The sequence below is a fragment of the Lagopus leucura genome, unplaced genomic scaffold (genome assembly GCF_019238085.1).
Source record: "Lagopus leucura isolate 7727_CA_CO unplaced genomic scaffold, USGS_WTPT01 Super-Scaffold_741, whole genome shotgun sequence".
NCBI lineage: Eukaryota > Metazoa > Chordata > Aves > Galliformes > Phasianidae > Lagopus > Lagopus leucura.
The window spans coordinates 8,134,029-8,273,029 of NW_024962256.1; the positions used below are offsets into that span (position 1 = coordinate 8,134,029).

A 139,001-nucleotide genomic window follows, 5' to 3' on the forward strand; every position below is an offset into this window, starting at 1 on the left:
TTTATTTTATTTTAAGCTAGGATCATAGCAGTTCTTTCTGGAGACTAAAAGGAACTCAGTAGTTCCAGCAGTGTAGAACACAGAGCTGTCTACACCAGCTACTGAACTATATTAAGAAATGGAGAGCAGAACTTTAAAGAAGATGGAGAGAATCCTGGGAGAATACAGAATGAATGTCAAGTATGGAATGCAGCACTATACATTGTCATCAGCTGTTTGTCTTTCCATTCAATTCGTGGATTTGGTAGCTTGACCAGATCCAGCGGGGACTTAGAAAAGCCAGGGGTTTATGTCAAGTACATAAACCAATGTGAGTAACGTTGTGTTCAATGAATATTTTGGTAACTTTCAGTCAACAGATGCCTCCAGCCTGACAGGACCAGAAATCTGATTAACCCCAAAGAAGGAGAGAAAGAACCATTACAAAGTGAACCACTTAGGTTATGCTCTTCATCGATTTCTTCCTGCAAGGGATCATTTTTTATCAGTATCACTTAGCACAGGGAGGATTACAGTCCTGTATTGTTAGCTGTTGGCCAAGTCATTCGGTCACTTAAGGCAGTGAATTAGCTTCAATGGAGAACAGCTGAATTGCTTAATGAGTCTTTCTCTTCCTGTTGCCAGCAGGATGATAGCACCCCGAAGAAACAATCTTTGTACCTAATGTTTGATGCACAGCAAGAGAGCCCAGTCAAATCGCCTCCCGTCAGACTGTCCGATTCCACCACGCCATGCTCAGGGTATGTCACTGCAAGGAAAGTAGCAGTGGAAAGGGATGCCAGGGAAATAGGTTGCCATCCCAACACGCAGGCAGGCAGTTATTCCTCTTTTCTGCTTCTCTGTTGCAGGGTTGTTTGTTTATAAATAGATTCCCATCTGCGTACACATATGACAGAGAACAGAGGGCAAAGGTACAGAAGTTGTGCAATGGGAAGGAATAAGCACATGTATTTCTCCTTTATGTTCTTACTGAATGGAGTCAGTCATAGTGGCAGCAGTTTCACAAGGCTGTGGCTTCCTGCTTAGGTTTTTATTCTCGGATACTGAGGTCGTTTTCATGTCAATCTAGAAACTATTTAATTGCAACTTCTCTTTTGGCCTTTCCTAGCTGTATTTTCTAGAAAGTGAGTCTTGTTCATAAGAACAGCATGTGTGGGTTGTGTTTACTTTCCAAAAATTTTGCTCTTTAAGGACATCTGTTCTTCTTAGGAACATTTATTTGCTGGGAGAGATGTGGGTCATGGTGAGAAAGGGGTAAAAGGCAAGGGAGAAATATTTGAGGAATGTTCTTAACCTTTCTGATGGAACTGGGCTTATTTAGATGACTCCAGCGTGCAGCTTTGAAAGGATATTGCAAAGTGTTATGAGATAGAACGATAGAAAGATGAGCTGAAGCAGTGTTTATATTTATACACGTGGAAATAATGAAGAGGACATACTTCGGTGTTACCAGAAGCAGAACGATGAAGGTCTTGTGCTCCACCCTGAAAGTGTGCATACAATCCTTTCTCAGGTCAAGTTTTGAAGACCCTGAAGCCCAGCAATCCTCTGGAATGAAAATACAACATCCAGCTTCTCGAGTCCTTGCTGCCAGCCAAGAGGCACACTTACAGTCACCAGACAAGTCCAAACAGAAGGACTTAGAGCCCATGACACTAGGAACAACCCCAGAGACTATTGAAATAGTAAGTAATTTATGTTAAAAGTTTGGGAACCATTTTCTTGTAGAAAATTCACATCTTATAAAACTCAGAACAGGTGGATCTCACAAGCAGAGCAAGAACTTGGCCTCGTACTCTTAGTAGCAGCATGTGGTAGGACCCAAATGAAAGTCTGATGGAATTCAGAAGAATTTTACTGTACTTTAAAATGCTCTTGTGATCACTTATTCCAAGCTGACATTTTGAAGTGCTTTCTCCTTACACGGAGTTGTTTACACTTCAACTCAATTTTTGTGGAGGTATTTTAGTCATAAATTAGGTTTTCTATAAAAACGTAGGACCGTGGTTTGCTCTGCTGTATGTGGTGTAAGATTTCAAATTTCTGTTGGTAAAAAGAGGTGCACGTTCAGGTTTTCTTAAAAACTGTTAACTCTGTTGTTGTCATCTGATGCTGATAATGTAAAAACCACTTTTCTGATCATTAGAACTCAGCCCAGCTTCCAGTGGCATCACTTTTTTTCAGTGGCTTCTCTGGTATTGAATGGTGAGCCCTTTCTTACTTCAGGCCTGCAGCGCTTACTGACTTCAAAGCATTGGTTCTCAAATACATGAAGGTTCCTTTAAGCTCACCTTAATACTGTGCTTCATTTATAATCTTTAATGATGCTGTTGATACCATCTTGCAAGGAATTAGCTTTGATGAGTTTTCAAGCTAAGTTTTCAATGCATTGCGGGTGCTCAAGTGCCTGGAGTCTATTTTTCTCATTGTACTTCTGTCCAGCTTCATGTTATGTATTTATCCTGAGCACGTTACAATTGTGAACACATCTTAGTTTATCTCCAATGAGCAGCACAAGATTTGGAAGAAGAGTCTTGCTCGTTTTCCCCCTCAGTTTTAGTCATCTTCAGAGCTTTTGGATTCATTTAGAGATATCAGAACAGAACAAAAGCTATTGTTTGAACAAAGCACATGATAGTAGATGTACTGAGAGTGTGCTGTGGTCCATGGCTTGGGAGCCATGATTTTAGAGGTCTTAATGCCACTAATTTCATATTAGTCTTAAAAAATTTACTCAGTTTATAAATTGGGAATAATTATTCTTGATGTTTGTCTGTTATAGCTATGAGCTGTATTCCAAAGGATTTTTCTATGGAGAATGAAATTATGAGAAATCAGGGATTTGCAGACACGTTGCTTTTAGCTTAAATTGCTTGGGCAGTCTCTGTTGATTATTCTACGCTCTTCTTATCCTTCAGACATCTCCTGAAGACTCCTTTGTCTCTGCTGATGCTCTTCTCAACAGGATATCTAAGAAAACATCAATATGTGATCAACCTGAATACCTAGATCCTGACTTAGCTGAAAAGAACCCCCCAGTATTCGCTCAGAAACTTCAGGTTTGTAGCAGAAATATAAATTTCTCTTCTCCTTTGTCTATGCTCTGTGTAGAATGCTTTACCTTGAGTGAAAGGAGTGGGAAATGGCTTGGATTGGAGGCTGGGAAAGAAAGAAAGCAATGGAACTAAGGAAGAGAAATATTTTAATTTAATTTATGCAATACATAAAATTGAGCTTAAAGTTCCTTAACAGTGTCCTCTATCCAGTAGCTCTGATGTTTATATTTTGAAGTCTTTATAAAGACAACTCTAGTCCTATAAAGCCCTAACCCTATAAGGCTTGAACACAGGACTCCATGTGTGGGGTGTGACCTTGACGCCTGACCTTAGTAGGTCTGTATCTGTAGGTCCGTTTTTGGAGATGAAGATCCTAATTCTGCTGAAATGGAAATTAGGATTTACTCTAATAATCCATCTGATGCACAGTTTGGTGTGGCTTCTTCTAGGAAAAGCAATTCCATCTGCAGAGCAGTTCTGTGTGTCAGGACCTATTTTCCAGAATATTCACAGTGAAACTTCAAAGCAGCAAAGATTGAATTGGGGGTGGCAGCTGGCATAAGTTCACATAAAATGTGAATGGAAGCAGAGAAGTCTGGAAAACGGCTTCAACTGCAGAAAACATATATTTTTTTTATACAAACACTTTATCCAAACTTACTTTCTAATAAAAATTGCCTGCATAGCCATCTCAGAACTACCCACAAAGTGACATTTTGCACCAAAGCTCAAAACAAAGGTAATACGGGATGTTTGTCATCCAGGAATTGCCAGAATTGCACATCAATTGCAATCAATAACATTCAGTTTTTTCACGCGTTAAAGATTTTTGCTGTGCTCTTAACACATTTTTTTCTGTGGATCACTGATGACCAAACACTTAACAGGAGGAGTTAGAGTTTGCTGCAATGAGGATAGAAGCACTGAAGTTAGCCAGGCAGATTACCCTGTCTTCTTTCCGCTCCTTAGATGCCGAGGTATCTGTTTTGTGCCTGCCATGTGTGTGAGTGTGCACAGAGACTAAGAAACAGTGCTGCTTTTTCTTTAACAAGGTGACTAAGGCGCTCAGAGTGCAGTAGAAAACTAAAACAAGCACCAGAGTGTGGCACAGAAGAGCATGCTGAAAGCAGCGCTGCACACAGAAATGCTGTCCACCAATGGAAAGATTAACATAAGTTTGTAGGCAAGAAACAGGCATACGCTTATCACAGGAGAAAGAATTCTGCAACCAGATGGCTTTCTTTAATGTTTACCCCAAGGTTTGTCCTAAAATATTTGGTAGCAAAACAATATCAAACCCACTCCTTATAAGAATGCTGTAGATTTTGGCTGTTGGTCCCTACGGCTTGAAACAGACACCCAAGTACACAAGTGAGAAGTTCAGTCAACCCTACCATCAGGCTTCAGAAGAAAGGGACTGCAGCAGACCTGCAAGGGCTGTAGAGCTACCAAGGGAAAGGGGCTCCCTCACACAATGGGGCTTCACTCCTGAAGATCTAAACTTTTCCTTTATAATTGTCTTTTCTCTAGCACGCTGCCTACTGCCTCCTCGGAGTGATGCATTGCATGGCTTTAGAGACACGTGCGGTCCTTACTGGCTTTACTGCAGGATGGAAAAGCTTGCTGTGATGCACTGTGTTTGGTGATTAGCCAGTTGTGCAGCTAGTTTGTGTTGTCCTTTGTGGTGCTTTGAACAAAAAAGTCAAGCCAAAAATGTTAATGGCTTTCTTGGGAGGTGCTGTCAGCTGAGGAGGATGCTGACGGAATGGCAGCATCCTGCTGCAATGAGTCATTTTATTCCAAATGAGGGGCATGTGCTGTGGCACATCCTTCTCCAGTGACCTTTCTTATGTTACAGTGGCCATTAATAAGTCAGGAAGCTTTTGGCTTAGTCCTGCATCATCTTAATATTAGAGTACGTTGCATCATAACAACATTTGAGCTGATGACAAGGTGTAGTTTCTTGGTGAAATTTATGAACTCCTTGGAAGTTAGAAATGGGGGACAGGCTTCATGTGAATTTAATCTTCATAACAAAGATAGCAAAAATGATAAGCAGAGATGAGGAGGGAAAAATAAGCAAAACTCCACCCTCTGGCACAGAATTGGAAGCATCTGGACATTCACAAGGTCCTGTCTCTATCCAGCCACAGGAGCATTCTTGGCTGAACAACTTGGGTGCCATGCTAGGCTGGGAAGGCCTTTTGTCCCTGGATAACTTTACTGTTTAGGTGGGAGATTGCTGATATTAAATTAGCCTGTGGTGGCAACCCTTGTGACCTGCAGTGACTGGTGGCCTGGATTAACTATAATAGGATCCACCAGATGACTGCAGTGACTTAAATTCGGACACTATCTGGCAGGATTCCCTTCTGGTTGGCTGCCCACAGTTCTTCCCTTCGTGTTTTATAACTAAGGTTAGCATTTGCTGAACCACTACAGGTGTGATAACAAGCACAAGCATTCCACATTATTATGTCCTATCACCATTTTTCTATAAAGTTGCAGGCATAAATTAGGCTTGTTATGCTTCCATCGACCTGTGTGCACACATCAATTAGTTACAAGACAAGATCGTTTGATATGTACTTAGCTTACCCTTTGCCAGCACTCATACTAATTTTCAGCAAGGCTAAATACATATATTCCCCTAAACAGTATGCTAAAAGTGATGTATCATTTTCACTGCAGAGCCTCACTTTTCTTCCACTCTGACCTTCTTGAAGTGAGATCACCACAGCTGGTTAATCAATATGCATTTACTCTCTGTCTGATCAGATATCTGGTTTCTGTGCAAGGTGCTGGGAAGTGCAGGGGAAGTGCATTGGGCTCTCAAATATTTGCACTAAGATCACAGTGACCTACATCTTGTAGTAATTCCCCTGCGGGCTCTAATCTTTCTGTGTGAGGTTCAGTGACTTATAAATCCCTATGCTTATTATTACCCCAATTAATTGCTTACTTTTTTGGCAGTTAGGCACTGAATTTAAAGCATAGACGAAATATTACTTGAGGTGATATTGTCATGCTATTGGGCTATTTGTTTTCAGATGGTAGGAATATTTGAAGGCAGAAAATAACAGATAGGAAATGGGCCATCAGTTTGTAAAACTGGCTGTTAGATAAAACCAGTAAGACCAGTGCTGGAGACTGTGGCAGAGGGTTGGTTATGCTCCTGCCAAAGAAAGAAGCCAGCCAACCCAGCTGGGGGTTGCATGCCCTGCTTCCAGAGTCGGGACAACGCTGGTTGGGCTAGTAGACACCAGTGTTTCTGTGAGCTGGTTCAGTTCCAAGAGCTTTTATGGTAGTTATTTGGGGGGAAATATTAAGCTTTTATTATATGTCATTAGTAATTCTTTTGTAAAATTCACTCAACTGCAGGAGAGAATGAGAAAAACCATGTTAGTAAGGTGTTGGTGGGGCACAGGAGCAGGTCACCAAGGAGGCTGTGGATGCCCCATCCCTAGAGGCATTCAAGGCCAGGCTGGATGTGGCTCTGGGCAGCCTGGGCTGCTGGTTGGTGATCCTGTGCATAGCAGAGGGTTGAAACCAGATGATCACTGTGGTTCTTTTCAACCCAGGCCATTCTATGCTTCCATGATATACAAAAATCCCTAAATATGTATTAAATTCTTGAAATGTGCTTTTTTTTTCCCCTTCAAAATCCTCACATATTGACAATGACTTCCAAAAGTTTTTACAGGAGTTTAAGGAAATGTGTGTTTCCATTGCCACGATTAATATTTCCCAGCAGTTTCCTCACGAGACCCAGCAGCTCACACAGCAGAAGGCTTTTGAAATAAGATATGTGTGGTTCAACAGATTGAGCTGCAGGATGGCCTTTCTTCTGAGGGCAGCTTTGATGCTCTAATAGCCCTTTGTCGTCTCTCAGTTTTCCTCTTTGGGTTTGAGTAGGAAATAAAGTGCATTTTTTGAAGGTGGAATACTGAATTTCAGCAGCAGAGGTCTGGTTTCTTGCCTGTTCTACTGAGGTTTGTGGGCAGCACCGTGTGTTTTTATATATATATGCGTACACAGAGATGACTCGTGCCCAAGATGTGCTTTTTCCTGCATTGTCACTGTATATCAGGAGAAATCTGAAGAATACAAGCTGTGTAATTTGGGTAGATCCTGTGCTGCCTTTTGCTGCACTGTGCAAAGCCACCAGGTTGGAGGTTGTGCCTCCTTGTTGTTGGAACTGATCAATAGTTGGTACATGTGGTAAAATGTGACAAAAAGAGAGAGGAATGGCCTGCAGCTGAAAGCACAGAGTCAGATGATTCCTGTGTTTAAAAATGAACAAAAGATAGAGAGCAAATTGACACGTCTCCTATATAAACAGCATGGTGTTTTGAAGTGCTGTTGAGCTTGTTACTGCTCTAATTAAATTTCCTTGTCTCGTCTTTTAGTGTTGCTGGCACGGTTTCAGCACGTTGCTCACAGATGTGGGTGGAATGCATAACATCTATTCCTGTGTTTTCCTAGTGTGAGCCTTCTGTGTCCTTAGGACAGCTTGTTCAATAAGGTGTGCTGTGGGAGCTCAGAAAGGGCTGCACAGGAGGAACTGTGGCTTTGGATCCTTTCTGTTATTCTGGGATGTGTGAGAAGGGCTGTGAGCGAGTGAACCATTCGTGGGACAGATCTGAGAGTCTGCACTGAGGGCAGTGCTGGAGGGGAGGAGGTGCAGCATTTTGTTTGGGGCAGAGCAGCATGAGAGCATTCCTATCCAGGCCATCAGCAGTCTGGATGTGGTATTTCAAGATGTGGGTGTTTATAAACTCCTTGTTTTTTTTTAATGCACTGTGATGTGAGTTGTTTACATCTAGAGCGTTTGCAGGGTCAGGCATCTCAATTTCACTTGGCTCTATTGGGCTCTTTTCCTTATTCTGTATCTTTCTGACCCAGTTTTGACCACCGGCATGAACAAGATTGGCAGCTGCTAACAAAACCTCATTTAACATATTAATTGCATGCTAAATAACCAGCGGGGCAGCAATGGCAGCTGCATATTCACACTTCTTACAAAATATTGTTTGTGACAGAATATATCAGCATGTGAGAACTAGTAAGATAAACATCTCCTCATTTCTGTTTTTTTTTGTTTAATCTCATCTATTTTTATGGAAGCAGAATTCCCCTTAATGAGCTTTCTGCCTCCCATTCTAATTTCCTCTGCTGACACGTGTTTCTTGTGGATGCTTTCATGACATTTCTGTATCAGGAGGTAGTAAAATAAGCTCCTAAAATATTGTGGATGATGCACTATCTTTATTTTCTCTCTGTAAGGCTAATTTGGTTCTCCTGATGCTCACTATGAATTTTAAACGTGTGTTGAAATGCTCCTGTCAATGTTACAGCTGTTGTAGTTTAGTAGTGCACTGGCTGTCAGTCCTAGCTCAGGACCCTGGTGCCTAGCACACAGAAAACGTCAGCTCAACATGTATTTAATGGCTCATTTCTTTGTATTTAAAAAAAAACCAAACACACAGAGAGAACCTGCTATCCCAGCAGATGTTTCCATCTCTAAAAGTGTGCTGTACTCACGGATCGGCGCTTCGGATGCAGAAGGCACCACGAGTCTTCTCTACCCCCAGCAAGACTTGGATGCTGCACTACGACTTGCCAGAGCAGAGGTAATTTTTTAGAATTGGGAATAGGAAATAGGTGGCACTTGTGGACTCCTTCTTTTCTGTTTTCTCCCAAACTCTTTATATTATTATTATGTTTACCATGCTTGAGACTGTTCTCAGCAATTCTAAACCCACGCTGGAGGCTAGCAAAGCCAAAGGTGCTACTCTGTAAGTGCTGCTTGTTTTGGATGTAAATACTGGCTGGAAGAGGCCTATGAAAATCACTGAGTTCAGCTGTCAGGCTACTTCAGGACTGACCCAAAGTAAAAAAACATAATTAAGAGCAGTATCTAAAAGTCACTTAAAAGTGGACAGGCACAAGACATCAACCACCTCTAGAAACCCATTCCAGTGTCTAACCATTGCAGTGTGAATGAAAGGAGCACAAAGGAACACAGTCCTTCAAATATAAAATCTCATGGATAGTCAGCCCTACATATGGACACAGAAGCAATAAGAGCCCCCTTAGAGGACAAACCGTGGGACTGTGTTCCAAAGCCAAAATTATTTCAGTCTTGGCTCCAAATCAAGCATTGTATGAAGCGTTTTTAAGTGATCATGATTTCACATGTGAACTTCTTAAAATTGCACCTGTAATGTAATTGCACCTGTCTGTAAATCAATGGGCATGCTTGTATTTGAACCCATTGTGCCTTTGGAAACTGTACCTGTATCAATCAGAATTTGATATCCATACTGTACACTTATTTTGTTTCCTCCTCAGTGGATCACTTCTTCTCACTTTTCATTTTCCTTGTTTCAGATTGTGGCCAAGGAAAGAGAAGTGTCTGAGTGGAAAGAGAAATATGAAGAAAGCAGAAGGGAAGTGATGGAAATGAGGTGGGTCATCACTTGTCACTAAGCACAACAGTGTAGTCTTACTTCAGGCTGTGGACAGCACAGAGTGCTATGACTGTACAGATCTTTGGCTCACTGAAGTTGTTGGTTATATTTAACTGCAGGCTTCAAACTGATCCTAAACCTGTTGAAGGTAATCATTGTGAACTTCTACATTGCTGTTACTGAGATAAAGGGTCTTAGTCCAGGCTAATATAAGGAGTTTTCTCCAGTTTGTCCTGCTCCCCTCACTTGCGAATTCTCACATGGGTTGCATTGTGGTGTTTCTGTTGCCTGACTGAATGACTGTGCCTGCAGTGTTGGTAGAGGTGTCTGTCTGCTAATTTAAAGTTGTCTTTCCACGAGGAGTTTTGCCAGCAGAAAAAAAGCATGCGAAGGTTTGAATACAGGTATGAGCAGCAGAGGCTCCCTTCAGGAGGTTATTATTAAAAGATTCTTTAACATCAAAAGCCCCATTGCTGGTAGGAAAACATTTCTTGCAAAGGAGCCACTCTTGCCTTCGAGAGTTGACTTTCAAGGAGTTTCAACTTCCTTCTGTTTGAACAGAATTTTTAATTATAGCACACACACTAAACTTGATTTCAGCTAACCAGTGTTTATCTTGGATTTTGCTACCCAATTTGAGAGCTGACAAGAAGCACTCTGAACTTTTCAGTTCTTTCTAGTTGTATCTGCTGATCTATTGTACTCCATTTCTTCTTGCAAGCCTGTCTCTATTACATTAAATAACAGTAAACTGATAATAACTGTTTTGGCCTTTCTTCCCAGCCAAGGTCTCTGCCATTTGCAAAAATGATGAAGTCACTATAGTGGATAAAGTTGCTCAGAGCATCACTTTTGCTTGCCATCTAGTCAGCTGAGGGTTTCAGCCATTCTTTTTCTGTACAGTGGTAATGCCATAAGAACAACATGCAGAGAAGTTTGACCCATTCATTGACCTGGATCTGAGAAAGTCATCAGTTTTAAAAGAGGCTCTCTAGGAGTATTCTATGGAATTTTTAAAGCCTATTACTTTCTGCCTTCAAACAGACAGGCCCTCTCCCTACCTCTGTCCTTCACTCATAAATAAAAGACATCAGATTATTTTAGCATCTATCTTTCAAATTATAATTTCCATGATGCCTTTTGAGACTGAGTTTTCTGTTCTAGCACCTGCTTCTTCCCAGAGTTAAAGACCTAGGTAGCTTAAAGCAGAAGCCAGTCAGCTGTATTGAGAAGTGATCTGCACCTGCAGTTCCTGCTGGCAGCCAGGAAACTTGTGCTGATGGAACAGGGGCAAAAGAACACTGTGCTGCACGAATCAGAAGCACTGGCAAAGGTGCCAAGTGTCACACGTGGCAGATTTGAATCGAGGAGCACAGGGCTCTGAGCCAATGCATCTGAAGAGAGGCATCTGCAGGAGGCGAGAGCAGCGCCTTTGTGCCTTTGAGAGGAACCATCTCCCAGCGCCCGCTGAGTTCTCTCACCTCTCTTGCTCTCCGCCTGGGAAAGGAACCAAAACCCTGGCATAGCTCTCTCAGTGCATAATGAGGCAAAATGGAAAGGAACTGCTGCATGCATGCATCCAAAAAACGAAACGTGGAATGAAGAAAACCTAGGAATTATGTAAAGAATGACTCAGAGTTCATTGCACACACTCCAGTGCAGTACTTTGCCTATTTTCTGAGGCTGCCAGGGTACATACGCCTGCTGGCTGCAAACAGGCACTGGCAGAGGTTGCTTATTCCTTAATGAAAGGAGAGCAGAGAGACAGAGCATCTGACACACTGTAGGATCTGTTCCTTTCTGTACCTCGCATTAATTTGCTTCTGTGTCTATGTCCTCAATAAGATTTGATTTTGGAGGAAAAAAAAGAAAAAGCCTTATGCAAGCCAAATTTCAACAGGCAAATGGGGAAAAGGTCATTTTGTCTCAAAGTGCTGAAAGGTGCATGTGTGCACCAGGATTTCATTGGGAAGATCACATGTTGAAACAGTTCATGTGCGATAAATTAGAGATGCAGAAATTAGACGTGACATAATTGTAAGAAAGGAATGAAGGGAAAGGCTGGGATTATCGAGTTGCAAGCATAGTAACTTTTTTTTGCAGGAGGAGAAGCAATGCTTCTTTATGCAAATACTCCTTGTTCTACCTCCTGAGTTTAGCCAAGTTTCCAGCAAAATGTCAGCGTGAAGGAGATTCCACTCTGGAGGAGAGGAGCTGAATGAGAAGTTACAATAAGGATGTAGTAGGATTCAAACAGGTAGCCAGTGATGGGCTGTGCCATAGCCCAAGGGTAGAGCCAGAGTCAGGCTGGATGTGTTTAAACATGGTTTGTTGGAGGTCTGATTGATCGTACCTCTGTGTGGGATGCCAAGCAGAAGACCTTTCGAGAGGTAGCCTGGGATTTCTATGTTTTCATGACTTATAAAACTGTGGAAAGTCAATACACAGACCAGAGGTCTGAAATAGAAGAACTTAGGCCTATGTAGCATCAACTTTGAGTTGAGATGCTCCATCACAGAGAGGAGTGACATGGTCAGCATCCTTGGGTTTCCCACCTGCAATGCCTTTTCTTTAGTCTGCTTGAGAGAAAGAGAGCTTTGTGATGAATATGAAGCAAGCCTTGAGATCTTCACTTTCCAAATCAAATAGTGTTAAAATCGCTGTGGCGTTGTAGTGTCCACCTTTACTGATGAAAGTAAGGCTGGGAAGCTGTATGGTGTCCTAACAACATTTAATGTTGTGTTCATTGTCATTGGTCCTTGGCTTCATTTTCTAAGATGATCAAACTTCCTGAAGGTGGCTGGTATCACAAGGACATGACATGGCTTTGAAATCCCTGCTGCTTACCTCTTATGTGAGAATGATCCCACTGTCTGGGGTCTGTATGTGATCCAGACTTGACACATGCAGTGCTGCTGTTACTGCGCTGGGTTTGGGGGATCTCCACAGCTTTCTCCTTTCCTTGCTGACTTCTGTCCCAGGATTTCCCCTTATCCTTACTGCAACCTCTCTGTCTGCAGCTAAAATGGAGCAAATCAAAGCGAGCAAAGACTTCAAAAAATATGTATTCAAATACCAGTGGGCTATTTGGAATATTCACTTCAGATGAAGCGTACAGTGATTTTGTTTTTCATAGGCAATCCTATGTGGCTCACAAATCAAAGCACAGATCAAGCTAGTCCCATTTCATTAGCTTTATTTGGCTCTGGAAAGGGATGGATCATCTTTCTAAATCACATTTAATCTGCTTATTTTGGCTAACCTCTTTTCAAGAAGGAAACTCAAAGCCTGCTGCGAGTCTGCGAAATAAAATAGTCTTGAAAGTAACATTTTCCCCCCTCTGTTTTTCAAAAGATGTGTGAAATTGGACGCGGTGAGCTTTGTGCTCCATAGCTGAGTGTTTTGGTTGTGTTGTTTTAAGTGCTGATGGGTCACTTCTTCACGTTTGGAGAGTGGAAGAGTGGATGCGTTTTGGATGGGGGCCAGCTGTACTGCTGTTGGATTTACTTGCCTACCAATTATAGCTTTTGTTAATGTTCACATTAAAAATAAGCGGACATGGAGGATGAAGAGGGGGTGGAAGAAGGCAATAGGAAAAGGAGACTTGATGCAACTCTTCAGTTAGGTTGATGCAATTATGTTGATGTTTAAACTGAGATCGGTAATGTACTTCGGGTGTGATGCAAAGTAATTCCTTTTCCCTCCCCGTGGAGGAGCAACGTTTAAGCTGTCAGTTTTATTTGTTGCATAGGAATAAAGAGCATACAGAAGCATGGAGCAGGATCTGTGTCCTGCTTTTATACCACAGTTCAGTTATTAAGTAGCATTATTTTCTAATTATTAGCTATTATGATGTTTGCCAAAAGTTTTTCTTTTTTCTTTTTTTTCCCTCTTACAGGAAAATAGTTTCAGAATATGAGAAGACGATTGCTCAGATGATAGGTAGGTGTTCCTGCCATGAAAGATGCTATCCTGCACTCTGATTTTCTGAAGAGGGCATAGAAATGGGATTTAAGTCTGTGGGCTTCATTTTGATGCCAGCTCCCCCCGCTGATGCTGCAGGGAATGGGGATGCATCTGAGGGCACACTGTGTGCTTCCAGGTGGTGATGTGAAGCTGGTGCTTCACTTTACAGAAATAAACCCCAAGGCAGTCCAGGTAATACAGAAAGGTCAGGGCTTTTTCTTCTGTGTCAAAGCAAAGAGTCCCATGGGAAACATGTTCAAACACTGCCCAGCTTCTACAGGTACCTCCAGGAGAGACATAAAATGACCTGAAAACCCTGTAGTCATCCGCTCGCAGCTGTTTAACAGGAGATACCAAACTTAGCTCTTTACAACAGGGATTATCTGTGCTAAGTGCATTGGTTGGACCAAAACCGAGATTAACTTCAATCCCAGCTGAGATTGTGAGTGGCCAATCCACCTCCCAGCTACTGACATAAAGGTCTCCAAGCTATCTGCACAATCTATTGCAGAAGTCAAGAAATCATTCTTCTCACTCCTCTGGGAGAACTGTCATAGAGAGCACTGCATGCCTGCAGCACAAAAGGCATCTGTGCATCTTTCTAAAAGGGTTTTAACACATGAAGGACTTTTATCACAGCTGTTGAGTTCTAATATATATGTGTGTTTTACCCCTTTTAAAACTGGCAGCTCCTCGTGGTCTGTGTGGCATAACACCCAAGCTGTTGGTTTCTTCTACATTGTTTTGTTAGCACTTGATGCTTGAGTTCTCTCTAAATTCTATAGCAGAGTCGCTTATTTTTGCCCAAGGAGAGCAGGGGGGGGGCAGTTCAGTGCCTGCTGTTTGCTGCCTTCCTGCATTTCACAGCCCATGGGAGGCACCCCAACCTCCTTTCATGAAAAGGAAAAAAAAGGGCCTAGAAATAAGTCTTCATCTGTGTGCTTTGTTCTCTGTACAGTGTTCTGCCTCCATTGCCTTCTGTGTGTAAACCTGAATGGGTTTGCCTGCTTTCTGACGTAACCTCTGTCATTCTCATCATACAGTTGTTAAGGCAGGAGTGGTCAGATTATGCCAAGAATTTGATTCCCTTTATTTTACACTGGGTGTGCTCTGGTGCTGCTTCATGCACGATTATGGACATTACCAAGCGTGGCAAAGAATCAGGGTCACAGTCTCCAAAATGTAATTTTCTTCTTCAAACACTGGGGACATTTTTTCCTATTTTATGTGTCCCACTGCTGTCAAGAGATTCTTTTTTTTTTTTAAAGCAGTACAGAGTTTGATCTGAGTGCTTACAGCATGTAGGTCCTGTATCACTCTGCAGGGAGTTCTTCAGCTTCAATGGCCATTTGTATGGACAGACACAGGACCTGCCCCATTCTCCCTAAGCTTCTGCATGCAGCCAGCAATAGAATTGACTGCAGGTTAAACTTGTATGTATATAAGTTGTAAGTCTGTAGAGCAATGAGAAGGTATGGAACAGAGATTCTAAGGCAACAGCACAGCCATGGCATGCATGGCAAATTCTGCAGTTGCCAGTTCATCTTTAAAGAAATCAAGGATATTAAAGCGTTGGGCCTTTGGCCACTGAGGAAATAGAAACAACTTCAAACTTCTAATTCAAAGTATCAGTCAGAGTCTTCCAGGTGATGTACAGCAAGTTTTTAAGAGCTATGGCTGTAAATAACGTAATTTGCCATCCGTTTTCAAAAGAACTGAAACAGCAGCGACACAGGAAGCATGTGCTAATTAGAGCAATATGCAAATTTTACAGCATGATAAACGTGAGGCTCCTTCTCCCAGCCTTTAGTGTAAATTTTCCCTCTAATTATCCCACTTTCTCCTGACATTTGCTGCAAATTATTGTCCCTTCTGACAAAAGAATTTACCCAAATGCCACATTGTGAGGGAAGTGATTGTCTGCATGCTATTTGCATAGACTTGACTGAGCTGTTATCCCACTAACGTCTCCCTGCTGGAGCAAAATATGCATTTTCACAAAGGAAATGCCTCTGCTCTTTCTATTTATGATCTAACCCTTCTGAGCTATTTACAGAGCCCTCTGCCAGGAGGGCATTGCAAGCGAACCGATTTCACAAATCCCTTTTCATGAATATTCAGCGTGGTTGAGCGATCCTGCTCAGCTTTTACAGACTGTCGTGTGCATGCAGAGTGAGCACGGAAAATATTTCGTACTCGTGGAATAAGACTGTGGGTGTGTTTGCATATAAAGTGCTGAAAACATGCCCTGCAAGCTGTCACTGCCATTGATTTCAAGGGCTGTGGTAGATCTCCTATTGCTGTCATGTACAGAGCCCAGTGTTAGCCCACCTCAGCTCATACAATCAGTCCCATGCTGTCCAGGCAGAGCTTGCACACTGTCAGTGCACAGATCCCTATGAGTGTTTCTGCATCATTTCCTCCTGCTGCTTTATCTGCTCTTCCTCACACTTGGCTCCCTAAGACAGTCTGCTGCCCTTTGAGGGTGGGCACACAAAGGACAGCCATGCTGCTGTGCTGCAGCCTGGGCAGAGCTCACAAAGGCTCCTGTTCACCCTGCGGCACGCACCTCTCCTCAGTCACACTCACCTCCTCCCCTTCCAAAATCCTTGCTGTAGATTTATTTGTATTGTTGGATTTGTGATGTTGGGCTTTTTTTTTTCCTCTTTTTTTTCCTGCTAAAAAAATGTATCCGTGTACCTGTAAGCTTAAAGACATAATGAACTTTTCATTATGAAGACAAACAAATGTTATGCTTTGTGCATTACGGGTTGTTGCATTACTTATTTTCTGCTTTCCTAACAATTCCTGATTTTCTATTTTGCTTCCGTTTTCGTTGCTTCTTGCTATTTGCTTGCAAAAACAAACAGGCAAGCCCGGTAAGTAAAGCTTTTCACCAACTTTCACACCACCACTCTGCATTTTTCCTTTCTTTTGCCTTTGTTCTCCGTTTGCTGCATTCCCATTCAGTTATGTGATAACGCTGTGCTGAGCCTCGGGGCGGATGTGCTGCTCCTGTGGTGGTGGCCTCACTCTGTCCATTTGGACATCCTTAGTGCTGAGCATCCTCGTGGTGGTGGTGATGACCCACAGGCAGTGTGTGGTATGGACATGGAAGCCATTTAATTAAAATATTCTGATCACGTAGCCTTTATAAACTGCCTTAGAAACAATGTAGAGATAAGTGGCTGTAACTGGTGAGCTGAGATTGGAGCTGCCTGCACAGCTCCACTGAGCAGCCTGTTCCTTAAGGCTAAATGATAGCTTCAGAGAGTAGTTGGTGGGTCTGCCCAGCCCCTGCAGCCCATGATGCTGGGAGGCAAAGAGCTCCTAGATGTGAGGAGTGAGGCTGCATCACTAGCAGGAGGAAGTTGCTAAAATACCACAGTAATCTCAGAAGAAGTAAATGGAGATTTATTTATTGATTTGAGTTGTCACTTTGAACGCCTTAAAGCGTTTAGTGATGCAGATGGCTCCTTTCTCCTGCATGGAGCTGTGAGCAGAGGTGCTGCCCGACACTGGCATCATTGCAGTCAGTGCTTGGGGATGAGCTGGGCTGGTTGTATCTCCAGCGTGCTTACAGGAGGCTTCTGCTGGAGCACGGGGTGGCAGCTTCTCAGATCTCGAAGAATTACATAAATAAAGGAAGAGAAATCGATGGGTTTCTCCCTTTATTTGAGTATTACAAATAATCATGGTGTGTCTCCAAGTAGTCAAAAGGGAGAAGTTATCAGAGTGACGCCCCTGCACTCCTTGGTTCATTCATCCCAAAGGTGTTTGTCACTGCCTGGGGCTTTGCTGGGCTGGCACAAATGCAGAGGACTACAAAGAGATTGAATACACAAAAGGAAGAGGTGAATTGCTTGGGAATTCACAGCATGAACTTTGACATTTCAGGGTTGACCAACACCGTGAAATACTCTTTGAATCAGATTCATTTTCACTCTTTGAGTGAAAAACTGAACACCCGTCAAAATATTTCAAAACATAGGAGGCTTAAATGAAAAGTTGTGCATTTTAAAACTGCTTCTTAGATGGGAGAACTTTTCCCTTCATTTCAATTTCTGTCGGAGGTGTAAGAAAACGGTAACATAAAGCTGCTCATTTCTCTGAGCATATCTCATAGCAGCATCGTTCAAAGCAGCCCTTAAAACAGAGACATAAAGATCTTAATTTAGGATCTGCAGCCAGCAGTGTATCATTCAAGTAGGCAATGGCAGGCTTTTTTTTCCTACTGTTATAAGCTATTTTAATTTATTACTTTGAAAAACATTGTCTTCCATGTGGATTTGGAATCCTGTTTTACTCTTCCCACCCTCCCTGCTGCCTCACATGTAGTTAAACACTCTTTACGCTTAGGAGATGCCCTCCACAAACCAGCTCTGCCCAAAGTCAGGTTTCCTTCCTGGCATTTGTCTGCAGAGCTCCTAAGAAGGAAAGTTTACAGAGTTTTCTGAGGGGAGAATTTTGAGCTGGGCTAAATGAAATGAAGTGGCAAGTTTGTACGGGGTTGGAAAAGATGGTGGGAGATGACAACATGGGTCAGAAGCAGCAAATAATTTAGTGCCTGCTCTTGAAGTAGTGCTGCATGTAATATCCTCCAGCTTGTGCCTCTTCTGGCAAATGAGGAATCCCAGGATCATAGAATGGCCTGGGTTGAAAAGGACCTCAATGCTCAATGCTATGTGCAGGGTCTCCAACCAGCAGACCAGGCTGCCCAGAGCCACATCCAGCCTTGAATGTCTGCAGGGATGGGGCATCCACAGCCTCCTTGGGCAGCCTGTTCCACTGAATCCAGTATCTCCTTTATGGGAGCAGCTGAGTTCCAAGTGAAATAAATCATCTGTAAGAAGATGTTTTCACCTTTTTCCCATAGTATTACAGTAATTAATTATCACTGTATTTAGAAAGCTTTTTCCAAAACATGATATTGTCTTTGAGTAACAGTGACGTTTGGATCTTCTGCAGACTAACATACAGCATAGAGCACAGCGTAGTAGAAGCTATAGATGACAGTGAAATCAGTGTTCATATTGATTTCTTTTTTCTCCCCCATCTTCTTTCTACCAGAGGACGAGCAGAGAGAGAAGTCTGTCTCCCATCACACCGTTCAACAGCTGATTGTGGAGAAGGAGCAAGCGCTGGCGGATCTGAACTCAGTGGAGAAATCCCTGGCAGATCTTTTCAGGAGATACGAAAAAATGAAGGAGGTGTTGGAGGGCTTTCGAAAGGCGAGTCGCTCCTTTCCTGTTCGGAGGAAAGCTGAGAGGGCGCTTGCGTGGTGGTGAACCCATGTTGCTTCACATGGGGCACCTTTTTGTTTCCAGGCATAAGTCTGCTTTGCTGCATTGCCCTGCACTGTGCACAACAGGAATGCCCACTGTGCTTTCTTTCTCTTTGAGAAAGAGTAGCTTGTTCCTGTACCCAACAGTACAGTTGCAATAAATATCACATACCTGCTGGATTTTACCACATGTTGGGGCTGGCTTGCAGGCTGATGGGTCGGGGAAATCCGTATCTCCACTCAGAGATTATGTCTAAAGTGCATGGTGTGGTGTAATCCTCAAACAGAGGATTTCAGCCCGGTACCAAACACAAATAAAAGCACCATAAAGCTTTTTGCATTGTGCAGAATTGCTTCAGATGAAATCTCTGGGGGTATGTCAGTTATCAGCATTGGACAGCCTCCTTACAAGTACCTGAATGTGACTTGGATTAAATGTGATGTAATGTTTCCATTTCAGAACGAAGAAGTATTAAAGAAATGTGCGCAAGAGTATTTATCACGAGTAAAGAAAGAAGAACAGAGGTATCAAGCACTCAAAATCCACGCCGAGGAAAAACTGGACAGGTAATTGCTTGTGCACATCTCCATTGAGGAGTTCACACTGCAGGAAGGTCCCTGTGGCTGAGCCTTGCGCTCCAAACCTGCTCCTTCCAGATGCTGTGCTTCAGCTCCTGACCACAGCTAAAGAAAGAATTAGTTTCACACTGAAAAAATCCCCCAGGAGGAGTCCATGTTGAGCACCTTAAAATTCTCCTTATCTTCATGTATTTGACAGGGAAGATTGAGGGAGAAGCTGTTAGCCAGGCTTATGCGGCTACAAAGGGCTGTGCTCAGATATTTGCATTTGTAGCTGATGTTTGTGCCCCAGTGCTTTGCTATTGCCCTGTGCTGTGTTACTGCCCTGACATCAGTCAGCAGAACAGAGTGTGCAGTTCAGAGCAGGTGTCTCTCTGTTAATTCTGGACCCCTGGTTTATGCTGAGTTTGCCCACTTGTGTTGATGGTGATGTGCACTTGCACAAAAGTGCGTGTAAATCCATAAGCCACCATTAAGGTGTGAACATCTGATTGTGCCTTAAGGCAGGCAGGTCAGCTGGGATTGTTGTTGTTGCCATCTTTAATGCTTTCATGGAATAACCAAGTAAGCATTTCTAGAGTCCGCATGCAGTCCTCGAAGCCCAGGAGATGTCTGCAAAACATCGCTAGCATTGATCAGTGCCTAAAGTAAAGCGAGGCTTGGATTTGCTTCCCAGCTGTGAATCTTGTCTGTGAGAACTGGAGATCAGATTGAGAAACTTCCAGAGAACACCTCCTGCTGAGTGGTATCTTTGACCCCTTCTCGTATAGACATAGTGAAAAGGCTTTGCTGACTGCTGAGCAAGGGAAAGAGCCACAGAAAGTCTCTAGGGGCGAGGCTCAGGCTGCCTTCAAAGATACACAGAAAGCAGCCCTGCCTGTCTCTTAACATGTAGTCCATCCTTGGATACCCTCCATCCTCTCCTGGAGACCTCCTGACGTGACAAGAATCTGTGTTTTTCTAGAGCCAATGCTGAAATTGCACAAGTGAGAGGCAAGGCTCAGCAAGAGCAAGCAGCGTATCAGGCCAGCCTTCGTAAAGAACAGCTGAAGGTGGATGCGTTGGAAAGAACACTGGAACAAAAGGTATGTAGCAGCTCTGCTCTTCTAACAAACTCAGGTTGGATGTTAGGAAAAATGTCCTCTCAGGAAGAGCAGTGAGGCACTGGCACGGGCTGCCCAGGAACACAGGGCCACTGTCTGTGGAGACGTTCAAGAACCATGGAGGTGGTGCAGGGATATGGTCAGTGGGGACGGGTTGGGTGTTGGAATAGATGATCTCAGAGGTCTTTTCCAACCTTAATGACTCTGGATCTAAGGCAGTGACATGACCTTGCCTCGGACTGGCTGCCTCCAGCTCTCTTATGGAGCTTAGACCTAGGTTGAGGTCTGCCCAAGGTCCTGTCCTGCTCCTCAAGCACAGCCAGCCAGAATATATCTCATGTTCTCTAGCTCAGCAAAGGAGCTTATTTCCACAAAAATACAGCAGGTCCTTGCTTAAAGCCCCATGAAAACAGAATGAAAGTAATGCTATGGGGAACAGCCTGGAAACAAAAGCACGCTGTGTGTTATTATCATGTGCCAGGAGTGGCTGCTGGTCCTGAATCATCATCTGATTTGGTGCTAAGTTGTATTTACTGCAGTAAGATGAGCTCTGTGTGGGAAGCAGCAAGCAGATTGTTTGAAGGCATTATGCACAACTGCTCTACGTGTGTGTGTATATCCTACATACATCTATTCCCAGTATTGGAGAAAATGCTGGTCTTCCACACTTATTGGGAAAGCTTGATTTTTAAATACACTCAATATAATAATATTTTTCATGGAACTTAATACTGCCTTTTGTTTTCCAGAATAAAGAGATAGAAGAGTTGACAAAGATTTGTGATGAACTGATTGCCAAAATGGGGAAAAGCTAACTTTTAACCAAATTTCTGGACTTCAACACTGAGTGCAATATGACCATTGGCACACTGATGTCCATACATTTATGTGGACGGGTTATATTTTCACCTTTTCGTATGCACTACTGTATTTTCTTTCTAAATAAAGTTGATTTAATTGTATGCAGTACTAAGATGACTATCAGAATTTCTTGCTATTGTTTGCATTTTCATAGTATAATTCATAGCAAGTTGATCTCAGAGTTCCTGTATCAGGGAGATTGTCAAGTTCTCTAAGAAATTACAAATTGCTGATCCTAGCCTTCCCTTTGTACATGAGTTCCCATGTTGGATGTCTTTTGGATTTAATATAAACATGTATTACTTGCATGGGGACTCTTGCCTTAAGGAGTGTAAACTTTATCTGCATTTGCTGATTTGTAAAATAAATGAAAAATGAAAAAAAAAAAATCAAGATGCATGTCACTTAAATGAAATTCTCTATTGTAAATAAATTTTTTCGTTGGAAGTTGAAGATGAGTGGCTTTATTTTGTGTATTTTGCTTGCTTACTGCTTTTGCTGTGCCAGGTACAGCGGAGTTTGTTAAGGAACTCCTTGCCCAGTGATGGGATTGGCCACAAAGTCGTACTGCTTGTGTGCACCTGTCTCTATATCCTGCATTCCCTGCAAGTATATATGCTAGATTTAGACTTTCTGTCCTCGAGTTTGAGCTTAATCCTGTGGGAATGACTGATTCTCTCACCCTGGTCCAGAAAAGCACGTAGGGAAGTGAGGCTGTTTGTCTGAGTTGGGTGCTGTGACATGAGGTGGTTTTTAAGCAAATCTGTTGTTGGGTGAACACATTTTGTTCTTCCTGCCAATGGAAGAATTTGCTGCCACATTTGTGGAGATGCAGTGTGTGTGATTAGAAGTACACCCAGAATAAGCTAGATAAGCAGCATTCCCGCACACCTCCTTATCCTCTAAGTCATCCTCTGCGGAGGATTAAGTATGTAAGATCAGCATTAAAGCTTTAATAGCAAACAAACTGCTTTCTTTGTCTAATGGTGCGTCTCTTGTATCTCCATGATGCGGACAGTCTGCAGCCTGGTTCTCATCGGCTCCCTTTTTGTCATCAAAAGTAAGTCAGCTCTCTTCTTCCTTTATTCCTTATTTCCTATTTCAGACGTGGCTGAGCTTCTCTGCTGTTCTGGGCTCTCCTCCTGGCTTGGTTGGTTTTCAGAGTGTTTTGTGTGTGTGGTTAGCAGCACGGCGTTTCACTTTGCTACGGAATAGAAACATGGAGATGTTTGCAAAGAAATGTAAATGCGTTATCTCCGGATGGCAAATGTGCCTTGTGATCTGCACAGCTCACCAAGGACACTGCAAAGAAGCTGCAAGTTCATGCTTGTCTTTGAAAATTCCGTGTAGTTTCAACCAAAGATAAACTTTGGGAATAAGGAAAATTAGATTATAGCTGTCACGTTTAAACAGATGCAAAAATCGTAAGATGTACTGTTTGGTCTTCCAGTGGAGCTGATACTTCAGAAGACTGAATATGGACCATAATATGATTTTAGGCGTTCACAGTGTACTTTCTCATGGCGCTGTGGACCAAAGACCGCGATGGAGGGGAAAACCATCATGTTCCAGCTTGTTCTACAAGTGTTACAAGAAGGTGTGGGTGCAATCACAGAGCATCAGATGTTCACCATCCCTGGAGTGTTCAAGGGACGTTTAGGTGTTGCACTGAAGGATGTGGTTTAGTGGGGAATGTTGTTATAGGCGGACAGTTGGACTGGGTGATTTTGGAGGTCTTTTCCAACCTTGGTGATTCTGTGATACTCTTGAGTTACACTCAGTGCAATTGTAGCAATCATAACACGTGTCTCACTTTTGTTCATCCTTAAAGTCAGTTATCTGGGCCCCTTTAAAAAAGGGAAGTTGATAGGATTTGCAAAATATTTAGGTATTTATAATCTTTTAGCAATTTTTGCGCGTGCTTCAAGCAAAATCATAAAGACTGCATGGATGGTATTTGAAAAGGGTTTGTTTGGTTTTTTGTTTGTTTTGGTTTGGGTTTTTTTGCAAACTACCACTATCTTTTCTCTCCTAACGACAGGTGAAGCACTGCAGTGTTATACCTGTGTAGGTTCCAGCGATGATGACTGCAACAGACAAGGGGCACAGCAGTGCCCGGGGCATTCCGATGCGTGTGCAGTCATGCGAGGACAAGCAAGTGAGTAACCACGGCCAGCTCCAGCTCAGCACATTGCTAACAGCAGCGGGAAGGTAATCAGTGCTGGAAGGAGAAAAGCGTAGCCGCTTTCCCCTCCAAATGAGCACTGTTTACAAATCCTGGTTCTGTTGGCTTAGCAGCAGCTTGATGCCAAACGTGTGACAGCGCGATGGTCCCCGCCGGGTGGGCACTGCGCTGGCGGTGGGTGCGTTGCATTGCACTGCACTGCGCTGTGTGCTCACTGTGCTCTGTTCCAGGCGGTGTGATGAAGTCCTGCTCGTTCCGCTCCTTCTGTGAGAAGGCGATGAGGGATGGAGCCAGAGCACCTGGGGTGAGCGTCCACTGCTGCTACTCCAGCCACTGCAACGCCAAGAGCCGCGGCACGAGGCTCAGCCCCTCCAACGGCTGCTTCGTCCTCCTCCTCTTGTCCCTGTGTTGGCACCCGCTGTTGAAGCTGACATGAGGGGGAACCTGAAACTGCCTTTATAGAAAGGGATGGTTGTAATCACACTTCCTGTACTGCGTTACTCCACATACCGCGTTTCTTAGTAGGAAGAAGCAGTAGGCAGACTTAGCTGCAGGTAGCAGCCTTGTAGTGAAGGTAAGGAGTGATGTGCTCCAGCTGCTGTCTGCTGTTGGCACGCACTCAAAAGCAAGCTCCAATTTTCAGGCACAAAGTGACTGGGAATTCTAGCATGCTCTTGAGTTGTTCAGAGAATATATCCAGTCTGGACAATGGCAGAAAACCTGATGTAAGAATGGTTTAGTACTGATACAAAGTGCTAAGAGAAAGCTATTAAGAGAAAAAAAAAATAATTGGGAAACTTGTATTACATACATTTATAGGGATAAAAGAACTTTCCCAGTCTCCTCTCCTCTGATACTCGAAGATCTTACCACAACACTGGAAGCAGCAGCTAAAAAAGCAGCCTGGGTGCTGTTTTCAGCAGGTGAGCTGCCTACTGGAGACTGCCTGTCTCTCCTGCTACTTTTGGAAAGCTTTGGTCAGTCGCTGTGCTGTAGGCAGCTAATAACACAGGTAACAATGTTTTGGTATACCCAAATTTCTAATGCATTTCAACTGTGTTCTTCAGTGTCCTAAAGAGTGAAGTGGTGCATAGCCTTCCTTGCACTGGTGTCATTAAGAGAGTGTTGTGTGGTGGGTTATCTAATCCTTTTAATTTTGCAAAGTGAAATTACACGGAGATGTCTAGAGAGCTGAGGAACTAAATTATTATGTTTAATAATCCCATTCATTGCAGTTTTACCACATAGATGACCCAAAGTGGGCCATGGCACTGCGCAGCCATAGCTGTGGGCAGCTGCTAACAGTGGGGGTGCCCAACCTGGGCCATAGTGATGTACCACAACGTGATTGCATTGAGCTGCTGCTGGGTCGGTGATGCTGGCAAGGAGCTGACAGGGCAGAGGTGATTCGTAGCACAGTGACACGTAGGCAGGTGGTTGATCTGTGAAGGTGTCAGCATCCAGCTGTACTGACCAGGTCTAATCTCCAGCACACAGCGGCTTTCAGCCCAGCTGGTGTCACCTCAGTAGAGGTGGCCTTCCAGTGAGTTCTGCTTTTTGTTGCCCATTTGGAATTCAAGCACGTTTATGGAACTCATGAACTATGTGACAAAGTAGATTTTCTGCTAGCTCGGTGTTGTGACTTTGTTTCTAAGTACTGTTCTTTGCAAGATCAGCACTAGGCAGCACGTGGTAGGATCCTGCACGTCTTCCAAAATTTGGTCAAGGTTCTTGAGATCCTCTGCAAAAGAAATCAATGAAAGCTCAGGGCACTCTGCCCTACAGCTGCACTGTCTCCTTGTTCTGTTGCACTCACTCTGGATGGACCCTTCCATCATCTTCTGTAGGCTGTGGGGTCAGACTGGGGCTGTTCCTTTGGGGTTTTGCTGGGAGGGGCTCTCAGACCTGGGGGTTCTGCTCTGTGGTTGTTGTTATCACAAGGCTGATACAGCTGTTAAAAAAGAAATTGCTGGACTGCCTCGCCTTGGCTGAGAATATTAATTTAGGCTTAAGTATCTCATGTGTGTAACAAATCACTTGAGCTGATAAGAATTCTTCATTTCATTCTCAGCTTGAATCAGCTCCTTCAATCTGTTCTGCTACGCAAAATACGTATTGATGGTACCTTTATTTTCTGATTGCTCTGTAATGATAAAACTCTACAGAATGCAACCTCTGTGATGCTCCATGCATTTCCTTAATGACAAATTAAAATATATGCAATCTCTGACAGTGTCTCTGGATAAATGGGAGGAGTGTTGTGATGGCCAGTCTCATCTGTTGGCCTCTGCTCCATCAGGAGATTCTCCACGGGGATCTGTATCTTAAATGTGTTAGATAAAACTGCATATGATTTCTTATGGTGAAGCTTCTCTGCTGAAACCAGGTGAGGCAGTGTGCCCTGCCAAGCACCAGCTGTCACCATGTGCTCCCACCACGTGCCATCCAGCACTCTGATGCTTTTACTGCCTAATTATGAACTTGAAATGTGCACGTGTACTGATCTCTATGAATGATACGCTGTGTTTGTTGGTTTATGGAGTTATCAGAGGTGTTTTGCAGCAGTTCTCGGCATTAACTTTAAAGGGGAGATGAGCACAGGAACAAAGCAGAATAAAATAGATGGAATATTTTAAAACTGTCATTGCTGTGAGTGTGCAAAGCTATTCCAGGCAGAAAATAATCATCTTCAGTTCGGCTGCTCTGAAGTCTCAAAGTCTCGTGGCTTCCTTCATGCTGGGAGAGGAGGAGCAGAGCTGACAGTGAGGTGGGCTCTGCTGTGACTCAGAATGGTGGCATTTCTGTTCTGCCCATTGGATTGGTGTGGTGGGTCAGCTGGGTAAGCACTGCAGTAAAATTTAATATTTATTACTGAAAGAACCTTGCTTATAACTAGCTGATAGGATGTAGGGACAGCCAGCCCAAACGAATAGTTTCCATGGGTGCTTTCTGTCCTCTTGCTATTGTCAGTGCAGACAGCGATTCCCTCTTTCCCATTCTTCTCAAACACTTCTTAGGTCTTTTCCAGCCTTCGTGATTCTGCGATAAGGGAGGAGCTGAGTGGAATTGAGGTCGGAGAGAAGAATGTGCTTGTCAGCCTGGCCTGGTGGGAAGTAGGGCTGAGTATAAGCATCTCATTGGAGGTTCTTACTGCAGATTCCTCACCTCCCACAGCAGATTATCCTTAGCCCCTTTTGCATCTTCTGGAGCCCAGGGGAATGCTCAATGGGCAGCAGCTGTGCAGCCCAACTGGCTTCTGCAATTGCTGCTGATTGCCTCCTGGCTTCAGCTGTGAAGCTGCAGGAGCTGTGCACACCCAGAAGGTTTTCAGATCTGGCCGTGGTGGGAGGATGTGCACAGATATGGGAGAAAAAAAGAAAAAGAAAACTGTTAGCATCACCCAAGCCCTTAAGAAGCCATCTTCTATCTGCTCAAATCTCAGGATCTCTGCGGAAACTGAAAATAAAACTTTGCTCCTACGTGACCAGACAGCCCTGTGATCTCACCACCCCTCTCCTTCCCTGTGGCTTACACAAAGCGATTTATGCTTATCCAAACTTTGGCTCTGCAGACACCCAGAGCTATTCGGGGCAAATCCCGGTGAGCTCCTGCAGTTGCTTTGCTCAGGATGAGTGGCAGATTACCGCCCTGGGCCAACAAATGCTCATTGCTCTGTGCTGGGCCGGTGCTGAGTGCTTTCCAGGAGCAAATTCCAGCTCTTAAAATAGTTCTCCCTCTCCTTTTTTTTTTTTTTTCCTCTACATTTGTTCAGCAAGTGCAGAAATATCTGCATTTGTATTATAACCAGAACAGCTTTCAGCCCTGCACTGAGGTGGGTGTCTGATGGTAAAACATGACTCCAACTAGCTTGCTGGAGCTTGAATTGCATTTCTCCATGGAATCACAACCATCACCATTAGCTGGAGGTAACCACCTCGATCAGCAGACTCCTGAGAGAATGCTGTGAGAAAGCATGCAGAATCTTAATTGCTTATAAAAATAGCAGTGCATAAAAGCCCTGTGTTAACCCCCACGAGGCCCACTCACTGATGGCAAATGGACAGCACTGCCAGCTTCCCACCCACCATTCCCAGTGTCCCACCCCGAGCACTGTGCTATTTGTCCCCAGTGACCAGAGTGCAGACACCTCGTGGAAAGCAGCAACCAGACAGTGAACGGTGCCCTTCTTTGTCTGTGTGTATAATGTGCCTTATTGGATTGATTCAGATGTCTGGTTTGGAAACCTCGTTTTTGCACATCTGGAATAGTGACAGAAGTGACGGAGAGGAATTTTGTATGACTTGACTAAAGTGGGCCTCGAAGCCTGTAAACCATGGCACCCATCCAAGTGTAAGATGCTGAGCAAGTCACCCATCAATTTATGCCTACCTGGAGTGTGATGGTTTCAGACTCTGAACGTCTCCTGCAGTTTGAGATTTACAAACAGTACGACAGAATTAATTTGAAATTTAGTACGTCTACCAGCAGGGGGTACCCGGGGCTCACAAATGTCCCCGCTCGCTGCTTGCATCCTCTGCTACTTAAACCCCCCCAGAAACAGGAATGCAGCATTGCTTTCCCGTCCTGAGAAGTAGCACATCCTGCCCAACACAGGGAGGCTGTGCCAGTGCCGCTTTGGGGGTGTGCAACCTCATGAAACGGTGCCAGAGGAGGTTCAGGTTGGGTAGCAAGAAACCAATTCCTCTCTGAAAGAGTGGGGATGCATTGGCTCAGCTGCCCAGGGGATGTTGGGATCACCATCCCCGGAGGCATTCCAGAGCCACAGAGATGCAGCACTGATGGATGTGGGCAGTGGGCATGGTGGGGTGGGCTGGGGTTGGGCTTGGGGATCTGAGAGGTCTTTTCCTCAAGGACAGGCCCGAGCGGTCCCACAGCAGTGCCCGTGGTGACCCAGAGCAGCAGGGAGCTGATGGGAGCAGGCTCATGAAGGAGCGTCACCCTGACACCCAGATACAGAAATAGCTTGTTTTTCAAAGATAGCTAAATCTTTCCCCACAGATTTATAAACATTCTTCCATGTCTGGAAACACTGTGCTGTAACGCAGCGCACCACGTCTACCAGTGGAGCAAAGCTTTGTAAAACAAACAAACACCATGACGATGGGCACGAAAACACGAAGGCAAAGCTCTCCATGGGATTTCTTGCAGCTGCCCCTCCAGGCAAAGCTGTCTGCAGGCTGCAGGAAGGCTCGCACCTTCCTGGGGCTCAGCGTGGTTTCACTCTAACAAAACCCCATCTGGCTAATGCTGTCCTAATAAGGGAGAAACTGGGACTTAATGAAAGTTAGAAATAATTGGAGTGCTGTAAGCTGCTCACCCCAAACACTGATGTAGGAAAAATCCTGCTAGGGTCTTGCTTTGAAAATCTGGTCTGAAATATACTTGACAGATGGATGGACAGATGGATGGTGGCAGCCAACCCAATGGTACACCCAGCCCGAGAGCCATCCCTTAATCTGTGTAAACTTTGCATTCTTCAGGAATGTTAAATTAACCTGAAATGAAAGAATAGGATGTGAGACGTGAGTCCCTGCAAGCACAGCACCACTGGAGCTTGTTGTGCGTTGTGTTAAAAGATATCACCATTTAATAAGTTAGGAAGGCCAATACATCTCCAGTAGTTAAGAATCTACATTTGTGCATAGAAATCTATTGTATTTATCAGTTCAAAAGGACGTATTCAGAAGGATCTGGCAACAGGCTTCCAGACTTTAGATGCAAGGCTTTGACCCTTACAAGGCAATAATTAGTTAATACTCTGCTGCTGTTTTCTTCCTGCAGGTTGTCTGCTCTCCGTGAGCCTCCCTGGTGGACCTTCCCAGCCCAACCCAAGCACCTGGATGAGCCCAGCCCTACCTTTCTAGAAGGTGAAGGAGTGCACTGCAGTAGGTAGGCATTATCTCCGTCACCTCCTTTTGAAAGACAAATTTTAATTTTGTTCTGCGTTCTCCTACATCAGCAGGAATTAACTCTTAAATAAGAAACTGTTCCAAAGCACAACTTTTTATTTTTTCCTTTAAGTGTTAAGTGAGAATCAGACTGATCTGCTTTACGCCTAATAGCAGTTATGGTACAGAAGCACATAATTCACTTGCTGTGAGCAGGAAAGGCCTAATGTCCCACGCTGTGCCCTCCTGGAACCCGAATCGTGGTTTTGTGAAAGCTCCTACAGTGGGTAGGAGACATCAGTCAGCTGTAGTCAGATATTACAAAGGATTTTTTAAGGACTCTGTCTAGATGGGGCTTTGGTCAACCTGGTCTAGCGGGAGATGTCCCTGCCTATAGCAGGGGGTGGGAACTATGTGACCTTAAAGATCCCTTCCAACTCAAACCATTCTATGATTCATGAGTCGTAGCCTGAAATTAACTGGTCCTCTACATGGCTTTAAGTGAGTGGCATTAACGAAGCGTGTAGCTGCTACAAAGCATGAGCTACCTTGCAGCTTAGTGTCAACATCATTGTCTTGGTTCTGATTTTGGTTCCTTTAACCAGAGGGTGGGCTCAAGCTGGCCCCAACCATAGCACAGTGCCTTCTGGCCCCTGCTCCATCTCACTCCAGGGGAGGACATGTCAAGGCAAGAGCACACAGCTGCTGACCTTTTGCCCTTTACTTGAACGCTTGTTCCTTTAAAGTGCATTTACTTATGGGGTTTCTTATTTAGTTTTTTTCTACTGCCATCCCCATGAGGCATTCTTTCCTATGAGTCATGCGCACCATAAAGAAATTATTGTTTGGCTCAAAGTTATGCTCCCATGCCTGGGATCAACGTTTTTTCACTGAGAGATAGGAAATGAGATGGATTTCTGGGTGATTCATTATTTACTGTTTTGACCTGAACTGTGTTTTTACCACTAGCTTTAAAAAAAAAAAAAAAGGAAAAAGAAAAAGAAAATCTGACAAGATCCTTGAAACACAAGGCCAGACCTATACGTGTCCCATGGGACTGAACGTGTTCTTTACAGTTTATTTGCATTGTATATAGCAATAATCCATTATATCTGTTGATATATTTTACTAGCATCATCAATGCAACTAATTTTATTTCAGAATAATATTTTAGTTCTGTAAAGTAACCTTCAAGAACACAAACCTGATGAGGTTCCAGGGGCATCTGGACACAGCTGTCAGACACAGGGTCTGATTTTTGGGTGATTCCATGTGGAGCCAGGAGCTGGGCTCCGTGATCCCTTCCGACTCACAGAATCATAAAATAGTCTGGGTTGAAAAGGACCTCAAAAATCATGTAGTTCCAACCCCCTGCTGTGTGCAGGTCGCCAACCAGCAGCCCAGGCTGCCCAGAGCCACATCCAGCCTGGCCTTGAATGCCTGCAGGGATGGGGCATCCACAGCCTCCTTGGGCAACCTGTTCCAGTGCCTCACCACCCTCTGGGTGAAAAACTTCCTCCTAATATCCAACCTAAACCTCCCCTGTCTCAGTTTAAGACCATTCCCCCTTGTCCTATCACTATCCACCCTTATAAACAGCTGTTAAAACTCAGGAGGTTCTATGATTCTGAGATTTTCTCGTATGACTCATAAACGTGGCTTTGTTTGTGCTTTTCACTTGAGTATGATACAACATAAAAAGGCATTTTTTAACACTCTGCATAGAATGAGTGTAAAAATCATATATATATATATTTGGAGAAGTTCTGAGCACTGAGGCCCATCCAAGCTTAGAAACCCAGATGTGGAATATAACAGAATTTCAGCAACAAAGGAGCAAATCAGAGCAAAAATCTGCAACAAAAATCTGACCAAACAGTCAGGCAGGGCCCCAGAAGCAGCTTCTGTGAGGGATGGCTGAAAGGAATGGGGGAAAAAAGCCCCAAAAGGTGAAGAACTGGAGGAACACAGAGGTACCCCTTGGAGGGTATCAACTGCAGGTGGATTACACGAACTGATCCCAAGCAGGGCCAACCATGGGCCTGTGAGCCAGTGCTGCCCACTTAAAGGCCACGAATCAGCTCTTCACTCAAAGGAGTGAAAATAAAATCAGGATCAAGCCGTGAAAGCCTCCCTTGAACCCTTTACAAGTCGCGTTCTAAAATTAGAGTTAGACATGTAGGTCATTGCAGAGCAGATGCTGCCACCAAATTTGTTTGGATGAAACTCACTGCAGAGCTGCCAGTAGAAACAAATTAGAAAACGCTGGAAAGCTCACCAAATCCTACTGATTTATTCACTTGGAACTAAAGCAGTTACAGAAAGTTCTTAAGTAGTGCGCTGATTTTAATTTTTACTGCAGGAAATGCAATACATCTGGGACCAAGGCGTCTCTTTCATGGTAGCCATCGCTTCAGGTGGGAGGGGAGGGGAAGGAAGAGGGGAGGAGGAAATGAACTTCCCAGAAGAAGGCCAGAATATGTTTAAATGTATAAATATGTATAAGCTAAAACACTTATCAGAGTGTTTTCTCTTGGTTCAAGTGGCCACTGTAGCATCATTCTCAGCTCAGTTCCCCCAGGATGGCTTTTGGAGTCAAATAGGGTTTTTTAAAGCAGAGATGGCATTTCTACCTAAATTTTGGGTGGTCCTGTTTGGAGCCAAGAGTTGAACGCAATGATCCTTGTGGGCCCCTTCCAACTCAAGATGTACTGTGATATGATGACAATTTCTGATTTGCCAGTATGTTTGCAATCTTGCCTTTCTGTGCTCCTTGCAAGGAAGGAGAAGCCATTGGTGACCTCTCTTCCCATAAAAGCCAACCAAATTCTTGGACAATGTCACCAAGTATTTTTTCACAAGTCCTACGATTTGTGGATAGGAAGAAGAATGCTTTTAGCTGGAAGCAGCTAAATTGGCACGCAGCACCATGCAAACATCTAGAATCACAGAAAGCCCAAGTCAAACAAGCAGAGCCCCTCAAGGATGATTTCCAAACAACAATGAGATTTTGAGCCATCCCATGATTTCTGGAGTCTGATTAATGAGCCTGAACGGTGGTGTGTACAGCTAGCACACAAACAGCATGTAACATTTTCCTATTTTCGCTTGGCTGCGTGTACTTTAAACAATTACTTCAGAAGGGTTTAACATCCAACTGGGTACATGCACTGCCGCTTGTGGCAAGAACAGCGGCCTGTTGACCGTCATTGGACACATCAGGGAGGATTATTTAATGACTCTCTTAATTACCAGACATATCGAGGCCACGGTGGCTGCAGAGAAGCCCTGACTTCCCTCCCACCCCTCACGAGGTCAGATCAGGGGAAATGATCACTTTTCCCCATCCAAAGGTGTTGACCTCAGCCCAACCAGTTCACCAACCTTCTCGAGCTGTTGGGTTATTTCACTAATTAAAAGCAGACTCGTTTTCAGTCTTTTTAACCTTGGATGAGTGATCTCGGAAAGATGTAGCAGACATTACAAAACAAGACACTACTCAAACCCCTGGTAGGACTGCAGTGACTGCAGCTTCTGCGAGCTAATTTACAGGAAATGAAATCTCTATGGCATTTCTGCCTCATTTCTGAACAAGCCGACCACGTTCCTCTTCCTTTTCAGAGCAGGAACAATGTGCAGAACTGTACATACATTAGTACCATAAGCTATGTTTTTGTTCATTGTTAAGGCAGTTGAAAATACAGTGCTTCCCACAGCTTCCTCTGTAAAGCCACCAGCTGACTACCTGCAAGCGTTCTGTAAGCACAGAATGTACAACACAGTGCTATTGGTTATTAGTGATAACACTATTAGCTATTGCACAGTCAGATCCATAGAAACAATGAGGTGACATGATTAAAACTTCCTATGCAATCTTAATCTCAGACTCATTTGTTTAAAGCACATACTAAAGCCTTATACTAAATATTTAAAGAACCATTTTTGTCATCACATCTCGGAGTAGAAAAGCATCCAAAACATGAGGTCTCTGTATGTTCCCTTTGCTTCTTGTTGCCAGCAGCATCTTGGAATATGCTGTTTAACCATTTCTTTGAAAACATGATAATTAACATCACCATCAGGTTTGCTACAACTATCCCCTCAGTCTTGCTCAGTAGACACTGGATATGTTTATTAATTATGCATTTTTACACCACTTTGAGGTGTGAAGATTGAACTCCTCCACATTCCTCCCTTGGGAACAAGGATAGAGTGAAACAAAGCTCAGCGATGTCCACTTTCTGCATTGGGTGGCTGGCTGCAACACAAGTCTTTGCAAAGGATTTAGAGCTGTATCGACTTCGATTTACATGACATGCATCTTGAGGTGACTCCTGTTACGGTGAGTTATTGACAGTTCTGAAGCTCTGAATCAGAGGTCTCCAAAAAATAAGGTGTGAGTCACTGGTGACTCCGTGGGGAATTGGGATAAGCATCTAGTTTATCTCAACCAGGGGGCCAGGTTTTACAGGCAACCCACTCTTTTCCTAAACAAGTCTGGTTCATGCCCACAACAGGTCCATATAACACAGTGAAGCAGGCGGGCGTCCTGTAGGAAAAAGTGGTGTCATGGAATTGCGGGTTCATGGTGCTGCCTTACTTGAGATTAATTTAACAGTGAACAAGTGCCCTAAATTGAATTTAATTTCTTGATTTAATTTCATGTTTTAATGCACCTCTATAGACAAGAGAGGCTATGGGGTCTCCTCCCTGGAGATGTCCAAACCCATGTGGACGTGGCCCTGGGCACCTTGCTCTGGAAGGGGCTGGGACAGGGGGACCAGAGAGACCCAGAAGTGCCTCCAGCCTCAGCCATCTATGGGAACCTCCTTTACATCTGGCTGTGATGGCAGCACGAGGACAGCTGATGTTACATTGGGGCTGGGAAGTCCTTAGCATGTGGCCCACATCACGCTCCGGTAGGCAGAGGAGAGGCTCACCACATGGAGCTGCATCTTGAGGGGATGGAGTGGGTTTGTGTATGAACACGAGACCTGGAGTGAGAGGTAGTCCTGTGTTTTGGAGGCGCTGTTTGGGGAAAAAAAATTAAAAAATTGAAAAAAAAAAAAAGGAGAAATGGGACCTGGGACTTTTCCAGCCATGCAGTTGCTGTAGCAACACTAGAAAAGGCCATGACGTAAAAATCTGTTTGCTGGATGCTTGTCCAGGTTTTCAGCACAGCTCACTGGATGAGCCCTCATAATGTAAATAATTTGTGCCTTGAGCTTCGTGCTGAGGAGTCTGCTTTTCAGAACATTTCAGGGCCTTTCTTGTTTCTTTTAGGCTGGTATTTTCCACATCTTCCAGATGCGGTGCATTATTTGTGTCAGACCTGAGCTGGGACTCAACAAAAGCCAGCCAAGCCATGGGCACAGCACCTCAAAGAGAAGAGCAGCTATGGAGCACCAAGGCTTATTTACCCTGGAAAGGAGGAGCTCCAACATGGGTTTTTTTTCCAGTTAGCACAAACTTGCTGTTTAACTCTTTTCTCACCAAAGGCTGCCAAGCTCCCAGGCATAGCACAGCTAAGACAAATGGCCATAACCTCTTCAGAAAATCGAAGTTGCATTCAATTTTTTTTTTCTTTTTTTCTTTTTGGGTGGAAAAATAGCATTTAGGATCTTCTAACACTTGTTGAGGTGAGATATAATAACATTTTCCCTGTTTATTGCGAGAGTTGGACTAGATGACCTGTAAGGGCCCTTCAAGTGAAAATGATTCAACAATTCTATGACATAGAATCATAGAATGGCTAGGGTTGAAAAGGACCACAGTGACCACCTAGTTCCAACCCCCTGCCATGTGCAGGGTCACCAACCAGCAGCCCAGGCTGCCCAGAGCCACATCCAGCCTGGCCTTGAATGCCTGCAGGGATGGGGCATCCACAGCCTCCTTGGGCAACCTGTGCCAGTGCTTCACATGGACACTGCCAACCAAGACCTGGCATTGTCCATTGGATGAAAGTGAAGGAATTGCAGCTCTTTGGCAATTTGCAACGATCCCTTTGCAAAGCCATGCCCTGCCTCAATACAGACAGGGCTTGTTGGTGCAGGCTGCTCGGAGAGGCAAATAACTCACACTTCTCTTTCATTTCCTTTAGAATCTGCACGGCAGTGTTCAGCCAAGTGGTGTGTGCATACTGTTTGCAACCAGCCATTTAGATGGCTTGAAAATACATCAGCAAAAGGCAGCATATGGAAAATTCTGATTGGAAACATATGGGATGTTACATCAGAAACAGACTTCTCCTCTGTGGATGATAATTTGCTCCACTAACAAATGTTTGGGGATACAGCGGGGAAAATAAATTTCCTTTTTAGCAGAACCCCATCTTAGCTCTGTGGATCAGTAACTTCAACAGGACTGTGATCTCTACCACTGGCAGCACACAACCACATTTTGCCACCTGTGACTTAGTTATCTTGAATCACTTATTTCCTATTACTAATTACTCAGTGAAGTGGTTAGTTATGTATTTGGCACAGCTCTCTTTTTTCAAGTCCTTGACACCACCTGCATATCACCAGCTCTGAATCAGCGTTCACAGCCTTCAGCCAGGTTAGGTTGTCACTAGGTGTAAAATGGGACTGTTACAGTAAAACAATTTCTGATATTTTCCTTCCTAAAGCTAATTGTTTGAATCATTTCCCACTTCATGTCCTACCAGTAACTGGCTGCATCTGCTTGCCCTGTCTGTGATTGTGTTTGTTTGCTACTGCCAAGGACAAAAAGGGAAGCCACTGCTGCAAGAGGGAAACGAATGCTATGTTACATTCCATTCCAGCTCGCATGGCCCTACTGGGGGCTGTCTGGATCTGTGACAACCTGCCAGGAGCAGGATGTCCAGCACTGTGTTGGGAACACCTGTGTCAGATGTTAGTCCTTCCAGCACAACCGAAAGTGCAGCAGAAACCACTGAGTCCTATTTTCAGTGACAGACTGGTGACTGGATGTCCTTATCCTGGCCAGATTACCACCCTGAAGAAGGTGCAGTTCTCAGGTATGAAAGAAGCATTTGGCTTCCCCAGAACCTTGCATCCGGAACAGTGAAGTGCTTTCAATTTTAGAGAGTCCTCAAATGCACTTTTTAGCCTTTGATGGTCCTTCCAGATTGTATACGCTTTGAGCTGACAACGGTACAAATAATTTCTGGCCTTAAAATTAAAGGTTTAGGAAAGACAGAGACGGGCGGGATGAATAAAGTTTTGCAAACTTTCCAGACCATTTGTCAGATGGCTTTTTTCCTGCAGCGGGAGCCTGGCAGCAGTGACCTGTGCTGGGAAATGCTCAGTGCATCAGCATGGCCTTGGTGTTTGTAGGCTAATTTTTGTTTTGAGTATAACTCTTGACTCACGGAAAAATAATCTAAGTAATCCGAGCTGGCCCCAGACTTGATCTTCCTTGAATTTAATGGCTGTTTCAAAATAAGCCTGGAGAAGCTTTTATGATAATGTTTTTATCCTCTTACCTGCTCCTTGAGAAGCAGAAGCCATCTCAAGTGCGTTCTCAGCAGCTGTTTACTACACAGGGCCTTTGCCAGAGAGAAGTCCACCAAGCGGCTCTACCAGCCATGCCCCGCTGCTGCTTCCACCCACAGAGGGAAGTCTCATGGTAAAGGCAGCTCTGAGGCACGGCACACAGCCAGCCCATTGTAGCTGGAGAGCCCTGAGCTGCAGCAGGCAAACATCCCCATAAAGTCAGTGCGTTGGGAGGCACACACACCAAACAGAATCCGAGCGGCTAAATTTAGTCCGGATAGGAAATTAGCTTGAGGTTAAGTAAAGTTTTCAGCTACTTTGTTTTGTTTTTAGATTACCCAAGAGATGTTCCTTCCTGGAAAGGGAAATAGGACAGAGATACATAGCTGTTTTTCAATCCCTTCATCTACATGGCATTATTTCAAGTACAATTTATCGTGTGTTTGTAATCTAAACCTTACCGGCTCCTTTCAGCAGAAGGGTTTGGCGTGCCAGTACCAGGTCAGTGTGCAGCACAGCTCCCGTGTGGGGCTTTCTTCTGAATGCTCACCCACGTGTGGACAAAGCAAATGTTTCTTTGAAAACATTTATTCTCATCCAGTCATTAGAATGAGTATTTATCGCAGAATGACACTGCAGAATGGACTGAAAATGATGGGCTCTGCTATGAAGCGCCCAAGTTAGAATTGCTCAGAACCCAGCAGTGCCAGCCGAAGAGAAGTCAGCCCTAAGCCACACAGCTTCGGGATTCACATTTTAGCATCCACCCTAACATTTTCACTTTGGCATCGTTTTGCTTTTGCTTAGAGTGATGCTACTGAGCCTGAATCCTGGAGCTAAGCACTTGCAAATGATGAGCTGTTTGCATACAACAAACCAAATCTAAAATCTCTGATCTTTTTCATTAAAGATGTCAGTTTAGGTACTGTGGCTCAGTGTATGCATGTCATCTTTCTACTAGTTTTGTTTCATTTTGCAATAGGCAGGGTAGAAGTGAAACATACAGCAAAACATACTGCTACAAGTTTATTTACTAATCCAGGACATAAATCTGGCTGCTTAAGCAAAACCAAACTGTTCAAAAAGTTGTTTAAGCAAACATGAAGCATGAAGTATACCAGCAAGGATTCTAAACATGCTCTGAAAGTTGGGGTCTTGGATTATTTTGTTTAAGCAGGCTCTGCCATCTCTTCTTGTGACGTACACACGTGGGCTGACAAGGGGCAGCTCTTCCCCAGCTCCCTCAGCACCATACGATGGGTTGGACTCAGAAAACATCCAACTCTATACTTTGAAACCGAGTTAGTGCTTTTTGTATGATGGCCTCAGGAAGCAGCTCGAAGGGCTGGATGAGTTTGGGTTGTGATACATCAGAAGTTGTACAGAGGGCTGTCAGGAACAAGCTCTGAACTGAAAAGCTTGTACTTCCCTGCTGCAGGTGTGAAATAGCTCCGGCGACACACCTTGGGATGTTAGGAGCCCTGTCAGTAATGTAAACGAGGACAGAATGAAATATATTTTCAGCCTAGAGAATCGACTGCTCTTATCCTTGCGTGCATTTTATAAATCATTTTTGTTTCACTTTCTGGAAGTTTCCAAAGAGTGCATTATTCAAAACACCCAACTATTCCTTCTGGGACTGAGTCACGCTCTGACAGTCACTGTATTTAATTATTGATATTTGTTCAAGTTCCTTTGAGTTTGTTCCTCTCTGTGCGACGTGTGCAGCTGCACCTCTTGCAACAACAAGGGGGAAGCTGGAGCCGTTCTGCCCAGGAGAGCTGCCCATCAAACTGCTGCCCCACACCTCGCTGTGATGGGCTGCTTCTGTCAGCCGTGCTTCACCCCACAGCTGGGGCACAGGTGTTGGAACAGGTGCACACAGCAGAGAAGCACAAGCGATGTTTAGGAGTTGTAAGTGTTAATGTGTTGTCTTGGGAATGCCAATATGTTACAAATGCAATGTGCGGATTTCTGGAAAATCATGAATCACGTTCTTTTTCCCGTCAAAGTTACAGCTGTTTTCTAGGATGTCAAATCTGGAACCCCTTCCAAATAGCAAAACAAATTAAGTATGACTAGCCAGGCTGGCAAGGAGGGTATTTTTAAGAATGGCAAGTAGAGCAGACTGCATTCCACTTGGTAGCCTACCTGTGGCAGGTGAAAGACAGGCAAGTGCTGTGTGGATAAGACAGTCCATGCAGGGGACAAGTGAATTCTGATGGTGACTGAAAGGGGGTTTTACAAAATGTGTGAGTTTCTTTAATACATAATACAACTAACACACCTTCCTGATGACCTTCCCCATGTGTGTTGGATTCATCCTGCATCACATGAAGTGCCTATAGCAAACCAGGTGAGAAAGCTGGGTCAGTTCAGCCCCAAACTGGCAACGACCTTCCAACAAAAACCCGGCATCCCCCAAGCATGAAGGAGCCACATGTGAACAGTCCCAGGCAGAGCCTTGTACAGAGAGGAACAAACTCAGATACATTTGAGAAAAAGCCCTCATGGTTTTTGCAGCATTTTTTTTTTTTGCAGCATTTCAATAATATCTCCCTTGCTAGTACCTTTGTGTCTAAATGTGCTTGTATTTGGGATCTAAAATACCATAAGGAAGTAATTTCCACTTACGAACTCTTCTTTCAGGTGAAAGAAGTTGCACTCGAAGCTTCATTACACCGCTTTGATGCTGAAGTTAGAATTCCCACAACCAAAATGGTCCTTTCTGCTGTTTGTGAAATTACATTCATGTGGAGGAGTACCTTCATTTGGATGTCGAGAAGGAAAGCAAACAATTACCACAACCTGGTCCTGCAGTGCAAGCATTTTCATGCTTTGACTGCAAAGACAATATTTACATATGCATACACATATATCACGTATTTAACTAACACTAGAACTGCAACAACTGAAACCGCAGTGATATTAGGTTGGCATTTTAAAACCTTGATCATAGAATCGTAGAATGGCTTTTGTTGGAAGGGACCTTAAAGATCACCAAGCTCCAACCCCTCTGCCATTGGCTGGCTGCCCCCCACCAGCTGAGGCTGCCCAGGACCCCATCCAACATGGCCTTGGGCACCTCCAGGCAGGGGTACCCACAATGTGATCAGCATACACCAAGATATTCAGAAAACGGATGGATCTCAGATGTTTTGTAGGGCCAGTCTTCAGATGGTTGAAGCGTGAGGATCCCTTACTAATGAAGCTCCATATCATCCAACAGTGCCTTACAGAACGGGTGCATCCTGGTACCCAATTGTTTTCTAATTCTTGTCTTCTGAGGTGCACAAAATGTTCTGGGAATGTGAAGAGGAGCATTAAAAGTCCCTTTACCTCCAGCAGAAAGTTGCACGTTGAGATGCCAGTTGAGAAGGTTATCATCGTGCACATGTTGTTGCCATTTAATTACTCCCTTTCCTGTAAAGAGTCTGGCTTTAATTAAATGGCAAAACAACGTGTGGACTTTTCTCCAAGCCATCTTAAAGCGCTCACTTCCTCCTGTGTGTTCTGTGGTTTATTAGATTTGAATGAGTAATGGGGTGGTTTCATTTGTTTAGCTAAATTGAAGTGGCCAGCAACAATTTCCTGCCTGAGCAAACCGTGGGCTGATTAATAATATTGGTGATGATGGTAACATGGGTTTCCTGCACCGTGCAGGTTCTGCTGCTAGCCTGATGCTGGGGCTTTCCAGCACACCAGAGGCCTACTCCTCACAATCAAAATGTTCACCAAGGTGCACTGTGTGCCCTCAGAGCCAGGAAGGTGCCTTCAGAGCAGAGTTTCAGCACAAAGGAGACACAGTTTGAACCAAAAGTGCATAAGTGATCTGCCTGTGCTGCAATTTGCTCTCCGCATATCCTGCAAGGTCCCATGACTGTGAGTGAAAACTCCAGAGCATCCCATTAACATGGAAAAACAGCCAAAAAGGTAGGAAAATCAGATGTGTTCATGGATGCCTTGGCATGGAATACAGTGTTCTTCTTGCTGCCATGGAGAACTTCATCAACAAGGTCACCCACTACTTACGCAGTGCCCACAGAATGCTTTCTCCTCTAACAGAACTGAAGGCCATTTTTGGCACAATTTAGAGGCACTGTGGCAGTTGGTTTTCCCATACACATTACAGAATTTTGTGTGAATATTATTCAATGCCTCTTCAAAAAGTCAGACCCACAGACACAGTATTGAATAGCTCACACAAAACTGGAGCGATGCGATTCCCTTGCAAAAGCCAGGTAGGCATTTGGAAAAGCATCAACTCCACCGCAGTTATTCTTGCTATGTCTGAGCACTGATGTGGTACTTGCGGCAAGCAAATGTTTACTGTAACAAAAGAGCTTGGACTCCAAGACAAAGAAAAATAATTTTAAAAAGGCAAAGTCCACGAGTTTTCAAATGTGGTTGCAAAGAAAGATTACCAGAGAAAAGTCCAGTGTGTTGCAACACCTACTGAATCAATGACAAAAAGCTGGCTTTGATTACTGTTGTTCAGTGTTGATGACAAACGCAATTACAGGCAGATATGAGGGCCTGTCAGCACAGAACACTGTAAATATCCACATCAACTTCTAGCAGTTTGCTAAAAGATTCTAACAGCTGCTGATGGGCCTTTTGCTCAACTTACTTCTTCAGCACACTTATCCCTCCATCTACACACAGCCACAACTTACTTGACTCATGGGAGCAGCAGTGTTTCAAGGGTGACAGTTAGCGAGATGGCTGATAAGCATAGATTCTGTAAATGCAACACTCTGTGCATGAGTGCTTTATGCAATTGCTGCCTGAGATGGATTCCTCTACTGGAATCGTTCCTCTCAAAGAGTGGAAATGGAAATTGATGATAAAAATGGATGCTTAGCGCCCTGAAGAAAATGTTGGTGGCACATGGAATCAAACCTTCATGGAAAATACTGATGAGTTATCTCAGCAAAGCTGCTCACTGAAGCACGTTTTTCAGATGTTTCAGCATTAGAAAACGTTTATAAGGAAGCATATTTCTTTCCCTAATTGTGCTTCCTAGTGCAGATAACACCAAAACTTTGTGCAGAAAGGAAGTCAGAGAGATGATGCTATTACGCATGAAGAAGCAGGTTGCGTGGGAGGAACTGAAATCAGAAATTACACCAAGAATAATGTCTCTCATCCAACAAAGCCAAAGTGCTCTGCAAAGTGACTTCAGCTGAGCAGCAGAGATAGATGAATACTTAAAATGTTAGTGCTGATGGTGCAGAGGTCTTATCTGAGGTCAGAGAGGAGGCTAACAAAGAGCAGGCATGGGACCCCTGCGTTGGGACTTGTAGAGCTGTGGTTTAACCACCAGGCAAGAAAGAGCTTATTAAAATTTAGCACTTAGTGTTCAGAAGAGGCTGTGCTCCTCAGCAAAATGCCAGCTTCTTGTGAAAACCTTTGAATAGGTTGCGTGGCTGCTGCAAAAGGTTATTTAAGAGACACTGTCTGCGTGCACCTTAGAACTTCTGAGGAGTTACTCAGAAGTCAGACTGTTTCTTTTTACTTTGTCTGCAAAACTCAGATTTCAGGTGCAGATTACACACTGTCTGCCTCATGGCAGGAAAGCAAAGGGCCCAGGCTTACCTCTCCGTCATTGGAAAAGTTCAAAGAAATGAGATTGAAGCTGTTCTGCTAACCCAAGTCCTTAGCCAGAAGACCTATTAGAATTTTAAATCAGTAATAAATTAAAACAGTTCCTGCAATATGGATTCTCATTTGATTTGGGGTACAGGAGCTGAAGCATGGACACCATCCCTCCATTCCAGTCTGTATGACACATGCTCATCCTGTACTACCTTCTTGAGTAAATAAAGACTGCTATTTCCTCACTTGAGAACTGATTTTAGCACCTGATAGGACTGGCGAAGCCCCATAATCATTTTGTCACAGCGAAAACAAACAACTGCAGCCTCTCCTCATGTCATGCTCATTTGAAGGTTAAATTTGACCAGCAGCCTGTTTCCATTACCCACAGGTTCTTGCTGAAAATTGGCAGTTTCCTCTGTATTAGGCATGGGCTCGGATGACAAAACCTGGCTCTAGGTTATGGGAAAAGAAAGTTTGGAGGCGTTCACATCTCAGATTTCCCACAGTTCCACATATATTATCTAATTTCTTTTTAATTGAATGATATTTTCCAAGCGAGATGGCTTTATAAAAGCCATGAATGAGCCTCATCTAGATAACTTGTGGAACTGGTTCTGCAAATTGCTGCAGGTTTACATGCTGCTCAGTGCCCTTGCTGACCTCCATCCCATATCCCCTCCTCCTCCCCTGCTTCTGCAGTTTGAATTTTGGTCCACAGCTTTTGGCCACCCCTGTCACTGCAGTATGAACTCTTCATGCCATTGGATCCACGCTCTGGGCCTACGCTGATCAACCATGGCCATCTCTTCCTCTTCAGCAATCTACTTTTATACAGCAGAGATGTGATTCGGGACATTTTATGCTGCCATAAAGGTGCAGATTATTTTTTTTACCAGATGTCCTTTCTAGAAGGGCAAATCCTCTGAGCAAGCATGTCCCAGCATATGGGATGCACGTATGGATGTGCCAGAGCTACGTTGGACCCTGCCTAAAACCAGAGTGGCTTTTGCTCTGGATGGGGCAAAGCTTGTTTGAACGTGGCTCAGGTGTGCTAAGAAGATGATTTAGGCCCAGCTGCAGCTTCCCATGTCCCTCCATGCTCCCACTGTGCTCCCCAGCCCTCTCTCACCCAAAGGGCGTAGGGCAATGGTAACAGATGGAAAAGAGTTTGTCTCCAGGCCACCTGGGAATAGGGTCACTTAGCTATGGGAAAAACATGTGGCCAAGAGGGCTTGCCTTGACATTAGTACACACATTCTGCTCGTTATAAACCATCTTTTTATATAACTTGACATAATGACCTCTGCAAAATTATTGCTGCTTTGAAGCTATGGATAGGACACTGTTTTTTTTCTGATTAAACCCGATTCACCTATCATTGCAGTTGGACTTCTATTCCTGTAAATACGTTGCTGTCAACATTAAAATACACGTTTCACAGTAATTCTGGGGTCAAGAGAACACCGTGCCAAATACCACATGCTCATTTCAGCGTAAGATTTATTTTTTGCTCGTGAACAAAAAGGCAGCGTGCTTGCACTAAATCACTACTCCAAGAGGGAATTAAAGCAAGCATTTCTGCCAACATTTTAGCAGATAACAGGTGGCTGAGTATGTAAGTCTAAACTGTTCCTAATAAAACCTCTCTTTGGTTATTTGTGTAATTACAACACCGGTGTAGTTCAGGAAATGTAAAACATTTGGGGATGCCTTCTAGCAGATAACTCCTATAGGCAGAACGCTCTCCAGTTCACATGCAGGATTGCCCAGAAAGGTGAGGATGCCCCACGCCTGGAGGTGTCCAAGGCCACGGATGGGCCCTGTGCACCCTGCTGGGGGCAGCCAGCCCAGCGCAGGACTTGGATGATCTCTTAGGTACTTTCCAACCTAAGCTGTCCTATGATTCTTCATACTCATAACCCAAGGTTAAAGAAGAACTAAGGCTGCTTTGGGTGCTGTGATGCTGAGCAGCCACATCTCTTCTCCAGCCAGGCTGGGCTCCTTTTGGCCTGAGAACAGAGGTGAAACAAGAGGTGCCTCTTCCCTGCACAGCTGCACTTCATTCTGGTTATGATTTCATCTGTATTTGTAGAAATCTAGACATTTCCAGAAATATCCTATGTGTCATCTCTTCATTCCTTTTCAACCTTCTCAAATTGTTTGTTCAAACTAGCAAAACATGATGTCACAGCTAAGACAGCTTTCATCAGATGCGATTTTGCCCTTCTGTTTTGTTAGGTGAGCTAAGCTGGACTGTGTTTGATGAGCACCAGCTCAGTAACAGTCCTGTAAAGGGCAGCATGCAGTGTGGGAACTTGCAGAGAACATGATGTAGCTGCGAGGAGAATGCAGACAGATGTGGGAGACACTGCTCTGTTTGTAAACAAACAGCTGAGCAGTCTAGTGGAAAATAGCAGTGTCACGGCCTCTGTCCAAGGAAGCAAAACAGCAGAGCAGCAGCACTCAGCTCCCTGCTTTTGGCTGTGCCAGGCTGGGTTTGCCAAGCTGTGAGCTACACAATCACCATAGGTACCAATAACAGATTTTGTTTCACCATTGCCATCGGAAAGAGGTCAACTTAGTCTGCTTTCTCCCTATAATCTCCCCTGATGTTATGTCTATTCCATAATTCCCTTTTTTTAAAACTCCTCTAACATTCATTCCCATTCTCTTCTTTGCTCCTCTATCCTCTTATTCTCATTTACTTGTCTTCTGCCAGCCAACCTCTTTGGCTCCCCACATTTCTGTGCCTTAAAACAGTCTTTAGCACACTGTTGCCATTTGCACAGACATTTGTCCAACCAAAGTTGAGCTTTCTACGCCACTCCTCACTCACTGAGCCACATTTCCTAGCTGTGAGCAGGCCACAGCCTACTGCAAACATAAGAAAATATATATAGACACATACATACTTACACATACATATATATATATACTTATATACATATATATATATACTTACACACACATATATATATATATACTTACACATACATATATACCTACACACACACATACACATGTATATATATATGTGTTTATACATCTACGTATCTATGTATAAACTTGCTTTCCTTGGGGCTGAATTAATTTATTAGCCACAATAACTCAATTGCTCACATCTGTCTAGCCATGATTTTTGCTCTGCTGAGGAACAGTCCCACTGTGCACAGCTCCACTTTTGCAAGGGGCAAACTTTCAGTGCCACATGGATTTGCCCTCTTTTTTGCGGCACTGAAAGAAATGAGCATTTATTATATCACGTGTAACAGTTTGATTCTGGATGCCTTGTTTTGTTCTAAGTGATGGAGGTGAGCTTTAGGAGTGAACTATTTTCAGACTTTGCAAGCAGAAATCACTTTGGCACATCTGACCTTCTGCCCACCTGGATTTTTGGCACAGCTTTAACCAAGCCGGTGTGTTTGCCAACACACAGCGGCCCGGGCATCCACGTGTACCTCCTCCACATGCCTAAAGGTGACTGGGAATGGTGTTGCAGCACTTCCAGGTGTTCCCATGGCCTCAACCCCCCCTCGCCAACAATTCATCCCCTCTTCCTTGCTGTGACTCATTGCCATCCACAGAAAAAACCTCAGAGCAGCTCTGAATCACCATTCAGCACCTCCTGCTGCCCCCGCTTCCAGCCTGCAACACAAACATGGCTGCACACCAAAGGGGAGGTGGGAAGGTGAAGTTTTCTGTAAGCAAGGAGCCTGGCAAGGAGGACGTGCTTGAGCACTACTTGCCCCGGCGTGCCCGTGCGTGCTGCAATGCTGGGGCTGCATGGGAAGCCGCTGCCTTGAAACCTCCAATGCTAAGGATGCGCGACCCCAAATCACTCCTTTAGGGAGAAAAATACCACCACGTTGCTTCTTTGGGCTAGAAACCAGCCATGGAAGGGGGACTCTAATGAGCGCCTACAGGGGTTTTATGGGAGCCATAGGCACCACGTGCTATGCTCTTCTCTCAAGTTCAGCCCTTGCTGCTAAAAAAAAGCCTTTGGGGAATTTGGAGGGTATTTTTGTGTTTACTTAGCTTGCGGGAGTTTAATGTTTAATCATTGCGGGGGTGTTGGTTAGTCATATAATCGTTAGCCATCATTATTTTCTGCCTTTCTTTCCCTTTGTCCTTTGTTCTTCCTTATCTCAGCTCTTTCATTTTGTGGAATTGGCTTCCTATCACAGCCTTGATTTCTCAGTAAGTGGGCAGTTCTACAGTGCTGAGGCTCTCAATTCCAGCAGCTCGGGGGCAGCTGGTGCCCGTCTTCCCCCTGGGCAGGAGCCGGCACTCTGGGGTTCCCCAGAAGCTACCAGCACCACACTTAGTTTCTTTAAACAAAACTGAGAATTGCTTTTAACAAAACCTTAACTAACCTCTATTAAAATGGGAGATGTGCATCTTCATTGCCATCAAATATTTATCTTTTTTTCCCAGCATCATCCTATCTTGCTCCCTTCTAACCTTAATTCATCCCAGCGTGCAGTTGTTCCTCACACATTATTTAACATCTGAGGATGTATTTTCATTGTACTGAAGTCGTGCACATGGCCCACGCCATTACAGTTGCTTTCGGACGTTTCTAAGAGTGCGATGAGCCTACCAAATAATTCAAAGAACTAAATCACTCCTGTTATCTTTTCCCTGGGACAGAGTAGGACTGACAGAACCAGCCACATTTTCATTATTAATATCAGAATTGCACGCAGTCGGAAAGCAAAAAGGACTGAAGAATTTCATAGCCCAACTGCCTACAGAATAACAATAATAAAATCCCAGAGCGTTACAGTATAGCCCAATGTACCTTTTGGAAATGCTGCCATCCCAGATAGCAGGGGAAACAAAAATCCAGCCAAATTACCATGGAAATATACACTATGCCTCCAAAACGCAAAGCTACCTGGCTGACTCAGAGAACTTCTTGCTGGAGATGAGCATGGTATGGAGATGAGCCCAATGGCAAACAGCTGTCAACATCTGTCACCTCTGTGATGACAGACTGCATGGAAAGCAGACGCCAGCACCACCATCAGCTTGGTGAGCTGGAGGTGACCCAGCAATCCTTTTCTTACACAACCCATCAAAGCTACTCCTACAACCAGTGGAGCTGGTTTTAGCAAGAGTGGAAGATCTGTGGAGGGAAAAGAAATGCTCAGAAGTCAGACAATCTAGAGCAGCATCTGGAATGGTGCTGCGTGTATTTTCACTTAAGTGACTCTCAATGCAGTGTTCAACAAGGGTGTATTTGTTGATGGGACCGAGGCTTAGGAAAATGGCATTGGAGAGAAATCATCTCTTTGAGCATCCTGTGGTGCCGAGCAGGATAAGCCCCAACTGCCTCATGCTTCAAAGTGGGCACTGCTGTGCCTACCAGGAACAGGGCAGCCATCTGAGTGCCAAACCCATCCCCACCTCCCACGAGCTGGATCCCAGCCTGAACCTTGGTAACAGTTACATGGTCAGGGCTCCTCTGCTCAGAAACCAACACGAGACATTACAAAAGGATTTTATCTGAAGATGTAAAACAGCACCCAACAACAACAACTCAGGAAGGAGGCATCAAGAGCTAAAATGCTGGAATTTGGGAAAGTCTCCAAAACCTCAGAATTTCGTATATACTTGATATGGTAAATGTAGCAGCAAATTTAAATCTCATTATCTGCTGCTGCTAAGACACGAGAATGTAACTGAAGGTTTTGGGCAATTCCAGCATCTATCATCAGTACTCAGGCGTAGGCCTGATTTCTCTAGGACTTTGAAGTAATTTAATACTGTGGATTTTATAAAGTATACTTATCCTTTAATAAATCCGTAATAACTGCTTTCTTCATTGCATATTATGAATTTCCAAGTTACACTGTCAGCTGTTAAGCAGAGTCTCCCACTCTTTAGTGCTCGTGCATTTTTTAATGGCCACCAATATCAACTATTTTCCAGCCCTACAAATTCCTCCTCTCACAGAATCACAGAATCATTAAGGTTGGAAAAGTCCTCCAGGATCACCAAGCCCACCGTGCCCAGTGCCCCCATCCCTCAGTGCCACATCCTCACAGCTCTGGAGCACCTCCAGGGACAGTGACCCAACCTCTGCCCTGGGCAGCCTGTGCCAATACCTCACCACTCTTTCTGAGAAGAGATTTTTCTTAACATCCAACCTGTCTATACAGAAAGCAAGAAAGCTTCCAGCAAGAAAGTGTCACAGAGATGAGGCTCTTATGGGCTCCACAGAACCACAGACTGGTTGAGGTGGGCAGGGACCAGAGGGACTTCCCCACTCCAGCTCCACTCAGAGCAAGGTGTCCAGGGCCGTATCCAGGTGGATTTGGAGATTTCCAAGGAGAAGAACCCACAGCCTCTCTGGATAGCTGTGTCAGGAGCCCTTACATTATAGGATCTGCAGAGAAACCACACTAAGGTAGTAGGTACCAGCAATGGGACTGCAGCTGCCTTGCTCTGCTGCTTCCCACAGACAGATGGAAACACCCAGAGTGCCATCATCGAGGGATTCCCCAGCATGAGAAACAGCAGCCACAGCTGAGCAAGAGGGGTGTGCTAAGGGCAGGGCATTGCAAATGCCTTCAGGGTCTTGTTGTAATAAACTGAAAGCTTTCAAACTTCTACCCAGCAGGCCGTGACTGTCACTATCTCTGGGCACAGGAACAAAGGGAGGCACTGAACAGTTCTGAGCTGAGTAAGTGATGGCAACAGCAATGCAAGCTGAGAGCCCTCCTGGCGGTTTGCATAGATTTCAGTGCGGAATACGCCCTTTTCTGAAGATTAAGCTTTCATCTTTTCATCTTTGGGAAAAAAGGGATAGTCTGCAACCGAATAAAACACTTCAAACTTTTTATTGTAGACACTTACTTTAAAGAAAATTCACTTTTTTACCAAAATGGCCCTGAACTAAAATAGAAGAAGGGCTTCTTGGTTTTCAATAATAAGAATTCAAAAAAGAAGGAAGAAAATTAGAACAGCATAGTCTCATAGAAACTGAACTATCATCACATCAATTTTAGTACAAAGCTATGGACATACAAAGGAGTGAAATAATTGCAAAATAAGCATATGAAGCTTCCAGTGCTAATAAGACCACAGTGCTTTGAATGTGACTTTCAGGAAATGGAGCTCTCCACTCAGAAGGCTGAGAACTCACTGCATTGCTGTGTGCCAGTTCTCCTACTGTGGTTATAGCAGCACCAAGTTCCAGCACCATCGAGTGACTGGATGAATAAATCCAAACTCTATGTGAGATATAATTTCCAAGCTCTGTCTATGTAATTTTATCAGAAGAGGTGAAATTTTAGTTCTCACATTAGAGGCTTTAAAATGCCTATTATCTATGCTTTGAAGGAGCCTCTGAATTAAAGCCTATGCTTATATGTGCAGGGATTTGAATGCTTTCTGCTCCTTCTCCGGCTTCAGGAGGGAAGAGCTTTGTCTGCGCTCCCCTCAAGGCGCTAATCACACACAGTCTTGCTGCAAGGCAAGGATTATGGCAAATCCTGTGCTTCACAGCTTTAGCTAATTGCCGGCGGCAATCAAGAGGGCATTTTCCTTTCACCATCTGTTAGCTAGCAAGGGACTGGGGACCTTGGTTGTTATGTTCTCCAGTTTCAGAAGCTACCGTGACTGGAGATGAGCAGCAGTGTGCTCCGAGGTGGAGAAGCACCTTGTTTGTTGGATGGCCTTGCTCACATGTTTGAAGTCACAGCTGTGAGTAAACCCCAAATGCAAAGGGTGGATTTTGCCCAGGTCATACTGACAAGAACCTCAGAGAACTCTACAAGGCTCTCTACATTATGGCAAATAACGTAATTACCGAATCAATCCCATGCCACTGCAGAAAACTCAGAATTCCTCCTTTATAGTAACATTTAACAGCAGGAAAGCTTCACTGGGTTGCCAATATGCAGGTGGTTGGGTGGAAGGTGAAGGTGTCAGCGGCGTGACAGCTTCCTGGTCATAACCTCTAAAAAGAGGAGTCCCATTGATTCCAGTAACACCCCTCTTAAAATAGTGCACAGGAGACCCACTGCCTGCGGATGGAATTTGCAATATTGAAACCACAGAAAAGGAATATAGTGAGAGCATTTTGCTGCACACTTAGCAATTCGCTGGCCAGGCTTTTTCCTGTTTTCCACTGTAACATAACTGTTAGTTTTAACAAAAACGTTTTGTCTAAGGCAGAATAATTTCTTCATAGCAATGAAGTGAGGTTCTGTTCACAGCTCTTTATTTCCATGCGTATATAAAGTTGCTGAACTTCCTCTGCTGGATAAAATTATCCATCATGAAAACACAATTAGGAAAGTTGAGAACTGTGATATTTTGGAATCACTGGATATTTCTGCTTCTTCACCGGAACGCAATGTCCACTTCTACGTAGAGGATATACATGTGTTATTTATACTTGTATATATGCATCTATATCTTGTATATATGCCTATTATTCTTTCTGATTTTACTGTTATAGATCCATTTTCCACTGGGAGTTTCCTGCCTTACGAAAAAATACTTCAAAGAATAGCACCATGCATTGCAATTGAGTACATGAACAACAATATAGTAAAATTATTACATGGGGAACTTGTGTAAATTAAATTTTAAAAGTACAAAATTAATTAAATAAAATAGTTCCTTAATTTTTTAAACGCAAGTACTATAAAGAACAGTGGGCCCCCTAAACATTACTTTACTGTTTTGAGAGCAGGTTCTTTTTTATTTAACTTAAGAACTTATAGAGCTCTCCAATGGCAATGGCATGGGTTGGGTGAACATGGAGTTTTAATGGCTCTGCCTGGTACCAGCAGGAAGGAACATGCATGAGGATTCTCTCATTCTCTCTGCCTCTGATCTCATTTATAAGTCATGCTCAACCTGACTTGAACTGAATGGCACAGCACTGCAGGATCAGAATGAGATGTTCCAGCAAACCTTCAGTGAAAGCTGTAATTCCTTTTGTCTTGTAAAAACTGCCCTGAAGTAAAAGTGGAAAGGAGTATTTAGCTCAGCTTTACTATTTTGATGACTGTGAGAACACACATGCCTGAACTGAATGAGATTTCTTCATCCAAGTGCAGTGTTTGAATCTATTTGCTATGCACTAGATAACAGCTCTTGTTTTAAGGCTCTTCAAAGTGAGCCTTTGCCAAAGAGCAGAGGTGACAGAGATAACATGCCTTCTGAGTCAAGACTAAAAGCCCACAAGTCAGGTGTAGTCACATGATAATGGTGGGCTGCCATAAGGAAATGTAATTATTTAAAAGAGAAAAAAACAACAAGCAGAAGCCCTTTACCTGCTGTTTCCTGGCAAATCTCCTTCCAAGAGAAAGGATGAAGACGGGGTTCCAGAAAATAATGCTCCACTCAGAAAGACAGGAACAGAGCACGGCAATGCTACATTTGGAATAAAGTAACCAGTGAAAATGGCGAGGGTAGGAAACAACAGGACTTTTAGTTATTTTTCTATCATTCCTTGTTCTTAGGTGCATAATTCCATATGTCACCAAACAAACAATTTATTATTTTGAGTAATGGTATTTTGAGTAACTGGAATTCCAACAGGAATCTATCTCCGAAATGTCTTACATTACAATGATGAGAAACATAAGCAACTTCTGAGTAAGAGATGAGTTCAAAAGGGTCACTTTTTTTTTTCACAGGCCTGAAGACTGTTATAAGAATACCTGCCAGATTTGAAAAGTATGAATAGAGACAATTGGAGAGGGAATAAAAGCCTGCTTTACAATTCTGCTGGATTATACCAGGCTCTGAGCCAACTTCTAAATGGAAGTCAATGGCATTGCATAGGTGGTAAGCCAGTGCTGACTTCATTCTTGACAATTTCAAGAAATTGCAGGGTAGGTAAAAACAGATTCTGTCTTTTGTAATCTTTGCACATGTACTTTGTTGCAGGAGAATGGGAAAATATCTGAGGGGAATATCTAAGGGACCTCATCACTTCATACCTGAAGTTTACCTCGTTGACACTACAATTTCTCTCAGTTGTTACGTTGGCACACTTAATAGAAAAGATTAAGAATACTGAATTGCCTGTGTTGGTAAGTGCAGCAGAGCTTTAACTTGCCTATGTAGCAGCAATGTCCTGTATGATATTATAACACTGAAGCCATCAGCAACCTTCTACCAAAAGGAGGTTTTCCCTGTAAGAGAGGAATTCAAGGTGACTACATCCAGGTTTTAACACATATGAGATGGAGACACTCTGGATATGGAGGGATGGGTGTAAGTGGCAATTGTCTTTTCCATCTCACACTGATCAGTGGATGAGCTCTTCATCTCTTGCTTCTCCACTTGCATATTCCAAAAGTTCTGTGAGCTGTGTCACTACCAGAGGGCATGTGGCTATTTCTAAAAGTTTGTATCTCAACTTACGGGCAGATATTTCTTTATTTACACAATTTTCTCCTCACCTTACTACTTTCTCCTCACCTTCTGCATGTGTGTTATGATATGGCTTTTGACTGCTCAGGTTTTGGTTATAGAAATAGCATTTCATATCGGTAAATGGCTTTTCCACGTACAGTGCAATGTCAGGCCACAACCTGGAGTCCTGTGGGGAACTGCCACACTTGCAATCATTCTGTCAGCACCAGAAATGACAAATCGGGACCGAAGCAGGGGAAGGACTGCATTGTGCTGGCCACTGTCAATTATCTTACATTAACTGTAGTAAAGTACTGGTATGTGAAAATCATAAAAAAATGTTTGAATGATTGTGAATGGAGTACAGATTGAAAAGCTTTTGGCTTGTGCAGCCACAGAGTATGTGACCTATCAAGGATTTGATAGGAAGAAGTTGCCAAGGGAATTGTAAAGCATTGTTTGTAGCTGACTTCAGCTTTTATTGTTGTACTCTGATTACAGCTTTTCTTTGACTGTAAAAAGTACAGTTGTTAAATGCCAGCTTGAAACAAAGATGCATTTACATGCAAGAACTGAGTTCAAATGAATTCTGTTTTTTGGAGATATCACTGCTTTGAGCTAGGAAAAAAAATAAAAATTCTCCTATTACTATTTTGGAAAGCAACCAAAAATTTTAGAACAAGTTCAGTATGTGCTTAAAATAGGAACATTCCCATTCTAATTGGCTAAATATCGCTACTGGAAATTGTTATGTGCCACTCGGACCATTGTGCCTTACGGCTTCAAAAGGCTTTGAGGCAGCACCTGAACCAAGAGGAAAAGTGCAGCAGAGGAATCTTCATGTGCCCAAACAATGAATTCTTTCCAAGGCAGAGTGCAGTCGGTAGCACAGCTCTCCGTGAGACAGGTTGTGCCACCACCACTGCATTCCACACCGCAATGACTTGCACACTGCCTGCCTCAGTTCCCCAGGGACAAAATGGCTGCAGCGTCATTGCTCACGTTTCATAACCACTGCTGAAAACTCTGTCACATGGCAGCAATCATAGAATCGTTTGAGTTGGAAGGGACTTTTAAAGGTCACCCAGTCCAACTCCCTTGCAATGAACGTGGGCAGCGTGCGGCTCTGCTTAAATGGTGCTGCTGGCATGAGGCACAAGCAGCGCATCACCTTCTGTATTGTCATATTTATTGTGCATAATTATTGTACATAATTGTTGTACATATCCTTACCCTTTTTGACTGTACTGTTTTTTTTTTGTGTGTGTGTGTGTAGGAGACCACCGTGTTTGTTTAATGACACGCCCGGCACCCCGCCTGCCTGCGGCCCACCTCCCCCGCAGGCGGGGACTACAACTCCCGCCAAGCGCTGCCCGCGCACTACATATCCCAGGATGCTGTGCGGCGCATGCGCACAGCAGGGCGGGGACCTCGGCGGCGTCGCCGCGCACAGCGGCGGGGGGGGGGCGGGCGGCTGAGTTTCCTGAGCGGGGCGGGAAGCGGAGGGGAGGGGAAGGGAAGAGCGAGTTCCAGCCGCCGCCGTCGTGACGGGCCGGGAGCGCGGCAGGAGGAGGCGAACGGGACCCGCGCGCGGCCCGGCTCCTCACGGAGCTCCCGGACTGCGCCGGCCTCCAGTAAGTGCTCGGGGCCGGGCGGAGGGCCGATGTGGGGCCGCCCGAGGCCCGAGGGCGCGGCGGCGGCGGCGGCGTTCTTCCTGCCGTGCGGGGCAGGCGCTGCCCTCCGCCTTCGCGCAGCGCTCCGTCTGGTCGCCTCGGGCTTCTCCCTTCTCCTTCTTTTATGGTTCTTATTTTTTTCGAATGTCATTTTTTCTTTTTTTAACTTCCTGACGAAATCTTGGCTTTGGTGTGAGGGTCTGCGGGCGCTTCACCTCGAGGGGGGTTGTACGAAAGGTACAAAAGGTGATGGCACCATCGCCCCGCTGAGCGTTCAGGGTTCAATCACATCCCCAGCGCTAAGAGGATGATCTCATGACCCGCGTTTTATTTGATTTTTTGATGATGATGATTATTATTATTATTTACTTCTCCCTTCTGTCTTGTCAGGTGTTACCAGGGCACAGCCTACAGTGCTGGTGCTGATTATTATTATTATTATTTGTTATCATTCCCTTCTGTATTCTCAGGTGTTACCAGGGCACAGCCTGCAGTGCTGGGCGTGGGCCACTGTGAGGTGCGGAGCTGTGGTGGCTGTGGCAGCCCCCAGCCTTCATCCTGAGCGCTGCTGTGGCTGCACACAGGCTGTTGGAGGGAGCTGCAAGTTAGCAGCGTGCTGCTCAGCCACCTGTGCTGCTTGTTTCTCAATGCAGACAGTCTCTGAGTGGACAACTTGCCTTTAAATGTGTGTTAAACTCTGTCACGTTTGCACTCTGTAGCACAGGTATCATTCCAGATGTGCGTTTGGTGTGTTATGAACTTAAGACTTAAATGCTGCAGATGCCTTGGGAGTAATTAACGCATAACCTGCACAAAAGGTGTTGTATTACTGCATAAAATTTGCCAAGTGACTTCAAGAGAGCAGCGTTTTGTCTCTGGGGAGCAGGCTGTTATTTTGTGGCCTGTTTTTGAAAAGTCTTCTGTCTTAATTCTCATGGTTTGTTGGGGGAGATTAAAAATGCTCTGACAGAACACTTAATAGTCAAGTGGGGAAAAGTTCAGTTACACAACTTATTAGGCTGATCGTTAGGTAGAAAGTGCTCTCATTTGACTGAGTGAAGCTGAGAATGGGACTGATGTTTTTTCTTCAGTTGTTAAGACCTGCATTTCTTCGTGCTTCATCTTGCAAAGGCGTTGTGCTTTTACAGAGGTTACCAGCCATTTACGTATATATACAAAGATGTGCGTGAAATCCAGACTGCTGGATGCTGTAAGCTTTTTGTTGCCTTCTGACACATTGCTTTACTTCACTACGAAGGGGCCATTGTATCTGCAAAGGTGCACGTCCTGTTCTCTTCCCCTTCACCCAATCCCATATGTGACACTGGAAAACAGAACTGTATTTGATCGCAGTTTGCCTCTGTGAGGTGTTAGAATAGCTTTGCATTGTTGAGTCCAGAAGGGTTTTTTGTCTTTTTTATTTTTTTCTCTTTATCCACTTCCTTTTTCTACACTTTGACCATGTTCATTATGATACAGCACAAACCCAGTCTTTACCATGATAGAGCTGTGGGGGATGTCTGTGGCTGGATGCTGTACAACAAGGTACTCCTTCTGGCTGTCTTAACAAACTTAACCAGACTGAAATTTTTAAGGATTTTTTTTATTCTTTTGGAGTAAAAATAGTTATGAAATATAATGAAGGCTTGTGTCAGTTTATTTCACAACTGAGTTACGGTGAATCTTTCAGGTACATGCAGGAGTGTGATCACCTATGGAAAGAATTCTTCCTCTGAGCTTAGTCATTGCTTCTTATGATGTACCATGCTGGATACATTGAGAGGAAATCATTCTAGGCAGCGTTAACAGTGGGTTTGGAGCAGTGGATTTGCCTTTTAGGTTCCTGCAGTTTTGTCTCCCACTTCTGGTTATTATTTTTACATGTTGATCAATTCACACAAGTAACAATGTGCATGACACTGTCAGGTTCCCAAAGCAGAGAAGTGTGGAAGTTCTGCTTTCCTGTTTGTCACATCCGTAAGCATTAGGGGGTGGGCTGGAGTCTCACTTAAAGGGATTGTCAGCCTTGTAATTCAGTGGTAAATAAGGCCTGATACGGCATAAAGTATTAATTCAAGAGTTTATATTGGGTTTTGTGCATTCTAACAGTTAATACTTGGCATGATATCACTGAGTACTGGGCTGCCAGAGACAGCTTAGCATAAAAAAAAGTCAAACTTGTCATGAATCTGGTGTCTGCAGTTACTCAGCGCTGCTATTTTGTTACTGTAGGAAAAATCAGTTCTGAGTTAGTAAAATGTACAGATGAAATCTGTTTTCTTAAGCTATTTCTGTGTTACATAACTGCAGCTGGCACAAGCTTCCATTGTGTGCATTGCAGAGATGGAAATCAGGAGAAGGATGTGTGGTAGGTGACTAACAGGGTATATTGCAGCATTTAAGTGTTTTGGAAGAAGAGATGCTTACATATAAACTTGAGAGAGGACAAAAGAAGTAGTGTGTACGGGAAATAGGAAGCACCTTAATGTTTTTTTTTTCCTCTTTCTGTCACCTCTCCCCTGTAGTTGTCCTTTCTTAGGAGCAGTGACTGAATGATAGAGAGAAGATGTGCGCCGTGGCGTGCAGAGATGTGTACAAGCAGGGAAAAAACCTGAATGTGAGAAAAGGCCTTGACTTTTCCAAATAGCTGTGGCTTGTTTCAGAAGACAAGTTCTATCAGCAGGAATAATAAAGGCTGACTGTATGTCAGAGGGTTAATGCAGAAGAGAGGAAGTGCAAAAGTCCATTTTTATTGACTGTAACAGATTAGAAAAAAGCTTTAGGACGTTACTAAAATGTGACCTGATCTGTGCCTGCAGTACAGCCTCCAGCGCAGGATTGGACAGAGTCCAAAATGCCAGGCCTGCACAATTCTTAATCTATTTTAGTAGATTTAGAATTCCATCAGTGTCTTTATTACTAAATGGCCCTGGTTATTTGAGCTGACACCTATCACAGTAAATGGAGTCACTTCAAAATGCAGCGAGCCTGGAGCACTGGAAAGTGAGAGCGAGTCAGAAGTGTGAAGTTCCCTAGCCTGTGGTGGTATGTGCTCCATTGTAGCCAGCTGTATGTCACTGCTAGTCTGAACAATGGCTTGTGATAGAAGAGAAAGCATCCTTTGCACCAGTTGTTTTCTCCTGATAGTCAGGAGCAACGGAAAGTGTTCTCTGAAAATGCTTGCGGGGTTCAGAGCCGAGCCGAGTAAGCCTTTGTACGGCTGCATGAAAGTAGAGGGCAGTCATTTGTTTCAGTGCCAAAGTAGGTGAATTTAGGTAACTGGATTTAGCATAGAACATTCTTACAAAGTGGAGTAAGTAGTTCAGAACAAGAGATAAAACTGTCTGTTCTTTGGTTTCATTGAGTCTAAATGCGGCGAGACGGGGTGGGACGTACTGCTCACAGTGCTTTATAGAACTGCGTAAGAAACAGAAACATCAGAATCCCAGTGAGCTTACCTGACATAAAAATAATGTATGTTCTCTTAAAAAAAAAAAAAAAAAAAGCATGCTGAAGAGGTTAGAGAAACAAGTACTTGTTTCAGTTTGGGTTTTGAAGTAATATGTGTTAATGTACAAAGCGACTGATAGTAGAGATAAGGCTGAACTATTTAGAAAAAAGGAGTTCTACTCTTATGCTGCTCTCTGAGACTAGGACTTTGTACATCTGTAAGTCAAAGGTCATTGTCTGATATGCTGTAGTCTAATTTTGAAACACTTAGAGATGTATTAGTGTATGGCTCAATTTTATAAATAACACCTTCCTGTTAGTGCTAGGTAAAGCAGCAGGGTTTTGTGCTGCTGAGGAAGGAAGCTTGGTTCATTGTCTCAGCACTGAGCAGCGTTTTCTCCCTCCAGGGACTTGCAGAAGCATCTAGAATGTGTAGGTGTTACTTTAATCTTGGAGAAGGAACTTATTAAGCTTTCTGGGGCAGAACTGTATGAGCCACTTACTTTTAACAGATGTTATCTGCGTGAGTAGGGAGTTGCAGGTCTGGTAGACGTTTGTGGCATTTAACAGTTTAAACAGTTTTCAGGTTTGAACATATGCCTTTGCCTTGAAAATCTGAATAGTTTAGGTATTTTATGTAGAAGAAAGGTGGTTCAATGGTGAGTGCTGCGCTGAGACTTGGGAAACAGGTTGAGCTCTGTGCGTTGCCAAAGCTCTCTGTGTGGCCTGGGACAAACTGCTGCTCTGTCCCTCCACGTTCAGCTGGAGCTGCAGAGCTCAGTGCATCACCAGCCGTTATAAGGTACAGCAGTCAGGCTTTGAGGTGCCTGGAGCCTAGGGCTTCCTTATGTTGGAAGTTAGAGGGTAGGTGAGCTCCCTGCTGAGTGTGAAGTCGAGGAAAAAAGAATTCCGGCAGAAAACCTTTCGGGTCAGTTAAAGGTAGAAAGCAGGTTGTTAAAGGCTGGAGGAGCACTGCGTTGTTTTGTGTATTAAAAGCAAAAGTATAAAAGCAGTGCTTAAAAACCTGAATGGGCCAGGTCTTTCTGTTGTGATCCAAGGAACAATAGCAAAACTGCGTTCTGCTGTCAACTCTCCTTTTGTGTGGAAAATGCCATTAATTCTAGGTAAGCATTACATCTGAGTGGTTTAGCTATCAGTTTTGCTTATTAGTTATTGCTGGCACGGTAGAATGCCCTAAATTCCTTTTGATTTTATTGGCTTTTCAGGTGAAAGAAGATGAGAACAGATCAGCTTTTCCACCACACCACTGAGCTAAAAGTATTTTGGTTGAAAATCCTTCTGCTGGAAGTTAAAGATGGAATTGTCCTTGCTGTAAACTGAAAGTGCAGACTAGACAGCAATTATCAAGCTGTGCAAACATGAGTTCTTATTGCTGAGAGCCTACGCCCCCAGGAGCAGTCTCTGCACTAACAGAGATGTGATAAATTCATCAGTTTAATATGCAGTTATTTTGATGTGTATGAGTGCTTTGGTCCCCATCACATTTACATCCCTTGTCCAATAAAATATTTGAACTTGTTCAGACTAGAGATTTAATTAAGCGTTCTTCTGTTAAGTGCTAGAACAGTTACACGCCAGGTTTGGTGTAAGGGAGCAGTCCTCCCAGCACTGCACTTCAAAGGACCTTGTTCAATTATTGGTTAGTTCTTTAGGAAAGCTTATGATACCAGATGGGAACTTAGGCCGTACTAATAGTTCATCTGGCAAATTAATTTCTTCAGCTTGAAGACTTTGTGCTGCAGAGTTAGGTAGCGATGCTTAAAGGATGTTTCTGCTTCAGTGATGTTCCTGCTTAGTCACAACTTCAGGCTTTTGTTGTATTTTTTCCTCGTTAACCTTCTCATTTCCTCACTCCTTAAATGAAGTTCACTGTAAGTACGCTGGCTTCTTCATTTGTGCTGGCTAGTTTGTGTTGCTGCTCTGATTTTATTTTATTTTTTCTTTTTTGGGGGGTGCAGGGGAAGAGTGGAGGAGCAGCACTGCTTTGTGAGAGGTCCATTTATTCCCTCCTTGGGGGAAGGCAGTAAGTTGAAAACCAGCCTGTTGTTTGTTCATGGTAAGTTCAGGATTTCCAGGCATGTTGTTGCACATAGACAGGATTTATGATACTTCTGGAGTATTTCCGTCTTGCTGCGTGTAGGTCATGGGGCAATCCTGCAAAATGCCAGGAGCCCAATGGCTTCCTGGTGCTGTTAGGATTAGTCTGTAGGTGGAGTGTGGTTATTCTTTGCACGCTTTGTAATTCATGCTGTGAGGAACACCGGTGCCAACGCAGCCAGCAGCCGCACTGTGAGCTGGTATTTATGACATGGCAGTACAGTGCGTGAGGGGAGGAGCCAGCAACCAGCTGTGGGCTATGCCTGGTGCAAGGCATATTCTGTAGGCTTGCAGCTTGCTTCTTTCTTATTGAGAATGGGATTTTCTTTAATTTGGTAGGGGAAAACAATAGACGAGAAGGAATACCTTCTCAAGTGACCTGAAAACCTTGCCATTTGATGGTTGGAGATGTGGCATGTGTTCTCTAAAGGAGTATTGGCTCACTTACATGAGGCAGACAAAGCCTTGTTCTCCCTGAAGAGCTCCCACTGAATTTGTTCTTACTGTAGAGCTCCAAGATTACTCCTCACCACCGTGAATCCTCATGTGACACTAATGGGATGCAATAAGTAAGGCTGGTTCTGGAGGAGCCCTCCGGCCTTCCAAGTGCTGGGGATTCTGACCTACACCAAGCTTTGCACAGTGAATGAATACTTAGTTGTCAATATAATAAATAATAGCTGACTGACTCAAGAAACATCAGAGCATTTTCCTTAGGACTTTGTCATATGTGAGTATTAAATCACATTAATGCTGTAGCATTCAAGTTGTAGATAATGTGGACTACAGCTATGGGCATTTGTCTCACTGAGGTAAGGAAAGGAGGGGAGTGGAATAGTTGGTTTATTGTGACTTAACAAGGCTTGGAAAAACAATAGATCAGATGTTTTAAACATGGTGATGACTGAGTAAGGCTTAAGTGCATGATAATATTGCTCTTTTTCAGAGGTGATTCATCAGTGCAAGTAAGGCTGCTTCTGTATTGTGGCTTGGCTGGAAGTTGGGTTAGATGCTTGCTAGCAGAGGGCTCTATTGTTAGACATGCCTCATAGCTTGATCAGGGATAGGAGAGGCTTCTGCTGCTTTTATTTGTTTGTTTTGGTTTTTTTTTTTAAATTGTGTTTCTTCATGTATTTAAGAATTCTCTTGTGCAGCTGCTTTTATTTTTGACTTTGGAGAAGGAGCCCAAATGTAGGGATCAACATTTCCTGGAGACTTCCAGTTCTCATCTGCAGATCACTGCTAACAGCTTCTTTAGCTTCTAGCAAATCAATCATGTCATCAGTTTAACAGAAGCACTCAGTTTGCTGCACCGTCTGGGACAGAAATGGAACAGAAACAGTGATGGATCTTTGGGAAATACGGAAGCTTAGCATGTCATTTCAGAACAGTCAGTCCTAAATTATCATCAAAATAGTGCCCCAGTCATCCATCTCTCAAGCTGCCAGGGTTTGGGTTTTATTTTACTTTATTTTTCTTGCATGTTTTGGGAACTTTCCAGAAAACTGTAAGGGGTCTGTGAGGGATGGGAGAGAATTTGTTGCTGGGCTTCAGTTATCAACATAGCATTCTGCCTCCCTGCTGGAAAACATTTCAAGGGATGAACAGTCCAAAGTTTAAGCAACTGTACTGGGAGATTACATGGTTTTCCGAAGCTCTTCAGAACTGCTTGTCTCAGGGTTTTCTCCCTCCTCCTCTTTATTGTCCTGTATGCATGTGAGAAGGAAAGCTTTCATTGCTGTGGTTTGTGGGGTACAAGTGGGACAGTCTGAACTCATCCTTTACCCATGGGAATCAATAAATGGAGTAAATGGTCAGTAAAAATGATGACCAACTCGTGAGCTGCTGATTTACAGCAGGAAGCTGGTAGTAATTGCCGAGGCAGAAGCAAAGAGCTGGCAGCGATTGAGCTGCCACTGGAACTGCAGGAAAGACAGGCAATTGCTGGAGCTTTTCCCCTTCCCTTTCCCCTTCTGTTTGTGCCTGCTTTGTGTAAATTAAGCACCGACTGTGAAAGGAAAGTTGAAGTAATCGAAATACTACCTTGTATGCTTTCTTCGTCTTATAAAGGCTTTGGACTTGAAAAGGTGGAGGAAGCCTTCAAACTGTAAAGGAGTTGAGCTCAGCAGGTGCTGGTGTGAAGCTAAAAATAGCAGATAGTGTAGGAGAGTTAGAAAAGGCTGTTCTCAGCTGGTGGGGCAAGATGCTGGTGTGCCTCTCGGGGTTCTGGTCATATAACCCACCTGCAGGCTGGAACAAGGCGCTCAGTAACTTTTAGATGGAGGTGCCCAGGAGGCTCGAAAGCCTTCAGCTGTGATATAAATCTTAAGGGATGTTGGTACACGGAGGAAAAGAGTGGTGAGAGGGGAAATCCCAGAGAAGTTGGGCTGAGGTATGTACCTTCTTAAATTAGTACTCTGCTGCTGAAAAAAGGGATGTAAGGCTACAAAAATAAGCGAGGCGTCCTGTTTGGGTTATAGCACAGCCCTCACTGTGAGGCTGGAAGAGCTGCTCCACTGAAATAATGCCACTAACAGTAAGTGGTATCTTACATAACACTGTGTTACGTAGAGCAGTTTTAAGCTGATGTTGTAAAGAATTGTTAGGTTGGTCTTCCAACCTGAGGCGTTGATATTAGTGGCATTAGCAGTGCAGTATTCTGCATTCGTTGCTTTGCTGCCTGTCTGGAGCTGCCAGGCAGGGTGCTGCAGTGAGGTTTTGTCATGTGTTCAGCTGCTTTATAACTGGAAGAAAGGCCTAAATTGATCGTTACGTGCGTTATCAAATTATGGTTTGTTAATGAAAGCTGAATGGAATTGGTATTAATTGGGGGTGGATTCTTGCCAACATATAATAGGATGGAAGCGGAGTTCTGCAGCTGGAGGATGACTGCATGATTTCATGTTGAATTTCAATTTTATAATGAAGCTTAAGGCTTTTTAGCATCTGGTAGGTTTCTGAAACCCTATGAAGTGCAGCTTCAGCCTACTCCAGCAGGAAACCAGCCACTGACACATACTTCTTATCAGCTTCTCTGAGAGCTTCAGCACTTGATACTAAGCTGGACTTGTGTCTCAGAAGCACTACGTGTGTTGTTGGGACAGCCTGGCACAATTTGGGAGAGCAGTGGTAAATAACAAGTTTTGCATTTATTTAAATTAAAACTGTGATGCCAAGTTCTGCCAGTTTAGAGATATAGTTTAGAAAACAGCCGCCCTAAAGCTTGCCCCTAGCTACTGCTGTTTGTATAGGGTTCGTAGTGAGAAGGTGTTCCTCCAGTGTAAAGAGATCCCAAGAGCTGGTGGGGTTACTGTTAGGACAGAGTCTTGAGGGTGCCCAAGTGTCTGCTTTCACACTTGGTTACAAGCAGAACTGAGTTACAGAGCTTGTCTGAGTTCTGTGGTACTTGCATTGCAAGGGCATGGTAAGAAAATTTAATCACCTTAGGAAATTGTGATACTTCACTAGAGATCAAACTTGTGTCTCTGAAGTTGAAAACCACCATTGCATACTTTATGTGGGCACTCCTCTGCCTCTTAAGGGGGAAAAGAACCAATTGGTCGGGTTCTCAGAGCAGGCTTATACCCAAGTAACATCCTTGCCACTCTGCAAAGAACGGCTTGCATCTCCAGCAAGTGTGCAGACTTCATCGTATGCAAAAATGTATATGCCTTTAGGATTAAAGAATTTAAAAAGGAAGAAAAACAACTGGATTTTTAAAGTACCCTCTCACTCTGACACTGCAGTCTATTCAGCTTTTTTTTGCAACCACTGCTGATTGGAATTGGGAAGCTCTGGTCCCTGCTGGCAGCATTTCAGGCTCGAATTGGCACCAGGAGGTTAATGTGGTGCTGGTGCAAAAAAGGTTCGTTACCTCACAGATGGAATAAATTGCCTTAAAACTGGTTAATTGAACAACTTTTTGCATGGTGTCAGGATCATAGAATCATAGAATCACCAAGGTTGGAAAAGACCTAAAAGATCACCCAGTCCAACCGTTCACCTATTCCCAATAGCTCCCACTAAACCATGTCCCTCAACACAACATCCAGTCTTTCCTTGAACACCCCCAGGGTCGGTGATTCCACCACCTCCCTGGGCAGTCCATTCCGGTGCCTGACCACCCTTTCTGAAAAGTAATACTTCCTCATGTCCAGCCTGAATCTCCCCTGCCGTAGCTTGAAACCATTCCCCCTGCTCCTATCACTAATGACACGAGAGAAGAGGCCGACCCCCAGCTCACTGCAACCTCCCTTCAGGAAGTTATAGAGAGCAATGAGGTCTCCCCTGAGCTCCTCTTCTCCAGGCTGAACATTCCCAGCTCCTTTCAGCCTCTCCTCATATGGCCTGTGTTCCAGACCCCTCACCAGCTTTGTTGCCCTTCTTTGAACACGTTCCAGGGCCTCAATATCTTTCTTGCAGATCGCGACAGCAAAAAAAGTTATTTCTCAGTGGTTGGTGCAAAATTTGAATGGTATTCAAATCCTAACCAGTGGTACAAAAGGACAGTTGTAAATGCAAGCTTATGTCTGTGTATTTGTGTATGTGATATCCAGAAATTAGTACATGTTATGTCTACATCTGATTGCCAAACATGAGCACTTCAAAATGTACTCACCAGTGTCTTGTGTTGTGCTGTGATGTGTGAGACACAGACAGTTATCAGGTGTCTGCCTCCTTATGTGCATGTATATCCATTTAAATCAAGTAACTAAGCATGGAAATGGAGTGCAATTTTAATAAATATTAAATTACACAGTGGAAGCTGAAAGTTCTTGGAAAAAGTCTCAAGTGCTTAAACCTTTCAGGCATCAACTTAATATTTTAAGTTGTTGAGCACAACAACTTAATATTGTTGTGTTGGTAAGTTAGATTTTGTTGGGGGTTTTTTGTTTTTTTTTTTTAATGTTGAAGTTTGCTTTTAGTCTTGCAGGGCTGGCTTGCAAGGTAAAGCAACTGTCCTTTAAGAGAAGGCAAAACCAAAAAGAGTGGAGCTTTAAAAGCTGAAGCAGGCAGAATGGAAATGGGTGGACAGTAGTGCAGATTCTTTGGCAGCAAAGAAAACCCAAAAGAATGACAACCCGTGGTGACCCTCATGGTGCCATGTGTATATTGAGACTTTTGCTTAAGGCTGGGAAATGTGTTCACGTTTCTGCTGCACACATCGCTTTTACTGCTTGATGTACAAGGATGAAGTGCTGTCTGTTTGCACCATTGTCAGCCATGAAATTCTTTTTTTAGGAATAAAGAGAAAATGTGAGCAGTATTTCCAAAAGCTGCCCTGTAGGCCTTGCTTGAGCAAAATATATATTTAAAAAACAAAAAAAAAGCATGTTGGATGGTGGTGCTGCTGACAAAGACCCTTGGTCACGGAGGTCAATGTCTAAGACAAAAGCATAAAAAAACATCACAGAATCACAGGATGTCCAGGGTTGGAAGGGACCTCAAGGTTCATGAATCTCCAACCCCCCTGCCTCATGCAGGGCCACCAACCTCCACATTTAATACCAGCCCAGGCTGCACAGGGCCCCATCCAACCTGGCCTTCAACACCTCCAGGGATGAACAAGGCATCCACAGCCTCTCTGGGCAGCTGTTCCAGCACCTCACCACTCTCTCTGTAAAGAAGTTAACATTATCTCAGTTTTGCCCTATTGGTGGTTATTGTTTATTGATGTAAAAACAAGCACTTTAATTACTGCTTAGATATCCCGAGTGTGTGCTTCAAGGAAGTAAGGACGAGCTATCTGTGGGAGGAAACAGCTATACTTCACTGATTCTTCTGTGGAAATCTCTTTTGGGTCTGAGTTGAAACTGCTTGAAAAGTTGGAGTGGTCTTAAAAGCAGTCCTGAGGAGCTTTTTCTTTACTTGTCTCCTTCTTGTTTTGCAGTGTGATGTTCTGGGTCAGAAATGCCTTATGTGGATCGTCAGAATCGCATTTGTGGTTTCTTAGACATTGAAGAAAATGAGAATAGCGGGAAGTTTCTGCGGCGGTACTTCATTCTGGACACGAGAGAAGACAGTCTGGTCTGGTACATGGATAACCCCCAGGTGAGGTGCAATAGTTATTAGGCCAAATGGATCAGTTTGATTTGTTCCCTTCTGTACATGTATTAAAAAGTTGAACAAGTGCTTTATTATTAGTTCTGTGCATGTGGAAACTCTAAGAAAGGAAAAAAATATATATATAAAACAACAGCTTTTCCATCTCTCTTAGAAAATACGTGAGGCAGCCTTTGAAGTATGTGGCATAACAGCTAAATGTCACTTCTTGTCCCTTCCGCCTGCCCTGATCAAAATACATAAGATGCCAACATCTGTTAAGGAAAAAGTATTCTTTCCGGATTTCCTGGTTGGAGACCTGCAAGAATCCTTTTTTCCTCTAGTCAAATGCATACACCTCTGAAACAATTACTGCTTGTATTGTTTCTAGCAGTCTTTCTGTTTTTAGTTTATTACCAGATGTGTGTAATAAACAAGTGGTTTAGATCCTGTTGGAAGCGTACATTGTGTATTGTCTGTAAAAACCTGTTGGAGTTTCTTTGTGGCACTGAATGATTTGCTTTTTATCTGTGAACTCTGAACGTGAAGTGACAATGGTTTAGTCTCACTTTGTAACATTGATTTGTTTCAGAATCTTCCCTCTGGGTCTCCGCCTGTTGGAGTCATTAAACTTACCTATATTTCAAAGGTAAGATGATACGTAGGACACCTGTTGGTAGATATTGATATGGGTATGAAGTAGAAGATAAATCATTGGGTGTGATAGTTTGCAGTAATAATGATCTTGAATAACAGAACAGTGAAACTTGTATTAAATACTGAATTCTTATTCATTTGCTTGCCCAGGAAAACTAAAGAGTCTCTATGCTTAAACTTACAGCAAATTTTGCATTAAGAAATAAGTGGAAAAAATCAACCTTTCTTTGCATGTAACTTTTTCCTTTTGTTCTTCTCCTTCATCTTATCACCTACTTTTTCTATTCTTGAAAGAGATATAACTAGCCACATCGATACCACGGGCACATCTTTACAGACATTTCTGTACCCATCTCCTTCCTATTTTTTTCCTTCCTACTGCTTTGACTGAAAACTCACATTTAGTGACTGAAGCCCTGAGCAGTAGGAAATGCTTTTGAATTTTTAGTTCCGTTGAGATACAGAAGTTAAAAAGCAAATAGAAGCGTTGCATTTGGCAACTTCAGCATTTTGTCTGTGAGATTTTTCCCTTCTAAAGAAGGATGGGGAATCCTAACATTTAAGGAATAGGAGCATGTGGCTTAAGCTGTCTTTTTGCCATAGGATGTACACCTTAAACTGAATATTACGTAATGTTTTTCTTTTTGTCTGTGTATCATCATAGGTATAATGAGATCTGTAGCACACACTATGTTGCTCATCTTCAAATTCAGCCATTTACAAGAGAGTGTGGTGATGTTTGATGTATATTTTTGTACTCAGTGATATTTAAAATGTTAATTTTCCTGCTAGGTTAGCGATGCAACTAAGCTGAGGCCAAAGGCAGAGTTCTGTTTTGGTAAGTTCTTGTGTGCAGCATGCGTGCCAAGTAAGTTCTTCAGAAACTTGAAACAAAGATATGTTCTGCAATTCTATTACTAGATACAGCTGGTGGTGTTGTTTTTAGAAATGGCTTGTGCTCACCATTTCCTCTTTAGTACGGGTGTGATGCTGGTTTCTTCGTGATGTGTTTTTATGGCTTTTTCATATTTCAGCTTAATGAGGAGTAGGTAAGAGTTGTTTCTTCAGATTTTTGAAGTTTTTGAGACATTAATAAGCTAATTAAAAATGATGGCTGTTTTCAGAGATACAGCATGCCTGTCAGCTATGGAGGCAAGTCATCTAACTATTTTAATCTGTATTGCTCATAAAAGAGTACATTTAATGGATATTAAAACACCATAATGCTTGCCAATGCTCTTGGGTTAAATTTCAGCCTATGATGCTTCAATGAAGGAAATAATTTGCTTGGGGTACCTTCTAGGTTTCTTGATGCTTGAGCTTGTTTCAACTTGGATGAAGCTTTGGCAGCTCATAAAATCCCTTAGATTTTTTTAAATAATTTTTCTTATAACTGAGTCACTTCTCCAGAGCTTAACATGATTCCAGAATTTCATAGCAAGCTATTAGCACTCACAAAACGATACATAAAGATGGTCGTTGGTCACTCTTCTGTTCACAAGCAACCTTTCTTTATGACTGCATTCTCAAAAGAGCTTTATCTCAGTTGAAGGTGCTGGAAATGCCTGCAGGGTTTTTTGGCAGTTAGGTAGCACCTTTGCCAAGGGTAGTGTTACACACAGGCCCAGAGGAGGCAGCTTTGCTGCACTTTGTGCAGATCCACACAAGGTTAACACGTGGTGTGACCCATGCAATGTATTGTTTCCTCCCTGGAGGGAGTTGCCTCCTTTGCACTGGGTTTCTCTAAGGTGCCTGTGTTGGAGCTCATGAAACTCTTGGAAATCACTCTGTGTGTAGAGCTGCAGGGATTCTGTACCTCATGTGTCAGTTCAGTGCCATCTACAGATTCCTCTCCATATCGACATGCAGAGATGTTTATCCTCATCAGCAGTAAAGTTACATTTAATGCTGGGCCAGCTCTAAGAAGCCTTAATTGTCCAGGTTGCTGACTTACAGCTTCTAATATTCTTGGCTCATTAAGGACTCTTTGAACCTTTCAGGAGAGGGGAAAAAGAAGTCCTATTTATTGTCATTCTTTTAAATTTTGAAGGAATTTCGTTGTCAACTCATTCTACAGTTCTGCATTTTGAATTGATATTTGCATCTAATAATATTTGCTTTAAGCCACCTACTTGGGGGAAGTGGTGAAGGCAATGTGGAAGTATCTGCTTCTAGCACGTATGTTAGTGATGACTTGAACTGTGGTGTTACAGGTAAAGCAGCAAATACCTTGCAGTTCTGGGAGAGCTTTAGTTGGAGGTTATCTTAATGCTCTTTCAGTGTAAATTCTTAGTTTGTGAGGTCCCTAGTGATGGTTTTTCACTTTGACTCAGAAAGAAGGATGTTTGTCCTTTTTGGATAAAAGTCTGCTGGGTGTTGCTGGGTGGAAATACAGAATTACTAGAGTTCTGCTTTCTTTGTCAAATTACTAAAATAAAATAAAAGTTTTGTGTTCCTAACTCTTTCAAAGGTGTGTGGTCCAGGCCATCGTGTATTTACTGCTGGAAAAATCAATATTGATCATTAATTAATAATCTGAGATTGTATTGCATTAATGAATTTATTGCAAAGGATGGTAGATGGCGGGCAGAGGATTGAAAGTCAAAACTGCAGAAGTATAATGCTTGATGCTTGGGGAAATTGAGACTGGGAAAAGGAAACAGCTATAAAAAAAAAAACATTCTGACTAAAATCCAGTACTTCCTTTTAAATAAAAAGTAACGAACAGATCGTGTGTGCTGCATTTTAAGTGTTGCAGTTGTTTTTGTTTTTAAAAAGGCAAGAAGGTGAGGCTTCCTCTGAATAAAGGAAGCCAGTCAATGGGTGTATGTGTATCTTACCAAGAAGAAATGCAGCACTGAGCTTAATCACTTGAACTGGCTTATCTGTTTGAAATAGCTCTTACTGTGGTGTGAAGCTTGCTCTTGAATTTCAGTTTTCTTAACTTTTTGTAATGCTTTTTAACAGTTATGAATGCAGGGATGAGAAAATATTTTCTACAAGCCAATGATCAGCAAGACCTAGTAGAATGGGTGAATGTTCTGAACAAAGCTACCAAAATCACAGTAAGTGGTTTCATTCCTATGTAGCACTGTTTTCAAATGTCAGCTTTGTCGACGTGTTGCACGTCTCTGGCTTTCACACTGCAGTGGCCATTTTATCTCTGTAAACAAGTGTTGGCTCATTTCCAAGACTTGAGGGAACCAAACAGAACTCCCTCCTAAACTTGAGTTCATTTTTGTTTGCCTTTTGCTTTGGAAATTGGACAAAAATGTGAGCTTAACTTCAATAAAACACATGATAGTCTCTAATAAAGGTTTTAAATTACCGTATGCTGTCGTATTAATTGAAATATCTGGAAAATGCTTGCAGGCAAAGAAATGTACTCACGCATTTACCTGATGTCACCTGAAGTTTAATAATTCATAAAGTATTATTAAAATAGTGAACAGATACATGATACTGTGTTACAAAGGCTCTTACCTGATTTCAAGTAATATCTTTTCAAAGAAGTATTAAGCTATTAACTGTGTTCTTAAAACTGCTAAATTACTTTCCTGGTTTGTAGCAGGGCAGCTGGTTATCACATCACGGAAAACACCTGTGGATTACCTCAGTCTGTTAAGAGACAGAAGTTATGGTTTTGTTTCTGTCCATATTTGGGGAAGTGATGATATGAGCTGTTTTAAGAGCATACCCTTACAAGAAAGAGTTCTGAGCAGAGCACAGTTTATTTCTTGTTGGTGGTGATAGCTTTCTCATATTTGGGGGTTATCTAAGGATGTGATGTTTCTATGAGTTGTTGGAACTGTTTTAATGCAGGCATTTGTTTGGACTTAGAAAAACTTCACTATTACTAATAAATAAAACCAGAGTGTGAAGGCTTTGTGGCTTTCTGTTTTTCATGAAGAGGAGCAGGGGAAAGCTGTCCCAGGCTGACACTTGTGCTCTCAGGACTGCTCATACTTCTCTGCAGATTGGAACGAGATGATCCTTAAAGTCCTCTCCAACCTAAGCCATTCTATGATTCTTTTGTTTGTAAAACGTGCAGTCCTGGCTGTACAGACTAGAATCACAGCAAACTATAAAGTAGCTGCTGTTCTTGGCTAGATCCATTCAATTTCAAGTTTTGAGTGTACCAAAGACTTGTGTGAAAATTCACTGTGTAAAAAGAGAATCTGGGTATCACTTCTTCCTGAAGGAGTTTGACTGGCCTGTATATTTATCTAGTTGCTAGTTCCACAGTCAGTGGGGAGTCTCCATTCAGCACTTATTACTGATTTGAGGAAATGTGAAAGGAAGTGGGATATAAAGAACAAGTTCTACAAATCAGACATCCTTCTGGAAGATCAAGTCTAGCGATCATGGCAAAGCTTGGAACTGATTTTTAGACTTAATTTCAACTTGGTGGCATCTTAATTGGTCTTCTTCTGAGGACTGCAGAATAGCCATTGCAACATATTTTCATGTAAACTGTTTCTAGCCTGTACAATTAGAAAACATTTCTTAAATCCTGCTGAGTGCAAACTGAAAGTATTTCTTAGGTTTTTGTTTTGTTTTTGTTTTTGTTTTCATACGAATTTTGTAAAACTTAGTTAATTATTGTGTTTCAATTTGAGGTACCAAAGCAGTCTGATCCTCTGTGTCAAATGGATAATGCAAACCGTCAAGCTGAAAGCCCAGGTGGAAAGAAGCAAGTGTCTTACAGGACAGAAATTGTTGGTGGTGTTCCTATCATTACACCTACCCAGGTAATACCTCTGGGAGAAGTGGGGTATTATTTTTTTTGGATGTGTCTGAAATGAGTTGTTGGGGTTAATGGTGCCAAAGTTCTGTCATCTCAATGGGCAGAAAGAGTGGAGGGAAAGGAGTTGATGTCAGTTGATTGTGCTATGCTACTAGAGGTAGTAAGGATGGCAACAGATTAAACTATCACAAAGAACCTTAGGAAATGAGCTTGTGAAGACAGAAAGTGAAGCTCAGTGAAAATATGTGAGGTAAAGCATTCTTTCAGAAGTAACCCTAGTTTTGCCTAGAAATTATTATGTTCTAAGGTAACCATTTCCTCTTGAGTGAGAGGTAAGAGTTAATCTTGCACAAAAGCATCACCTTGACGTACAGTAACATTTGGGGTGGGGGAAGGGGTGGAAATTCACACAGAAACATCAGGAGTTTGTAGGACAACAATAAAAAAAATACTAGAAAACATCCTTGCTGTTTAAATCCTGTCTTTCCCTGCCCAGACCCTGATACTAGCATGGTAGTGTAGGTTCACCATTAGAAAAAAGAATGAGAATATGCTGAACTTCCCTCTTTTTTTTCTTTTCTAGAAAGAAGAAGTCAACGAGTGCAGTGAAGGAGGTGACAGGAGTTACCTGAAACGATCACAAAGTCACCTTCCTTATTTTACTGCCAAACATCCCCCAGATAATGCTATTATCAAAGCTGGCTACTGTGTAAAACAAGGAGCAGTGGTAAGCATTTGAGATCAGCGTGTTTCCTTAGTCGAGAGCAAAGGTCTTAACGTGGTAGTTCTGCTTACCAAGTAGACAGATGTAAAGAAAAAAACATGGTTACCAGCAATTACAGCATTGCTGCCAGTATGAAGGATGATTAAAAGTAAGCAGTGTCCTACTGTGGAATATAATTTGTCTTTTTTGTGTTCATGGTCTTCCACGTTGTTGATGTTTTGGAGAGAAAAATTTGTTCACGCATAGGTCTTCACATTATGGTTAGTGCATTCAACTAAAACTTCTGCTCTACTGCAGTTATGTTGAGCTCCTTATTTTGTTTCCTAGAAGCATCTGAATTAGAAATCAATTCCTTTTTGAATCACTGAGGTGTTTACAAAACACTATTTTAGAGTACTACAATTTTACTGTAGTTCAGAGGAGGAATTGTACCACTTGTTAGGCTGATTAATGCAAGTGGGACTGTTCATGTGATGCCTTGCTAAATTGACTAAAAGCAAATAAACTGTTTAGGTTAGGCAAGATATACATACTGTGAGCCCTCAGACTCATTTTATCTTGAATTATGAACCTTCTGGTAGCATTTCAGTTTTTCCACTAAAAATTAACTAGAAGCATTTAACTTAATTAGTGTCTTCTTACATTTCTGCTACAATTTTAAGTGGAGGTTTTTGCACAAAAATATTTCAGAAGCCAGTATTTTCTACTATAAAATCTTCTCAGTGCTCTCCCCTGCCAAAAGGCAGTCTTGGGGAATATATACTATATATTACTGTGTATGTATTATATATGAAGTTGTTTTCCTTTTGCAGATGAAGAACTGGAAAAGAAGATACTTTCAGTTGGATGAAAACACAATAGGATATTTTAAGTCTGAACTGGTAAGATTCTGATTGTTGCTTCTCAAAGATACTTCCAAGAAAATCCAAAATGCTTTTGAAAAATGTGTCCTTCTACTCTTGAAACTTGTACCAGTGTCTTATAATAACTTCATGACTGGGAAGAAGAAAAAACCACAGAATGACCAGGGTTGGAAGGGACCTCAAGGATCGTGAATCTCCAACTCCCCTGTCACATGCAGGGCCACCAACCTCCCCATTTAATGCTAGAAATGATTAGAGTGGCTGTTAAATCAGCCTTCAGTCTTCTTTTTAGGGTTCTGCCAGTACTGCACTGAAGAATGATAGGGTATATTCTGTAATCACCTTGATTTTGTTTTAATATCTTGTGTCACTTCATTCTCACATACACTTTATTCTTGAACAGCAGCTCATTTTGTGGAGGGACGTGACTAATCTTGCAGTTCTTGATCTGAAGTTAGGATGAGGGGATGCTTATCATACAAATGGTGGGATTTTTTCCCCATGGCACCCAAGACAGGGAAGGAAATCTGCTGTTCTTTCCTAAAAGTAGTATTTCTATCTTTTTTCAGGAGAAGGAGCCTCTCAGAGTTATACCACTTAAAGAGGTCCATAAAGTTCAGGAATGCAAACAAAGGTGAGGAGAGAAGAGCTGGTGCTTGGGACACAGTATGCTGCATGTTGTGACTGGGCTGCTTGTTGGAAACATGGAGGAACTTAAATAGCTTCAGTTTACTATGCATGTATGATGCTCTTCATTTGCAACAGGTAGTTTGTGTATAAAACTGATAATGGGAGTGCTGCATTATGCTGTGTTCCACACATACAGTGTTTGACTACTGTTGTAGAATGCAAATAGATTGGATGAGGGCAGAATAAAGGAATATCATACAGTCATGAGTCAGAGAAGCATAAGTACTGTCTGATTTGGGGCAACAATTCTAGTTGTCCCTTTTCTGCTTTTACAGTCTTTAGACCTTTGTCTTACTCAAGCACTCGAGCCAAACGACCAAAGTTTAGATGAGAACTCACTGTCTCCTCCTGTTTGCTTTCTAATGAGTGGCAATATAAGGAATGAATCAGCTCTGTAGCTGTGGAGATAGATACTGTGTTTTTTTTTTCTTTTAAGCAGGCTGCTGTTTAGGAATAATGTTTTGCCAAATCAAAACCAAAATATAAATATGAAGTCTAGGAGAAATCTGACGAAAACAGTATTTGAACTTAATATAATAGGAATTTGAATGTTCAGATTAAAAATGTCGAGCAAGCATGCGTGTCACTAGTGAACTAAAGAGTCTTCAGGCTAAGTTCAATATGAGTTGCTCTTTTTCTACTTTTTTTTAAAGGAAAAAATACAGGGTGATGAAGAATGCAGAGGTCTTTAGGCAGCACATGCTTTGGTTCTCTGCACGTTTTAGAGTATTAAAGTGAATTGGGAAAGTTGAACTTCCTGGTGAACTCTTTTCTTTCATTTGCAGTGATATCATGATGAGAGACAATCTCTTTGAAATTGTCACTACTTCTCGAACCTTTTATGTACAGGTAATTTCTTCTAAACTTTGGGTGAAACAGATTGACATTGTCAAAGCAAAGAAGCAGTGCCATTTGTCTTATAAAGTTGGATTTAAATGTACTGTAATTTTCAGAAGGAATACAGTTTTCATTATGTTTAGAAGATGCATTTGAGAGGTACTCTGAATAACAGCAAGCGTTGTTGGTATCTAAGAGCAATACAGTAAAAAGCAGTAAATCCTAGTGTGATTTGGTTGGTATTTGGGTTTTCAAATTCCATAGTATCCACTCAATATACTGAATCTTTTACTTTGAGGTACTGAATCTTTATTTATCGTAATTGAGTTCTCAGATTGAAATTAGTTGCCACATGAAAATAGCACAGGAACACCCAGTTTTTGTATCTGAAAGTATTTTTGGCAGTATGTATCTGTATGCATGTTATTCACTGCATCTTTACCATGTTATTTTTTTAAGGTTTGATTTAGTGTAAATCTCAAAGGCTTGCATTGTCTAACTGTGTGGGAGTGTGATGCTTATAGTGCTATTTCTCCTGTTTCTGGAGGAGGAAATCATTTCCAGCTTTCTCTTGTAGGATCAGAATGGCCTGTATCATCTGATAAAGGTTTTGGAGCCAAATGCTGAGTTCTGAGCTGTCTCACAGCTGAACAGAATTGACGTGTTGCGTGTGCTTCTGATGGTGTATATGCTAGTTTTAGTCAAATGCAACCTAATAGAGGGAGCTTTAGCTTCTTCTTTGTCTCAGACACTCACTGTCAATCTGTTTCATCTTTATAAGACCCTTGATCTATGTAAATGTATAGCAGACTCTGAATATAGACTGCTTCTTATTTTGCTGTAGCTCTTCAGTAATTACCTCATAGAAGTAAAGTGACTGAGATGCAGAAGTTGTCATTGTGCAGAGTCCCCTGAGGGAGGTCAGCAGATCTCCTCTAACAATTAATGTGGGTGGTTTAATTTGTATGTTTAAACTAAGGAAAAAAAATGAACCTAGAATATGTAAATAGTATTTGTGTGTGTACTTATTTATACACTTGCTGCCTATTATTTTATAGGAACATAAGTATATAATGGTAAATTCAAGGCAAAATTTTAAGAAATGTCAGCTTTAAGAAATACAAGTCCACGTGGCTTTAAATAAGAGACGGTTAAAGTGGGATAAGGCTCTGATTTTTATGCAGATGGTCAGCATGCTGAGAAAAGAGCTGATAGTTAAACCTGCCTCGTGTTGTTTGATCCAGGCGGACAGCCCAGAAGACATGCACAGCTGGATAAAAGCCATTTCTGGGGCCATTGTAGCACAGCGGGGACCTGGAAGATCAGCAGCTTCCGTATGTTACTCTGAAACTTAAAGAAATGCAATTAGTTGGTGTTCACTTCTGCACATGAGGTTCTAGATTTTTTACTTTTTGTCTGTCTTCCATTCTGTCCTGTAGTAATGTGGCATCTTTGCATGAAATTTCCTACTGACAGGCATAAATTATTTTGTGTTTTTAATGAACACTTAGCTTAGTCTTATCTATATGTTGCTTTACATGCATTGTACTGTCTTGAACATGTAGGTAATGCAAGTGCTAACATAGAAGAATTCTTCTGAGTTCAGTTGGATCTTTTGTTGCTATGCTGCTATGAGTAAAATGGAACCTTCCTAATTCCTGCGAGGCATTTTTGGTAACTGAATTTTGCATTCCAGTGACGAAATCCTAATGTGCTTGCAACAACTCTAGCTGCTAGACTATCGTTGTCTGTTGCTCGTAGTGCATTGTATATGCAGATACAGGTTCACATTTAAAACACTTTCTGAAGAAATGTCTGCTCGCATGAATTAGGCTTTGCTGTTGGAAACGTAGTGTGAACACCATCTAGCATTACTGAACTGAGGCACTGTGACAAACCTTCATGTTTGTGAAGCTGTGTGGATGCCAGCATTTCATCCATACTTGCATTTAAACTACGTCACAGCGTCCCCACGTATAGCCAGATAGAACAAAAGGAATACTGTACAGTTCAGATGCTGCAAGGTATGCTTCTTCACTTTCTGGCTATGGGATGTTTTGTAATAAGCTGAATATGTCATCACCCCCATAATCTGAAATCCAGTAACTTAAATCTGGCACCTGACTACATATTTGCATCGATGTTTCTGTCAACTGAACCTAAGCTGCCAGTTATTTTTGCAGCTGAGAGCTGGTTTTAAATAATAACTTCCTATTGAAAATCTTATTTCTTTCGGGGGGCATGAAAATGTGCAGATAACTTTTCCTTGTGTATGCTGGTTTGTTTCCTTCGTGGGGCTAACTGAGCAACCTCGCTGTTACTGTCTGCATCCCTTTTCTCTCTCCCTCTCTTCTTTCCCCAAGTATAGGTTACTCTAATCTTAGCTTTGCACTGTGTTCCAGATGCGGCAGGCCAGAAGGCTGTCGAATCCTTGTATACAGAGGTATACATCAAGAACTGGTGAATGCAGCACGTATGTGGGCTCTCATGGAAACTTGCCTTCTTAACAGAGGGCGTAGAAATAGAGACTAATTTGCACTATTAAGAAACTAAAAATAATGCTACCTGTTACCATTACTGAGAACTAACTCATAAATTACATCATTCACTTACAGGTTTGCGCTGTATTTTCTTGCCTTTAAAATAATTGGAGTTGAAAAGTGACAAAAACATTTACTTCAAACTAGAATGTGTTTTAAAACACAGCAAATTATGTAATATAATTTAGAAACGAAAGTACAGAAACCAATTTGCATGAGAGTTCATGTTGCCATTTTACTTCAAATTTTGTTTTGAAACTGCGCAAAAGCAAAATTAAACTTCAGCTACCCACAAACTAATGCAGATGCGTGCACACAAAACTGCACGTCTTAACTCCAGCAATTGGAAGGATAATACTGCAGCCTGATCTGCATGGCTTGTAAGTGTCTGCATGAAATTTAGTTCAAACGTAGCAGCGTTGTAATGTGCGGTCGTTGTTCAAAGCAGTGCAGCTTGAGAGGACCGTTAGCAGCAAAGTCTTTTAAATGTGAAATCAGTGTGGGTAGTAAAATCCAAGTATCCTTTGGCTGATATAATCAGAAAGTTTTGTGTAGAGATCTCGTTCTCAGCTCCCTCACTGCTGTCCATGTGTTCACCTGTGAGCGTTGTTAAAAAGATGAGCAGTAGTAATATGCTGAATCATACAATCTCCTAAAGCAAATGTTTTTCTTAAAGTGAGCTGTCAAGTCAGGTTTGAAATACAGCAGTGCAATTAATATGTAAAACTTTATTGAATTTGAGCACAAAATTGAAGTCCAGAGAAAGATGAACAGCTCCTTCATCCTGTAGTATTGCATCATATGGAAAAGAAATATGATGTTATTTGGCAGAATCCATTATGACTGCATTTATGAATCGCTGTCATAGCGTTCTGAAAGAAACTATGGAAACTGCTATGGAAAAATGATTTCATTTAGGATATGTATTTGCATCTTGGGCACATCTGTGATAGGTTTTTTTGCTAATAAAGTGCTTGAGAAGAGCCTTGATTTGTGTCCACACGTGGGTTTGCCGGTTTCTTCAGTTCCTGCACTAACACAGAACATTGCATTGCAGAAGTGGCAGCAGCAGCAGCTCCTAATACATGCAGTGAAGTATTCAGTGCATCACTGCACGTTGTTCTGGTCGTACTATTTAACTTAACATCCCGTGCTGTTTTAGCTGGCCCAAGGTCTTTGAGACATCCTTGCAGAACTGACAGATAGGATGCAGAATCTGAGATGTTGTCTTCTGGAGGTAGAGGTGTAGGTCAGATAGGCTGTCCTCATGTCATGGTTCAAGGGGATACCTAGCCCCTGGCTGCATAGAAGTTGCTGTGATGATGGCTCGCTTGATTCCACATGCTCGTGGACACAGAAGCTTTATTTTCTTAAAGTCTGTTCATTGTAGATCGCTGATATAGACAGATACAGCTATAAAAGCTGTTGTAGTTATTGCCTGGATGTGAGGATGTGTTTAGTAGACAGTACAAGTATAGCCAATCCAAAACGATTCCAGCTTTTCTAAGATCAATTGTCCCTCAGTTCTTTTGTTTCATCCTTACTAGTGGTACCTTCAGGATGCCACCTGCACTGCTGAAAGATGTCCCAGGCTCCCAGGTCAAAGACTGAGCCTCCAAGCCTTTAGAGCTTTTCTCCTGTCAGCATTAAGCAGCCATTTTTTTGTATTTTCTCACTATAGTTAAATTGCATCCCTTACTGCTCCCATCACCTAGCAGGTCTAAAAGTGAGCTCTGTGCCTTAGATTTCTAAATAGTACCTAGATGGTTTGGTAATTTATTTCTTTCAGGAAGTGAATGTTAGATTATTTTTTACAGTGTCAGTCTCATGAAAGCGGTTTGTAAAGGTCAACAGAATGGCAGGTAACAGTTATTAACCCAAGAAAGTAACTTGACAGTTGAAAGGAATACGATTTTTTTTTTTCTGGGCCATTAACTTTGGAGCTCTTATGTGGTTTTGATAGCAAAGCAGAGTTGCCATTTCTCGTTAGTCCCTAAAATAAATGAAGGAGATTGATCCTTGCGAGAAGAATGAAGAGCATCATAGAATCATTGAATGGCCTGGGTTGAAAAAGACCTCAAAGACCATTTAGTTTCAGCCCCCCCCTGCTGTGTGCAGGTCACCAATCAGCAGCCCAGGCTGCCCAGAGCCACATCCAGCCTGGCCTTGAATGCCTCCAGGGATGGGGCATCCACAGCCTCCTTGGGCAACCTGTAAAATGCGTGCTGTTTCAGGATTTAGGATGCAAGTGCCTGTTGTATGTAAACGTTGGAATCAATTTATTTCTGAAAGATGTCATTTTCAATAGTTTTGAAGGTGCACGTCTTCAGAAGGTTATAAAAGTCTTAATAAAATGAGAAGCTTCAGTTTGCTGGACTACATTATAAAGTGTAAGGAGCTGCTGCGCTTGATTTGAGAAATGTAATTTCTTCAAATGAAGCAATGGATGTTGCTGTCACACACTGCTGTAGGCTCACACTTAATACACTGCCTTGGGAAAGCACTTGCCTCCTCCTGCTATGGCTGATGCTTTGCTTTGTGTATTTCCTGTCTTGATTTTGTTTCTGAGAGTGAAATCTGAGACTGCATCTTTGCAATGCGGTGTCAGCGACTTGATCTGACGCGTGCCCTTCTTTTCCAGGAGCATCCCGAGTCTTCTTCCGACCCCAACCATGCTCTCCGTTCTGCCCTCCCAGCCCCAGCCACCTCACATTCCACAGCCACTCACAACAGCCCTCTGGTCCCAAACCCTCACACCAAATACCCTGCCTTGGAGAAGCGAGGATTTCACGAGTCTTTTACCAAGGCCAAGCCAGGGAGCTACAAGATCCCGGCTGTCGCTGCAAGAGAATCAGCTGCCAAAGTGACTGAGCAGGGCCTCTGGGAACCCCAAAGCAAAAATGGCACTCAGGAACAGGATCCTGGCCTTGTGGATCTGGATGACGCCAGCCTTCCAGTTAGCGATGTGTAATGATGGAAGTGTTTGGAGAATGATCCATTTGTTCGGTCCTCTAATTTCCTTGCTCAGACTTTTAACCAAAGAAAATTACAGGAAATAAGAACAAAAATAAAAAGCAAACACTGATTTATATATATATATATATATATATATATATATATGTATGTGTGTTTATGTACACATATGTGTATATATATGTTTGTATATTGCCTTTCAGCCGAGGGTCAAAAATGGACCTCATGTGTTTTCTCAAAGCCTGATAGTGAATCACCAGGGAGGGGCCAAACTGCACAATTTATAATGAACTAAACAAAAGACAAAACCAAAAATGTACTTTTGCAGGTTAGCAAAGTACCAGCAACTTTTCATTCCTAATCTGGCAAACTAAATTTACAATTAATGCTGTGCTGTGAAAACCTGATTGCCAAAATATGTGATTACTTAACTTCATTCTGAACTACGGTAAGATTTTATGCATGTGTGAGAGTTGTTTCTCTCCATGGCTTTCAGATAGCAGGAAATGCACAGAATGTTTCTTCTGTTCTTTAGGATCAAAAGTGTCAACTGAATTGTTATCAGAATAAGAATTCTGGGCTCCCTTGGAATTCTAGTTATGGTGCTGAAAAATTTCCACTAAAATAATATTTTGAATAGTCTATTTTTGATGCACTCCTAAAGGTGGGTTATAACTTTTTGCACATTTGGATTTTAACGGACTGCATGTAATGTTATGGAGTGGGGGAGGAGGGAAATTGGACTTGTGAGTTTGGACACTTTGGACCTTTTGAACTACGTAGGGTTTATATTGTGTTACATGAGGCTTAGCAGTAATTATTTTTATTCAGTGTCTGAACGTATCGTTTGATTACTGTGTTGAGGATGGTTTTCTTATCAGTGCTTTGTGAACAGTTGTTTCTGTGTTGGATCAGTGGAAGACCTCCTCGTTTAGTTTTGTCCTTCTTGGTACTGAACTGTTCACAGTCATGCAATTGTGGCCTATAACTTTTGGTGCACTAACGATCTTAAGTGCCTGTGTTTTTTCTCACGTTGTTGAAACACTTTCACGTTAGGTGTGTACACAAACCATTCTCAGTGGCTTTGAACCCCGGGTTGAGAGTTGTTCTGAATAGCGTTGTTTGAAACGGCTGTTTAAAAATAGGAAGCCTACGCTAGGGATGCCAGGCTTCTGGTATTGCATCTACTGGCTGTGCAATAGATGTTTTTGGGAAAGAGAGAATGAATGCTTGTCGTTTGTGTACACTGCGTCACGGGGCTTCGGTGGTGCAGAGGGGAGGAACCTTTACATTTCAAGCATTGCATTAGATTGAGCGTGTGCTTCTCATCGTTTCTGAAAAGCTGTTCTAATCAGAAGCCCACAGATATGTCATTGCTGCTGCTTACTGTGGTTCAGTCCAGCTTTGTGTTACTTTTTTGCCTGCTCTGACCTAAGATACATATCATACCAGTCCATCTGCTCTCTGACTTCCAAACTGACTTCCTGCCTGAGAGATACGGATGGCTTTACCGTGATCATTTGCTGATCCAAGGATGGAACAGTGAAATATAGTCTGATTTCAGAACCTTAAGTTATGTCAGCACCTTCATTTTTTATCCATAAGCTAACTAACCACAGTCTTAAGGCAGTGGTGTTTGTATATTACTGGTTTTCTTTGACTCTTTAGATACATGTGAAAACTAGCACAGAATTGGAAGCTTCTGTAAGTGTCTAAACTAGTATTGTAGGTTTTAACTTCTTTAAAGACAAAACAATAGCTCTTCAAAGGCTTATTTTTTCACAAGTACATTCGGTGTGGAAGGCACTTTGCATTAAAATATTTTTACTGTAGTCTAACATCTGAAATCACTTGCTCTGGTACAGCTTTCACACTGCATGTTCATTTTACTATATTTTGGTATTGGCAATTTTACACATCGGGTGGAGGTGAAGCAGCTCCATTGTGGATCTTTTAAAAAGAGAGGGAGGGGGGCAACAGAAAGAACTACTGATGTAGCTCAGTAGAATAGGGAAATATTTGTGGTTGGTAATTGTCAGGGTCTCCTATTTATCAGTACTTTTATAAATCTATGAAAATTGTTAAATTATTTTAGAAACAGTGCTGTAAATATGTCACATTTAAATTGTCAATAAATCACTTTGGGTAACTTAAAGTAACTGCTGCCTCTGTTTTCTTGCAGTGCATTGAATGTTTTTGTGGTGTTTTCAGTGTTACACAGGAGAAATCATGTCTGTGATACCTGGAAGCAGCTCGCTGTGCAGCAGCAGGCTTTCATCACACCAGAGTGACTGCACTGCAATGTGGTGCAGTGAACTGGGGTCTCAACAACGATGCAAGTTTCAGATAAAGGAATGTAACTGAATACAGTGTTTTATACAGGTGGTACATAGTTATCCAAATCCAGTTAGATTGTGACATCTTCTGACAGAATTAATGCATCTTAGCTTTTCTTCAGAGACCGTTGTGACCTGAGCCATGGGCACTGAAATAAGTGAGGTGTGTTGCTGTGTGCTGTCATACATCTGTTCGTTAAGCGTTTGCTATTGCCTCTCCTTTATTGGAGAGGAAATTGACTAATTCTTCACAGCTACGTCTTTCCTTAAGTTTCTTGCTGCAGTATTGACTGCTAAACCTGCGATTGAGCTGCTCTGAAGGCAGCTGCCAAACGTAGTGGTCCAGAATATAGTTCAGTGCGTGCACTTGTCTGAGCTCCTGCAGTGACGGGATGCCAGCACCACCTAGAGGTCACAGTCAGGCTTTACAATGGCATTGCTCTGTGCGATGAGTGTAATTGTGCTTTCTGTCATAGAATCACAGAATGGCCTGGGTTGAAAAGAACCACACTGACCATCTGGTTCCAACCCCCTGCCCTGTGCAGGGTCTCCAACCAGCAGCCCAGGCTGCCCAGAGCCACATCCAACCTGGCCTCGAATGCCTCCAGGGATGGGGCATCCCCAGCCTCCTTGGGCAGCCTGTTCCAGTGCTTTGGTGCTATCAGCTGCTTTTATCCTTGTAATTCCCACCTGTGCTTTGGAGCACAGTGTGCAGCTGTCTGATGCCAGTGTGACTGCAGCACTTCAGGGATGTTCTGCTGAAGTAATGAGGGCTGCTCTGTGAACTGTGTTCCAAATGGCTGCCTTGCTTTTTTGCTTTGGCTTTGCTGTGCTGCCTGAGAAAGCAACTGGAACTCATTGGTAAAGGTAATTAATGGAGCAGCAGTGATATACTGCTCTTCAAAGTGGTACCTTTGACTTTTTAATTAAGGGCTTTGCATTTGAAACGTCCATCAGCACTGTAATTCTGCATATCTGTGTGTGCAGTGTGAGCACACCTGTCAAGAATCCAAACCACTCTGCTGCACTGCATTCCTGCTGCTAACCCAGCCATCAGCAAACCCCAGCACTGGAACCGAGGTGCTCCTTTGGGAGAGCAGGAGATGCAAGATGCTACAGGCGGGTCTCCAAAGTGCACTTTTCTCAGATGCTGAGCCCCTTCTGATAGATGTCTCCTGGCTTTGGATCGTTGTTTTGGGTGGAAGCATTACAGCAAGGGGGAGCTGCAGCCGTGGCTGGGTTTGTATTGCCCTTTGAGTGCTGGGCACTTCTACACAGAGGGGTAATTAGCAAATCTGTCAGCAAACCAGGATATCGAACAGCCCAAACATATTGGTTAGTCTGAAAAGTGGGGTGTTTATGTTGGTGTGTCCATGTGAAACCTATAAAATGAATAGAATAAAATACTCCACACACAACCTTTCACCTAGGAACACGGTGTGGGGTGGCTGAGACAAGACTTGGAGATCTTGAAAGTCTTTTGCAGCCTTCATGGTTCTATGCTTCTACAATCCTTTCTGGTTCCACGGCTGGCAGCAGGAGGCCTTCAACATTCTCCAATAAGCTGAAAGCAAACCCTTGTTCCCGCTGCAGATCCCAAGTGATGCCATGCCAGCAGTACCAGCACGGATGGAGGAGGAACAAGGAGCTGTCACGCTGTAACCCTGTCGGTCCTGCAGCAGCTGAGGCTTCAAAGAGCCATTGTGAGTTATCTGGCATAGACCATGCCATGCACGATGCCTGGGTGGGGAAGGCAGAGGAATGTGCTGCTGGGGCCGATCAGAGCTGATGCAGTCACTCTGCACTTGAATTTCTTACGTATTTGTGCTGATTAGTGCTCATCTCACAGCCTTGTCTTTGTTTCCAATTGGGAGTTGGTCAAAAGTAGCCAATAAGTAACGGATGCATAAATAACTGGGAGAAATGTTGCTATAATACCTGTGCTATGTATCACAGAATCGGAATATCCCGTTTTGGAAGAGTCTCATGTAGGATCACTGACTCCAACTCCTATATATATGTGACCTCTTAAAGAAAAATCAATGTGTGTACATTTCCAAACAGTTCTTTATCATTTTTAGCATTACAACCACTTCAGTGATGCAAGCCAGGTGTTCAAGGCTGGGTTGGACGGGGCCCTGGGCAGCCTGCTGTAGTATTTAATGTGGAGGTTGGCTGCTCTGTCTGTGGCAGGGGGGGTTGGAGCTTTATGATCCTTGAGGTCCCTTCCAACCCGGGCCATTCGGTGATTCTGTGATTTTGCTCTGCACTGTGCCATATTATTAGTTTCGGTTGCTTCTGCAATAACTCCTCCTCTTTTGTTGCCACGTCGGGAGAGCGGGAGGCAGCAGCTGTGAGCGGCTCTGATCGCAGCGCTGCAGACGGTGCTTTTGTGCCCTCGGATAACCGGGCAGCACGGTAAGCATCGTGTCCCCATCATCCCGCCCTTATCTTATGGTCTGAGCGCTGGTATTTGTAATACGAGGGTATAAACGCGGGGGCCACGAGCACAGAGCCATGAAGGCTGGAAAAGACCTTTCGGACCCTCGAGTCCGACCCCTCCACGCCCGCTGGCCGCGTCGCACAACCCTCACTCCCAGGGCAATCCGTGCCCGCTCATTCCCCAAAGAATCCTTCCCTAACACCCAGCCTAACCCCCCCCGCCCCCAATCCACCAAACCCCAACCGGAGGGGTCTCAACACCCCTGGGCCGTGCTCTCGGCCGCCCCTCCTCCCGCCCCGCCCTCGCTCCGCCGCTTAAATCCCGCTCCGCCGCCTCCCTCCGCCGTCACCGCCGCGATGCTGCCGCCGTGGTGCCGGAGCGCCGTGCTGCTCTCCCTGCTGCCAGCCCTGCTGCTCGCCGCTCCTCCGCCGCCCGCTTGCCCCGAACGCTGCGATCGCTCCCGCTGCCCCTCGCTGCCCTCCTCCTGCCCCGGCGGTCCCGTGTTGGACGCGTGCGGCTGCTGCCGCGTCTGCGGGGCGGAGGAAGGAGAGCCGTGCGGGAACGGCGAGGGCGGCCCGCCTTGCGGAGAGGGGCTGCGGTGTTCGGTGCCGCCCGGCGGAGGGGTGCCGGCATCGGGCACGGTGAGGAAGCGGGCGGCCGTCGGGCGTTGCGTGTGCGCCAGCTCCGAGCCCGTGTGCGGCAGCGACGCCGTGACCTACGCCAGCCCCTGCCAGCTGCGGGCCGCCAGCCGCCGTGCCGAGAGGCTCCGGCAGCCGCCCATCATCGCCATTCAGCGCGGAGCCTGCGGGCAGGGTAAGGGGTGAGAGTGCGCGGAGCGGGGGGGAGGACCTTGGCTCGGGTCGAGGCTGGAGCGCGGTGAGAAAGCGGAGCAAGAATGCAGCGCTCCGAGACTGCCAAGTGTCAGGGGGAAAGAATCCGCCGTCCCGCACGGAAAATCGGCTGCTGTGCCCTGCTTTCCTCTGCCTCAAAAAGGGGTGCTGTGGGGGGCCGTCCCTGCGGGCACCCGAGGCCAGAGGACGAGACATTGAGCACCTGTGGGTGTCCCTGTGCATCGCAGGGCAGTTGGACCAAATGGCCTTTAAAGGGCCTTTCCAACTCCAAGGATGCTATGAAATGCCGAGTGCGCTTTCAGCCTTTCATCCGAGCGCCGTGTCCGTGTAATGCCATGAGAAATCGAGCCAGGAATGCAGCCGCCGTTAGAGCTGGGCACAGCCAGTGGCTGCAGCAGGGCTGCGCCCGATTTAGCAGAGCGGTGCTCATTAATAATGGGATTGTTGGAGAGGAGGGAACGTGGAGCTGAGCAGCACTGAGGCTGACTCCAGTGCTTCTAGAGGACGGTCCAGAAGCAGCAGCATCTCCAGCAGCAACAAGTGGCGTGGTTTTCCTTCGGTATTTCTGCTGTCTACTATTACGTACCGCTGGGGCTTTGCTCTCACTTTGCTGGGTGCAGGGATAAGCAGGATGAGCCTGGAGGATGTCTTCCTAACACCGATCGGATTAAATCTGTTAAGCTACAGCTGCGCCTTCGTTCCGAGCCACTCGGTGCGCACGTGCTCATTAATTAACAGGAGTTAAGCCTATTTCTGAGTGGCAGAAGGGTTTGAGTAGCTCCGTTTCCCTTAGGACTGACCCTCTGAGTATGGGTTGAGCCAGTTGTGCACTTTGTTTAGCAGCAGCTTGTAGTCTTTTCTCCACCTCCCCAACCCCCCCAGCAGGACACGGAGAAGGGCCCGGTCCTGCTGTACAGCTCCAGCTCCCAGTGTCTCTATCCATACAGCCCATTTTCCATCCCTCTGCTCCCCCTCTGTGTAAGAGCCGCATTGTGCTCCTGGAAACATTGCTGGCATTTAATGCCTGACACAATCGCAGCTTTCACGCTAAGGTTTCCTGACCTGCAGCGTAACATAATGCCTCGTGATATTGTTGTCCTCCCTCCTGTCCCTTTCAGTTCTCAATTAATGAAACTGATAGCGTTGCTTTACACCTTGTTCTGCATAGCATGGGCAGAATTTGGGCTGTGAGCTCAGGACATTCCCTCTGCTGCATGAAGGATGCTGGGCGTGACCTGACCCAGCCCAGCTCCTGGCTGCCTGCTGAAGAAGCACTGCTATAGGGACTGCAGCTCTTGTTCACAGAATCACAGAATGGCTTGGGTTGGAAGAGACCTCAAGGATCGTGATCTCCAACCTCCCTGCTGCATACAGGACCGCCAACCTTCCCATTTAATACTAGACCAGGCTGCCCAGGGCCCCATCCAACCTGGCCTTGAACACCTCCTCTTGCTCCCTTTCATTAGGGACAAAAGAAAGGTGCTGGAGGATGAGCAGCAGCATGTGGTTCTTCCCAGCGTTCAACAAAGTTGTTGCATATGTAAAGGACCCAAAATAAATGAGAGCAGGCTGCAATGCTGTGCTCCCCGGGGGTAGAAGGCAATGCCTCATGTGCAGCTCCAAAGAGTTGTTGATTTTTAGTTTTATTTCGAGTCCCATTTTCAGTGGAGCTATCTTTGATAAAATATTTCTATCTGTTCATTGTAACAGGTGGAGATTTAGAGCTGATGTAAGAAAAACCTGGCACTGCTGGGCTGAGCTGTGTGTGCCCATCCCTGGAGGTGCCCGAGGCCATGGATGGGCTCTGGGCAGCCTGAGTTATGGGGCACTGAGCCACAGTAGGGGTTGGAGCCCAGTGATCTTTAACGTCCCTTCCAACCCAAGCCATTCTGTGGTTCCGATGTTCCTTCCAGTTGAATAGTGGGCTTGGCAGTGATAGGTTGATGGTTGGGCTTGATCTTACAGGTCTTTTCCAAAAATCTCTTTAAGGTGAGGGTGGTGAGGCACAGGCACAGGCTGCCCAGAGATGTGGTTGATGCCCCAGACTGGAGACTTCAAAGCCAGACTGCATCAGGCCCTGGGCAACCCGATGGAGCTGTGATGTCTTTGGTCATTGCAAGGGAATTGGACCAGATGGCCCTCAGGGGTCCCTTCCAACTCTGAAGATTCTATGATTGTGTGATTCTGTGTCCTGCTCCGAGAGCTGCACACAGATGAACCCACGTTCCTCTTCTGACCTTTAACCAAAGAAACAGAAATGTTCCTCGTTGATGATCTCAGTTCCCAACTTTCCTCTTGACTGCTTGTGACTCACATCGTTAGAATTGTCATTAATTGATCCCTTAACAACAGAAGAAGATTAGAACGAAATCCACACAGCAAAGAATGGGGAAAAGTAGTAGGAGCTGCCTAAATTCTGCCTGCAGTGCTTGTTGGGCCAAGTGCTCTGGCAGTGTTGTGATGTGCAGTGATGAGTAATCAGGGCAGGAAGGGAGACTCAGCATTCTGGGGAGGTCAGGAAAGAAGCCAGAGATGTATCCAGAGGAGAGCAGATACTGTTCTTGTGAATCAGGCTCCCAGCTGTTTCCCTAAAGATGACCATGGACACACGTGCTGGAGAAATGTTCTGAGCTTTGCAGGTTGCTCAGCACACGTGCAATGAGCTGGGCTGGGAAGGGGCTGTGTGCACAGAGGCTCCTGCCCCAGGGGTGGCTTTGGGCCCCTCCATCTGCTCAGTGCTCACATCTGGGTGGTCCTAAGGCCTCATCCTCTGCTCCACTTCTGCAGCAGGAGGATGGGAGGGAGGGAAAAGCAGCCGAGCGCAGTGGAAATAAACAGCCACGTATTTCCAGAAGAGAAGCAATTCCCCGGAGATGGATGAAAAACTCCTGAGCTGAGTGCTGTGCTCTGTGAGGGGGGGCTGGGAGTGATGGGAGCTGTGGTTTCACCTCTTCCCTCTCCCGTGTGCAGATTTCCTTCCCAGGAACTGGGAGGAACTCTGACTTCAAACAGGAGTGTGGAGTTGGAACGAGGAAGGGTTCCATGCTTTCATCTTCTGGGCTTTGAGATGTAAAGGTACCTGAGGAGTGCTAAAAGCTATGAGTAAGCAGGAGCCCATTAAGGAGACTAGATGGGATGGGGCTGCTTGTCCTCAGCAGTCAGAGGAAAGAATCTGCTGTCCAAGAAATAGAAGCTGGAAAATATTTTTCAAATGTGAGTTTATGTGAGCTGAGAGCAAAAGAAAATGACGCTACAAATAGACGCCAGCGTGGTGGAATGTGACTTTTGTGGTAAATCAGAGTCGTTCCTTGCTCTCATGCCATGCCGGGGCCCCAGGAGCCATGGATGAGCAGCAGTGGGTGTGCAGTCAGGATGTAGGAAACGTGGTGAGAATCGGTTCTGCCTCCTGGATGCAGGTCACTGTGATTCCCTGTGATTCCTTGCTCCAGAGAGCAGAACGGAACTAAAATCTCACACTCAGCCACTCGGGTCTGAGGGCTGTAGCGGAATGCATTGATTGCGTGCAGGTTGAAGACATCTCCCTCACATTTGTAGCAGGAGAGTTATGTTTTAGCTTCTAAGATGGGACTCAAGTCACTAATGGTGTCACTTTAAAGTGTCAATGATAAGGAAGGTCTTGGCTACCGTTTAGTGCCTGGAGATAAATCACAGAATCATAGAATTGCTAAGGTTGGAAAAGATCATCAAGTCCAACCGCAGTCCAAACTGACTCTACTGGGACAGTTCCTGGATCAGTTTTGCAGACTTTGCAGTAAAAGCATTGGTTGTACAGAGTTACTATGGTAAGAACGAAAAATCGCCCCGTGCTTCTGATAGCAGTTGGGTTTGCACTGATTTTTACTGACAAATAACCAGTGGGTGGAGCAGGGGAAGATAGAGAGCTTTGCTCAGGGTCAGCACTGAGCAGGAGCAGAGCTGAGAGCAGATGGAGCCGTTCTGAGTCTCTGCTGGTTTTTTCTGCTGCTCCATTTTCCATGATCTTTCTTTTCCATGAGTATTTCTGCTGTCTGGGGGAAGGTCTGCAAGCAGCATTGATGGATGCCAGCCTGCTCCCGTGGAAAGTGACCTTAGAGAAGGCAAACGTGGTGGGACCAAGCACTGGGTGGGGGGAGGGACAAGAAAACCAACCAAGTCTCACCATTCCACCCCAGAATGCAGCCCCCAGGAGCTCGCTTCTGTGCTGGGCAAAGAGAGAATTCTGTACAGGCAGAGCATGGCTGAGCCTTGTTTTGTTCTGCTCCTAAGAGGGCTTTTAAAGGCGTGTAGAAAGTATTGGTGGAGGTGGTGGGACTGATGTGTGGGTGTTTTCGGCCTTTGTGATGGAGATACGCTGGATTTATGTGTTGTGCCATTAGGAAACCCCATGCTAAGGATGGTGTGTAGGTTTTATGGCCGCTTGGGGCTTTTTGTCTGTGGGTTGAGTCTTTCTCTGCTGTCACCATGGGAAGAGTCCTGCTGCTGCCAGGTGGTGACACCAATGCCTCTGGCTGGAGAGCCTGCATCTAACGAGGGGGTTTTAAAGGTTCTCGTTGGAGAAAATGTAAACACATCCAACAAAACACGACAGAAAACTCAACGTTTTATTCTCTGATGCCTTCTTACCCGGGCTTCTACGAGCAGAAGGCAATTAAGCAATCGTCTGTTCTTTGGGCACTCCTCTCGGACGTTTCTCACGTACTCAGAAGGAGACTCGGAAGCTTTGATAACCAGGAGGGGATGCTCAGCACCGCGCTGCTGTCGGGCGCCGGCGGGGTTACCGGCATTACCGGCTCGTTGTTGCCTCGTTGAGCTGCGTGGGGCTCCGTCCCTGCCGTGAGCTGAGCTCCAGGGGCCGAACGCTGGAAAAAGCAGCGGAGAAGCAATTCCTGACTCATCTGCTGTATTTTCAGCCTTCGGCAGAGGATAGAATGCCACGGCCGCCTTAACCCGTTGCCTGAAATACTCTTCATCTGCCGGCAGGAAATAAGGCAGACTCTTTTCCATAACCTGACTTATATTCCTTAGTTTCCAGCTCAGACAAGACTGCTGTTAATGCTGGTTTTGAGCTTGGCACTTTTTTTTTTTTCCCTCTCATCCTGAATCGCTTTTTTTTTTGTTTTGTTTTGTTTTGTTTGCTTTTTTTTTTTTTTTTTTTTTTTAAATTTACTTTTAATTTATTTAAATTAAAAAAGAAAAGGATTTTTTTTCCCCCCCTCTCCAGTGTTGTGGCCTCTGAGCTTTTGAGACGGGGCACAGCCAAGCAGCACCAAGCTTTGCTGCCCCCATCACTTGTCCTTGCTGTGTGGCAGTGCCCAGGGACAGCGTGTTCCTGCAGCAGCTTGGCAGGAGCTGGGCTCACTTGCACTTTGTTTACAGAGAGATGCTGCTTCCTCTTGTGTTGGATGAGGCTGCTGGAGCCTTCCCGTGCTTCTGCCCCCACCCGCTACAGAGCTTTTGGTCGTATATTTCTGCTAATTACAGTTGAGAGAGTTATGGATGCGTTATGTTTTCTCAAGTGCTTCATTCTGAGGTTGCTCCCACGGGGCTGCAGCCACGGGTGCCCCACTGCCTGCTTTGTCCATGCTGTGTCGAGAGGAATCATCTCGAGCCACATATAAAACACACTGTGTGGTCAGTGTGTATAAGTAATAAAGCTGACTTTTAAAATATTGTTCAAGTAAGATACTGAAAAAGGGCACCCATCCATATAGTGGATGCACACAGCCTGGCTGTTGCTCCTCCTGAGGCCAACTTTTTGACGTCTCTCTAGCAATTCAGCAGTTGCTTTTTGCAACACAGCATTCTCCCTGACTCGTATGTTGTTCTGCCTTCAGGCCAAGCGTTCCTGGCTGGCCTGAATTTTTAGGTTTACATCTGAAATTGCATAGGAATTCCTGACAAGAAAGCTGAGCTCATTACCTGGAGGGGGTTCTTTATTTCACCTTTGAATCATTGAATGGTTGGAGTTGGAAGGGACCCTTCAAGGCCATTTGGCCCAACTCCCTGCAGTGAACGAGGACAGCCACAGCTCCATCAGGTGCTCAGAGCCCAGACCAGCCTGGTGCAAGTTGCATTCATGCCAAAAAGCAACTTCCCATTCTCACCTCAGTCTTGTCGTGGTTCTTCCTGCAGGAGATGTGTTGAGTGAATGCTGGATTTGTTCACATTACTGTTTGGTAGAGTCAGGTGCTTGAAATCGCCCTCGTTTAGTGCTATGAAAACATTTTTGTTGTTGTTGGGGATGTCACGGAGATATAGACTTTCTTCTCAGAAATCAGTGACGTTTTGTTTCTTTCGCCTTTGATTTTGCAGGAAAAATAATACTGATGTAATGGTGGTTTTATTACCGTGCTTCTGTGGTTTAGACCACTCAAACTTCCCTCCTCTGATCTCAGAGCTGTTCCTGAGCAGATTGCCTGCAATACGTAGTGTTGTTTCTTCTTTCCCTACTATTTTCATTGCATAATATCCTTTCTTGGCGTCTTACACAACTCACCCTTGAATAGGAAGCAGAATATTCAGGCTTGCAGTTTTATGTTAAGAAGTGGCAGCAGGATCATCCCGCACATCACTTTTTCCTTCAGCCTCTCCAGCAGTGTTGATAGCGCCGTTCTCAGTGTGAGCAAAGCACATTTCCTCCACTTTCTATTTCCATAGCAGTGCCAGAGGTTTAATGTTTTCCTATATGGTATTAATGGCAGTTGTGCAGACGCTGGTGGCTGCAGTGCTGTTGGGAGGGTGGAAGTTTTCCGAGTCAAACTTTACGATCTTGTGGTTTGTGTCAGTAGTCACCGGTTCTGCTGTCCCCATGAGTGCTGGAGCTCTGCTGGGGCCACAGGGAGACCAAGGCTTTGCTTTTGGATCCCTGGACCTCAAGATCTCAATATTCAGGGTGCTATCAATGGGTCTGGTGGATGGGGTGATTGTCACAGAACCATAGGAGTGTTTATTTTGAAAGGGACCTTAACAGTCAGCGAGTTCTAGTCCTCTGCCATAGGTAAGGACAAACCTCCCACCAGACCAGGTTGCCCAAAGCCCCATCCAACCTGGCCTTGAACATGGAGTCCTCCCACTGCTCACGGAGCAAGCCCAAATTTGGCTCCCCAGGAAAGATGGAGCATAGTGCTTGTCCATTGAAGCACCTTTAAGGGTGAAGTGGGAGGAGGTGCTCCACCCTCCCTGCAGCCTGCATGGAAGCATCCTTTCCAGCAGCCTTTGCAATATACGTGTTGTTCCTGGGTAGTTGCCTAGATGACTTTTGTTTCATGGGAAGTTTGTTGATCTTTAGGGGAATTAAGGTTTTAAAGAAACTGAAGTCTTCGTTCCAGGCTGAATCTGAGCTTTTTGACTTGAAAAAGAACATGAAGATGTCTGGGTTGATTACAGCCAAGGGTTTGTGCAAGGCAGAAACTGGCTGGTAGTTGCCCACAGGTGAGTTGTGTTATGGACAAGTGTGAAACTTTGAGGTTTTCACATATCTCAGAAACTCATCAGTTGCCTGGGTGATGGGTTCCCCTTGAAAACTCAGGAAAACTGAATGGGGAGATCTACTGCTACAACTTCATATGCAGAGTCTCTCATGAGACATGGATCCACCTGTGTGAGCAGATGCAGCTCTCACAGCTGAAGGGGAGAGGTGACATCTGCTAGATCTGTATCTCCAAAGCATCTTTTCAGCTTAGCTCCAAACACTACCAAAAGCAGCATGTATCAGCATTACAGCATCATTGCAGCTGTGAAACGAAAACCTAGATCTTAGCATGCTTTTTGGCTCCTCCGTGTGAAACCACGTTCTTTCAGTTGTTTACAGCCTCGTGCTTTTTTCCATGACTTGGGATTCAGCCTTTCCTTTCAGCAGTTTGTTTACTGATATTAGTGCCATTAATGGCAGTTGGCAGAGGTTTTTCCTTTTTGCTCAGAGTCTGGCAGCCAGCACACCTTTTGAAGTCCTTGAAAATGTAGTTGCCTTGGGAATTTTTCATGCTGTAACCTATTTATGTTTTCTTAGGCAGTTTTTGGTCATTAAGTGAGTGCACAACAATCATCTTATTAATGGCATTAATGAAAGTTTCTTAACCACGCTTGTGGGCATTTGGGGCATTGTGCAATAGTTCAATAAAAACGATACAAAACAAGTAATCACAGCATATAAATAGGCAGAGAGCAGGCTGCAGAGATCTGAACACTGAAGCCTGAAGGTATTTGGGAACTAGAGCTTTATTCAAGCCAACTCTTGATATTTAAAATGGAACATCCAACCAACCTACCAAAAAACCCACAAAGTGATAAAGTGAGTCTACTAGGAACATAACTGCAGAAGGGTTTGGGTTAGAATACAAAAGAGAGATGCACGAAACTGTTGAAGAATGGTAGCATGGATTCAACAGTGGTTATCCCAGAGAAGTGTGTTTTAAGAGAGAAATCTACGTTTTAGGGATCAGTTGAAATAGGGAATGAAAGGGAAGATATGGATTGAATATAAGGAAGGAGTTGTTCACAATAAGGGTGGTAAGGCAATGGCATAGGCTGCCCAGAGAGGTGGTGGTGCCCATCCCTGCAGACACCCAAGGTGAGGGGATGGGTTGGGGTTACTTCTGAGCTCCTGATGGAGCCGTGGGGTGGTTGGACCAGATGGCCTTTAAGGGTCCCTTCCAACTCACACCACTCTATGATTTCCTGACCTGCCCCATAAGTCAGAACGCAGAGGATGTTGAGTGCAACCTGCTCCACTCTTCAGTCTCTTCTGCTAAACCCTGAGCTATCACCAGAGCTGACAAATGCATTCGTTAGGGAGAAGAGAAATGCATCTCCTGCAGAAGTCCTGAAGTTCTCTGTTTTTTTCTCTGGTGGCTGCTGATGGCTGCATGCTGCCACATTGTTGATGAGGAATGAGCATTAGTTTGTGCTAGGTTGGTAGTGCTGCAATTTGCAGGGCAGTTTGGGCTCCCCTGTAGGAGCTGGTGCCTGCTGGTGGTTCAAATCCAAGATAAATTCAAATTGGGCCTGGAGGTTGTTGGAGGAAAGGGAACTGCAACTCTCAGCTCATTGCTCAGTAATCCCAAAGAGCAGTGCTCTGGGATGAGCATTGAATGCATATGTAATGGTAAACTGGATGCACACAGGTGTCCATTTTGGTCTGCTTTTATCCCCCCCATGGCACTATTCCACAGATACACAAGAGTTTTTCAACACGTTAATTCTTGCACCGTTTCTTGTAGATTTTATGTTCTTTGTACGATGCTGAAGACCAGTTCTGAGGGATTTTTCCTGCTGGTGATCCTCAATGAATCCATCTGAATAGTACTTTGACTTTTGTTTATTTGCTTAAAAAAAAAAGGTGTGTTTTCCATTTAAGTGGGCACTCAGTCAAGAGCTGTTGCAAAACCGTGTTACACAATGCAAGAATTCCTAATACATAAGCAAAGGACAGGCGTGGTGAGCTGGTGTAAGCTTTTTAGGTCAGTATGCCATGAATCAGTATTTTATTACCTAACTTTTTCACAGTCCAAAATTCTGACCTTCTCACTCAGTTCGTCTGGGACGGCCCACACTGGTTTCTATGCAAGAAGAGCATCGCTGCTCAGGTCTTGGCCATTACACATTGCAGCTCCAGGCTCAAAGTGATGGAGCATTAGCAGTCTCACCATGCACAGCTCTTCTCAAATAGCTAAATGCTGAAAGAAAAATAGGTTGAAAGCATTAAAAAAAAACACAAGACTGTGTTCCCTGTGCAGATCCCCCCCCCCATCTGTGGAGGCTCTCTTTCCCAAGGGCAGGATGTGACCTTTAAATGCCTGCAGCATTGCAACGAAGGCAAAATGATTTTGGAAGCGGTGATCAAAAAGCATATTGATGGATGCGGCCGTGCCCCGTGGTGTTTTATCCCCATGTCACGTTAATCCAGTCTGATAATCTGTCTGAGCTTCTGTTTGATGGGAGCGAATGGATTCAAGCTCATTCTCAGCATGGTTCTCATTCTTCTACAGCTTCCCGAAACTCCAGTTTCCATTGCCAGCTTTACGATGCGGTTCTCCTGGGCGTTTCTAGTAAAGAGAAATGTAAATCCTGTGGTGGGTAAGGTGTTGGCTAATCAGGTTGCTAATCCTTCTGCCTTTATGGTGCTAAATCCAAGGATCGCCGCTTAAGCACGAGTCAGACGATGCTTTAGAGGAAAATAGGTGGGAGCACGTGCTTGAATCGTTGAGCAGATTAACATGTCCGAACTGTTAGTAGATGAGGTGGCTGCTGCTGTTGCTCCTTGATTGCATTAGAAGCAATTGAGGTGCTTCAGAGGGTGCGAATGGGGAGATAGGATTGTGAGCGGTTGGGTTGGGTTGAGCATCATGCAGTGCCTGAGGGCAATATGTGCCAGCTGGTGTTACTGAGTCAGCTGAAACCTGGTTTTCACCCTGAAACAAACCAGTATCTGGTTAAGAGCACCAATGATTCGTTCCCAAGTTATACCTCTGAAAACTGATTATTTTTTTTCCATCAGCTGGGTAAAAATGTTCAGATTTATCTGGTTTGGTATCAACAGGTAATGCAAGTGGTTCGGATATGGATAAACAGGATGGTTTCAGAGCACAGTCCCATGTCTCCCAGGGTTCTGCAAATAAATCCTCCTTTTAAGCTGTCACGAGCACCTGCAGCATCCCCAAGCTGCTTACTGCTTTAATCTGCAGATTTAGGAGCCAAATGGCAGGGGTGGACGGTGCAGCATGGCACGTAATGCTCATCTGGAAGTCACACAGATCACCTTTGTGTTTTACGTGTATCACAGAAAATGAGAGTGCTGATGACAACAGGGGATGTTCTTTCTTGCTTCTATGGAAATGTGATATTTGGTGCTCCTCAGGGTGCCAGACTGCTGAGTTGCTCCCGGTTTAACATAAATTACGAACTGTGCGTCAGATCTGTCTGTTTTTTTCCAGAGCTTTTTAGACATCTGATGGTGCAGACAGGTTTTCTGTTGGCTACAATAGGAGCTCAGCATCCAGTTGCTTTTGGAAATCCCAGTGACGTTTCTTGAATACTCGGTGACCATGGGCTTTTGTGTTCCAATACTGCCCAGGAATGCAAAGCTTTGTGGTCCCATTGTTTCCATGTGTGTATCTATTTTTATAGCTTTAGGGGTGTTTCCGTAGCTCTAAAGTCCATGGGATCTGCTCCTCCATGTGGCTGGTGGACTGAGGGCAATGCATGGAGCTTCTGTGTCTTTGTGCCTGGGAAGGGCTGGGCTTTGAGACTCACTGGGAGGCAACACAAACCTTGTACCCACCTTAACCTTTCCCACCTTTAGGCTTAGATAGGGATTAGGGCCTTATCACCTATGGGCTGGAGCAGGGGCTGCTCCATGCAGGGTACTGCAGCCCGCAGACACCAGTGCAGCAGATCTGCAGCCCCATGGCCCAGCTGCATGCACTGGAAATGAGAAGTTTGCATAGGGTTTTCTGTTGTAACAGCAGAGCTTGCTGTGCAAAAAGCCAGAAGGGAAACTGCAGAGCAAGGGTTGTGCTGCAACTGACTTGGAAGGAAGGGAGAGAGACCCACACAGTGCTTTCAATTCAGGTGTTTTGCAATGATCCTTCTCCTGTCACTTGAAGAACTCATGACATGTGTTCTGTTTCTATTTCAGGCCAAGAACATCCTAATAGCCTGCGGCACAAGTACAACTTTATAGCAGATGTGGTGGAGAAGATCGCTCCTGCTGTGGTTCACATCGAGTTATTCCGCAAGTAAACACCATGCCCAGCTTGACTTTGTATTCCTGCAAGCAGCTGACTGTGAGACAGCAGCAAAGAGGGTTCTGAGCTGACAGATGTGTCATGCTGAAGCATTAGAAATAACTGGAGTCCTGGCAAAAAACCAAACAAAAAAAAAAACTAGCATAAGAAACCCCACCCCAGTTTAAACTAATGCATGCGCATTGCCTTATTAATGACAGAAAGTAACAACAGATACTTTAGAGCATCAAAATCTACCATGTTCCTTTTGGCTGTGCACTGTTTGTGGTCCTGCAAGCTTTTGCAGAGATAAATGTTTGTTATTCCCTGTGTCTTTCAGACTTCCTTACTCCAAAAGGGAGATACCTGTTGCCAGTGGCTCAGGCTTCATCGTCTCAGAGGATGGGCTGATAGTGACCAACGCACACGTGGTCACCAACAAGAACAGGGTGAAAGTGGAGCTGAAGAACGGGGAAACATATGAAGCTAAAATTAAAGACGTTGATGAGAAAGCTGACATTGCACTAATTAAAATAGATGCTCAGGTGAGTGAAGGCAGTGAGCAAGGCGCATTTTATCCCTCTTTGTTTCAGAAAAGAGGATGTCCTGTTGCTAATTTAAAGGAAAGAGCAGTGGTTTGGTGTTGAGTTTTGACAAATCTTGCAGCAAACGTGGTGGGCATGCATTTCTTCAGCCACAACCTTGGCTTTGGTAATGGTTTATCTTAGGACCTCTCTGTGTCATGCAAACAAGCACCTAGCATTTAGTGTGCATCCTCAAAACAAGCAGCAGCACAGCTCGCTGGCTGATCAGCATGTGCTTTGCCAATGCAGCTCTCCTGCTTTGAGAGGAGATGTGGGAGGACTCCCCTGCGGTTGGCAGAGATAGGAAGGTAGGTTTAGGAAGGTAGGTTTGTGCCTCTGAAGGACTGCACCACACAGATGTAGATAGCAAAATGCAGAACTACTGTAGGACGTATCTCAAACATTCAAGCTAAAGCCAAGGTGGAAGGGTGTTCTTCCACTGCAGGTGGTTTTCTAAAGAAGCTGGAATGGAACCTCTCTCCCACAGTCTCAGCAGTGTCAGACTTGTGGCTCTCAGTGCTACTCTGCCTCCTGCAATAGCAGAACAGTTGTCACGTGGTTGTGCATATGGAGTGCACGGGGAATCTTGTGTGGAAACACTTCTGCATAACACAGATGCATGTGATGGCTTGAGGTGCTGCTCATATTGGTTTCCCTTCTTTGGGCTTCTGCTTAACGACCTCCAAAGCTGACGGGCAGTCGTCTGTTGTTTGAAACACGTGACTCAGTAGACCTTGCAGGGTTGTTTTAGTTCACAGCTATTCCCCAGCGAGGCAGAAGTGTTTGTTCCAGAGTTTGTGACTAAATCAGATGCCTGATGCAGAACTCTTGGATGACCCAAGGGCTGCTCCCTCGCCTCCTTTGTTGTTTAAAGGCTCTGTCAGGTTTTTCTTATTTAAAACCTTCTTATCAACAATGTGGCCAAAAAAAAATTATCCCCAAAATATTTTCCTGCTTTGCTGAGGATTAAAGAAGTAATACGAAAGCGGGCTGCAGAGAAGGGAGTAGCTGGTAACTCAGAGATAGAGGGGGAGGAGGCACTGAGCTGATGCAACACATTGTTTTGAGGCCATGAGGAGGGAGCAGGCATTGAGTTTTGTGTTATCTGACACCCTGAAAAAATCGCTCCAAAATTTCCCTGGCACTGCAGTGCCTGATGGAAGAGCCTGAGTGCATTTATTAAAAACTAATAGGCCTCACTTGTGCAAACAGTGAGCGCTTAAGGACCCAGCGAAGCTCGTGCAGAGCAGCAGTGAGCACAGCCCCAGGGAGAGCCGGGCGCCTGCAGCCTGGAAAGTGGCTTGGAAAAAAGGGAAGGCAGGCAGATTTCACGCCGATAGTGGAAAGCGCTGCTAAGCAGGATTGAACTGGTGATTCTGGTTGGGCTTCAAGATGACAGATATTCATCTTTTTTTTTCCTCTTTCTTTTCTTTTTTAAAGAATTCTGCAGGTATGTAATGAAGTGCCGATCACAGTCTTATTCCATCACTTGAGCTTTTGGGCATAAGCGTGTCCTTCCTTTGAGAATGGCACCTCAGGTCATTCTGCATGTGTTTATCATTCCAAGGTATAATCCTCTTTCAGCGTTCAGCCACAGAACAGACAAAAATAGATGATTCTGATCTGACAAGCAGTGTCTTTTAGAGGTATTATTTATACAGAATTCTCTGAATGTAGCGTGCTAACTGAGGATACAAGATGGTGTTTTTGGCTTGATGTATTTGCTTCTGAAGCTGCCAGCACAGTGCATGCTTCAGATTGTGAGCATTGCAACCCAGCTCACTCATGTTTGCAGATTCTCTTGGGGAGCATTTTTTGTCTTGGAACCACCCAACACTACCTCAGCAGGAGATTTCTTGATGTGTTGACATGTTGACATTGCTATCTATGATGGAAAGGATCGTTGGGAAGAGCTGATGCCTGGAGGGTGAGCTGCTGCAGAAGGAAGCGAGTGGGCTCTGCTGCCTTACTTGTGTGATGGCAACTGGGCACACTCATTTGGGCAGCAGGACTCTGCTCTAAATTGGGCAGAACATAACTTGATAGCTGTCGTTTGCTGTGTGCTCAGTAAGCACCCTATCCTTTGTACAACTCCACCTGGTGTGCTGCTCCCCCATTGGCCCTGCCTGTTTCACCTGAGGAGCTCATGAGTTCTGATTTATTTGATAACTGAGGAAGTCAATGTGACAGTACAAATAACCCCTTACAAAGCTAGATACAGCATGAAAGCCATCCCCAACAATGTTTGTGAAGTGAGAGGCAAAGTCTCTTTTTTGAACATGTTATTTGAAGGTGACATCAACGATGTCATTTTATTTTTTCTATTTTTTCTGTGGCGTGTTAAGGCAGGATCTGAAGGCTGAAGAATGCCTCTGTGGTTAGGAACAGAGCTGAGCCTGAAGTATGAGTTGAGACTGTTAGCTGGTGTTCCTAAAGCTGTTAAGATTTTGCAGCAGCTTGCACTTTAAGCTGTGAACATCTGGCCAAGGACATCTCTAAAAGTTATTTGGTTTTGTTCAGTGGAGTAGGGAGTTAAAGAGGACGGTGAAATCTAGGCACCAGCAAGAGTAAACAGTTTCCCTGATGAAATTCTCATTTAAAAACATACCAAAGTCAGCGAGGAACAGAAATGCTGGGATTGTTCTTCCAATTCTCAAAGAGGTTTATTTTCACAGTCTATAAAAGGAGAAGTGGTATCCCTGGAGGTACCCACAGCCAGGTTGGATGGTTCTGGAGGCAGCCATCTCATGGCAGGGGTGGACTAGAGCTCAATGATCTTTAAGGTCCCTTTTGACCAAAGCCATCCTATGATTTCTTGTGTCCATTGAAAACCAGAGCAATTTGCTGAAATCTTGAAAGTAGGCAGCATGTTGGGGACAGCTGTGTTAAACCTGAAGGTGATGTGGCTTACAGTTGTGGGAACTATCCTTCCAAATGGGGACCTGTTTCACCCTGCAGATTTGCCTCTGCCCATGGATTGGTCCCTACGAATGGCTCTTTTGGGGCATATCTTCTTTCTGCAGAATCAAAAAGCAGCCCTGAGGCACTCGCCACTGACTGCCAAGCTGTGGAGGCTTTCATTTCTCAGTGCAAGCAGACCTGCGTGCTTCTGTATTCCTAGAAAGGGTTTGGCACCCAAGCGATACAGCAGCAGCGGGTTGGTGTTGCACCTCTGCTTTGCGGTCGTGTTTCAGCTCTTTGCTCGTGCTTCCTTCCAACATTGTACTAACAGCCACTCGGTTCAGCGCTCTTAAGTCAACAGGACCTCCTGCCCTCACTGCTTTGGTGGTTTCGTGAGGCAATGCAGGCTCTGTATGGTTGTGGTCAGAGGGGATTTGCCTCTCTCCCTGTGTGTACACACTGCAGGAAGCTGGGAAGCAAGCGTTCCTGTTTACGTATCAGTATTCTAATAGCTTGCATTTTTAGAAACCAAACTACTTGAATTCCAGATGTCAGTGGCTTTTCTCCAATTCATTTTGACTTGGAAATCTGTCACTGGATATTGCATTGCTTCCTCCCGAGTCTCCCACAAGGAAGCCCTCATCTTTGTCGCAGAAGCATTTGGGACCTGTGGAAATGGGACAGCATGAGAAAAGCTTGGGTGTGAGCTCCAGGTGCTCCTCGGGCTGGGTGGCAGCATGGGGGTGGTTGTCTGCCCTGTGTCCCTCTCTTATCCCTGAAAAAGCTTTTTTTAATTTTATTTTTATTATTTCCATCTTAAGAGCAGAGGATGTTGTCATATGTGCTTCCTTCCCCACATGTTGAGAACAGCCTTTGCAAGGGACAGAGCTTTCATCCTTACTACATCTTATTTCAAGGGAGAGCAGCAGTGCCTTGCCAGGCCATTGAAGTCCCAGAGACATGGCAAGACAGCGTTTGGCCTTTTTTTCCTGCAAGCTTCCCATGCTCCATATTTAGATAAGGAAACTCAGTTTTGTTTTTCTAACTGTCGATGAAATACTTTTGGAGACTTGTAATGTGTTCAGTTGGGGTTTTTCGTTTTCTTTGGCATTCGGTCAAATAGCTCCAAGATCGTAGATGACACTCCACATTTTCATAAGCTCACGGCCTGTGTTTTTGTTTTGCCATAACGTATTCTGGAAGTTAAATAGTTCTGTTAATGAGAGCAGAATACAGTTCCCAGTGAAGCCGCGTGCTTTGCCAGGGTTGCTTACAGCTGAATTAGAGCACCACAACAAACATCTGCTTCTTTTCTACCTAAACATGGAAAGCATGGAGGCAGTCTGTCACTCCTTAACAGAAATAGAGCCCAAAACGTTTGTCTCTTCACTGCTTTATTGAACTATGAACTGTTCACATCCCTGGTGGAAGGAGATGGTTGTGCAGAGATGGGATTTGCTTTTGTTCAGTGCCAATGTAGAGGCGGATTCACACGTTTTGTGGATGGAAAGCTTCCAACCCAACGCTCACTGATGACTGGCACTACTGGTGGCTGTCCTCTGCCCAAATCCAGCTCTGCTGCTGTCCCTGGTGAACATCTGGCTGTGTGTTTTGCCCTTCAGCATATGCAATGGCTGCATTTTGGTGCTGGGTGAAGCCACATCTCGTGGGAGTTCTGTTTACCCAAGGCTTGAGTCAAAACCCTATATTAAAATGTGTGGAGCACTTCGGGATGAGAGAGGCTTAAAATATTAGCGCTAATTAATGGCTCCCTCTCCGGCTGGGTGTAAACAGTGAGTCATGTGCCACTTATGGGTTTGCATGTTTAGTCCTATTTCTGTGCGCTTGCAGATTTGCCTGGTTGAGTCAGTGCCGATCAGCAGGCGCCTGAGGGTTAATCTAATGAAAGATGGAGGGAGAGCAAGCAAGTTATGTGTTGCCCAAGGTCATGGAGTGAGTCACTGGGAAAGCTGGGTTTAGGTGCTGGGTGCTTCTGGCTCTGTGTTCAAGCACTGCAGGGCATGCTGGTTAGCCTATGTTTTTAATTAACTGCTGTGGCAAATCCATAGCTGAGTGAAGACAATTATGATTTGCAGCTGTGTCATGCTGTTAGGGAGCAAGCTCATGAATTTAAAACCATTGGAATATATGTTATATAGATGTAGATATATTCGTCGTAACCAGTTCTCCCTGACATGTACCTACAGAGGTGCTGATGGGAATATTTACATGCAGTGCTGTTAATTTTGCAGAGAACACGATAAGATGATGTTTGGAAGGACAGGTGATGGCTTCCAGTTGTGCCAGGGGATGTTTGGGTTGGATGTTAGGAAAAATCTCTTATCAGAAAGAGCAGTGATGCAGTGGCACAGCTGCACAGGGAGCAGTGGGGTCACCATCCCCAGAGGTGTTCCAGAGCTGTGGGGATGTGGCACTGAGGGATGTGGGCAGTGGGCATGGTGGGGGTGGTTGAAGTTGGGCTTAGAGATCTGAGAAGTCATTTCCAGCCTTCATGATTCTATGGTTCTGTGAAAACCTGTGTGAGTCCCTCTGTCTTTCTTTTAGCATGGGTCCTGTAGCTCTTTATGAAGTGTGCTCAGCATCCTCCTTGTTCTTTTGGTGTGTTGGCATGGGGCTATAAAACAGGAAACAGTTCTGTTGCATTGATGAACACAGTATGGCAAACCAACTGCGTTAATGTCACTTACAGTTAACTTGGCATAATGCATTTTTACATTAGGCAACGTTGCCTCTAGAAATGTGCTGCATAGAGGGCACATTTTCCACAGCTGAATGTCACAATATGCAGAGCAAGGCAGTTTTTGCAGTAGGTTTTTGCTGCTAGCAGACGAAAGGTTAGCCCTAACTCTTTCCAGAAGGCATGCTGAATCACACAGATGGCCCACGCCAATCCGTGCAGCGCTGGGCTTTGAACTGAGGCCCGACTAGTATAGGCACAGGCTTGAAAACTCAGCACAATAAGAAATAACTGTGTTAGTCAGAGACTGCTCCGTGTTGTGCCTTTCTGCCGCCAAACGCGATTTTGGCTTTCTGACTGTTTCTGTAACTGAGAAAGATTGTCTAAGTCTTAACTCTGCGTGCGACCAATCAGGTGTCTCTGTTAATGAAAGAGATTTTTCTTCATAGTCCCTTGTCTGTTTTGTTTACTGATTAAATGCCCTCCTTCTTTATAAAGCATCTGCTTTCCGTGCATTGGCCACTTGTCTTTTTTTGTTTGCAAAGCAGTGCCAGAAAGAGATGCGCTTCTGGATCAACGGCATCTTGAAAACACGTGCTACGTCAGCTTAATAGCATCTGGAGGCAAGGAAGGGCCAGGGTGCTCCCTCTGTGCAAACAATACCCATATGGAGCTGTGTGCTTCCAGCACAGCTCGTGCTGCTGCTGTCCTGTGCTAGGGGAGTCAGGGCTGTGCTCTGAGGTTATGAACTGCTCAGCACAGCTGACCTGGGATGGTGCTGCTTGGTTGCAAGCTTGAGATTGCTCTCTCTCTCTCTCTCTCTCTCTTCTTTATTGCATTGCCTGTTCTGTTGCTCTTCCAAGTGATTCTGTTTAACAAGCAGTTGGCTAATTATTTCTTGTCATCTTGAGACCGAGAGATGGAGTTTCCGTAGAGCATCTGATCTTGTCTGGGGTTTGGCAATGGGCTTTATTAAAACAATATGTTCATCTGAGCATAGTGGTGCTGGTGGAATTGTAACGCAGTTGGATAAAGGATCCCCAGAATGAAGCTGGTTGAATCTTGGAGCTGTGACTCCTGTCTTTTTGTGGCAGCACATAGGGACACAACTGCTGTCTCCTGTTTTTACTTTTGGACACTGCATCTCCTGGGACACTTGATGTTGAAACCAGAGGTGACAAATACAAAGCAATGTGCGTTTGGTTCAGTTTTGCTCAGTGGATTTTTGGCCCTGTGGGTGATTTATTGGTACAGTCTTTCAAGCTGCTGATGACAAAAATTGACTAACGAGCTAGCTCTTTCTTGTTTTCCAGATCAAACGTGTAATATTTTCTCTTTTGTCAAAGTGTAGCTGTGATTCAGCTTTTATTGACTTCTAAAGAAAAGTTATCACTACCTTGGGCTATCTACAAATAATCAGGACATACTAAATGCTGCCTTGCCTTTTTGCTCTGTAAGCACAGTCTGCTTTTATAATCCCCTCTACTTTAGGCATGTAAGTCGCATGCTTTGGGATAAATACAGGCTAAAAAGACAACCTCTGCTGGCTTCCAGTAAGAGATCAATGGCAGCAAGAGCGATTATTAAGCCAATTTGTACCTTCATTTTAGGGACAAAGCTCAGGAATACCTTAAAGATACCTTTTATATTAAAACCGCATAGGTTACCCATTTCTTGGAAACTGGTTTAAGTTAATCCATAGATGGGGCATCCACTGCATCTGGAATTAGTCACCTATTTTGGAAGTTTGTATTAATGCCTTTTTTGGGGGGGAGGAAGGGGGGAGGCTGAGCTTGTTGTGCAAAGGAAAGGATTTTTCAGTTGGATGGGCATGGAGGAAACCTATCTTCAGGTTTACCAAGCAAAAGATCTGTCTTGGGGGATTCCTGTTTTCTTTTAGGGTTCAGTACCTTTCTATTCCTGCAGGATGCTTAAACTGAAGCCTCAAGTGATGCATGTCCTAATCCACTGATAATGATGGAAACGATCTGGTGCCACGGTTAAGTACCTGGAAATGGTCAGGATCCTTTAGACAAAGGGTTAAGCATGAAAGAGTTAAAAACATGTAACATCGTTAAAAGAGTGTAGACTGACTTTTAAAAACATGAAGCAAACCCAAGGCAGTGTTGTGCAAGCGGATGATACATCAGTGCAAAGCATTTCTTTGAAACAGTTCAGAATGCCCTTAATTACTCTGTGAGCAGGAGGCCTGGGGGACTTCCCTGCCATTATCAGCAGCTCTCAAGGGACGCTGGGACATTACTGGTCTTGTTTGAACCATCTGCTGTGTCCTCTTCAGATGGCCTGGAGAAACGATGCTGAGTTTATCTGCCGCCTTGACAAGGGTGTTAGGTCCAACCATTGCTTTTTAATTCGTTTCTTTTTTAATTGCTGTAAATTGCGGCGCTCTGCATTGATGCTGGGTTTAGGAATGTTTTCTGTCTCAGGGGGAAAAAAAGTTTAATGATGTGATAGTTTATGTTTAGAGATAAGATCTTGAAAGGAAAGAACGGCATCCCTTACTGTCATAAAAACACTCGGAAGTCTTTAAGTCCTCACATCTTCAGAGGACACCTAGATATGTGGGAGGCAATCCAGTTGTCTACTGAACAATAGATGAAACGTTAGCTCGTGTCTTAGGGGAATATGAAATGCTTTTAACTACACACATGTTTGTTTGATACACTCTGGCTGTTGCTTTCATGACTCCCTTTAGAATTCACTCTTAAGGAATATATTATTTTTACATCAACAGCTGTTGGCTAATTACTTCAAGAAGCTGCTGGGAACAACTCCTTCCTGGTATCAACGAATGTTTGCTTTGTACAGCAGTACACAAATATTCCTTTGGTCTTCATTTGGTTTTGATTTAATGGGTACCTGTTGTGGAAAAAGCACCCTTCCAGTGTTTTTTCTTCTACTCCATTAAAGAACAGTTCTGTTCTGCCTGCATAGTAACATCCTAACGACGTATGAATGTTTCTTTTCTTCTTATTTCCATTTGTAGGGTAAATTGCCAGTCCTTCTGCTTGGTCAGTCTGGAGACTTGAGGCCTGGAGAGTTTGTGGTTGCCATTGGAAGTCCATTTTCGCTCCAAAACACGGTGACAACAGGGATTGTCAGCACCACGCAGCGCGGAGGGAAGGAGCTGGGGCTCCGCAACTCCGATATGGACTACATTCAGACAGATGCCATCATCAATGTAGGTCCTGCCTCGAGCTTCGGCCCGTTGGGCTCTCAGATTTCTGGAATAGTTGCTTTGAAAGTTCCTCCAGTAATGCAGTCCTTAAATACAGAGAGCAGAGCTGGCTTTTCTTTCATCCTCGCAAATGTGGACATCTGCAGTGCAGCAGTGCCTGATTGTTATTAAACCAAATCCCAAAGGGACCACACCAAGTCTAATGGCTGCCTTCCCTTCAGCTTCTTACTACTTGCAAGGGAGGAGGCAGCATTCTCTGCTGAATAAGTATCTGCCCAAAATCTGCCATGCTTTCTAGAAAGCAGCCACGCTTAGCTTAAGGACTCAAGTTTGTTTCAGCATTAAGGCAAAACAATAGTTTTTGTCTACTGTTGGCCTTGTAGGGGGTCTTTGCTTGCAGCTCCCAAGCTGTATTACAGTCTTCTATGCTGCTAGTGCATTACTATTAAAACCAATGAGAAGAGCCAGCTTCCATAGGTTACCCTGGCAAGAGAAGGAGGATTGAAGTGTTTGCAAAAAAGGGGGGATGTTAAGTGCATGTTAAGCAATAGTTTGGATTTGTAAATTGCATATCTTTAATAGTGAATGGAAAAAATTGCTACAAAAACATTTCAAAAATTCCTTGAGCCATGAATTAAAAGGTGGATATTAAATCTGCTCTTTCCATGTTTGTTTGCAGTATGGAAACTCCGGAGGACCCTTAGTAAACCTGGTAAGAGTTTTTGTTGGCTTAGTGTGAAACCTGTTACTTTCTGGTCCAAAAACAAAAACAAGTGCACCACAAGTGTGATTCAGAGCTTTTGATATTTGCCTGACTACACAAAATTCACATGGCACTTAGTAATCACTTGTCTGTGTTTTTGTTGTCAAATCACAAACTGCACCACGATTTCACTATTTAGGTGTTTACACTTTGCATAGTTTGGGGTACTTGTAATGCCCAAGTAATTTGCCTGTACTTTGCAAGAAAAGCAGTAAGTGCATTTTAAATGTGAGGTGTTTGCACTTGGTGCAAAACCAGCTGGCCATGCAGGAGCTCTGTCAGCCCCAGACGGGGAGAAAATACTTCTCAGAGGCTCTGCACTGGAAACTTGGCAACTTTTTTCTACTTGACTTGCAAAAAAACTGCAGCACTAGTAACCTGCCATTTAAAAGTTGTGGTTGGATAGTTAGCTCTTTCAATCCAGAGCCTTTTTCTGTCTCAGCCCCAGCACGTCAGTGCTTGCTAATGGGAAACCCACTGGCTCTGCTGTTACAGAGCTTGGGGTGAAATCCTCTTGGCATGGAATGGTCTTCCATTTGAGAGCTTTTCCAGGAGCCATGCTGCCGGGAAGAGCTTTTGGTTTTCCAAAACTTGTAGAATGCTTTTCATATCAGTAGGTGATTCAGAGAAATGGGATGAAACTGTGGGTAGAACTGATCGTCTTCAGAGTCTTTTCCAACCTGAGCAATTCTATGATTCTATGAAAAGGAACTTCAGAAGACTGAAGACCAGCTACAGAATTGTTTTGCACCTTTGTCTTTGTGATTGCTCAGAAGAAGTAATCCCTTTCACTTTGAGATGTACGTTTCACCTTTGCTAACAACAATTCCTAATTTCCCCAGGACGGTGAAGTCATTGGAATTAACACACTGAAAGTTACGGCTGGGATCTCATTTGCTATTCCATCTGATAAAATCAAGAAATTCCTAACTGAATCCCACGACAGACAAGCTAAAGGTAATGTACTGCACTGCTGTTAAAGAGATAGATATAATACTGGTGATCCAACAGAGAGCCAACAGCCCCCAAGGCTCTCTTTTTGATAAGAGAAATTGATGAAGACCTGTTTTACTTCTTGTAGGAAAGGCTATAACCAAAAAGAAGTACATTGGCATACGAATGATGTCACTAACTCCTAGGTAAGTAAAAGTAGAAAAATGGTTTTTATCCTGCTGAACTGAGGTCATTTCACATGCGTTTGGATCAAGCTAACAATCTACAGGAAGGGACAGAAGAGTGCTGGTGCCAACCCTGCCAGTTGCTGTTCCCTTCTGTTGCTGCATCCATTACACAGTTGGACTCTTCTATGGGCTCTTGTATGAACTGCTGTCCAGCAGCTCCCTGCCTTTTGATTTTTTTCCCTTAGCCCTTCAGAAGAGAAGATGCAGCAATTGTTAATTTGTGCTGGGGCTCAACTGCTATTGCTGCCATCTATCCTGCATTGTCACCATGGTCGAGGGTCACAGCAGCTCCCTGCATAGCTTCATTTGTATGAAATGATTTTGATTAGGATACCTTAATGTGAAATGAAGCTTTTGTGTAGACTTGCTTTTTCAAACTCAAATCAGAAAAGAGCAAGTTACGTTAATAGGAATGGTCAACAAACACGTTGTGTGTTCTAGGCTGCAGAATGTGGACTGTTACTACTTTCTGTAGTAGAGCAAGCAGGCAGTTTGCATTTCAGTATGCCTAAGGATCAGCAGCATGACAAAGCACTGAAAACTGAAAGGTTTTTTTAGGTGTTCTGAATCTTCTAGGACTAAAGTCCAAGTTTTAAAACAGCTGGTCTTTTCTGCTGACAGAAATGAGCAGTAAAAGCCATTTGCATGGAAAAGTGTAATAACTCTAGATATACTTTTAAGGGTTAAAGTGAATTGTGAGGTGTCACATCAAAATGTGTAAAGTATCCCAGCTGGCAAATGTTAACTGAATAAAAATCCATGGTTTTCTCCCCCCCTGTTGGCACAATATTCTTATGGATGCTTCTTCATTTTCCAGCAAAGCTAGAGAGCTGAAAGATCGCCATAAAGACTTTCCTGACGTTGTCTCTGGGGCCTATGTTATTGATGTAATTCCAGAAACACCAGCTGAAGCGTAAGTTGGAGTGCTTTTTTTCTCAAAACCACTGCCACTGTCTGAAGGAGAGAATGTTCCATGCTTAGCTGGCTATCCTGGTTAAGCTAAATGAACAGGATTGTGACCATCTGATAGCTATTAGGTTGTCAGCTTGAAATCAGTTTGTGGTTTTTGTTCATTCCCTGATCAGCAATAATGTAGATGTGCCAGCATGTTGCTGCAAAGCCCTGTCAGAGTTCCCAGCTGAAAGGGCAAGGAGTCAGGGAGCATGAAAGCTCACTGTTCTTTTTTCTCAGCTATCAATTCCAAAACCTCTGCTCTCCCAATGCCAGGGCTGAGTTGGAGCTGATGGCTCCTGCAGCCCTGCAGGTCACTGCTGTGTGAGGGCAAGGGGAGGAGATTTTGCTCCTGCCTTGCAAGGATGTGGCTGACTTATCCCAGGCACTTCTGTGCTTGCTAATGGCAAACCCAATGGCTCTCCTGGTGCACCTCTGTTTGAGGTGAGATCCTCTTTTGGCATGGAACATTCCTCTCCATGAAGCCTTTCCAGGAGCCACGCTGCTGGGAAGAGCTTTTGGGTTTGGCCAACTGATATTTTCCTAGTGTTACTCAGCACTGCTCAGAACCTCAAAGGCTGTTCGTTGCCATGCTTCATGGGGTGCCTTGCTGAAGGCTTCCAGTCAGTGGGACTGGGCTGGCTGGCTCATGCTGGCAGCATCTACCTTCTGGAGTTTGGTTAATATGAAATCGCTCAGTAATCCAGAGTAGGAAATAGGAAACATTGTCCATTTTCTGAAATTGGAGGTCGTTTAAGAAAGACACAAATTTGTGGCAGCAGAGAAGCAAATGTAGAACCAAAGATGTGGACAGAAAGCTGCTCAGTGCCACCATATTTTATCACAGGGGGATGGTTGGATGATCCCTTTTTTGTCAATACAAGATGTAATGTTAGCTGTCTAGCTTGTTTTTTTAAATTATTGCTGCTTTTTGTAGATAATTCCTGTTAGCAAGGTTGATTATGCAGAATACCAGTGTGTGTCTATAATGTGAACCAAAACTTCTGTTGGCTGTTTGCTCCATTACAAATGAAATGTACCAACTGCCCTGACGTGCAGGTCCAAACTGAAGGTGCAGAAAAAATGTTGCAGCGATAACAATAGTTAGCAGAGGGTGAGAGTAAGATGGTAGTTTGAAAACAGTGAGGTGACAAAGCCTTGTAGTTTGAAGGCAAACTCAAGACGCTCCACTTGGACAGATGTTCAGGGGAGTCTGCAGCACTTAGGTGGGATTTGAGTCAAGAGCCTACCAGTGTGAGGCACTCAGGGATGGATTTTCTGGGGAAAATGCTGAAAGTCACAGCTAAAAGTTGGCAACCGGATTTGTTAGCAGGCTGACAACGTTTGCCTAGGCAACCTGCTTACAAGAGGCACTCATGTAAGGCATTTTCTGCGGGCGGAAGAGGCCTATGACTGGTCTGTGGTTTTGCAAAAACGGATTATGCTGAAGGGCTGAATCATGTCTGATCTGGTTTCTTGGTTAATATTTCCGTGACTTGGAGCCAGATTGTTGTGCAAGACCAGGCAAGACACTGTGGTTGATGATATCCCTCAGCACCCCGTTTGTTGGTTCCAGTAGCAGTCTGGGCAGCCCTGGGCAGAGGAGCCATGCTGGGCCGGTCCCATTTGGTTGGTGTCTGTCTGGTGGTTGGGTCTGGCTTCTATAGGCACTCAGGCGCTTCTGGTGACTGAGTTACATCTGTGTATGTTTAAAATATGAAGGTAGGATGAATGGCTGCCAAGCGATGTGCGCCGCTACATAAATTGTTTGCTTTTTGGGGGCCTGCTGCGTCTCTGTCCAACTGCTGTCAGGTGGGAAATTGGAAATAGCCAGTGCCTTTTGGATTTGGTCAAAAGTACAGCGGGGATAATGAAATAGCCCTAATAGTAATTCCTTGTTCCTTTGTCTTTTCAGTGGTGGCCTGAAGGACAATGATGTGATTATAAGCATCAATGGACAGTCGATAACTTCAGCCTCTGATGTCAGTGACATTATTAAAAAGGACAGTACTTTGAACATGGTTGTTCGCAGGGGTAACGAAGATGTTATGTTAACAGTAATTCCTGAAGAAATTGATCCCTAACCAGAAACATGAGCTGGATTTCATGTTTTCTTTTAACAGCATTGGACTGCTTATATTCTCTCTGTGCTGGTACAGGAAACGTTAGACTTCTGACCAACGTTCTGCTTCTTCAGCGGATTAGTATTGGCCAACAGAATAACTTCTAATAGGTTTAAGGTGCAAAGATCCGTGTAATTTCACATACTCCAGACGATAATTTTTCCTTCTGTATTATATATGCAATGTACTCTTTACTGGCTATTACATTCCCCGCTTAACAAATCGACATTTGCTTCCCTGTGTTGAATAGATTTTCCATTATTTCCACTAAGATTTAAACAAAACCCACGCACGCAGTGTGTGCTGTGGTATTCAGGTATTTATAGGTTAGCTGTGTTTTAACTGGAAATGCCATTGTAAAGGAGTAGTTGGTTTAAAGTAAAACACAACTGGGTAAAAAGTTTGGCTTATAAACACAGATATCCCAACCGAAATAACCCCTTGAGAGCAGGATTTTAATATTATGATATTTTCCTAGTGTTATTAAAAGACTTCAACAGTACTTTTTTGTGAGTGAATCATTTCGCATCTCCCTGTGGAGCGTTCTGTTTGTGAACAGCACATCTGCCTTAAGGATGTCCTCGTTTTAATCATCACAAAGCAAAGTGCTTCTTGGTATGTGCATCATGTTGGCTCTCCAGTGTTGCCTGTCTTCCATCTGTTAGCTTGTTTTCCTTATTTGGTTTTCATTATGACTTGAATGCTGCCTGAAACAGTGTTTGCCTATCGCATTAACTGTGCTCACAGAGCATCTCTCAGATGGTGGGATGTCTGTAAGCTTTGTAGATCTGGCTGCCCTGAGACACTTAAAAACAGGCTCCTCTGTTAACAATCTGATTGCTGGTGTGTGTTTGGTAAGAACTGGTTTTGAGTAGGGTATTGGGCATTATTCTAACATAAAAACTAAATTTCTGGATGCTCTTGAGGCTTGAGAGGTGAAAGAGGTAATCTTGCTGTCAAGGTCACCTAAATTAAATAATTACTCATGGGTAAACAACAGGATAAGCAGCTTTTTCCTTTCCCTGTTGAAATATGCATTTCAGAGAATAACTGTGAGGTCAGTCAACAACTTTCTTTGACTGCCATTCCTAAACACTCTCTTCTTTTTTTTAAACTACTTCTTAGTGAAACTCTTCAGCATCGTTGCTGGTAAGTTCCACGTGCCAGTACCTGCCCAGACTCACCCAAATTACAGTGGGCAGTCGCATGGAGTTTGCTCACTGTGGAAAAATGCACATGCCCAAAGATCTGCCGAGTGCTGAAAGCCTGCAGCACTTCCTAGCATCTCTGATACAAGGTAGAACACCTTGCAGAGCTGTTTTTTTTTTTTTTTTTTTTTTTTTTTAACATGTTTGCAATGGATGTTCATTTATTTATCCACGCTGATTAACGTTTGAGATTTCTGTTGAAGTCGTGTGCTTTGCAGATGTGCGTAGTGTGGTCACAAATAACTCAGCAAAAGCAAGTTAAAATATGCCACCTACCTTCCCCGCTCCATTAGCCACTCTAAAGCTCCAAAGCCCTGAAGCTGGGATGTTGTATTTCAAACAAGTTATCTGCCTTTTTTATTTCAAAGCAAGTGTTTGCGTCGTTTACAAAGTGGGTTGATTCTCTGTTCCTAGTGGTGCTGTTCTCTCAATAGGAATCCCCTCTGTTGCTGTCCTCAGCATGGTTTATAACCTACCTACTATCAGTTTGCTGCTGATGTCCTTGCACTGGCAACAAATGCAGTGCATCCTTAGGGCCTGTGCTTTGCACACTGTTGTGAGGCACAAATTTAACTCGGGGCAAACAGATGTAACTTCTGTAAGTGGTTTTCGTGCATCTTGGGTTAATGACAGGCTTCATCGCATTTCTAGCTGGTGTTCTCAAGGCCACAGCTCCATCTAGTGGGATGCCAGCTGGTCTCTCTCATGCAGCTGGTTGGTTGTCTTTATAGAACCGTAGAATAATGAAGGTTGGAAAAGACCACTAAGATCATCTAGTCCAACCGTCCATCCCCTCCATGCCCACCAACCATACCTCTCAGTGCCACATCTACATGTTTCTTGAACACATCCAGAGATGGTGACTCCACCGCTTCCCTAGGCAGCCTGTGCCAGTGCATTACTTTTGTTATGTATTTATATTTTGTAATTGCCTCCAATCCCCAGCAAGGCACGCACATCCTTACAAAGGTTTAGAATTCCCTCTTGTGTTCAGCCCCATTTGTAGCTTAAGGTTCCTTAAAAACATCTCTGAGTGGTTTATAAATATTTAAATAAGATTATTGATAGAGACAACAAAATGGCATTTGTCCTTGCATAAATTCAGGTGTATTGCTGGGTTGTAGAGTGGAAAGTTTTCTTTCTTTGCTGTTTTCACACAGTTCTTTCCAAAGTATGATTGAAAATACTTTGTATGGAGTAACTCTGGCACAGTTTGCATAAATACCCGTTTCCTGGAAATTCCAGCAAGTGTTGGACACTAAATGAGGGAAATCAGGCCTCCAGGCTGTGGAATGTCTGAATGGAAAGCGGAGCTCCTGAATCTCTGATGCTGAGTACATTGCTACATGTGGCCGCAGTCAGATGTCTTCAGTGCAGCAAAGTCATTTCTTCCATAAGGGAGATGTCTGCAGTGCTGTTAATAATAATAATAATAATGAGTAACAATTGTCTGGATTCAGTGGCTGATACACTGAGCTCCTGTGTTTTCTGTACCAGAAGGTATTTTTTTACAATGCCTATTCTCTTTTATGTTAAGGGAGATGAGAATGGTTTTAAAAGTATCTTTTTGTTTTACTAGAGGTCTGTCGCTGCGAGTAGCGCATGAGAACGTGCACTTGTTATTATTACGTACAAGAAAATACAGGTGATTAAAGCTGCAGTTGTATTGGTCAAGCAGTACCCACCAGTCCAGAGCAGTGGTTTTTAGAGGCATCATTGCCTCCAGGAGAGGTTCAGGTTGAATGTTAAGAAACATTTCTTCTCAGAAAGATGCAGTGGCACAGCTGCCCATGGAGCGTTGGGGTCACCGACCCTGGAGGTGCTCCAGAACCATGGGGATATGGCACTGAGGGACATGGGCAGTGAGCATGGTGGGGTGGGATGGGCTGGCCTTGGGGGTTTGAGAGGTCTTTTCCAGCCTGAAAGATTCTGTGATAATGTGAAGGTCAGTGCCATTGTTTTTCAGTGGTCGTGGCGCAGTAGCATCTGTTATCTTAACCTCTCTCCTCGAGTAGGTAATAACTCGGAATTGATTAGAGAGAAAATGAGGTCAGAGCTAAAGAACTGCTGTCAAATCAATTGGATTTCATGAAGAATTAACTTTAGTAGCTCGGAAGTACTGCTTAATTTGCTGGAGAACAAAATCACGTATGCTCTTTGTTGCTTCTCTGCTCATTGTTTGTGCAGGGAGAGTGCAGTGATTGTCAGAATGTTTGCAGTGTGGAGGTGTGAGGGACGCAGAGTGCATTGCACAGGCATGCAGCTGCTGCTCTGTGCTTCACTGGATGTCAGCAGTGGCAATCACTGCTCCCTATGAACATGCCAGAAAGATACTGCTTGCATTAATTACCACCTTCCCATGGTGTATTTTGATGTATCAAAAAGGGAATGCATCTGCCTCAGCCACTGGGATTAGTGCACAGCAATGGCAGCTGGTTCCTTCAGCTGTGCCCTGTTGTGCAGGCATGGCTCCAATGGGCCAGCTTCAATGAAAGACAACATTAAGCAGAACTATTTTTTTTCAAGGCAGGTTGTGAGATGAGTGATTGTGGAAACACCTGAATTACTTCATATAAGGTTTGGGTTTTTTTGAGCACAATCATAAAGCTACATATCCTGAATAATTAGGGACTATGCTACTAATAAAACCAGACCCATCTCCCTTCTCTTCCTCCCTTCCAGCTTTTTCATCACTTCAGTTCACATTCAGTGCTTTCTTTTTCCCCACGCTTTATACTTTCAGCTACTATTTAAAGCAAGCAGTGAATCTGATCCTGTCCTGGTGTTTTTGTAACATGCTCCCTTGCTTTCTTTCAAAGCCCTCTCGCATGCAGAGCGTAGACCCTGTGATTTACGACTAACTCAACTCATTCATCCTCTTCTGAGCTCCAAGGTAACCTCATATGCTTTCCAGCTGGCAACTTGTGCAGGCCTTGCCTGAGAAGCAAAGTTTTCCACCGTGCTGCTTTAAGGATATTCTGTGGCTGAGAGCACACGTGGGGTTGCTGCATTTCTTCTGTCTCCCATCTCTGAGGTATGGCTGCTTTCTGGCTTAGCACAGCCCCTGCTTCCCCACCAACAGAACTGAGGTGGTGGAGGACATTTTTACTGTGAGGTGTTGTTACTGATGAAATATGGATGGTAATGGCTAATAGCCCTCACCTCTTGCACCCTTGTGGGTGCTGTGGTTTAGGCTGTGGTGTCTCGCCCCATCCCCATTTCCCAAAGAGCCCAAAAGCTTAGAGAGGAGAAGCAGCCCATGGGGCTGGCTCTGCAGCTGTGGTCCCATGGTATAAATGGGTGTTTATGGGCACCTCTTTTCAGGTGAGTCCACGAGGGGGCGAATTGAAGCCAAAAATCCCAATGTTGTAGTTGAGTACGGGGGAAAGATCAAGCTTAAGATAGGGAGAGAAGATGGGAAAAGCAGATTTGTGTGGAAGTGGGTACCAAGTGCTCAGCAATGAGAACTGAAAGTTTTCATCAGAAGAGTTGACTTCAAGTTTTGAGTGGCTGAGCATCTCTGACAAGAGATGTGTATCTCGTGTAAGTTCATGTGTCCAGCAAGGAAGGAGAGTGGATAGTCTGGACTGGAAACACAGAAAGTTACAGGATGCTCTGACTGGTTTGAAGTTCCAAACCTCTGTCCCTCTACCCCCTCCCTCCCCCCCCATTGTTCTACCTTACCTAGAGCAGGGTGCCCAGGGCCACATCCAGGTGGGTTTGGATATTTCCAAAGAGGAGATCCCACAACCTCTCTGGTCCCTGTATCAGGTTTCTGGCACTGGCACAGTACAGCAGTGCTGCCCAGTGTCTAGACGGAACCAGTCACTTGTAACTGTCTTCCAGCTTGTGCCCATAAAGGACAACACTGTGCTGAAGCTATGATGCACATCTTATTTCTTTTTTACAATCTATTTATTTATTCTCAAAGAGTTTCCTTTTTTTCTTCTAATTTGTTTGAAGGAAAAGCATTTCACAAGAGAAAGGAGGAGTGCTGTGCAGAAGGAATTGCTCTGTCGGGTTTTGTTCCAGCCCTGTAAGCACTGAGGGCCATTGCAAGCAATACCACCACATTCAAGGGCTTCCTCTGCTCAATTTGGTTTATTGTCTGCAGAGCAGAGGAGAATGTTTTTAGCTAGGGGTATTCCTGCAACCACAGATAATGTCTTCCTGGCATACAGGACTAGAGATGGGTTGCATCATCTGTACACAGCTCAGTTTCTTTGAACTTGAATCAGCCCCTCAGATATCCACAACTTTTTGACTCCCATCACTTGGAAGTTCATTCTTGTCTAGATATTGAATAATCTTTTAGGCTGTTAATGAATGACTTTGCTGCATTACCTGTGTATTATTGGCATGGACATCATACATTGTCTGCTTCTTCTCAGCAGCCTGTTATGTATTTGAAGGCTTCCCTTTGGACTTCCATCCTCTGGAAACTAACTTTGTTTTTCATCTCAGGTCAGATTTCCTAACACGGCCTCATTGCCATTGGGTTCTTTCCAGTTGATCCAAATCCCTTTTGAAATCAATGCCCAGCTTGGCTGGTGGACTCCACTTGCAGCTGCATGGACAGAATAGAGCCACATGCTGTGGTCCAGCTACACCTCCCAGGGATGGCTCATCAGAGACCAGCCATCTATTAATCTGTAGATAGCAGTGTGGAGTGATGTTATACAGGATAATATTACAAAGAATCACGGAATCATGAAGGCTGGAAAAGACCTCTCAGATCCTCAAGCCCAATCCACCCCTACCATGCCCACTGACCATGACCCTCAGTGCCACATCCCCATGGTTCCTGCCTGAACACCTGCAGGGATGGCTATTTCATCACCTCCCTGGGCAGCCCGTGCCAACACAAATTATAGTAGCTATTTTGTTTATCTTATCACAATATGAATGTCACAATATCCAGATGTTACTGCAGGGAAATCTTTTAACTATCATATAACCATCAAAAGAGTATAAAAGGTGGTAGTAAATACTTGGCCAATTGCAAATTCTCTTTTTTTAAGAGTCAAGCAAGAATGATAACACTCAAATACGTTAATTGGCCATAGAAACCCCTTTGATCAAGGTTACAACAATATGTTATAGCATGCTAACTATGCTGCTGTTACTACTACAACTTGAAACTTGCTCTCACTAAAGATAAGCAACTCCAGCAATCTACCAAACATTCCTACTTACCAAAATGAGGAACCTTTTGAAGAATAGCATCCTTGTCAAAAGGTTAACTTTCAGATATCAGGGTGCCTGCATTGTAATCTGGTTTGTGGCAATTCATTGTCTTTAGTTTTCTCAGCAGGAAGAGATGATTTGGATGGAACATGTTGGGCTGAGATATTAGGAGATCTGCCTCTGCCAGCCCATCACGAGGAGGCTTCTAAAAAGATCTTCGGACAATCTGGTTTACCCAAGAAATTTTGTGCTTCCTTGTCCCCCGCCTGCTCCCCCACTGTGCCTCCAGTGTCTTTGGCACAAAACAGGACATCAGAGGCACTGTAACGCTGTTAGCAATCAAGAGTGTGTCATTATGGCTCTCATTATTGGGTGGACTTCAACTCTAGATTGTGTGCTTTTGTCTTATAGCACTGGATTGTGTGCACTGGGGGCTGGCTCAGTAATGTGGCCAAGGCAGTGGAAATGGACACGAGTGGGCAGTCTCACCTGAGTCAATAGAACTTTTATACCTTTATTGCAACATTTAAAAGAGAAGCGGAGCCTTTCATTGCACGTAAGGTTAAGCAGTTTGGGTGCAACTGGGGGAAGCAGCTGTAAATGGGCAAAGGGTTACTGGTACAGCCCTCCTGTTTTGGAGCACATTCAAACTAAGAACTAGATCAGCATGCAGTGTCTTGACTTACCACTGATACAGTGCAACTGCATGCAGTGGGGGAAATTTTCTGCAGAACGTTTCTGATGGAGTACTGTAGTACTTATTTCTTTTTCAGTGCTTTTTGTTAGTTCAGTGAGACCCTGTATTACTGTTCTTAGCTTTGGCTCTTGGTTTGAAACTACACCAATACGACTGCAGTAGAGTGGCAGCTAGAAAATGCACAATGGAATTCATCAATGGCTATTGTATTTTTCCTATTTTAAAGGACAATTCTTGCATCCTTATGAGATGCATGACAGAGTAGATTCATTGTACTACAGTATTCACATGAACAAGTGAATGCCAAAGGCTTTTGCATGACTGAAGTTCTCAGGATAGAAACACAGGTCCTATAGAGAAGAAGATGCATTAGAATCTTGCCAAATACAACTTCCAAATACAAGGTATTGGAATCCTTTTAGGATATTTTAAACGCTTCTGTTGATCTGCACTGTTCTTGTATCATACTTGAGCTTGCTATCAATCTCATAAAACTGAATGTTAGTGAAAACGATGGGAAGATATTTTAATCACTTCCTCCATCGCCTTTCCTTCCCTTCTGCTTTTTTATTAGGCAAGATGGAGTGATACAATGCTCTTTATCTAATGAGGATAGAGCTGCAAGGTGCAAAGTGACTGGGTCTGAAAGCTGAAGCCTTTTCAGCAGACTTGGGCCACCTGGTGTGAATCAACTGATGAACTTGGCTGGCCTGTCCTTGGCCATATGTTATGCTACAGCTGGCTTTTAAGCTCTCTCCTTCAAAATAATGCTTGGCTGTTAATTATGTGAAGGTAAGCACACCATGGAGCTATCTGGGCAGATTTCATTGCTTACTCAGCCTACCCAAGATCATTCCTGTGTTTTCTCTTCATACTAAAGAACAAAACCTACTGTTTGGCATTGCTATGGTTATGCTCCAGTTAAGCTGGGCTTTGTAGGAGCCTATTGGCCTCTGGAAGTTTTCCAGTGTGGATTTTGAGATATGGTGCCCTCAGAATGCACCCTCTTTGTAAAGTATGAATAGAAGGCATCACTTGAGCTAAAAGCATTTCAGCAAATATCTTCATAATGGTTTTGGGAAAGTACTGACGGCTTGATTTTGAAGAGAGACAGGCAAACAGTTAGCTATGCTAAATATTTCCAAAGCTTTCAGGAGACCATTCATGGCAGAAAAGTTATGCAAGTAGCTTAAACACTTGCAGAGTTTCATTGTCAATTCTAATGTTTAATTTTAACAACTTATCTTGACTCCCAGTTAAACTGTAAGTAGTGCAATATATGATACAGCAACATATAATTAAAATTGACTTTATCTAGTGTGGCAAAATTCACTAACATCTTTTCCTTGTGTACAGATTTTTTTATGATGTATAGTAATGAAGGGGAAAGGTGGGGGGAACAAGATGGTTGTGTTTCCATCATTCAGTAAGTCCAACACTCCTGTTACCTCACAGAATATCACATGCATGGCACTCCTCAAATGATGAAAAGCACAGTTCTGCACTGGTGGAAACGATCTGCCCATTTAGCTGGAAAAAAACTTCAGTGACACAACCATACGAGACCGGTGCACTGAATAGCATTAGCTATGAGCAGCCTCCCCAGTGGCACATTTCAATCAATTCTTACCACAGTGTTAGCTGTGTGGATTTTGTGTTGGCAAGGATCTGTGTTTTGGCTCAGCCTTAGTGCAGCAGACAAATTTCTTGATGGAACTTCCCATTACCTTTGATAATACAGCTGGATTGATTGTTTGGGATTCTCTGGTACCCCTCTGTTTGCATGGATGGAAGGGCTTGCTTCCCTGGCAGAAATCTGGTGGCCTTGCTGAAATTCAGCACGTGCAAGGATGGAAGCCTTCCTTGTTCTCCCTGCAGAGCTTGTTGGACGTGTTTAAATGCTGGAGACCTTTCAGATGACAATATCCCAAACCAGTAATCTTGACTTTTCCATTATGGCTCTTTGTTTCTTCTGCTTTTTAACCTGTGAAATAAGATTAAATTCCTGCAAGAGACTTTTCTGGGCAGCACAACGTAGACATGTGCTGTGCCAGCCACCAAGCAGAAAGTTTGGGAATCATCTTGTACAAGTCGAGCTGATCATCAAAATGAGCGCTCATTATCTTAGGGAATCCACGCCTTTAATCCTGTTGGATTCTTTATGATTAAAAGCATTAAGTAAATGCAATGCTTTTTTTCCATGCAGAACTACAAGTGTTTCTCTGCAGAAGCGTGTGATAGAGACAAAGATGTGATAAAGACATGGGGCTGGAATTCACTGTGACAGGTAACGAAAAGGAATTCTTACTCTATTAGCAATTGATTTTCAAATAACACATTAAAAATAAGAATTAGTCACATTTTTTTGTATCCCATGTAATTTTTTTTTTTAAGCAACCCAGTTCGTCTTTCTCTTTGCATTTTTATGTTTAGTCACACGATAATTTTTTTAGATGCTGACAAAGGGAGGTACATAGGATGAAGTCCTTAATAAAGGTGTATTGCAGTGAGATAACTCACTTTGAAGGCTTTTGTGAAGTTCAGAAGGCATGGAAGGTCTTTGGAATTACATTATTGTTGTTAACGTGGTGAGAACAAGAAAAAAATGTAGGGTAGTTAAAAATACACAGGAACAGGACATCAAAGGAGTCGGAATGGCTACTCTCATTTAGACAAAATGATGTAAGTAGGCTAATTTTAGCTTCCTCTAGAACGACTTTCGTGTTCAACAGTTTCTATAAGCTGAGAAGTAGCATAAATGTTGAGCAATACGTTGTAAGTGAGCTGGTGCTGGGAATTACTGTGACCTTACTGAATGATTGGTTTCTTTCTTCTGAATACTGAAAGACCACAATGTCTGAAAAAGGAAGTGATAAATGTGTGTTAGCTCCCTATATGCTTTCCTGACAGGCAGAAAGAGCGGGTTCAGAATGGAAAGCAGCATTCAAGGAATGGGACATTGCAGCAAACTCTCAGCTTGAAAGATCTGTAGCTTTCCCAGTTGCTTTCCTGGATGTGAGAAACTACCCAGCCAGGCACTATCCAAACGTTAGACTTACTTATAGAGCCCAGATAGATTTATTTCATCTGTATATTGCTCTTTCTAAGAGCTCTGATATTTTATTTTGTAGACTGTCAGCTAACATTTTTTTTCTCATGTTATAGAGGCACAGTAAAACAGGCTAAGAACAAAAACCTGAGGAATACTTAATTTAACTGCATAAAAAATACAACATTTTGTCTTTAATCCAAGTGGAAGTACTCTGAGGACACTTGGCCAAAAGCTGAGCTCTGCTGTCAGAACAGCAGCTAATTGCTGATACGTTGTCAAGACTGCAGTGCAATACATTGGGTGTTTTATAGTCTTCATGGTACTTTATTTTACATCATGCTTCCTCCTGCTGTGATTTCAATATGTACAGTAGAAAGGAGGAATAAGCTCCAGATTTTTTTCTTTTTTTTAACAGAGGATGCTGGCATTTCAGCAGACGTAAATCAAAAGTACCTGTTATCAAACCTAAATGCTTTATGTTGAAATGGAATTTACCATACTTCATGCACATTGCTTCTTGCCATCCCACCAGGCATCACTGAGAAGAGTCCACTTGTGTCTTTATTCCACCCCACCAGGTCTTTATACAAACGAATGAGATCCCTCTGAGCTTTCTCTTTCCAGACTGCACAGTCTCAAATATCTCACTCTCTCCCTGTAAGATAGATGCTCCACTCTTCAGATGCTCCTTAATCATTTTAGTATCTTCAGTAGACTCCCCCCACTATGTCCATATCTCTTACAAGCTGGGTAACCCAAGACTGGAATCAGCACCCCAGGTGGGTTTCACTGCATTGGGCTTACCCGGATTTTGGAAGCAGGGGGGCACAGGGGAGCCCCCCATCAGGAGAGAGCCCTGAAGATGCCCCATGTCATGGTCATTTCTCAGGAATTTAGAGGAAGGAATAAGAGCCTGTAGCCCCTTCCCAAACACAGTGTGCCATCACTCCACTGAGCACATGGTGCTGTTGCTTTTGTCAGGAAGGCAGAGCTGTGAATAGCAATGTTCATGCTTACATTTCTTTATCAGTACATGAATACAATCAGTCGTATTTACCATTGTGCTCCAATTGTTTGCTCTTCTCAGTGGCTGCTTTGATAATTCCTGATTCTGTTGCTGGACCCTGCCCTTTTGTCTTTTCTTCCTTTCTTGTAGCACTGTGAACCTTGCAGAAAGCGGAGTTGTTATTTCCTTTTTTTTCTACATGCAAGACTTGTTTTGCTGCAGGAGAAAAGTTGGAATATACCATCAGGAATCATGAATTATTTCAGCTGTTATTTGTTTGCTGTTTGTACCATAGTCAAAATGAGCAGACAGGTAAATCTTGGGTGAAGTGCACTGAATGGAATATTAGACCAACAAACGATCTGTTGCTAGCTGGCCTGTATGTGAGGAGGAAAAACTACAGAACTGCAATATAATGACTCCAGCTAAGAGATTAGCAGGACAGGATTATGGGCAGTTGTTCCCAAAGCTGTCTAAAACTGCATTAAGACTTCACACTGACCAACTGGTGAAACCATTTCCATGGAACTATGGATTTTTCATCAGGCCTTATTTCCTTCCCTTTTGATAAGCTTTATGATTCAAAGAATTGCTGACAAATTCAACAGAAGAGCACAGTGGCAGATTTGGGGCAGATATTGCTAAATTAGAGCAAGCTCAGCAGAGACTCCTAATGAGCTCCAGTTAGGGTATTTAACAAATAACTTGCAATACCTTATTTTTGATACGTGACTTAATCCCATGTATTATGTGCTGTTTGTTGAGAACCAACAGAGAAGCAAGCATGTAATTTCAAGAGGAAGCCATCAGAAACATAAACATCTATGTTCATGACATAGAATCTCTGCTTGTGAGTTTGGAATCTCTGCTCGTGAGTTTGCTGCCTGGCCTTGCAATATGTGTTGCAATCTGCTTAATTAAGTCTTTAGCTACAGGCAGCAAAGAAATCAAACTGGGATGATAAGAGCAAAGGAATACCTAAGTTCACCAGTCTGGTTCCAAAGGTAATACTGGACATGCTCACAAGTCAAAGATACAGTTAATTTGTAATAATGATGATGGAACAAATTTTCCAGGAAACGGGAACTTTGTTCTTAGTAGGTTCTGTTGCTGTACAGATTTGGTTGTCATAAAACACTGGATAAGAAATCAGGTATAACTGGGATCATGACTGTTGAACTATGTTTCATAATCATCCAGTGTTTGGACAGGTTGGCTTTGGGAGCCTCACCCTTTCACAGGTGGGGGGTATAAATTCTGATGCTCTGCTTCATTGGCACCTCTTGTGCACGATGGGCACAAAGAAGATCCTGCTTTTCCTCATAAGCACAGCAATTCTGTGTGCCATCTCAGGTAAACTACTTAAAATCTTTTAGAACATCCTTACAAATAGGTAGTGAAGAGGGGCTTAGTCCCCTTCACCAATTTCATACACGTATCTCATGTGCTAATACTGTGTTCAAAGATTGTATATGTAAAACAGACTGCAATTAGATAGCATTGTTTTCGTATTAAAAATATGAATCAACTTTGTGATTAACTGTTATTCGCGCTGAAGTAAATTTAGTGCAATGAACTGATGCTATTCTGACTTTTACAGTAGTGTCCTATAGCATAGATTAAAACAAAAAGTACTACTGTGAAAATATTAATGACTTTATTTGTATAAATCCATGTCTATTAGTATGAAATTTAGGAGGAATGTAGTTTCTTGCCTGTAGTGCATACCTGCTTTAAAAGACTTCAGAGTTCAACTTGCAGATGCACATGGAGCAGCAATGCTTCACTTTATATCATGTAATGGAAACACAGTAGTAAGATACAGCTGCTGTCATATATGGTATCATGAAGTCTCAAGGACGTGTATTTTTCTACCAGATGTGTCCTTGAGGCTTTCATACACATAGAAAGAATACCTGGAGACAATAAAAGCCCAGTTGGCAAATTTACACTTGCAAATCACAACCGTGTTCAGGTAGGTTGGGCTTTGTGAGAAACCAATATTTAGTATTACTGAGGACTTTCTGACTACTACTGATATTTTGCTGGAGTTAATATTTGAATACACAATATACCCAGTCAACACTTCTGGAGCTGTATCATACCTGACAGCATCACAGTTTGCATTGGAAAAAAGACTTCTCTGTATCAATTAAGCCATGCCTCTAGGTCATTGTCATTTTTTAAATATCCTTCTTAAACTTCAGAGCCCAAAGCTTCACATGGTGCAGGATGTGCAGCTGCACCTCCATTGAGTGTAGAGGGACAAGTGTTCTTTTTGACAGGATGACTGCAGCTTGATTAATGCACCACAAAATAGGCTTGGCCCTTTTGAAAGCCAAAGAACAGAAATGAATTATGCTGAGCTTTCCATCCACCAGAACTCCTACATCCTTTCAACAAGCACAAGAGATGCAGAAAAGAGGAATGGGAGAGGAGAGTAATGGAAACGAGGAACCTAGGTCAGCTAAGAGTAGCAATCTTCATGGCCTTGAACTGGTGTTGAAAATTGCCCTGTGAAGGAGAGATGTGTGCGTGCTGCAGTGTTTTCCCATGTGTTCCTTGTTTCTCCTTTCCCAGATGCCTCTCTGAGCTTGGTGAACGGCTGGAACCACTGTGAGGGGCGCGTTGAGGTCTACTACAATGGGAGTTGGGGCACAGTCTGTGATAACTCCTGGGACATCAATGATGCCACAGTTGTGTGCAGGCAGCTGGACTGTGGCTTTGCAGTTTCAGCGCCAGGAAATGCCTATTTTGGACAAGGCACGGGCACAATTTACCTGGACGATGTGCAGTGCACGGGGAACGAGTCGTCCCTCTTTGAGTGCAGGAGCCGTGGCTGGGGCGTGCACAGCTGTAACCACTCTGAGGATGCCAGCGTGATCTGCTCAGGTACCATTGATTGTCCTTCCCAAGTCCTGCTACTTGGGCCGATGAATTGGCCCTGCTTTGCCTGGCATGGGGGATGTCATGGAGCCATGTTTGCAGAACCGTGTTTTGCCGTGCTCCTATGGGAGATGGCCCTGCTGAGTCCCCTACACTGTGCATTGCAGCGTGACAGGGCAGCACTGCCATCCCCAGTGCTGGGAGCAAACCTGGTGTGCTCCTTCCTCCCAGTGTCCCTTACTTGCTTCTTTCTCTTCCTGCCTCAACAGGTGCTAATACCTCAACCCTTGTTCCTACTTCACCACCATCCAGCACACCTGGTATGTATGTGATTTGTATTTATTTATTTTTGCTTATTTTTGTATGGGTTGTCGTTTATATTTCATATCTCAAAGCTTTGTCTTTTATAGTCTTTAATAAAATTCTGAATTTTCTACGATATCTACTAACTTGTGAAATCCTACCTTTTACCCTTCCATTACTCTGATTGCCCTGTGAGAGTATTTTGGCATCTGTCACTTTCCTGATCTCTCATATGCTTTATGCCATTTTAGCCAGTTTCTGTTCTTTTCTTTCATGCATGTTTATGCATTAAGCCTGCCAAATGCTAATCAGCAGTGTAGCTTCATAGTTCTGTAATGATTACACCTTAGCCTTGTTAAGAAGACTGTATCCATTCATTTCATCTGGACACTTTGCCATCATTTGCTCTGGTATGTGTACGTTTACTGTATATCAATTTGTTGATAAGGAAATCTAAGTGAATCTCATTTACATCTCTTTTTTTCAGCTCAAAAATATTTCTGCGGTAGCTTCCTTTCCAGTTCATCTGGAACAATTCGGAGTCCCTTTTATCCTTCAAATTATCCAGATAATGCAGATTGCTTGTGGGAAATACAAGTCGTGAACAATTATCGCATTATGCTCACATTTGGAAGTATTCAGTAAGTAAATTGCTTGTTTCCTGACTAGTAAATGGGGCAAAAATTTCAGCTTAAAAGCACAGTTCTCAAACATTTTCCCAATACTTAAACGCGTATCATAAATATTACCTTGAAATTGTGTCAGTGCAGTATCTTGGTTTGTTGTTTATTCAGCATTTGTAATACTGAACTTTACCAAATGCGTTTTACCCCACTGTTCATGTTTTACCCTATGTTCGTGTTCCTTCCCCAGGCTGCAAGGTGGATGCCAGTATGACTATATTGAGATCTATGATGGTCCACCAAGTACTTCTCCTCTGCTTGGAAGAATTTGTTCTGGTTACAACATCATGTACACATCCTCTTCAAATATGCTGACTGTCAGATTTCACAGTGACTCTAGATATTCAAATAGAGGGTTTTATGCTGATTATCATTCCTTTCCAGCAGATCAGAACACCAGTAAGTTTCCGTTCACTTTATAACATTTTCTTGGCCAAAAGGCTTTTATACCCTGATGTTATTTGCCAAACTATTTGTTAATGTTTTTGCACCGCTCCTAAAAAAAAATGACATTCTTACTTGAATTTCATAAGTGGTTATTAACTGATTACTTCCAGACAATAATTAATTTTTCATTTTATAAAGACCTTCAAGTATCAAGTTGGTTCCACTTACATGGTTTTTTTTATGATGGTCAGTCTAAACTCATCTTTATTCTTATCACCTCATTATTTTCACGTTTTTTCTATTCTTGTGGACAATTTCTTGTACAAAAATTCATTAGAAAGGATATTTGAATTTTCCCTACTCCAACTATTCCAAGCAGGACTATCACCAGCACCAGATCACATCCATTATGAATTTAAGCAGCAATGAAAGTGAAATTGGACTCTGAGCTGCATCTCCAGGGGTCTTACCTGCAGAGACTCAGATGTGATCATTTCCCTCTACTCAGTGCTTGTCAGACAGCAGCCTGAGTACTGTGTTCAGCTCTTGTCCCATCAATTCTAAAGTGATGTAGACAGACTGGAGAGGTGTCCTATGGTGGTCACATAGATGTTCAAAGGGTGGAGAACTTGCCTTAGGGGGAAAGACTGAAGGAGTTAGATAGGAGGACCTCATCACAGTATTCCTGTATTAAGCGTGTGGCTACAAAGAGGATGGAAGCTCTTTTCAAGAGGGCCACATGGAGGAGATGAGAGGCAACAGGTACAAGTTGCATGGTTAGAGGTCTTGTCTTGGTAGAAGAAAAAAAATTTCAGTGAGAAGAATCAATCTCTAGCATCTCTGTCATCGGAGTTTCTCTAGATGAGATTGGGCAGGCTGCTACATAACCTCATCTGTGCTTCCTTATCCCATGAAAGATTGAACCTGATGATCAGTTGCAAATCACCAAAGGATGAAATTTTCATAGCCACAACTTCTCTGAGTGAACTCTTCCATTGCGGTCTTGAGGGGGAATTTTTCTAATGTGTTCTCACAGCCACCCCAAGCACAAATAGTTGCCATCAATACTTACAAAATCACCTGCTGTCCCTGGACACTTATCTCTGACAGAAGCTAGGATCTCCCTGGGATCATTCCTTTCCATGTAATGGTCCCAGTCATGAGGATGGTTTCTAGATCTCCTCCCTAAGCAAGTAGTGTTTCTGCAAACAGTGTACATTTATCTCTACAACTTCCACATTAGCTTTTGGATGCTTATTTAGAAAAGACTCCCATCTCTTATCATTTTTGCATGAGTGGTGATACTGGATCAAGGTGTCATCAAAATACTATGGTATTCTACTTGTTTTTGCTAGGAGAGTAACTGAAGTTAAACTGAAGTTTGTCAGAGATTATTCATATCTAAGCGTGAGGTGTAAAAATGAAATACCTTCCCTAAATGGTAGAAGCTTTTGCATTTGGTGAAACTTTATCATGTGAACATTATTAATTACATCACTTCACTAATAATTCATATTTTCTGCCCTAGCCCTCTTTTGCTTCCCAACCCACATGCGTGCAGTTGTAGAGAGAAGCTACCTCCAGTCACAGGGTTACTCTGTGTGGAACGCTAGCTTGTCTGACTCTTCTTGTAGTCCAAGAATTACATCAACCCAGGTTATATTCAACATTCCATACAGCAGCTGTGGTACCCGTAGACAGGTGAGTGTCAGTGTATTTTGGACATATCTCCAGATCTGGGCACAGAAACTTAATATGCAGTTGGAAAACTGTCAAGAATTGCATGGGGCATTGCTGTCTACAAGTATTCAGAACACACAAAAGAAGCATGTCTTTCCAGAGGCTAAGGTTGATTAAACATTCCTGCTTGTCCTTCTTAGATTTTAAGTAATATCTGTATGTATTTCAGTGATGCTTTAAAGAGGAAAGTGTAGGATAGAGTGAACAGTCACATATAAGATGCTTTAGGTTTTTGAGTATGACACATCCTTTCTGAGTGATAGTAGGATCTGACACATACAGTTTGTACTGCATGGTGTGAACGTAACTACGCGCAATAATCTTGCACTCATCTAATGTGTCAAACAGAGCAGCAACGAGACTTTCACCTATTCCAACATGATAAGAGTATTTGCTTCTGATTCCACCATCAAGAGGAAAAAGGACCTTTACTTGCATGTGAACTGCAAAATGCTCCAGAAAGCCTGGGTACAAGTAACGTACACTGCTAATGACCGTGGTGTTGCTAACATTGATGAAACCCAATATGGCAGATATGAAGTGGACGTTGCATTCTACAATTCCTCCTCTTTCCTTTGGCCAGTGTATAACTTTCCTTACTATGTTGAGCTGAATCAGAATTTGTTCCTTCAAGCTTCTCTTCGCAGCAATGACTCAAATCTGGTGCTGTTTGTGGATACGTGTGTGGCATCACCTGATCCTAACAATTTTACAGCACTGACCTACGACTTGATCAGAAGTGGGTAAGAACTTTCTTAGGAATGATTTTGAAAGTATTTGGATACAGAGATCTTAAAGTAAGTCATTTGTGAAAGATATAACTTAGGACCAGTGTGCTTTGGTTATCGCTCTCAATACAAATACACTTTTAATAAACACTTTCTGCCACAGACTAAATAAAATTAAATGTGGCAATGGAAATCCCATTGAGAAGTAGCAGTCAAGCTCCAGTTTCACTCCAGGAGGCAGTGTAGAAACTGAGGTCTAGACTTGTTTCCAACATAGATGAATGAAATACTGGAATGTCAATGGCTCTTTGTTTCTGTACTCCAAAATCAAAGTTTTTTAAATACTGTTTCCTTGAATTTATACAAAATTTGCCTTTTAATTTGAAATGGAATATTTGTGCTCTCTTGTCAGTAATGCTAAATAGACAAAGAGCTAGAAGCATAAAAGTGTTGCTCTTGGTGTCACATTTTCTTCCAGGAAAGAAAAACTCTTGCTAATTTATTTCCCTTGTGTGCTTAGTGGGACTTGAATCTTGCTACCTCCTGAGAAGGAGTTCTTATTGGTAACCTTACCAAAGTCAAAAAACCAACCATTAGGCTGGAAGTCTATTGCTTGTAGGAAGCTAGGGCAGTGACGTAGTGCCTCCTGCATGTGAGATGAGTGTCCTCCCTTTTACACACGGTGTGAATATGAGGAAGGTTTTCCTCTTGTTGAGATTTCTTTTGATTCTACCTGTAAAAGTGCTTATTCGTCAAGCAGAAACAGAAAGGGCACTCAACCAGGACATATGTCAAATAGATTCTGGTCTTTTTACAGTTAATTTTTATTCATTTGACCTTAAACAATGTCAAAAGAAAGTCTAAAGTCTAAATCAGTAATTATCTTAAAATCTTATAAATATCATAGGTGTTGGGATATCATTGCAGTATAGGATAAACTGTGAGAACTCTGGGATCTTTATGAGGAGAACAAGCCCAGTGAAATCTAATCTGTTAATTTTCTCTCTCTCTAGGTGCGTTAAAGACCCTACCTACTCTTCTTACTATTCACCATACCCAAGCGTCAGTCGGTTTGCTTTTAATGCATTCTCCTTTGTTCACCGCTTCCCATCAGTCTACCTACAGTGTGAGATGGTGGTGTGCAGCTCTGGTGACTATTCTTCCCGCTGTTATCAAGGCTGTGTGAACAGGTTCAGGAGGAATGCAGGATCTTCCCAGGGAAAAGTGAGCGTTGTCATCGGACCTGTTCAGCTTCAGGAGGCTCCCAGGGAGTACAGGAATGCTGGTGAGTGCAAACAACTTGTATTCAAAGTAGGGCTCTGTATATTGCTGTGTGTTTGCATGTCATTTCAGAAAGCCAGTTCTGCTGGCTTATGCACAACCCTATTACAATTCTTAAGACTATTTTTTTAAATGTATATAAAGTTATTTTATAGTATTCACAAACAATTTCCTTTCTATTATACTTAGGCCAAATATTTGTTCTCCTCGTGTCAAGTAGCAATTGATTTAGTTCTGCCAGAAGAGAAATGAGATGTAGCCCATCTACCTACTGGATTTGTATTAGATTTTCAATGTTTTTTTCTGCCTGATTGGTATACCTCTTATTTATTAGCAACCAGACTTTAGGTCCCCTTGAAAATATTTCCCCATTCCTTATAAATGGTGTTTCCACTGTTAGGAAACAGCATGTATGGTCTTGGAGTGTAATTATTACAAGTTCCTAGAATTGTTTGAGCTGGAAAGGACCCTTAAAGCCATCTTGTCCAACTCCCTGCAGTGAATAAGGACAACTGCAGCTCAATCATTCTTAGCTACTTTTTAAGTTCTTGCCATAATCTTTGCTTGTTTGGTATGGACACAGAATCACTTCTTGAACAACACCTGATAATTTGTTTTCCATTCAGATCCGTATTGCAGATCCGATCAGATCCGTTTTATATCAATTTCTCTTTACCTTTGAAATGAACTAGCTCAGGAGGTGAATGTAAGTCCCTCTCTTTCTCTCTCATGCACAGAGCTGCCCTCCAACACCCAGGTGAGAGAGGAGCTCGAGAGCCCTGTGAATGCTGCCAGCTCCCACATTCCTCTGGCTGTGACCGCCGCTGTGCTGGCAGCTGCCATCCTCACAGTGGGAGGAATTCTTCTGCAGCGCAAAATGCAAGAACCCATTCCCTACCAGATAATGTGAGAGGTGACCAAGAGTCTGCAGGTGGAGGGTGCAATTCGGATGTTTCAGAGCATTTCAACTGAGCTCCTGTTTTGTTGATGTTGTGTTTCAGGAGAATGATTTCAGCGGCTTGGGAAAGAACTGATTTCTTTTGCCATTGCTTACATGCAGATAGAACACTTGTGTGGTGTCCTACTGGTATTAGAAACTCCATAAGTAGCCAAGAAAAATGTTTCTTTTAGAGAAAAGAATCTCAGTAATCAGCCATAGAATAAAATACACAGATATTGCACATAAGGAATTGTTCCTGTACAATGTTAATTTACTGGGGGGGAATGGTTCTTCACATTTATATGTTTCTCTCAGAAAATGTAGGCTATTTATAAATATTTGCGTAGAAGATAAATACAATCTGACCTGTTGTGTAAGTGTGTAATTTAAAAACACAGGGGAGGAAGCATTTGTAGAGCAATATTTCTTTTTTTTTTTTTTGGTCTTGCAAATACACTGCCTATGTGTCTGAGCTCACTGCTGATACATTATCAGATTAAAGGACATGGTTTCTGAGAAAGTGACTTTGCCAAGGAGCGATCTGTACTCTTGCTATTACGCATTTCCAAACCTGTAGTGGCAAGGGGAATGTACGAAAGTTGCCATAAGGAAGCGTGACCAGCCTCGTATCCCTGTGTGAGAACAAAATAATAACAACATTAATAAAGGAAGAACCTGTTGGGAAGAACCCACTTGCTACAGGTGAAAAGATCACTGGTATTTAGTTGAGAAATGCTTATCTTTAGACTTTTTTGTTTTCTAGCAAGCAGTGACAGAGGAAAGCTTGTTAGGAACAGCATGAATACTACCTGTGAGGTGAGCCAGAGACAAAGTAGTGACTTATACTTGAGACTACATCTTGTCCTGGTGAGGAGGATAAGAGTAGACAGAAAAAGTCATTTCAGCCTGTAGTATTTCTTCCTACCTTTTCTAGGTGACCCCAGGCGTCTCCTCACCTCCCCATGCACTGTGGAGAAGGGACCTAACAAGGATGGACTGCTAGTGCCTACAGAGAATGGAAGTGCATTTTGTTTCCCACACACAGGGAACAAGGACTGAGGAGGGTCCTCCCCTTTTCTACCTACCACCCTACAACCACATTTGAAGGGCAAAGCAGTCAAGGAAAAGGACCATCCTCTCTGCTCTCTTCTACTCTCTGCTCATCCTCTCTGCCCCTACTACTTTCTCTCTTGCACCAGCTCCTGCTGTTGTACTGCTGTTGTGCTACCCCATAATTTTTCATAGTCTGATGGCACCTTTTCCACATCTCACATTCCCAGAGTATCTCTGTAATCAGACTGGGAGAAATATCCTAGGCCCAGGATGTTGATGCCTCCAATCAGCAACATGCTTGTGCTTTTCAGAATTGTTTTCCCGTGCTACATCTGTACCAGGGGTTCTAGATGAAGAGAAATCAAGGTTGTACCAGAATACAGGGTAGAAGTACCAAGTGCAGTGGTTTCAATATTAAATGTTGCTGTGAAAAACACTAATAAACTGCTCAACTATTTGATGTCCCAAAACCATTGTCCCAGTCTCCCCACAGTTTCCTTGATCCACAAGTAGAAATGTGGAGTTCAAGAAAACTAGGCTTGGTGAGGAAGAAAAAAATTATTTTCTGAGGTAAATGTGCTCAGTGAATGGCACTTTTCTTAAGTACCTTCCCTCCCACCTCCTGACCCACCGCATTCAGGAGCTTTTCTATTGGTAAATCCAAGGGACATGACTCAGCTTTTCTGATCCACTTGTCTCCTCACTGTAAAACAAACACAGATTGATTTGTATGGACATGCTTCATGTCACACAGGCAACAGAGTTCAAGAGACCATCAAGGAACCTGATAAATTTGACTAAACTGCCTCATGGGATCAAAATACAGGCATTCAGACTATTGCCCCTTTGTGTAGAAATCTGTGGACACCCTCGTTCCAATGTAGATGCTTGGAGTAGTCATGGATGAAAACTGATTAGTCTCCTACGTCCTTTCAGTTGTTTTCATCCGAACATCACAAAAGCCAAAATGTCCATAGAAACCCCCTAACAACAGGCAGCAGAACATAAAGTGTTTTCAAAGTCTTTTCATCGAGTAATATGCTGAGAAACACTTCAAGCTGCCAGAAGAAGTCCTAGAGAGCAAAAATACATTATTGCTAGAGACCTTCTACCCAATGGGAAGGATGAAAACCTCCTTTTTACGGTATTTGGCTGAATTAATTCAATATAATCTGAACATAGTAGTTATCTATTTGTACTGTGCTGATTGTCTGATGATTAAGAGCTCTAGAAATACGTAGATCTTTGACGTTTGTCACAAAGAATTTATTAATGAAGAATGAAGTGAAAAAATAAATGATCAGTGTTGTTTATTTACCTGAACAGCTTAGTGGGTATTTTTTCCATTGAGCCATATGGGAATCACTTTTGTGTTCCCCTTCCTCCTACGCCTTTTCAGTTATTACAAGAGTTTGGAGAACTGCTGTCCATCACTTACTCTTGCTTCACTGATTGCAACGTTGGATTGGTCAGCCAAATGTACTGTATTTTCTCAGCTTCTTGTCAAAATGTCAAAACAGAAGAATATGAATTGTGAATACCAAGTGCTGAGTACATTTCCTCATTCGTGTGTGAATGTGGTTGTTTGGATAAAGAAGAAATATATTTACTCTTCTCTTAGGTTTGCTTTCAAGGCTTCCAACCTTATCTTTGGCCTCTTGTGTTTTGCACTTCCTTCTTCCATTCCAATAATGCTGGCCTTTGTGGAAAGACCTTCCAGGTCATTTTTTTTCCCTTGGGCTCCTTGAACGCAATAGATTTGTGCATTACAATAACCGTGCCACAGATTTTGACTGCTGATAATGCCATTCAGGACTTGATGGCTGTAAAGGTAAGAATCGAATGCAGAATGATATTTTGGCGCTTCAATCTTAGGATAGTTGTCAGACTACTAGCCACTCTGACAAGAGAATGATGAATGAGAATTCAACATTATTTTATGCTTTGGAAAGCTTTGGATGCGTTTTTCAAATTTTAGAACAAACATAAGTTTGTTAAATATGCTTAGAATCCACTGATTTTTCTGCTTGGTTTTAACAAAAAGTTACCAGCTGACCGTGATTCTCTTCATGTTTTCTTGCCATTAACAGTTTCATGGTGAACAGAGTATGAATTTGGCATGACCTTAAAATTCCAAAAACAAATATGCTCATGCTGGAGCTGCAAGGTTCTTCACATATCTCACAGTGATTCACTTAAAGCCTCAGAACAGCCTCACTAATTATCTGGAGCGAGTTGCCCACATAGTGTGGTAAAGTGTGTGTCACTTACAGTGGTGTGGGATCCTCTCCGCTGATGGCTGAGGTGCTCAAGAAAAATAAATCAGCAAGCAAGCCTTGATGCCTCTCTGAGGTCTGCTCTTGTTATAACACCTGGCAACTGGTAGCTCAGCACAGAATCACTGATTGCCCCCTCTCCTTTCTTCATATCTCCAGCATGTTGCCTCTCCAGTGGCTTCTTTGTCCATCAAGACCCTGCAGCCACTTGCAGCCCCCTTCTTGTTGGCTCTAATACTGAAGGTAGAAACACTGAAGTTGAGGTAAAGCTAGCAATGCTGGTAGGACCCAAGTGTCTAGATGAGGTGTCTGTTGGTCATCTTCACTTTATATTTAGCAACAGCCACAGTTCTGGTGGGTTATGTTCAGAGACTCCCACTTGTTCTTGATCATGATGCTATTTTATCATATTTAAAGTATGTCAAATCTGTACCCCATTGATGGCTCCCCGGGGAACTTGTCTCAATATCTGGAACCAAGGTATGAAGTTCTCTAACAACCTTCTTGGAGATAATCCCATTTGAATTTCAGGATCCCACTACCTTCCTCAGACTTGCCAAGATTTGTCATCATAAAAGAAAAATACGAGATTCATCAGCCAAAATCAAGATCAAAATCATCTTTGGATAAGAGCTCATTTTGTTTGTACAACGAGGTGATTGTACAACTCATAGTAGCATAAATATTTTCTTCCAAGCAGTGGAAAATGTTACTCTTGAGATACTATCTTCAAGAAGAAACCAGGATGTGACAAAATATTGAATAACAAGTCAAACATATTTTTACTTCAGACTATCATGCCATGCTTATTTTACCATCCTCCTGTAGAAAAAGAGATCTATAAAGCCACTCCCCTTCAGAAATAGAGAGTATATATCCTGATGGTTCTTTCCATCAACAGCTCTTGATGAGATGGGTACCACTATGATATTGATGTGCTTCCTTTTGCTTGGTGCAGCAGTTCTGGAGGCCAGATCAGGTAAACCACTTAGACTTGTTCTAAGGCACATAGAAAATGTGAGATATAAAGATTGCTGATTCTGTTAACAAAAATGATAGTCATGCTGGTATTAACTTGGGAAAAAGATTAAAGGTGAAATTGAGTGCATGTTAGCAATTCTAGTAGAACAAAACTGTCCCTAATTATATTAAATTGTAATAATTATTTAAATCTTCTAGCGGAGTGCATTCTGCTCCCATGGGACAGTCCTTGTCTCAGTGCCTTGAATCGTTGTTAGAGTTGCTTCTATGACTATATAATGTATGTGTGGTTCTCCCCGTTACCAAAATTTGACCTAGGAATTATGGAAGAATTTATTTATATTTTACTAAAATAGATACTTATTGTAGAATATATATGTGACTACATAGGCTACATGTAAAATATTGCTTGAGTTATTTGAATCTTCGCCTTATGTACAAGTTAATGAAATATAAAAGAGATTAATTTTCATAGTCTATTACTGTGTGATGGATTACAACAATCAAAGACATGAAATGACTTTCATTCAAAAAATTTTTGGACCTTTTTTCCTTACACGACAGTTACTGTCTCCTAAGTGATGTAGGTACCTTTGAGGTAAATAATAATGTGTATAACCTACAATAATTGCAGGTAATTTTTCTAGTTATAGCTAGATAACTAGTTATATAAGTATCATTATAGCAATTTATATTGCCCTCATCCAGTTTTCTTTATCTGTCCTTTCTGTCCTCTCCTTGCCATCTTTCTCTTAGTCTCTTTTTTTGTTCTCTCTGCTTTTGCCTTCATTCCCCAGCCCTGCCTCTGTCTCCTGGGTCACAGCAAAAGCTGCATTTGTAGCTTTGAAGACTTTTCCAGTTTTGACACCTCTGAAGTGCAAAGCAGGATGCATCGTATCTGATTAGGTTCCCAGCAAATTATTTTGCTTGAATGAAAGTAAAATCATTTCAGATCACTTTTAATTTCCTAACGCCAAGTTTGTTTCTCCCCAGGTTTGCTTCTCCAGTTTGAAGAAATTCTATAAGTATGGTTTATAAATGTGCATCTCCAAGTAAATACTTGAAACAACTGAGATCCATAGAAATCAAGGGCCAAATGTGTGGCTCCTCACTTTGAACTGACAGTTAACAGTGCATAAATAGGGAAATATTTAGTTTGGACATTGTCTTGACAGCTCCTCTAGTCCATCAGCAGTGAATTAGATGAAGTGAAGAAATCCTGGAGCTGGTAACTTCTCAAGATTCTTTCGCTTTGGATGACTTTGTGTCAAGTAACAAGCAACACATAGATTGGACAGATAGGAAAATCATGGCAAATGCAGCTTGCTTGTTCGATTTCCGAAGTATAAATCCTGGAGATCTTATATTACAACATTTATTTGGGGACTTACATTTTAATAAACTCATCAAAAATGGATCTAGGAATTGATATTTTCAGGCTGTTTATGCAGGATGTCTGAATTATGAAAAAGCTAAATCAAACTGAAAAGCAGATGGGTTTCACATGAATAGATCTATTTTAAGAGCAGCTATCTAGGTGTGTTCATGAAAAGTTATTCAGCATTTCTTCATGTAAGAAAGTAAAAGCCAGTGGATTCCTACTGAAATGCTTATAATTCCATTGTGTTCATTGTCCAGTTTTTGAACACTTAGTGGAATTCTTGTAAAATTAGTCCTAAAAAATACAGGATTTAGTTGTGATATGTGGACTCTAGATCTTTAAAATTCCCTTGCAATTTTACAGGAAGAAATGTTCCATATAAATTCCATAAACGAGGGAGAAGAGGTAAGAATGGCTGTTTTTTTCTCTAAAATCCCACTCTTTTTTCAGAAGAATTAATTTGGTCTTGTTCTGATGTCATTTTAAGTGAACTAGCACACTGCTTAGTGTCCTTAATGTCGCACATCAGTAGTATGGAATGGCTTCTGAATTCCAAATTGTTTGCCTGGTAATTTTTCTATGCCACCACTGTGGTTACCCAATGAGCATAGGTTTAGGAAGAAGTGGTAGTGGATGTCCTTGCATTTTGCTGTGTCCCTGAAACCTCAGCAATTTCCTTGAGCCACTTTGAGCTTTGCCTCTGCCACCAGTTCAACATTCTTTCCACAGCACATAGAAATTACTCATACACGCTTCTGGTAAGACACAGGTTGGGGGAAGAAAAGTCTTGTCGTACTTTCTAAACTTATCTAGGATTCAATGCAAATTGCTCCATCTCCCTCTTCTTACCAGAAAACATTTGGAAGGCAATAAAGAACTACATAAACACATGTTTCTAAAGCATGACATTTTCTTCCTATCAACAAAGCAAAAAATTTTAGTGCTATTTTTCTTACTTGAATATTCCTAGGATTTGATTCTGATCTTGAAATTCACTTTCTTTCTTTTACTCACTTACTTGCGGTTTTCCTATGATCAAATAATTTCATTTCTTACAAAAATAGTTTGTTCTTATCCCACTTAGTCTTCTATAGAAATTTTGCATGAAATACATTCAGCTGACTTTCAGGTAAGGCAGGGAGGAAGAAAATATTGTATGTCCCTCCACCATCTCTGTCCACACCAATGGCTAATACTAGGCCAGACATGCACCAAAGGGAAATGGTGGTATCCTGGGGCAGGAAGATGGGATAAGCAGCTTCTACAG

At 43.3% G+C, this 139,001-nt stretch overlaps 5 protein-coding genes across 15 annotated transcripts in view; all 5 read left to right on the top strand.

The window, feature by feature from the left end:
* The window catches only part of TACC2 (transforming acidic coiled-coil containing protein 2), a 117,520-nt gene extending 95,745 nt beyond the window's left edge, over positions 1–21,775 (top strand). For 7 of the 9 annotated variants that reach the window (XM_042863811.1, XM_042863810.1, XM_042863813.1 and 4 more), the window contains 11 exons: positions 625–740; positions 1,514–1,685; positions 2,919–3,059; positions 3,944–4,033; positions 8,546–8,689; positions 9,450–9,526; positions 13,428–13,471; positions 18,566–18,726; positions 19,240–19,346; positions 20,323–20,443; positions 21,211–21,775. In XM_042863811.1, coding sequence (XP_042719745.1) covers positions 625–740; positions 1,514–1,685; positions 2,919–3,059; positions 3,944–4,033; positions 8,546–8,689; positions 9,450–9,526; positions 13,428–13,471; positions 18,566–18,726; positions 19,240–19,346; positions 20,323–20,443; positions 21,211–21,276 — 1,239 coding nt within the window. In that variant the 3' untranslated portion in view covers positions 21,277–21,775. The remainder of the gene's footprint in view (positions 1–624; positions 741–1,513; positions 1,686–2,918; positions 3,060–3,943; positions 4,034–8,545; positions 8,690–9,449; positions 9,527–13,427; positions 13,472–18,565; positions 18,727–19,239; positions 19,347–20,322; positions 20,444–21,210) is intronic. The other 2 variants (XM_042863812.1, XM_042863814.1) reach the window with 2 other exon arrangements.
* A 32,635-nt stretch (positions 21,776–54,410) lies between these two features.
* On the top strand, positions 54,411–82,351 carry PLEKHA1 (pleckstrin homology domain containing A1). Of its 3 annotated transcripts, none has more exons than XM_042863778.1 (13): positions 54,411–54,512; positions 66,010–66,170; positions 66,754–66,810; positions 67,611–67,656; positions 69,786–69,883; positions 71,438–71,569; positions 72,149–72,292; positions 73,102–73,170; positions 73,722–73,786; positions 74,628–74,691; positions 75,924–76,013; positions 77,082–77,152; positions 79,861–80,180. In XM_042863778.1, the coding sequence occupies exons 2-13, from the start codon at positions 66,030–66,032 to the stop codon at positions 80,084–80,086; spliced, it is 1,203 nt and encodes a 400-aa protein (XP_042719712.1). In that variant the 5' UTR covers positions 54,411–54,512; positions 66,010–66,029; the 3' UTR covers positions 80,087–80,180. The 3 variants fall into 3 exon arrangements, with proteins under 3 accessions (XP_042719712.1, XP_042719713.1, XP_042719711.1); XM_042863779.1 differs by having other exon boundaries at positions 77,082–77,122; XM_042863777.1 differs by lacking the exon at positions 77,082–77,152 and having other exon boundaries at positions 79,861–82,351.
* Positions 82,352–85,327: 2,976 nt separating this feature from the next.
* Positions 85,328–112,447, top strand: HTRA1 (HtrA serine peptidase 1). Its single transcript, XM_042863855.1, has 9 exons — positions 85,328–85,784; positions 97,458–97,557; positions 97,886–98,090; positions 106,736–106,930; positions 107,607–107,639; positions 108,533–108,647; positions 108,772–108,829; positions 109,689–109,784; positions 111,738–112,447. The coding sequence occupies exons 1-9, from the start codon at positions 85,328–85,330 to the stop codon at positions 111,904–111,906; spliced, it is 1,428 nt and encodes a 475-aa protein (XP_042719789.1). The 3' UTR covers positions 111,907–112,447.
* Positions 112,448–124,387: 11,940 nt separating this feature from the next.
* Positions 124,388–132,048, top strand: LOC122175696 (deleted in malignant brain tumors 1 protein-like). The gene is made up of 9 exons (XM_042863561.1): positions 124,388–124,448; positions 125,676–125,987; positions 126,251–126,301; positions 126,772–126,925; positions 127,158–127,366; positions 128,883–129,055; positions 129,443–129,837; positions 130,836–131,107; positions 131,841–132,048. Exons 1-9 carry the CDS (start codon positions 124,388–124,390, stop codon positions 132,011–132,013), a joined length of 1,800 nt encoding a protein of 599 aa, XP_042719495.1. The 3' UTR covers positions 132,014–132,048.
* A 2,867-nt stretch (positions 132,049–134,915) lies between these two features.
* The window catches only part of LOC122175697 (deleted in malignant brain tumors 1 protein-like), an 11,460-nt gene continuing 7,374 nt past the window's right edge, over positions 134,916–139,001 (top strand). The window contains exons 1-2 of the mRNA XM_042863562.1: positions 134,916–134,927; positions 138,098–138,139. Coding sequence (XP_042719496.1) covers positions 134,916–134,927; positions 138,098–138,139 — 54 coding nt within the window. The remainder of the gene's footprint in view (positions 134,928–138,097; positions 138,140–139,001) is intronic.

Coding starts and splice junctions, on each gene's coding strand:
- LOC122175696 (XM_042863561.1), top strand. CDS start 124,388: ATGGGCACAAAGAAGATCCTGCTTTTCCTCATAAGCACAGCAATTCTG. Junction 129,838..130,835: donor TACGACTTGATCAGAAGTGG/GTAAGAACTTTC, acceptor CTCTCTCTCTAG/GTGCGTTAAAGACCCTACCT. Junction 131,108..131,840: donor CAGGGAGTACAGGAATGCTG/GTGAGTGCAAAC, acceptor TCTCATGCACAG/AGCTGCCCTCCAACACCCAG.
- HTRA1 (XM_042863855.1), top strand. CDS start 85,328: ATGCTGCCGCCGTGGTGCCGGAGCGCCGTGCTGCTCTCCCTGCTGCCA. Junction 85,785..97,457: donor GCGCGGAGCCTGCGGGCAGG/GTAAGGGGTGAG, acceptor TTTCTATTTCAG/GCCAAGAACATCCTAATAGC. Junction 109,785..111,737: donor CCAGAAACACCAGCTGAAGC/GTAAGTTGGAGT, acceptor TTGTCTTTTCAG/TGGTGGCCTGAAGGACAATG.
- PLEKHA1 (XM_042863777.1), top strand. CDS start 66,030: ATGCCTTATGTGGATCGTCAGAATCGCATTTGTGGTTTCTTAGACATT. Junction 66,171..66,753: donor GGTACATGGATAACCCCCAG/GTGAGGTGCAAT, acceptor GATTTGTTTCAG/AATCTTCCCTCTGGGTCTCC. Junction 74,692..75,923: donor CTCGAACCTTTTATGTACAG/GTAATTTCTTCT, acceptor TGTTTGATCCAG/GCGGACAGCCCAGAAGACAT.